Below are 132,083 nucleotides of genomic sequence, written 5' to 3'. Positions count from 1 at the left end.
ACATTTGATAACACGAAAACTACACATGTGAAAACGTGATCACACGGGAAGTCTTTCATGTGATTTTCCACATGTTAAATCGTGTTTTTTTTCTGTAAGGGACACACACACACCAGACACACACACTGGCTCTCAGCATGGGAACTCCATGTTGTCTTCAAACAAATAATTCAAGTAAGGTTACGGGGTCATGGGGAGGTCATTTCTATGGATACCCCTCAGAATGTGTACATTACCCTGAGAGAGAGAGAGTGAGAGAAAGAGAGAGGCTGTGCAGTGCACCGTGCTTTACTAATCCACCCAGAGACACATAAAGAGTAGAAAAAAAGGTTCCAATTACTTCTGATTCGCAAGGAATACGCTCGCGTGTGTGTATGTGTACTTGCTCATGCCAATATCCAGCATGTGTGTATGTGCACACCTGTGAATGTAGCCTACTGTACATGTGTGTGTTTTCACATTCTGTACAGTGTAGTGATAATGGACCTTCACTCACAGATGCACTCCTTCACCCAGCACGTTTCTATCCACCAGGAACATAGTGTGTCTATGTACAAATACTCTGTCTGCAACAAGACCAAGAGGGTATCACTTTCAGTAGAAGTCCTATAGAGACTTGGATTTCCTGCAGCTCTGGATGTTATTTTATATGGGGGCCTTTGCAGCATAACACAATAACAGCAACAATCTGAGTGATGGAGTCAAGACAGCAGGAGGTCACTTGACCCTGGCTCTCCACTGAGCTGGATCAACACACGATCCCCAGCCACTAATTTCAGCTCACTCAAACAGAGGGGAGCCACTGCAAAGCAACCGTTTAGGTGTTAAATACCCCGGCTAGCGCGTTAGCACACTATGCTATGCTAACGCCAGACCAGAGACAGAGCGCGTGGATGAGAGGTGGGGGATTCCAGTTCTATAACAATGACTGCTGTCCCGTATGAGCGAGAGAGAGAGAGAGAGAGAGAGAGAGAGGATCACCTTCAGAAGACCTTAGCCTTGGTATTCTCTTTCTTCCTGTGTTGTCACATGCTGTTTCTTCACAGAGAAAGAAAAGGCTCTCATAGAGATAGAGAGGAACAGAGTAACTTTGCATTTAAATCACAGCGAACCAGTCCTGCTGCTGAATATCAGAGTCTTGCCTCTCCTCTCCTGTTTTTTTTCTTCTCCTCCCTTCCTCCTCCTTTCAATCTGTCAGAAAGGCCTTGTTTCTGGTTAACTGACTCGCGGCCACACCTGGTAACTCGCTCCTGTTGTCAGCATTCCTTCCCTGAGAAAACCTCATGCCAAACCAACCAGCCATGGAGCGCAGCCAAGAGAGAGAGCGAGAGCGAGAGCGATAGAGCGAGAGACTCAACGAGCCAATCACAGGTAGACCTGAGGGAGCCCAGCCAATGCGGAGCGGAGCCACTTGTTTGACGAGTTGAAAGAGAGACACAGAGCGAGAGAGAAAGAGAGCGAGACATACCAAACATGGCCCTCCAAGAAACCAGGGCCATGGCTCCAAATCGAGCCCCTCCGGAGCGTGCTAAGAGAGGAGGGGTCCTTCAAATGATCGCGACACGGAAATAGTTGACAGTTTACTGCCTCCATAGCTGACCTGAACATGGCCGTTTGGAGTACCCATGCCAGAGTTAGAGTTAGGGGAGGCAGGGTTGGAGCGAGTTTCCGTTTGCCAGTCAAATTCTGGGCCTCTGCTTTTGCAGAAAGATTAGACGCGACGCAGTCTGAATTGGAACAAGATTAGACTCAATCCCTGGATCATTGTTTGCCAACATCACTGTCCTCTGGTTTCTATTAGAACTCATTGCTTCCATACTTCCGCTTTCAAAGGCAGATAAATATTCTAAACTCTGAGTGAGTGGTTGAGTCACTCTTAGCTGGAATGAAAAAATGGAAGAAGAGTCTTAGAAAAAAAAAAGTCTGGAAAAACAGCTGATGCACTTTGACCTGAAAGTGTATGCAGATTAACTTGGGAGGGTGTGTTTAATACAAAGCAAACAAGTCCCAATTATCAGGCAGTCTGCAGGGCAGCCCAGGGTCCACTGAGCTGATACAAGGCTGATAATCTACTGTGATGTAAATACAGATGGAATCTGTCCACCTGGGCGTCCTAGACACACTGTAACTGTTTAAGCCAGCCACCAGATTGTAGCACCTATCTACGGATTTATCATAAACTATCAGAAATAATCTTTTCAAAAGCTACTCCACGAGTCGAGGAGGTAGGGAGGAGGAGGAGAAGCGGGGGAAGAGGAGGCGGGGCGATGGAACTTCCTCTCTTCCTATTGGAGAGTCCCTTTCCTCTCTTCGTTTCTTCTTTAAGTTAAAACAGGAGTCAAGAGACATAAGCCGTGCAGCATTACCTCACCGCCGTGTTTGATTTAGTGCAGATGTGAAACGGAGCGAAGCTGGGAATTGCTTTTTTTGGGACGTCGGAGAGGCTGCAAAGGCCCACGTTTAGGGCAGCCACTGTGTTTACATAGTTTCTCTCTCTCGCTCTCTCTCTCCCGCCTGTCTCTCAAAATGGAATAGCTTCACCTTTAATTCTCCATACACTTCCACTGACCTGTTTCTCTTATTTTCTATAGCTTTTCTCTCATTTACTTTTGTAACATTCCTCTCTCTACAAAATATGAGCAGCATTAGCATTTCTCAACCATTTGTCTCTCTCTCCAACCCGCTAGGAGCCATTAAGAGTGGAGTGGTAAATCAGACAAAGAATTATATATTTGTTTTGCAAACTGACACGATTTAACGAGCAGCTAATTAAAATAAATCAATAACACTGCGGCACGCTCTCTCTCTCTCCTTCGCTCTCTCTCTCTCTCTCTCTCTCTCTCTCTCTCTCTTTCTCCTTCGCTCTCTCTCTCTCTCTCTCTCTCTCTCTCTCTCCTTCGCTCTCTCTCTCTCTCTCTCCTTCGCTCTCTCTCTCTCTCTCTCTCCTTCGCTCTCTCTCTCTCTCTCTCTCTCTCTCTCTCTCTCCTTCGCTCTCTCTCTCTCTCTCCTTCGCGCTCTCTCTCTCTCTCTCTCCTTCGCTCTCTCTCTCTCTCTCTCTCCTTCGCTCTCTCTCTCTCCTTCGCTCTCTCTCTCTCCTTCGCTCTCTCTCTCTCCTTCGCTCTCTCTCTCTCTCTGGGGTGCAGAAGTGGGGTAACTGACTGCAGATTGTGGTGCTTCACTGTTGGCTTTACCTCTGATATAACTCCCTATCAGCTATTTCCATCTGTATTATCATATCCAAATCATAACCAATCAGATGATTTATATCGGAGTTATGGGTGAGGGACCTCTCTATCAAATATATCTGCAATGGGGTGAAGTCATAAAAAATGGGACAGTGAGACAAATATTTCCTTTGCTCTCCACCAATACCTCGTCACAACTCAACATTCCCCCAAAACAAGCAAGTTTAGGGATGTCACCCCTGGTCCGTCCCCCTGTGTGGCAAGGCTGGTGTTCCTAGGGGGTAATGGGGCTGACCCCTGTGTGGCGGGGCTGGCCAGACCCCAGCTGCTGACTGTCTGTCAAAAGCACCTCCAGTGGCCAGTGGGCGGGGCCACAGGGCCAGGAAGCCCACGGTCGTCGCTATTTGGATCTGGCTAGCAGCTGCTGTTCCTGACACAGCCACGACTTTGTTCCTCCGTTCCTCCTCTCTTCTCCCTACTCGGTCTGTTTCGGGGCACGGAACAAAACCCATCCTAAACCACTGGAAAACCAGAGAAATATTTAAAAGAAATGAGGGGGGCAAAAAGGGAAAAAATGAAGAAAAAAAACTCACATTTTTTCTCCCTGCAACGTCAACAAGCTCTGACAACTGCACCGGGGTTTTTTCTTGGCCCCAGCAGGGCTCTCAGGCATCTCCTTTTAACGCTTCGCCCTCCTTTCTTTTTAAAGAGATATGATAGTTATTGTTCAAATGCGGCCAAGCCTGCCCCGGGCGTCAACACACCTGTATGAAAGAGGCCTTATTGTAGCAACCTGGCAACGCTGCTAACCTGCACCTTGCTCTACCAGTTTTTAGGCTGTTAAGGAGGGGGAAGAGTGCATGCCACCGTGTCTCTTTCTCTCTCTTTTGCTCTTCTCTCAGAAGGCACCCTAATCTTTTCCCTCATTAATTCCCTTTTCTTCTCCAGGCAGTCACCTTTGCTCTGGAATGTTTTTTACTGGTGCTATTATTTTTGATTATCACCGGCAGAGGAGAGATTAGGGAGAGGAGTTGGTCTACACCCTCAGTCTCTTTCTCTCTATTTCTTTCCCCCCAAAGACAACATCTTAATAAGGTGCATAGGTACACTAAAGGTGTTCCTATCCCTGTCTGGGTAAACCGAGGCTCAGGGGGAACAACAGCTGTGTTTTCCCTTGTTTGAAGTGCAGTTGAAAACATCCAGCGCATGTCAATATTAGCCTCTGTCAAGTCTTTCTGGCGTGGGCGGCATGACAAGGGTCTTCAGTGCTGGAAGGTACATTCCTCAAAAGCCAGCCTCTCACCTTTAGGGTTGGCCAGGGCTCCCCGCTTTCATGCAGGGCCAGCACAGGCACACGCTGGCAATATAAATACACACACACATGAAAAGAACACATCCGAACAGAGAGATAAGTATACATATACTGCAGAAGGAGATGGTTTTAGACTTCTTTTGCTAGATGTCTCTCAGTGTGTGTGCACCTCCCCCTCTCCCGCCTCCTTTTCCTAAAGAGCTCCAGTGCAGGTTGGAGCCCTCAAAGCACCTGGGGCCAGTCAACTGGCCTCTGTCATTCAATTCCAGCCCAGCGACCAGGGGAAGACTCCACAAAACGTCTCAATTATCTGTCTTTTATTGAGTCCACAGAGAGATAGAAAGAGAGAGAGGGGAGAGAGAGAGTCCTGCACTATCATTACTATGGCCCACACACACACACACACACACACACACACACACACACACACACACACACACACACACACACACACACACACACACACACACACACACACCCACATTAGACCCAGCCTCCTAAAATGAGTAGGTGTTCGTGAGGTCGACCAGCTCCTATTCTTTATGCAGCCGCCCCTGCCACCCCTGCTTTTCCCCACAATTCCCGGCGTGCTGGGGCCCTTTTGTTTGTCTCTGTGGGGAGTTCAGGTATAATCGCTGTTTTCCACGCTAACCGCCCTCACCTCTAATCGCAGGGCGCTATCGCACAAATATGGGCCTTTTTCCCCTCTCTCTCATTCTTCCGCTCTTCTCTCCTCCCTTTCATTCTGTCCCTTTCTCTTTTTCTCTCTCTCCTCAGTAATTGAGAGAAAGAGATTCCGCAACCCCCCCCCCTATTGTCAGATATCAAATGGGGCGGCTTTTTGAATTACCAGGGGAAACTGATAATGACATGATGGATGCGTGAGATTTCAAACAAAATTGAGTGTCAATTGACCGCATCGTCTAGTCAACACAAGTGTCTGCGGCATGCCAGCCAGACAGGAAATAAGGCCAATCTACTTCCTTTGCTTCATTCAAATGTAGGATCTTAATTTGAGCCGGTTTGCTACAGCAGGAAAATAATCCTGCAGCAACAGGAAATGTGAATTATGTGGATTATAATTAATGGACATTTTTTGTAGGGGTTGATACCTTTTTTCGTTAGGGAAAATGAAGTCTGACATTTTAAAGTGGAAATGACTAACTTTAGAAATCTTTTTCAACCACGGATACACTACAAGTTGCAAATTCTCAGCAACAAAATAGTGATCAAATTAAGATCCTACATCTGTATCAATCTTCTATTCTCCCTCCCTGGGTTATGACACTATAATGGGCTCTCAGCTCAGGTTGCTTCTAGAAGGGGCGACCTGCAAAGAGGGGCTTCAACCCTGTGTGTTGCTCCTTATGCAACACTCACACACACACACGCACACACACACACGCACACACACACACACACACACACACACACACACACACACGCACACACACACACACACACGCACACGCACACACACACACACATGCACAAACACACACATGCACAAACACGAAAGCGTGCACACATACTCTGATTCTCAAATGCATGTGGAACAGACAGAAAAGCGAGCCAGTGGTAGGGTTGAAGGGTGCCCCCATTTAATTGTATTCTTTCTCCCTCTCTTTTTTTCTCACACTCCCTTGCTTGTAACCACGAATTTAGGGCAGTGAAAATGCACAGCAGTTTGAGCAATTAAGGAGTGACATCTAAACCTGTCTGGGGGACTGTCTGAGTTCCCTAATTCCAGGACTTTTCGCTTCTACTCCTTCTGCTCTCACGCTCTTAAAGAAGTATTGGCAGGGATGAGAAACGTGTGTATGTGTATGTGTGTGTGTGTGTGTGTTAGGAAACACTCTCCCACGGGTGGCCCACTGGGATGTCATCATCTCCTCATCATTGTGTCTGTGGTGTGTGGTAGAGAGTGTGTGTGAGACCGATATAGAGAGAATGAGTCTATGTGTAGTATTTTGTGTTAGTGGCCTTGAGAGCCATCAGTCAAATACTGTTGGCTCTCCTCTGACTTCTCTCTTAAATAATTAATTGGACCCTCAATCACTAGAAACACACATATGGACACTCTGAGAAACCACTGTTTAGGGGTAAGAAGTCAGACATCAGTCTAGTAATATAAATAGATTTGTTTGCAGTGGAAGACTGCAGCAGCATTGACACTGTAGAGCAGTCAGACGTGTCCAGCGGCTGCCAAATATCTCCTCTTCATTGCTTAAGGCTCAGAGATAAGCTACTGTCCGTGGATACATCTCATTATGTCTCCATATGTGACTAGGCCCTGAGTTTACAACCTTACAGCCACTAAAGCCCCATTTCTACTGGCACTTAAATTCTCAAATTCGAGCTGGGTCGAGGGAAACCCGGGCCAGCGCAGCCCAGTTTCAGAACTGGTGCCAGCTCGATTAGAACCACCAGCTGATCACTGCTGGATGCTGACAACACGGTTAGCTAGCTCGTCTGGGCTTGTTGCTGTTAGCTAGCACATGGACAAGCAGTGCTGCAGTAGTCAGACATGACACAAATGACCACCATAGCTGGATCTTTCATTCATTTTTGCACTACACAATCAACTTGTATAAGAACAGTCAGCCCTCAAATGCTAGCTCCCTAACATTAGCTAGCAAATCAGAGTTGAAACAAGCTACCTAGCTAACGTGAGCTAGTAGGAGTTTTGGCTGGCCAGGTCGTATTGAAAGATAGCTAGCTAGCTACATCATATCAAACCTGTTGTCTGGTTTGCTTGGTTAGCTAGCTAAATACATGGCTCTGAGTCTGGTTGGCACTGGCAGGAGTATGGGGTAATGTTAGTTACAGCATGGTGAGGGGGAATTAATCACATATTGGCTACCTAGCAACATGACATAATTTCTCATTTCTGGAGTCAGTGGATACACAATTCCAGCTAGCCCACCAAGGCCAGCCCAACCCGGGTTGACTTCAAAGTGCCAATGGAAATGGGGCTTTAGTTCTCAATTCAATCAAACTCTGTAAAAGAATCACATATAAACCTATAAACCTATTTTGGTTTCTGTCAGTGACCGATCAATGGCCTCTTTATTCCTGATATTATTTATAGCACCTCGCTGACTGAGTATGAGGTAAATACAGTCCTAATGAATGAAATCATGAATACAGTAAGATTAAGAGATAGAGGGAGCAGGTGTTCTGCTGACACTGCAGATGAGCATGTAGAACAGAAATGAAATGATAGACAGAGAAAGAGAGAGGAAAGAGAGAGAGAGAGAGAGATTCAGGCGGAGAGAGTGAGCACTGGCCCCAGAGGACCAGCCAACCTGACAGAAAATGTTTGATATAATTAGTTTATCTGCTGGTTGGGGGAGATGGCTGCAATTGCGGTTGCAGTATGTGGAAGGGAGCGTTATCCACAGGCTTACAGAGGTGTGTTGGAGGGAGTCAGGGGACTGGGCGGGGCAGTGTGTGTGTGTGTGTGTGTGTGTGTGTGTGTGGAGGGTAAAGGTGACCAGGTGTGACAGAGTGGCCCTGGGGCCGTTGTGTTAGGGAGCCAGAGCGGACAGGAGACATACAGAAGCTCCTTCTTTACCTGATCCATCTAAACCCAGTGAACCTCAGACAGGTATTCTCTATCTGTCCAGGCCTGCTCTCGCTCTCTCTTTCTCTCTCTCTCTCTACCCCTCTCTCTTGCTCTCTCTCTCTCCTTTTCTCTCGTAAGCTGTCTCTCTCTCTCTGTTAGTCTTTCTCTTTCTCCTGGAATGGTCTCTCTTCCATAATTCTGTATCTACCTACCCCACCTATCATTCTTTCAATCTTCCTACCTCCCTCCCCCTTCCCCCCTATCCCTTTCCTAACACCATTGTAACCACATCCACAACAACCTTAATATATTATTTTGACCTGTTTTGTGTGTGTTCTTTTTGAAGTAGTTATATATGGCTGGGTGCCCTATGGCTGCGAGACGAGGCCCATGCCAATAACCCCATCATGGAGGACCCTATAAATCAATACAGGCCTTTGTTTGATTCAGCAAGCTTTGCCAGGGTTCAGCTTGTTATGGATGAGGTATCAATAGAATAAGTGTGAAGCGCTGCACAGCGTGGGAGGAGAGTCCCCTAGGCTCCCAGTGCAAAGCAAGGCTAGAACAATCCACTTTTAATTGGAACGTGGCCTGAAAAGCTGGTAATTTGCAATTTGGGAGAGAGGTGAGAAATAAACGATGCAGCCCTCCCTTTCACCTCATTTACACCCCCCCCCCCCCCCCACACACACTCCTCGATGAAGTTATCAGAGGAAGCTGGAGGTATTAAGTCAGAACTATTATGCACAGCCAAGCTTAGTGCGAGAGAGATAGGCTCACAATGATGCCCCTATCAGTATAATCTTGGATTTCCCCCCAGCCTTATGAATATTTATCTCCCCATTATCACCAATGATGTTTCAATTGCACCTTGCACTGAGCATGTGCAGGATGGGATGCCACCTCTCCCGTTTACAGTGACTGCTGAGAGAGAGAGAGAGAGAGAGGGAGAGAGAGAGAGAGAGAGAAAGAGAGAGAGAGAGAGAGAGAGAGAGAGAGAGAGAGAGAGAGAGAGAGAGAGAGAAGGAGCAGGCATTGTTGTCCCTAGCCCCCAGACATCACTAGACGCTTTATTTTAGCCATTACTTGCAAGGGGGACATCCACATCAGTGTAATCTATGTTCATTAGTAAGGTCTGGTGAGTCTGATGAGGAGGAACAAAGCTACCTAATACATTTAGTCCCTCTGCAATACTGCATGCATGACATCAATGATTCTGGTCCCAGTGTATCAATTCCAATGCCTGTTCTATTGGTGCTTGACATTGGCAGCAAATGGTGGACTTTAGTGCTACATAACAGGCCAATATCCCTGGCCCTTCCAGCTGCAGTCTCTGAAAGCCCATGGAGAAACCATTCGTCCCAATGAGCTCTAAAGGCAAGTGGAAGCTCATAAATAGAGACTTGACTGTATAGACTTTGCATTTTATCTTTAAGCAGTTTCCACTTTTATGGGCCAGGGACCTCTCCAACCCAGGGAGGGAGAGAGGGGGATGGAGAGAGAGAGGTAAAGAGGATGGAAAGATATAAAGAAAGGGGAGAGAGAAGAAATAGAAGAATAAGAATGAGGAAGAGAGAGAAAGAGAAAGACAGAGCAGGGTCACAAATCTTGCTGCTATTCTAGTATGTGGCATCTTCGCTCGTTTGCGGCTGCTCATTAACAAACAACACTGCTGTGAAATTGGTTTAATGACAAAGTAATAAAATTGCTATTCTGCTCACAGATGGCCCCAGGCACTGAGAGATTCTGCCAGGCTTACACTGGTTGCCCGGGCGCATTCAGCTGCTTATTCATGAAAAGGGCATCCTTCACTTTTTCTCTTTCTTTCTTTCTCTCTCCACTCTATTTTTTTTTAACTCTACCTGCAAATGAAATAAATTAACCTACTTTTCCCCTTGTATTTTCCTTGAATTCTCTCTCCCACTCCTTTACTCTCTATGTGTGTGAGCCTCTCTCTCTTGCATATTCTCTCCAGCTCTGGCGCTTGCTCTTTCCAGCTCTTACCCCGAACAGAAATTACCATCTTAAAATGAAAAGGAGGCTTGCCCACGCAAACGCAGCTCGACTTCATTTCAAACGCAGAGCCCTTGTTATTAAACGACCCACCAATAAAACCAAGCCATAGAAGAATAAAAGAGCCAAAATGAGATGTACAAAGACATTCTCTCTCTCTCTCTCTCCCCTCTCTCTCTCTCTCTCTATCCCTCTCTCTCTCTATCCCTCTCTTTCCCTCCCTCTCTCTTTCCCGCTCTCTTTCCCTCTCTCTCTCTCTCTCTCTCTCTCCCTCTCTCTCTCTCTATCCCTCTCTCTCTCTATCCCTCTCTCTCCCTCCCTCTCTCTTTCACGCTCTCTTTCCCTCTCTCTCTCTCTCTCTCTCTCCCTCTCTCCTTCCCCCTCCCTCCCTCCCTCCCTCCCTCGCCCTCTCCCTCGCCCTCTCTCTCTCTCGCCCTCTCTCTCGCCCTCTCTCTCGCCCTCTCTCTCGCCCTCTCTCTCTCTCTCGCCCTCTCTCTTTCTCTCGCCCTCTCTCTCGCCCTCTCTCTCGCCCTCTCTCTCTCTCGCCCTCTCTCTTTCTCTCGCCCTCCCTCCTGCCTTGTCTGGCTTCTTGTAGCATGTTGACCCCAACTCTGGAAAGGCTTGACTTGGTTACGGGAAAATAACTAAAAAAGGTCTTCATTTTCTATGATCAGCTGAGTGTGCCAGCTTTTCTTAAGGAGCCAACTGTTTTTCAGAACTCCCCTCTCACACGGAGGTGGGTACCTCTCTCGCCCCATGACCATGGCGTTGGGTGCGCACCTTGCCAGCCTATGACCCAATGTGGTCCTTCATGCCCAGACAAGTGGACAGGGTCTTGTTAATCTCACCCAACCATCATGGCTGGCACTGCCACCCATTACACACATGGGCAGACACACTGCCACACACATTCATCAGCTGTGACAGCACTTACTGTATGCATGTTACGCTAATATCGGAGTGTGAGAACCAGTAAATGGATGTGTGTGTGTGTGCGTGCGTGTGTGTGTGTGTGTGTGTGTGTGTGTGTGTGTGTGTGTGTGTGTGTGTGTGTGTGTGTGACTGAGTGACTGAGCTAGACATTAGTCTCTCATTCAGTCGCACTTAGCGAAACGATTAACCAACTAAAACTGCAACACAGAGGGATTCTGTTCTGGCAATAAGCAAAAATATGTTTTTCTCCTCCAAACATGGAAAATGGTTTAACTAAAGTGGGATTAATATTACAGCCAGATCAAATTATCCTGAAGAGAGGGGGCTGTTGGTGGGGGGGGGGTTGTTGTTGGTGGGAGTGAGGCACTTGGGATCTGACAACAGAGTCAATTCTGCTAATTAACTGCCAATTAGTGGTCCCTAAATGAGAGGGATCATGGTGCCCGTGTTGGCAGAGCCCGGCAAGCACACACATGCACAAACACACACACATACACATGTGCGCGCACACACACACACACACACACACACACACACACACACACACACACACACACACACACACACACACACACACACACACACACACACACACACACACAGTGGCAAGAAAAAGTATGTGAACCCTTTGGAATTACCTGGATTCCTGTATAAATTGGTCATCAAATTTGATCTGATCTTCATCAAAGTCACAACAATAGACAAACACAGTGTGCTCAAACTAATAACACACAAATTATTGTATTTTTCTTGTCTATATTGAATACATCACTTAAACATTCACAGTGTAGGTTGGAAACAGTATGTGAACCCCTAGGCTAATGACTTTTCCAAAAGCTAATTGGAGTCAGGAGTCAGCTAACCTGGAGTCCAATCAATGAGATGAGATTGGAGATGTTGGTTAGAGCGGCCCTGCCCTATAAAAAACACTCACAAAATGTGATGTGAACCATGCATCTAACAAAAGAGATCTCAGAAGACCTAAGATTAAGAATTGTTGACTTGCATAAAGCTGGAAAGGGTTACAAAAGTATCTCTAAAAGCCTTGATGTTCATCAGTCCACGGTAAAACAAATTGTCTATAAATGGAGCAAGTTCAGCACTGTTGCTACTCTCCCTAGGAGTGGCAGTCCTGCAAAGATGACTGCAAGAGCACAGCGCAGAATGCTCAATGAGGTTAAGAAGAATCCTAGTGTCAGCTAAAGACTTACAGAAGTCTCTGGAACATGCTAACATCTCTGTTGACGAGTCTACGATACGTAAAACACTAAACAAGAATGATGTTCATGGGAGGACACCACAGAAGAAGCCACTGCTGTTAAAAAAAACCATTGCTGCACATCTGAAGTTTGCAAAAGTGCACCTAGATATTCCACAGCGATACTGGCAAAATATTCTGTGGACAGATGAAGCTACAGTTGAGTTGTTTGGAAGGAACACACAACACTATGTGTGGAAAAAAATAGGCATAGCACACCAACATCAACCTCATCCCAACTGTAAAGTATGGTGGAGGAGCATCATGGTTTGGGGCTGCTCTGCTGCCTCAGGGCCTGGACAGCTTGCTATCATCGCCAGAAAAATGAATTCCCAAGTTTATCAAGACATTTTGCAGGAGATGTTAGCTATCTGTCCGCCAATTGAAGCTCAACAGAAGTTGGGTGATGCAACAGGACAACAACCCAAAACACAGAAGTAAATCAACAACAGAAGAAAATACGCCTTCTGGAGTGGCCCAGTCAGAGTTAAGACCTCAACCCGATTGAGAAGCTGTGGCATGATCTCAAAGGAGGAGTTCACACCAGACATCCCCAGAATATTGCTGAACTGAAACAGTTTTGTAAAGAGGAATGGTCCAAAGTTCCTCCTGACCGGTCTGATCTGCAACTACAGAAAACTTTGGTTGAGGTTATTGCTGCCAAAGGAGGGTCAACCAGTTATTAAATCCAAGGGTTCACATACTTTTCTCCACCCTACACTGTGAATGTTTACACGGTGTGTTAAATAAAGACATGAAAACGTCGAATTGTTCGTGTGTTATTGGTTTAAGCAGACTGTGTTTGTCTACTGTTGTGACCTAGATGAAGATCAGATCAAATTTTATGACCAATTTATGCAGAAATCCAGGTATTTCCAAAGGTTTCACATACTTTTTCTTTCCATTGTAGATAGACAGATATAGACATCCCCCGGCTGCTACAACCTCCTGCAGTATATTTAGGAGTCCAGGGGACAAACAGAGAGAAAGAGAGAGGGAGAGAGGGTGGAAAGGAACTCAAATGCCTCTGTGTAAAACTCTAAAATGCTTAGATGAGTGAGAAGATATAAAAACACAAAACGAGGTTGGGCCAATTTCAAATTTTTACATTACATTTGGAAAATATTAGTTATTATTTAGCATTTCATGACAGCTCCTCATGCCAAGTCGGAGGGTCATAAAAAATCCTACAAATCATAAAAAGCACTATTTCTAAGTGTCTCCCTGGGCTTTCTCAAGGGGGAGGAAAAAGCTGCAGTAAGTGAAGTAACAAAAGCTAGCCTTCGTCTTTTTTTTACCTACCCAGACACCACTATAGACACATGTTGTGTATCTAGTTATCCACACCACTAATAAGATGTTGCATGTGAATCTATAGCGGTATATGCTTCTCTACTGTGAGTCCAAGTCTGAGGGAGGGAGGGAGGGAGGGATAGCATGCTGAGAAGGGAGTTCCACTGCAGTCAGGCTATATGCTAGCTAACACACTAATTACGGCAGGCTGATCTACAGCGAGCAGTATGGGAGAACAAATAGAGAAACTTTACTGATTGGCTGGATGGACAAAATAAACAGTGAGGCACAGTCCAAGACTGTGACATCACAAGGAGTAGATGAGGTGATTTGGAATTTGGACTTTCGAGGGGTGCAGACAGACCCCTGAGTCCCCCCCTCTATCACCTCAGCTGTGCCTCTCCCTCTACCGTCTATGGATCCTGTCTAGCCTGACTATCTCCCACGTTGGCATCAATGGGTACTTGGCGCCATGGTCTGGAGGATATCCATCCCCTTATCATGTGACCTGTGTTCTGACAGAGGCCAAAGGTCGCCCCTGTGTCTTAATAACTCACTCATTGTATTCCTTTCTGCCGCTAATTAGAGCCTCTCCCTCTGTGTGTGTTTTCCCTAGTGCCGATCCCCAGTGAGGAGGTGGATAGGTAACAATAGAGTGTGGCTCAGTGCCCTCTTTATTGTTATTAGTGCTCCAGTGCTATGACATTCAGTCATTATGGCCTCAGAGCCTCTGTCTGTCTGTCTGTCTGTCTGTCTGTCTGTCTGTCTGTCTGTCTGTCTGTCTGTCTGCCTGCCTGCCTGCCTGCCTGCCTGCCTGCCTGTCTGTCTGTCTGTCTGTCTGTCTGTCTGTCTGTCTGTCTGTCTGTCTGTCTGCCTGTCTGCCTGCCTGCCTGCCTGCCTGCCTGCCTGCCTGCCTGCCTGCCTGTCTGTCTGTCCGACTGCCTGGTCTGCCTGCATGGTCTGTCTGTCTGTCTGTCTGTCTGTCTGTCTGTCTGTCTGTCTGTCTGTCTAGCCTGCCTGTCTGTCTGTCTGTCTGTCTGTCTGTCCGACTGCCTGGTCTGCCTGCATGGTCTGTCTGTCTGTCTGTCTGTCTGTCTGTCTGTCTGTCTGTCTGTCTGTCTCTCTCTCTCTCTCTCTCTCTCTCTGTCTCTCTCTCTGTGTCATGGAAATGGCCAACTGCCTGCCTGCCTGCCTGTGAGATGAGGGAATAATGAGGGGACGATTTCCTTCCTTTTTTAGGCGCTGTTGCTCTCCTCGGTCGTCTGTCATCGGACTCATCTCTCAGGGCTGCGTAATAACCCTGTGTGTGTGTGTGCGTGCGTGTGTGTGTGTGTATGTAGGAGTAAATAATGAATGGTGTGTTGATGGTAGTGAGCGGGGGCATGTCGTGCTGGGCCTGATGCTGAGACATGAAAGGATCCGGTCAGGCCCCATTTAGCCCAGACTGATAGAATAACACAGAGCTGCTGCATTCTGCTCACAATGACAACTGCAGCTGGATTCTACATTCTGGATCCTTGCCTCCAGTCCCCGCGCTGTTCCAAGGCATCTCTACCTGAGCCAAGGAAGGCCTGCTGATTTACCTCCTCTGCTAGGTGGAACCTCTAGTCACAACCCTCACCCTCCTTTTCAATCTCAAACGAATGTTTCAATGTTTTCCGACCACTGTTAGGGTGACGCTAATCTCCACACTGTAAGCAGAGCAAACAAGACGCTAACTAATGGTGAACTTATGTCCCCCACCACACTCTACACACAGTGTCTACTCTACACACACAGAGGGTGCAGTGTCACTCTAGCTATTAACACACACAAGGCCAGTGTTTGAGGAACAATTTACCCTGCCTCCTCCTCCTCCATTGCAAATCAGTGCAGTGATAAAGTGTACTTTAACCTGCACTGTTTGTTCCATATTAGCAACACTTTGCTAATGGGGTGTGAGCTGTATAAGCCAACAGGTGAGGTTGCAGCTTACAGTGACACTTATTAGCTACTCGCTAGCACTCAGCATATAGCTTTTAGCCTATTAGCTTTCAAGGCTAACACGTTGTAAGGCCTTGTCTTTCTAGGTAAGGGACTTGGAAAATAACCAAGGGAATACTCCACAGCTGCAATAGTCCTTCGGGGGGTAATACAGGTGAGGTGAGGGGCAGGTAAGTGTGCTGGGGGGAGGTTGGTGGAGGGCTTGGCAGGGTGAAAGGGAGAGAGAGGGAGATGCGCCGTCCGTTGACACTACACAGAGCACCCTTGTGCCCTCCTCGGGCCGCGATTGTGCCGGTGGACAAAGCCGTGATTCAGGACATCCTCCCCCAAGGGGGAGAGCTGGAAACTGAAGACGGTGGCCGTCCCTCTCGCTCTCTCTCTCTCTCTCTCTCTCCCGCTCTCTCTTTTCCCTCCCTCCGTCTATCTCTCTGTCGCGGGCCAATAACCCGGCAGCGCCCCAAATCAAAGGAAAGCAGCACACAATGCACTCCCTCGGCCAGCCAGGAATTTCAGAGGCATTTTTATTTCTGGCCCCATCAACAGGAATTTCATAAGGCTGAAATATCCTCTATCATATCCTGGGTGGAGGCATGGCCCATCTCTCAGGGCCCTGGACCCGGGAGGAGACGACAGCAGACCAAAGAGAGAGGGGCCGGGTCCCAAACAAAGGGCCATTTAACTCTACCTCACCACACCGCCATGCCTGGTTATAAAAAAAAAAGAAATCTCATTTCATCCTGTCTATGGCTCATCTTTCGTGCACCGTTAAACACCAAATAACACGGTGCTGGCTCCCAACGGCTCTCCCTGCCCCCCTCTATCCCACAACGCCACCAGAGACACCAGAGGCATGCCACCAGAAGCCACTATAAGCCTCTCTAATGACTTTAATTGTGAAAACAGATTCCTGGTGTGTTTTTGTTAGCTAGCGCTAATGTATAAGTGAAACTAAGGCTCGGGCCATGGGATCTGGCTCACGGTGCGTCTGGGCTGGCTCTGGCTGGGAGACTGGGCTCGTGACGATGCATCCCGCCGAGACACATTTTCAGCCTGTTTATAAACAGATCGGCTGCATTTCTCTCTGATTCTATCTCTCTCTGTCTCTGTCGCTATTCCTCTCTCGCTCTCAGTCTCTCTCCTCAGTCTCTCTCTCTCGCTCTCTCTCATTCCTCTCAGGTTAGTAGACTATTTCTGCATTAATCACCATGACACAGGCAAGGCAACTCAATTTTCTGCTCCTGTAGGTAAGGTGCGTGGCGTCCCGAAACAGCGGCACGACGAGGCATGAAACAGGCAAGCGGGGGCTAATCTTTGGTTACTGGTGTAATTGAAATGCTATCCACACTGTAGGGTGCATTAAAGTCTGATAACAGCGGTTCCTGTGGCCAATTTAAGTAGCTTGACTTCCCTCTGCTAAAAAAAAGGAGAGAGAGAGAGGGAAGGGAAAAAAATGGTCTGACAGATAAGGCAGACAACCGAGCTAATTCTCCAGGCATGTTTCTCATTGTGATCCCGGATAAATTAGGAAAAAAATGAATCAAGGAACAGAAAAAAATCAATTGACCCTCGGGTGTCTTGTCAGGCTGTGAGTGTGATAAACCTAAAAGCTTGGTTAATGTCGGCCTGCCTGTACCCAACAGATAGAGCACTTTGTAAATGAACCCGCTTTGATAAATATATTAAGGAAAGCTGTGAATAAAAGGCAGAGACTTCTCATTTGTAAATAGAACCCTCGCTACATGGAATTAAAATGATAAAATGAGGTTCCATGTAATTAAGTTTGTGTAAGACCTGAAATCCGTGCAAATACCTTCCCAGAATTCTGAAAGGAAGCTGTCAGTTCAATTAATCTGAACATCACCCCGAGAATGTGCTGAACAAAATTAAGCCGTAGATAAAACCTGGGCTAGTATTTGGATAAGTAATTCCTGTATCATTTCTTTGCTTCTGTGATCATTTTATTTAATCCACCACCCCCAGTTATGTGCTAAGCCATCTACAAAGAGACTGCTGGCCAGGCCACCGAAACCTTAATCCACCATATAGCATGTGTAAAAAGGGGAGGGGGCGGCTGGTGGGTTTTGCTTGTGTGGCGGTGGTGGTGGTACTGGTAGTAGATGAAGGGGAGGTAAGGTGGGGGGTGCCATATGATCTCTCCTTTTTGCTTTAACCATATCCAAGTGAAAACATGTATATAAACAGCAGAGACCGGTGACTTCGTGCTAAACACTTTGCTGATAAAGCAGCAACATCCTGATACCTTGCATCCAGGGATGCCACAGAGACAGAGTGTGTGTTCGGTGAGTGTGTGTGTGTTTTTGTGTGTGTGTGTTTGAGATGAGGTGTGGTAGGAGGGGGGGACTGTACATAAACGGTTTTCACACTTTAGGAGTCTTAGCCGTCTTGGCTGCCGGGTGAAAATGAAAGGCAGAGCGATGCTGGTGGCAGAGATAGGAGGACGTGAAGACTTGACTCACCAGTTGTTTACTTGTAAGATGGTCAGGCCTGTGTCTTGGGCTAGCTGCTTTTTCTGTTCTTCAGAAGGGTACGGGTGCTACAAGAGAAAGACAGAGAGATAGACCAGATGAGTTTCTTTGTTCAAAGAGATAAACATAAATCTTCCCGTATCACACACAGAGAGAGTGAGAGCCGTGGCTGAGGGACGGATGTTGCAGCTCCCAGTCATGACTATGTATTGCACTGTGTGTGTTGTGGTATAACATGTATTGTGTAGGTGAAGACTATACCTCCCATGGCCTACAACTAACCCCGCCCTTCCTAATGTATAGACATGACATACAAAGCATAAACATGACTGCCCATACATGAACACACACACACACACACACACACACACACAAACACACACACACTGCGCAAATCAGTGCAAACCTGTCAAGAGGTGGTCGAACAAGTTTGTCAAAACTGCCAACTGCGATAACCCTCCTTCCTCATTCCATCCAACACACACACTGACAAGCCTTCAAACACACCATCCAACATGCACAGCCTCTCTCCCCCTCAGTCTCCAGTGTCTGAGACTCCCGTTTGTAATACAATATAGAAAATGAGTGTGTGAAGATTTGCATTGAATCCATTTATTTCCTTGAATGTCTGAAGGGAAAACATGGTACTCTGGTTTCATAGAGAGGCCAGTGCAGCGCTGAGAGGAACAGAATGATAGGAAATGTCTCTCCTCTCTCTCGCTCTCTATCTCAACACCTTTACCTGCAAATGGAATTCCCAGAGTGGAGCTGTAATGATACTATTTGTGTCAGCTTCAATATAGCAAACATGATACGATATAAATGGCAGACCTTGGGCCTGTTGTGTGTGTACACTGCTGTAGCTGCTATGAAGCATGACAAAACAACAGTGATCGCTGGTGACAGATGTCTTTAAGGGACAGATTAGGGGGAAGTGTACACGCAAACGCAACAAACGAGTCGCTATGCGTTTCATTCAGCCGCTCCGCACACACACGACACACATACATGTGTGGATGGCATGCACACACAAACACACAACAGACACGGGTTTAAAAGGTGACATCTTAATCCTACTCATCCATCGACCTTTACCCTCTCCCACCCCTCCTCCCTCCTTTACCCTCTCCCACCCCTCCTCCCTCCTTTACCCTCTCCCACCCCCTCCTCCCTCCTTTACCCTCTGTCCCCCCCTCCTCCTCCTTTACCCTCTCCCACCCCTCCTCCCTCCTTTACCCTCTGTCACCCTCCTCCCTCCTTTAACCCTCTGTCCACCCCTCCTCCTCCTTTACCCTCTGTCACCCTCCTCCCTCCTTTACCCTCTGTCACCCCTCCTCCCTCCTTTACCCTCTGTCACCCCTCCTCCCTCTTTACCTCTCCCACCCCTCCTCCCACCTTTACCCTCTGTCACCCTCCTCCCTCCTTTACCCTCTCCCACCCCTCCTCCCTCCTTTACCCTCTCCCACCCCCCCTCCTCCCTCCTTACCCTCTCCCACCCCTCCTCCCTCCTTTACCCTCTGTCACCCCTCCTCCCTCCTTACCCTCTGTCACCCCTCCTCCCTCCTTTACCCTCTCCCACCCCTCCTCCCTCCTTTACCCTCTCCCACCCCTCCTCCCTCCTTTACCCTCTCCCACCCCTCCTCCCTCGTTTACCCTCTCCCACCCCTCCTCCCTCCTTTACCCTCTGTCACCCCTCCTCCCTCCTTTACCCTCTGTCACCCCTCCTCCCTCCTTTACCCTCTGTCACCCCTCCTCCCTCCTTTACCCTCTGTCACCCCTCCTCCCTCCTTTACCCTCTCCCACCCCTCCTCCCTCCTTTACCCTCTGTCACCCCTCCTCCCTCGTTTACCCTCTCCCACCCCTCCTCCCTTCTTTACCCTCTGTCACCCCTCCTCCCTCCTTTACCCTCTCCCACCCCTCCTCCCTCCTTTACCCTCTGTCACCCCTCCTCCCTCCTTTACCCTCTGTCACCCTCCTCCCTCCTTTACCCTCTGTCACCCTCCTCCCTCCTTTACCCTCTGTCACCCCACTCCCTCCTTTACCCTCTGTCACCCTCCTCCCTCGTTTTCTCTCTCCCACCCCTCCTCCCTCCTTTACCCTCTGTCACCCCTCCTCCCTCCTTTACCCTCTGTCACCCCTCCTCCCTCCTTTACCCTCTGCCAACCCTCCTCCCTCGTTTACCCTCTGCCATCTCTCCTCCCTCGTTTACCCTCTGTCACCCTCCTCCCTCGTTTACCCTCTGTCACCCCTCCTCCCTCGTTTACCCTCTGTCACCCCTCCTCCCTCCTTTAGCCTCTGTCACCCCTCCTCCTCCTTTACCCTCTGTCCCCCCTCCTCCCTCGTTTACCCTCTGTCACCCTCCTCCCTCCTTTACCCTCTGTCACCTCTCCTCCCTCCTTTACCCTCTCCCACCCCTCCTCCCTCCTTTACCCTCTCCCACCCCTCCTCCCTCATTTACCCTCTGTCACCTCTCCTCCCTCCTTTACCCTCTGTCACCCCTCCTCCCTCCTTTACCCTCTGCCAACACTCCTCCCTCGTTTACCCTCTGCCATCTCTCCTCCCTCGTTTACCCTCTGTCACCCTCTTCCCTCGTTTACCCTCTGTCACCCCTCCTCCCTCCTTTAGCCTCTGTCACCTCTCCTCCCTCGTTTACCCTCTGTCACCCCCATCCCTCGTTTACCCTCTGTCACCCCTCCTCCCTCGTTTACCCTCTGTCACCCCTCCTCCCTCCTTTAGCCTCTGTCACCCCTCCTCCCTCATTTACCCTCTGTCACCCCTCCTCCCTCCTTTACCCTCTGTCTCCCCTCCTCCCTCGTTTACCCTCTGTCACCCTCCTCCCTCGTTTACCCTCTGTCACCCTCCTCCCTCCTTTACCCTCTGTCACCCCTCCTCCCTCCTTTACCCTCTGTCACCCCTCCTCCCTCATTTACCCTCTGTCACCTCTCCTCCCTCCTTTACCCTCTCCCACCCCTCCTCCCTCCTTTACCCTCTCCCCCCTCCTCCCTCATTTACCCTCTGTCACCCTCCTCCCTCCTTTACCCTCTCCCACCCCTCCTCCCTCATTTACCCTCTGTCACCCTCCTCCTCCCTCCTTTACCCTCTGTCACCCCTCCTCCCTCCTTTACCCTCTGTCACCCCTCCTCCCTCGTTTACCCTCTCCCACCCCTCCTCCCTTCTTTACCCTCTGCCACCCCTCCTCCCTCCTTTACCCTCTCCCACCATCCTCCCTCCTTTACCCTCTCCCACCCCTCCTCCCTCCTTTACCCTCTCCCACCCCTCCTCCCTCCTTTACCGTCTGTCACCCCTCCTCCCTCCTTTACCCTCTGTCACCCCTCCTCCCTCCCTTTACCCTCTGTCACCCCTCCTCCCTCCTTTACCCTCTGTCACCCCTCCTCCCTCCTTTACCCTCTGTCACCCCTCCTCCCTCCTTTACCCTCTGTCACCCCTCCTCCCTCCTTTACCCTCTGTCACCCCTCCTCCCTCCTTTACCCTCTGTCACCCCTCCTCCCTCCTTTACCCTCTGTCACCCCTCATCCCTCCTTTACCCTCTCCCACCCCTCCTCCCTCGTTTACCCTCTGCCATCTCTCCTCCCTCGTTTACCCTCTGCCATCTCTCCTCCCTCGTTTACCCTCTGCCACCCCTCCTCCCTCCTTTACCCTCTCCCACCACTCCTCCCTCGTTTACCCTCTGCCATCTCTCCTCCCTCGTTTACCCTCTGTCACCCTCCTCCCTCGTTTACCCTCTGTCACCCCTCCTCCCTCGTTTACCCTCTGTCACCCCTCCTCCCTCCTTTACCCTCTGTCCCCCCTCCTCCCTCCTTTACCCTCTGTCACCCCTCCTCCCTCGTTTACCCTCTGTCACCCTCCTCCCTCCTTTACCCTCTGTCACCCCTCCTCCCTCATTTACCCTCTGTCACCTCTCCTCCCTCCTTTACCCTCTCCCACCCCTCCTCCCTCCTTTACCGTCTGTCACCCCTCCTCCCTCCTTTACCCTCTCCCACCCCTCCTCCCTCCTTTACCCTCTGTCACCCCTCCTCCCTCGTTTACCCTCTGTCACCCCTCCTCCCTCCTTTACCCTCTGTCACCCCTCCTCCCTCCTTTACCCTCTGTCACCCCCTCCTCCCTCCTTTACCCTCTGTCACCACCCCTCCTCCCTCCTTTACCCTCTGTCACCCCTCCTCCCTCCTTTACCCTCTGTCACCCCTCCTCCCTCGTTTACCCTCTGTCACCCCTCCTCCCTCCTTTACCCTCTGTCACCCCTCCTCCCTCCTTTACCCTCTGTCACCCTCCTCCCTCCTTTACCCTCTGTCACCCCTCCTCCCTCCTTTACCCTCTGCCAACAACCTTTACTTTGTTTCTTGTTTCAGTTTTTCACCAGACCAATGCAGGGTATGCATATGATAGTAACTTCTAGCAATGTCATTTTGGCCCTATACTTTTCAATATAAAATAACTTCAAAAGATAATCATTGCTCCATTTTCTCATTTACAGCTACAAGAATAGATATAATATAACTTGTTCTATCCTATCAGTAGAACAAACAGTAGAACATTTCTTCAGGTAACAATGCCTGTCTCAATGTGCCCTTTTTAATTAAATGAAAGAAGAAAAAAACATTTTAGGAATGTGCTCAATTAATAACAAACAAGGCTGGGATTGGACAAATAATGAATCAAGGCTGCAAGGAGGATTAATCTGATTTCTACTTGTGTATGCAGTCCCTTTTAATATGCTAAAATCATTAACAAAGAAAGATGATAATGCTTACATAGAAATACATTGTTTGATTGCCAGGTGCTGACATTTTCTTGGCTGAGGCAGACAGGTTTTTTCTGTGTGTGTGTGTGTGTGTGTGTGTGTGTGTCTCCACCTTTATGAGCGTGTGTTTGGCTTTTCTCTTCTCATCCCTGCACAACAACATGTAATAAGACTAGGGACCTTTCCTCCCTCTCCCTCCACTCACAGCTTCCCTGGCTTTTTCACATTAGCAATGACCACGGCCACCATCAAAACCCACACAAACACTCTGACATGAACACACACACACACACACACACACACACACACACACACACACACACACACACACACACACACACACACACACACACACACACACACACACACACACACACACACACACACTAATGGGGAGCGGAGGTGAGGGGAGAGGAGCAGACAGGGCCAGATTGGAAATGGGAGTGGGTCATTTACATTGCATTAAGGCTTCCTCGGCCTCTCGGGCTCAGACCCGGTCATCAATCGCCTCACTGTCAGCCGGGCCGGGTGATAAATACAGCGGGCCGTGGCACGCCGTGGCCAGCAGCACCACATAATGAATGGTTTGAACAAACAAGAAAGATGTCTCATCAAGGAGAGTGGGGATGTTAAAGCCCCTTGCAGCAAAAAGCCCTGAGTAAGGAGATTTACTCCTAACCACATAGACACCACACTAAAAAAAATCCTATTTCACTCAGCCTCTCTCCCTCCACCAGACCCCCCCAGCCTCACACACACATACAGTATATATACACGCATGCACACACACAGTAAATGTGTGCCTGTGTCTTACAGCTTATAGCCACCCCCCTCTCCACTCCTCCACCTCACCTCCTCATCTCTCTCTCGCTCTCTCTCTCTCTCTCTCTCTCCCTCTCTCGTTCTCCCTGTTTCTATGAGTGAGAGTCTGCAGGCCACCCACAGCTTTACATTGTGGCAGCACTCTAAAGCATGAGAGCTCTGAATATCATGGCCAGACAAAATGGAGAGTGCTGCGGTCTAGGAGCTAATACAGGCCGGGGTGCTTTGTACACACAACCCAGAGAAGTAGGCCATCATGGCAGGCTAGCGGTTACAGGGCTACAGCAGCCGTGAAATTGGAGGAAGGGTATTTAGCCTTTTGAGCAACCTCTTCACGTTCATTTCCTCCGTAAAAAATCTAGGGCAGTAAATCACCAATGTCAAAGAAATAAAACGAAAACCCGAGATAGATATACTCTGAGTGAGAGACAAATGTGTTAAGTCGTAAATAATAAATCATTCAGTGTTTTTGATTGTTGATTGTTTTTTTTCTTTCCTTAAGATGTCTGTCCACCCTCAGAAGCATGAGTGTGACATGATTTCTTAATGGATGCAACACAAACCAAACCCACAGAGATCAAAGAGGTTATTGAAAATCTCCCTCTGCTAGCTTTGAATGGAATCAATAGAGCGAGTTACAAACACCAAAACCAATATCCTGAAAAGGGGAATTGGCCACAAAATCTAAAGCGCTCCATCCAGTCTATAAATAATTAGGCCTAGAAATGAGCGGCGTGTTTTATTGCCCAGTACAGTGCGGGGCCGGCCTCTTGTGATCGAAACAGCTCTGTTAATTACGCGGAAGTCCACTAATGCCACAAGCATGCGCTATTCCGCCACCACACTCCTCTAATTTCTACTATCTGACCCACAGATACACCCCCCAATACACACACACACGCACACACGCACGCACGCACGCACACACACATACACACACGCACACACGCACGCACGCACGCACACACACACGCACACACGCATGCACGCAAGCACGCACACACACACACACACGCATGCACGCACGCACGCACGCACACACACACATACACACTCGTGATGGAGACATGCTGAGGTGGATGGTGTTCTACCAGACTGCAAGGTGTGTGTGTGTGTGTGTGTGTGTGTGTGTGTGATGGCTCTGTTGGCCAGATTACAGGGTGTGATGCTCTCTGTGCTCTCTGATACTGCTGAATGTAATGGCTCCTGTGGTTGCAGCACATTACCAGCTGAGCTAGGCTTCCATCATTCCTCCCTACACACTCCTCCTTCAGCCCCAGAGAATACCCTGCCAGACCAGCTTTTCCACCTTACCCTACATCCACTACATCCACTAGACCACTCTTACCCTTATCCCATATCCATCCACTCCTACTGCACGCTCATCTATTCAAATATACTGGATGTCTTTGGATCAAATTCATATAAATATACAGTGGCCATTCTTACAACACCCCTCCCTAATGCGACTGTCCAGCCATTACCCCCCCCCATCCCAACTTCATCTCACCCCCACCGCTTTATCCTCCTACACCCCCACTCCTTCACCCTGAGCCTACTGCAGACCCTAGCTGATGGATGACATCATCAGCGGCAGGGCCAGTGTGACATGAATTATAGTCTCAGGCCACAGGGTTGCAGTGTCCTGCAAATCCATTCCATGCTAATGACTCCCTCCCTCCCAGGAAATCACAGGCCATTGGCTGTTTACCCCCAACGCCATGGCAACACACCGCCAACCAACCTCCCATTTGTTTTGTTTTCCTCCCTTGTGTTGATTGGTGTAATTTGGTCCCATCGATGTCGCTATAGGCTTATTTAAACCATATATCCTTTTGATCTTTATTGAAACAATATTTAATAAAGACGCCACTTAGCAAACTGACATGATAATTGTTTGAGTGTGAAATATTTTTGACAGTATTGCTTATTGTGTTGATAGGACCGTACTGTGATAATGTGTACTTGGATCTTCTATTCTGCTTTATGCAGCAATGTATTAATCAAATGTAGGATTTCATATATTTTCCAAATTGATTGCAATCTTATTTGTTTTTTAATCAAAGTGACTAGCAGGGATAATAATAACACTCACAGTCTAAATAAAAAGAAGCAAATGAAGGCATGACATTTTAATATGTACTCTGCATAGAGTTGGAGTAAGATTGGCACATTTGAAATATAAATATGCCATTGTTAATATTATTACAGTTATGAATGAGATTGAGGCATTTCTTATAGATCAAAAAGATATGCCATACATATATCCAATTTGACTTTTTAAGGTTATCCCTCATGACTTGATTACCGTGCACGACATTTCATAATGAAAGCCCTTTTCCTTGAATTGTTGGATTTAGTTCATCAGTCTGACAACATCAAATGGTCTGACAATTGACAATCTTACACTATAGCTATTTCATTATAATCAATGAACATTTGACTGCTGAAACGTAGGCCCGTATTTTTTGAAACCTTGCTTGTTGTTGAAGCTCAAAGACAAGGTTTTTGGAGGCTGCGTGTTCCTATCCTCCTCTCCCTCCCTGTGTGTGTGTGTCTTTGTGTGTGTGTTTTTGGGTGGGTGGATGGGTTTGGAGGGGGGTTAGGTTCGTGTTTGTTTTATTTTCCTGGGGACTAAGCTGCTTCCTGACAACAGGGAGAAAACAGGCAAGAATGCCACATGACTCAATGACTCAACCTCTGTTGCTTTCAACTGCCTGAGACTGTGCCAGACACACACACACACACACACACGTGCACACACACACACACACACGTGCACACATGTAATACACTCCCACACAACCATCCACCAACAACCAAGCCTCCACACACACACACACACACACACACACACACACACACACACACACACACACACACACACACACACACACACACACACACACCTAGACTGTTCTCTGAAATAAAACAGTTATCATGTCATAGACATCAAAGTGGTGGCCAGGCAGCCCTATTGTGGAGCATTAGCTTGGCTGCCAGGGCTCAGTATAGTAGCACTGCCTGCTGCAGCAGTACTGTGGCAGCGGCCCCAGCCCCCCCTCAACTCAGCTCAACAATCGCTGGCTGGCCTCCTGCATGGGGCTCCTGGCCCCCAGCCAGTCAGACTGTTTGCTCTACACCATTCATTTATGTTCATTGGAGATGGTGCAAGAGCCTGCCAAGCAAACTGTTGCCCCTGTGAAGGAGGGAGGGAGGGGAACCGGCAAATGAGGAGGTGTGGGAGTGGGAGGGGAGGAGGCATCTCTAGAGGATATGCGAGATCTGGGCTTAAATGTCCATGAGGCTATAAACCAATCACTCCCACACTCTCCCAGAGCAAGCGCAGGGACTGAGGCTCATGGGTAACGGCCTACACCCAGCAGCCAATCAGAGGAGAGAGATGTTTACGGTGAACTGTACTGTATGTCTCCTGGTGTATTACTTTTGATAACATCCTTATTATCAACTATCTAAGAAAATATCCACAGTGGGGAAGGTAGAGCTTAGTGTTACCACAGCCTTGTACTGTTTATGGTGAGCAGGTGGATGGAGTGGTTTGGGAGACCCTCATGTGAGTGTGTGTGCGTGTGTTGTTTTCCAGTCTCCGGTCTCAGATGTGGCCCGCAGCCATAGAGATGGGACTGTTTAATCATCAGATCAAGTTCATGGCTTCTCTTTCTACCACACGGCCACCCCACCGCTTTCAAGGGGAGGAATATGATCCCCTTATCCTTACAGAGGGGACCTGGTCTCTCTCTCCCCTTCTCTCTCTCTCTCTCTCTCTTCCCTTGTCTCTCTCTCTCCCCCCTTCTCTCTCTCTCTCTCTCTCTCTTCCCTTCTCTCTCTCTCTCTCCCCTTCTCTCTCCCCTTCTCTCTCTCTCTCTTCCCTTGTCTCTCTCTCTCCCCTTCTCTCTCTCTCTCTTCCCTTCTCTCTCCCCTTCTCTCTCTCCCCTTCTCTCTCTCCCCTTCTCTCTCCCCTTCTCTCTCTCTCTCTCTCTCTCTCTCTCTCTCTCTCTCTCTCCCCTTTTCTCTCTCCCCTTCTCTCTCTCTCTCTCTCTCTCTCTCTCTCTCTCTCTCTCCCCTTCTCTCTCTCTCTCTTCCTCCATACTCTACGTCCCCGGCGGCTAAACTCCCCACACTCAACACCAGCCAGTCTGGCCTCCTCTCCTCCTCTGTACTCTTCTCTTTCTTCTCCTCTCCTCCTCTGTACTCTTCTCTTTCTTCTCCTCTCCTCCTCTGTACTCTTCTCTTTCTTCTCCTCTCCTCCTTTCCAAGTTTACGCTCACACTTTAATCAGGTCCTACAGGGCAGGAATTTGGCCTGGTTTTCCAGACCAGGCTCTTTCAACTGGTTTGTTGTGGTAACTGGCTGTTGTGGGGCATCGGAGCTCAGAGCTAGCCTGATGTGGGGTGGCAGGTAGCCTAGTGGTTAGCGCGTTGTGGGGCATCGGAGCTCAGAGCTAGCCTGATGTGGGGTGGCAGGTAGCCTAGTGGTTAGCGCGTTGGGCCAGTAACCAAAAGGTTACTGCGTCAAATCCCTGAGCTGACAAGGCAAAAATCTGTTGTTCTGCCCCTGAACAAGGCAGTTAACCCACTGTTCCCCGGTAGGTTGTCTTTGTAAATAAGAATTTGTTCTTAAAACTTAAAAAATGTCAATACTTGTACTGCCCCGTGAAAACTTTTATCAATGGCTTTACAGTCATTTTTAATAATAAATAAATAATAATAATGTTTCTATCGTGTTTAATTGCAAGAGGGATTTTGTAAAGACTGTACCAGTATTCCAGTACAGCGTGAGCAGTCATCTTTGGTTTTGCACAGCTCGCAGCGGGTGGTGTGAAGTAATTCATGTATACTCTTTGAAAGTGACTTTTAGGGTCTATAAGGTAGTCATTAGCAGGCTGGTACGGTCACCTAGGGCCAGTGAAAAAGGAAAGGGCCCATCCCCCTGGCCCATCATTCAGGACCCCCCATATCCACACCACTTGCCACTATTGCCTGTCATAAAGTCATTGGGAGCCTCTGCTTACACGCTAAACGGCCCAGTCCACTGCTAGCTGGATAAACACCGACACCACTTTAATGACCTGAGCACACATTGTAAAGTGGCGGCAGGTAGCCTAGTGGTTAGAGCGTTGGACCAGTAACCGAAAGGTTGCTAGATCGAATCCCCGAGCTGACAAGGTAAAAATCTGTTGTTCTGCCTCTGAACAAGGCAGTTAATCCACTGTTCATAGGCTGTTATTGTAGATAATCATTCGTTCTTAACTGTTAAATAAAGGTTTCATTTTTTTTAGAAGCAGGGAATCGGTGAGCAGGCTAACAGGCTAGCAGGCTAACAACCTGGGTCGAAGCTTCCAAGGTCTAAAGACATAGGAGGAAGAATTTGGGCCTAAACGTTCTCACGTTAACTTAATGGTGTCCAGATCCACCTGGCTATTGTAGCCAAACGGTGAGGTGAGAGAGAATCTGTTCTAGCCTCCGGCAAGGATAAAGGAAAGGCGAAGATGGCCCTATAGAAATACTGAATCCTTCACGTTGTAAGAGACAGGCTTAACTCTTCATGTGCTGCTACAGTGGCACACACCTTTTGTAACTTGGATCTTTCTCTGGGAGACTGAAAAGTCTTACAGTACCAGTACAGCTGGGACTTGTAAGTCACAAACCCTAGACTGCACATGTCCCATGCATTACACCATTAGGCATCTAACTACCTCTGAACAACCCCTGCTCCATTATCTATCTCCCCCACCATCCCTCTCCCCAGGGCCTGAACTTCCCTGCTCCATTATCTATCTCCCCCACCATCCCTCTCCCCAGGGCCTGAACTTCCCTGCTCCATTATCTATCTCCCCCACCATCCCTCTCCCCAGGGCCTGAACTTCCCTGCTCCATTATCTATCTCCCCCACCGTCCCTCTCCCCAGGGCCTGAACTTCCCTGCTCCATTATCTATCTCCCCCACCGTCCCTCTCCCCAGGGCCTGAACTTCCCTGCTCCATTATCTATCTCCCCCACTGTCCCTCTCCCCAGGGCCTGAACAACCCCTGCTCCATTATCTATCTCCCCCACCATCCCTCTCCCCAGGGCCTGAACTTCCCTGCTCCATTATCTATCTCCCCCACTGTCCCTCTCCCCAGGGCCTGAACAACCCCTGCTCCATTATCTATCTCCCCCACCATCCCTCTCCCCAGGGCCTGAACTTCCCTGCTCCATTATCTATCTCCCCCACCATCCCTCTCCCCAGGGCCTGAACTTCCCTGCTCCATTATCTATCTCCCCCACCGTCCCTCTCCCCAGGGCCTGAACTTCCCTGCTCCATTATCTATCTCCCCCACTGTCCCTCTCCCCAGGGCCTGAACTTCCCTGCTCCATTATCTATCTCCCCCACTGTCCCTCTCCCCAGGGCCTGAACAACCCCTGCTCCATTATCTATCTCCCCCACCATCCCTCTCCCCAGGGCCTGAACTTCCCTGCTCCATTATCTATCTCCTCCACTGTCCCTCTCCCCAGGGCCTGAACAACCCCTGCTCCATTATCTATCTCCCCCACCATCCCTCTCCCCAGGGCCTGAACTTCCCTGCTCCATTATCTGTCTCCCCCACCGTCCCTCTCCCCAGGGCCTGAACAACCCCTGCTCCATTATCTATCGCCCCCACCGTCCCTCTCCCCAGGGCCTGAACTTCCCTGCTCCATTATCTATCTCCCCCACCGCCCCTCTCCCCAGGGCATGAACAACCCCTGCTCCATTATCTATCTCCTCCACCGTCCCTCTCCCCAGGGCCTGAACTTCCCTGCTCCATTATCTATCTCCCCCACCGTCCCTCTCCCCAGGGCCTGAACTTCCCTGCTCCATTATCTATCTCCCCCACCGTCCCTCTCCCCAGGGCCTAAACAACCCCTGCTCCATTATCTATCTCCCCCACCGACCCTCTCCCCAGGGCCTGAACTTCCCTGCTCCATTATCTATCGCCCCCACCGCCCCTCTCCCCAGGGCCTGAACTTCCCTGCTCCATTATCTATCGCCCCCACCGTCCCTCTCCCCAGGGCCTGAACTTCCCTGCTCCATTATCTATCGCCCCCACCATCCCTCTCCCCAGGGCCTGAACTTCCCTGCTCCATTATCTATCTCCTCCACCGCCCCTCTCCCCAGGGCCTGAACTTCCCTGCTCCATTATCTATCTCCCCCACCGCCCCTCTCCCCAGGGCCTGAACTTCCCTGCTCCATTATCTATTGCCCCCACCGTCCCTCTCCCCAGGGCCTGAACTTCCCTGCTCCATTATCTATCGCCCCCACCATCCCTCTCCCCAGGGCCTGAACTTCCCTGCTCCATTATCTATCTCCTCCACCGTCCCTCTCCCCAGGGCCTGAACTTCCCTGCTCCATTATCTATCTCCCCCACCGTCCCTCTCTCCAGGGCCTAAACAACCCCTGCTCCATTATCTATCTCCCCCACCGACCCTCTCCCCAGGGCCTGAACTTCCCTGCTCCATTATCTATCGCCCCCACCGTCCCTCTCCCCAGGGCCTGAACTTCCCTGCTCCATTATCTATCGCCCCCACCGTCCCTCTCCCCAGGGCCTGAACTTCCCTGCTCCATTATCTATCGCCCCCACCATCCCTCTCCCCAGGGCCTGAACTTCCCTGCTCCATTATCTATCTCCTCCACCGCCCCTCTCCCCAGGGCCTGAACTTCCCTGCTCCATTATCTATCTCCCCCACCGCCCCTCTCCCCAGGGCCTGAACAACCCCTGCTCCATTATCTGTCTCCCCCACCGTCCCTCTCCCCAGGGCCTGACTAACCCCTGCTCCATTATCTATCTCCCCCACCGTCCCTCTCCCCAGGGCCTGAACTTCCCTGCTCCATTATCTATCTCCCCCACCGTCCCTCTCCCCAGGGCCTGAACTTCCCTGCTCCATTATCTATCTCCTCCACCGCCCCTCTCCCCAGGGCCTGAACTTCCCTGCTCCATTATCTATCTCCCCCACCGCCCCTCTCCCCAGGGCCTGAACTTCCCTGCTCCATTATCTATCTCCCCCACCGTCCCTCTCCCCAGGGCCTAAACAACCCCTGCTCCATTATCTATCTCCCCCACCGACCCTCTCCCCAGGGCCTGAACTTCCCTGCTCCATTATCTATCGCCCCCACCGTCCCTCTCCCCAGGGCCTGAACTTCCCTGCTCCATTATCTATCGCCCCCACCGTCCCTCTCCCCAGGGCCTGAACTTCCCTGCTCCATTATCTATCGCCCCCACCATCCCTCTCCCCAGGGCCTGAACTTCCCTGCTCCATTATCTATCTCCTCCACCGCCCCTCTCCCCAGGGCCTGAACTTCCCTGCTCCATTATCTATCTCCCCCACCGCCCCTCTCCCCAGGGCCTGAACAACCCCTGCTCCATTATCTGTCTCCCCCACCGTCCCTCTCCCCAGGGCCTCAACAACCCCTGCTCCATTATCTATCTCCCCCACCGCCCCTCTCCCCAGGGCCTGAACTTCCCTGCTCCATTATCTATCTCCCCCACTGTCCCTCTCCCCAGGGCCTGAACTTCCCTGCTCCATTATCTATCTCCCCCACCGTCCCTCTCCCCAGGGCCTGAACAACCCCTGCTCCATTATCTATCTCCCCCACCGCCCCTCTCCCCAGGGCCTGAACTTCCCTGCTCCATTATCTATCTCCCCCACCGTCCCTCTCCCCAGGGCCTGAACTTCCCTGCTCCATACTTGAATATATTTAGTCTGCGTGAAACAGGACATGGTTATTACACGCTGAGTGTCCCAGGAATCTCTGTGCTCCTTCAAGGGGCTTCTGGGTGAGCCAAGAGCAACAGGGTCAGGCGACAGGGGTACAGTGCCGGGGGTACTTCACCTCCTAGACTCTCATGGTCTGTTGTGAATGACTCTGAGTATTTACATGAAGAGTTTGTCTATGTTTCCCCCTTCTCTGTTGTGTCCTCTAAACATTGTTTAACTTTCACAAGAAGAAATAGAGTGGGATTTTATCTTGGAGCTGTGGCACAGGTTCATTTGTGTGTGGGGGGAGGGGGAGCGTTTTGTTCCCCTATGCTAGATGAGGTCCTGAAAGTGGCCCTTGATGGACTCTCCTTCCACTTGAGTATTAAGTTAATGAGCGTAAGTATTTATGTATTCATACACAACCAGGACGTCTCCATTCTGTCTCTCAGAAAGACACTCCATGTTGGCCTCAGAAATGGCCACTACGTTATGCTATAATAGGACAGAACGAGGACACAACGACAACAGCAGAGTAACCACTTAGTGTAGGCTAACAAAAACCCACAGGGCAGGTATGTAATGTCAAGCCTATTTGGAGATGTTATAGCACATTTGTAATGTCAATTTATTTGTTTTTGGGGGGGGGGTTCAAATATCAAAGCAGGATAACATTTGTCCATTACAGGGGGTGAAGGGGTTGAGGAGCTGCTTTCAGAAACAGCTGCAGGGGACATTTCCTGTTTGTTAATGACTCTAAATGTGTTCAAGACAACCATGTCAAGTCCTTGTTTCTCTGAATGGCCTGAACACTGCTGGGCTGAGGAGTAGCAGTTGTCTTGACACTGACAGACGGATGGACAGACATTCAGACACTCAGGCTAAGGCCCCAGTCAAGGAAGTGCTGAGAGTAAACCACAAGTTTATTCATCTCAAATCACAGGCACTTTGAGCGACTCAGGTGAAACAAAGACAGCCAAGCCCTGATCAGTCACCATACCTGTTGTGTCTGTTTAGGTTGCAGGATGCCATTTCTGCCTTCCACAAACACACGTCTTTGACTCAAGGAAGCTATTTCCCTGTCAATCATCAGTGTGTGTGTGTGTGTGTGTGTGTGTGTGTGTGTGTGTGTGTGTGCGTGTGTGTGCGTGTGTGTGCGTGTGTGTGTGTGTGTGTGTGTGTGTGTGTTTGTGTGTGTATGTGTGTGGTGTGTGTGTGTGTGTGTGTGTGTGTGTGTGTGTGTGTGTGTGTGTGTGTGTGTGTGTGTGTGTGTGTGTGTGTGTGTGTGTGTGTGTGTGTGTGTAACTACGTGTCTGTTTACTGACACATGCCCGAGGATCTTTCACTTTCTTAATGTTCCACGAGAGGACAGAGGAGTTAAAATGCCTGTATAATGAGCTGAAGAACGGAATGGAGAAGAGAGGAGTGGTAGCTTTTAGAGGTCTAGGCCGGCTAATCGTGGCTATACTCTTAAGTGCATTCTACCATCCTCCCTCTGTCCATCCATCCATCCATCCCTCTCTCTCGCTCTCTCTCTCTCTTTCCCTGTAGTGCTTTCTGGCCTGATCCTGCCCTGGGGCCGTACTGACCTTTGACCTGACTGGCCCAGGCTGGCTACAGGCCCCTCGTTTGTTACAGGCTTTATCCACTGACAAAGCAGGCAGGAAGCTGGCAGCCACCCAGCAACCCCATGGGAGGATGACCATCAGCTAGCTCAGCTTACCGCTTATTAGACCAGGGTGGGGAGTGTGTGTGTGTGTGTGTGTTTGTGTGTGTGTGAGGGTAGGAAGTATGTGTAAGGGTATGGAGTGTGTGTGTGTATGGAGTGTGTGTGTATGGAGTGTGTGTGAGGAGGAGCAGGGGGAACCTAATCAGAAACGATCGTAACTGACCTTTTTTTTCATGCATGCCGCCGGTTTTCCTAACTAATGAAACGCAAAGAAGAAAAAGCCTGGAAGCCACAAACGTCCCCGTCTCTGGGCTAACCCGATCAGCTACGCATGTTAGTGACAATCAGGCAGGCGTCCAGGCGAAGGACTCAGGGGACCTTAGAGCGTATTTCTGTTCTGACCGCTCATCTCATGTCTTTCCCTCTCCCCTCCCTCTCTTCCTCTTCTCCTGCCTCAGCCCAGTCATCTGAGTGGCCGGCAGAGCTCACTAAAACATTAGATCAGACTCTCCAGTTCCCTCTCAGCACTCCATAAAAGCTGGGTAATTCATACTTCATTTAAATACATTGCCATTAACAAAGCTGATGAACTTTTACTCCTTAAATCTAATGGGCCATTTTGCCTGGCTGCTGGCACTCTCTCCTCTCCCTCTCTCTCAATCTCTCGTTCTGCCATTGAGAGGCCTATGTTAATCCACACGCAGTCAGTCAGTGACTCAGTGTATGACTATCCACTACAGTGATTGAGGTAGGGGGAAAGAAGGGGATTTGGAGGCTTTTGTCTGACCTCTGCCACAGACAAGCAATGACACGCACCCTATTCTGTGGGACTGCTGGGAGATTTGGCGGTCTCACTCTCTGTCTCTCACACACACACACACAGACCCCAAAGTGCAGGGGAGGGTCATTAACCACTGGGTCTAGAGCGAGGCACGATGGCTCCACGGCACGGAGGCTGTTGACAAGCGTCTGTGTTCTTTTCAACAACTCGTTGAGCCACACCCCTCCCCCTCCCCCCACTTCCTCCTCTTCTCTCCTCTCCCCCTCCCTCACCCCTTCCCTTCTCAGGAATGTAACACAACCGCTCACTGAGGTAACCCAAGCCCCTCCCTTTCTCTCTTTCTCGTTGAGAGAGAGAGAGAGAGAGAGAGAGAGAGAGAGAGAGAGAGAGGGGCAGACTGGAGGTGTAAGACAGCTGTTGTTGTTTTTTCTCTTGCCCCTCCCTCCCTCTGTCTTTCTCCCTCTCTGTCTCTTGCCCTCTTTATATTTGCCACCACCCCTCTGCATGCACTGTGGAATAATTAATGAGTCAATTGAGCTGTGGAGAGAGAGAAGACTTTGACCAGCAGGGGCAGGGGATTTTATGAAGCTATAGTAATGCCTCCAGTACAGTACTGACTGTAGCTCCACTACCTATTCTTCCAGTGGAGAGGGGGCATCCAAAGCACGACCACCACCCCAAACCTGGACTTCCAATATGGGAACTCCGCTCTTCGACGCTCGCCACCTAACTGGTGTTTTCTACCATTCCAGTCCTACTCCACCCATCCCCATCCCCCTCTCCTCTCCTCTGTTCTTCTCCTCCCAGCCCCTCCTGATGGCAGGATCAGGGGCCTGACTAGCTGACCTGTCTGGTGATTGATGATAATGTCTCAGGAAGTCATTTTCCCCCACAGCGCCCTGCCTGCCGCCCTGCTGCCTTTCACCAGGCAGGCTGAACCACTACAGAGGTGACCCAGCCCAGCCCAGTCCATCACAGACACAGAAACAGACACACAGGCCCACTTTCAACTTTCCGCCTGCTCAGGTCCGCCTGGGCCCCCACCAAAAAGCAAAAAGCCCCCCTTAGACAGCCCCCCCCCCTCCCCAGTTCAAATACTGGTGGAGGACAACGGGTGTAGTCAATACCAGGATCAACAGTGGAATAAGTGGGGTCGGATGTTAGCATCCATAAGAAAGCTCATCCATAAAGGATGACAGAGGTGGATGAAGGATAGTAGATCGTGGATTGGCTTTGGGATGAGGGTCGATGGGAGAAGGCCTCATCTGCCTGACCATCTTGTTGTTTAAATCAACAGTGGACATCTTGAAGCGGACCAGGCGGGTGATGGTGATGGCCCCGGCCCCGGCCCCGGCCCCTAACTCTGGGTGCTGAGGATGGTTCCATTACTGTCTGTGGTTACCAGGTCCATTATGGCAATTAGGAGCCCTTCTAACACTAGGAATCCCTCTGCCTGCGCTGCAATTGCTAACATCTGCTAACATCAGCCTCCTTCCATGTTCGGTACGGTTTTCTTTGCTTAAACACACATCTTTTACAGTCGCCGCTGTATTTTTCTTCTTTCTCCACGGCGCACTCCACTTTTATTTACTTAATTCCACTCAAATTGTGCCTTAAAGAGATCCCTTTCCGTTTGAATCCAAATAACTTAAAATGACCCGTGAAGAGAGAGAGAAAGAGAGAGAGAGAGAGATGCTTTTCCATAGGCTCCATTACTTTTTCATATGGTAGCAGGAAGAGAGAGAGGGGAGGGAGGGGAAATTACGTGGAGATAATCGATGGAAGAAGGACCGCCAGCCTATTCATCTCCCCAAAACGATTGTGGGTTAATACACACTCTTGCATAGGCAAACAGGGCTGTGTGGCGAGCACATCTGTCTGCCTGGATGGGCTACTTAATGAAACAAGGCGGCCTCTGGGTGCAGAGATGAATGGCTTTCCTTCAACGAAAATTGACTCTTCTAACAGTGGCTGAATCCCAGGCTGAGATGCAGGTCCAGATGACAGGGCTCTATACATTCAATACAGTGGAGACCCCAGCCTGTGTCCCTGAGAGACAGGCTTTAACAAAGAGGGTGCCAGGTAGGAGAGAGGACATGGCCACCAGAGCAGCTCCCCACGGCGATCATATCAGGGATCCCCTAATGCGAACAAGAGTTTGACTGATCTGGGAGAGAAAGAAGAGAGTGAGAGAGAGAAAAAGGAGACGTACAGTAGAGAGATAAAGAGAGAGAGGGAGGGAGGGGCTGAGCCACCTGGGGCTGATGAGTGGGACTTGATGTGTGTGTGCGTTTGTGTGTGTGTTGTGGCTACCACTGTGTGTGTGTGTCTGTGGTGACCCCTGGTCAGGGAGTCTTGTAACAGGAGCTCACCTCCGGTTCTCCTCTCTCCTCTCAGTTTGCTGAACAGGCACCTGAAGACAGGATTAGCCATTGTGACCCAGCCCCAAAGGTAACAGAGATGCACCACCGGGGACGGGCCTGAAACACACACTCCCACGTGCTGCAGGCAGGACCCAGCCAGATAGGCAGGAAGACAGGATGACAGAGGGGAAGGAAGGAGGAGAGGGGAGGATAGAGATAGGAGGGATGGAAATACAAACACAACAGGACACTAACAAGGGGAAGATAGTAGGTATAGTATAGTGTGGTATCAGCCTGGGTTTGCTTAAGATGTCGTCGTTAAGGTTTTTGTCACAGGGGAAAACACAAAAGCAGTATATAAGAAGATTGTGGATCCTGTGCTGAGGTAGCGCCCTGGGGTGGCCGAGATCCTGCCTGTGTGGAAATTGATGCCTGTCACTGTGTCTATGATTCACCCCTGCCAGTGTGTGTGTGTGTGTGTGTGTGTGTGTGTGTGTGTGTGTGTGTGTGTGTGTGTGTGTGTGTGTGTGTGTGTGTGTGTGTGTGTGCTCTGCTGTGACGAATGAGCGCCACTTAATTTGCTCCTGATTATGCGGGTTGCTGGTCCTCTAAACCTCTTTGAACTTGTAATTGCCGCTGGTTTCAATAATGAACATTAAGGAAGGATTCAGAAAAGTGTGGATAATTACAGGTTTCCCCCCCTTTTTACTTCGTCATGCTAGATAAGGAAGATGAGGTTAAGGAGGAGGAGGCGGAAGAGGTATCGAAGAGAAACAAGGAGAGAGGAGGAGGCGCAGGGTTGCGAGGCATGTGGTGTCGCGCCAGGCTCTCTTTATCTAAATAATTGTACAAGCTCGGTTTATGAGCTTTAGCAAGAGGGTCCAGCCCTGGGGATACGGGGGGGTACTAGCCCGCTCTCCCCCTCAATCAATATTCACACAGATTCCCATCTGGAGCCAAGGCCTGCTCTACTTAGATTTGGATTTATTTCGTTATTTTTATTAGATTTGCTTGCCTTCTTTCCTCAAATCTTTTTTTTCTTGGGTATCTGGGCTATTTTCTGATACAGCAGGTGGCAGGGCTCTGTATCGTATGCGCTCATCTGTGTAGACTTACATGATCTTAGGAGATGAACTAGGCCTGCTCAATAGATACATGGCTACATCTACACAGGCTCAGATTCACATGGCCTTATGGTGCTATAGATGGACCAATCCATTGTGGGTAAAGGGGTGACACATGGGGGATAGGCTATAAAAATCTGTCAAAAAAAGTGTCAGAGGGAGGAAACCGCAACAAATTGACCCACTCACTCAGTTTCCATCCTCCACATAGACTGTACATTGGCGGATATGAAACTGCATGCCCATGGTGTCAAAGCGAGCTGTATTATTGAATGAAAAAGATGAAGAGGGGAGGAGCGCGAGGGGAGTTGAGGTGAGAACAAGAGGCTTGGCTCCCAGTTATAAAGACCCCACTGTGAAGGAATCCCCTGCCTGGAATAAGCACATAGCAAAACAAAAGCAATGGAGGAGGGGAGGGAGGAAAGGGGAGGTGGAGGAAAGGAAAATCACACAACAAAATGTCAGGAGTGGGATTTGGTAGACTCAGGGTCCCATGACAAACCAAACAGAGGAACAGCACCAGGTCTGTTTTTGATTTCTGCCCGATGCATCCATCCTTTAACCTTACCCTCCTCACCTATTTGTGCTTCTCCTTTTCCTGCATTTCCTGGTGTGAGATAAATACCAAAGGGGGAGGGGGTTATGGGCTGCTCTGAGGCCTGCAGCTTAGAGGGGAAAAAACTACAGTATCTCATTTAGCTGGTCACCACCAACACATCACAGGCCCATGATTCAACTGACCAAGGGGGCTATCGATAGAGTGCAGGGGGCTTTTCCCATTTTTCCATTTTCCCACAACCCCCTCTGGCTTGGTAAATTGTGTGGTGCAGAGGAAAATGTGATAGGGGAGAGGGAAGACAATGTGAGGTTGGGAGAATGAGAGTTCTGACAAAATTACTCAGAGAAGATTCAAAAGCCTCAAACCCATTCCTCTAACACAGTCTGCAATGGAGAAGATAACCACATAAAACAAGAACAAGGAAAACCTCAGATAATCTGGGCCTCTCCATCTGTAACAGTGCCAGTCCTGGTTTTGAGTTTTCCCACCATTGGGGCACCACATACAGTAGCGCAGACTGCCCTCCTTCCTCCTTCCAAGTCCATTACATCATTCACCTCTTTTTCCCAAAAGAGTAAGCTAGGCCTGGCCTTAGCCAATGGATCCAAGTTGACTGCAGCAGTGGGTTAGGCCAGTGGGAGGGAGGGAGGGAGGGAGGCGCAAGAGTTGAGGGGGTAGCTGAGGCCTGTTTTTGCTGACGTGTGAGGCCTTAGAGGAGGCAAGAGGAGTCTCCAGCTATGGAGCAGTAGTTTATAAATCCTTCACTCCTCAGCTCTCCTCTGTTTGTCTTCTGCTCAGGTCAGGGCATGTGCAGTAACCTCGACAGGGTATGGGCCCCTGGTCTTGCACAAAGTGGCCCCTAGCACTGTAAACACTCATCTGAATGTGCTTCAGATAGCCCCTGGCTTCTCTTTAAGAGATTAATATTAACTAAAGATGCACTGAACTAACTAGCTTTATGTCACAAATTGGGGCATTTCTGAGACAATTCAAGCTTTCTCAAATAGGATTATGTACAAAAAAAAAATTATCAGTGGTAACATACATGCATGGGCCTCTTGCAATTTGCATTTGTTTTCCTTTTGTTGTTGTTTTGGGGTGTTGTTTTTTCTTTTTGGGAGAACATGTTGAGGGTTGTTCTTTTTGTGTGTTGGCAGGCGCTGCAGAGTTTCACATGGCTTAATCACCTCCTAACAGCGTCAACAATGTGTTGTAAACATCCCCTTAGCGAAAGCACTCATTTCTGCTACTTCATTAAACAAGGAGCGTTAAGGCACAAACAGCAGGCCTGAGCATTAACAACAGGGAGGGACGGAGGGAGGGAGAGGATGGGAGGAGAGAAGGTACGAGAGGCTGCCTGTTAATAACAGGTAGGGTAAACGAATAAATAGCACACAACACTGTTTACCTAGAGAGACAATAAGGATCTATGTGAGACATTGACACAGATATACAGTAGGTGTGTAACAACTGCGAGAGAGCTGTGCTGTATTCTGTATTCTCTATCAGTGCCAGCCTAGACTGTGATCTGTGAAGTGGAACTATGACAGATCTAGATTAAGGGGGCCAAGTGAAAATGTCTAATGTCGGCGCGTGACACAATTCACGACGATGACCCCCTAATGCTCCACTAAACCTGTGGAGCAACCAGCCAGCCACAGACTACATGGCTGTGCGTACTGTAAACAAAGCTTTGTCAATCACGACACACCAACACCACTGAGCATTACTGTAAAAAGGCTCCTACATGAAACAACCAAAGGTTGATGTGGCTTGTCATATAATTATACAGCCCAGAAAAAGGGGAGTCACTGGATACCGCCTTCTAAACTTTCAGGCAGTTTTTTCTCTCTCTCTCTCTCTCTCTCTCTCTCTCTCTCTCTCTCTCGTATGAAAAAGGTCTCGCTCGTTCTTGTAAAACCCTGATAGACAAAAAGTGTTTCCTATAGTTGAAATGAAAACATTTGTTAGGGTCCAGTTTTTGGTTGTCATGGTTTTATCTTCTGGTGGAAGGTTTAGTTCTATGTCTTTATCAATGAGGACTGACTGGCGGTGCAGTGGCTTCCCAGCTTCACAGGCCCATGTGAGAACCAGGCTAGCGAGGAACAGATGGTAGACTGAGCTGAAGTGACTTGTGTCCTCGTTCCAGGGTCGCTGAGCAGCATTAGTTACAGGAACAAACTGTGGAACCAAAGGCCCCTCCCCACCATACCTGAAGCAGCATTAGTTACAGGAACAAACTGTGGAACCAAAGGCCCCTCCCCACCATACCTGAAGCAGCATTAGTTACAGGAACAAACTGTGGAACCAAAGGCCCCTCCCCACCATACCTGAAGCTCCCCTTCACTCATTATTCTTGACTTCAGTGACTTCCAAAATACAGCCACTCTCCTCTTTCCTAATGTATTGACGCTTCACTTTAGTTTTGTAAACTTCAGATAGAGACTCCATATATATACACTTAATATGGCAACTCTCGCTTTCTTATAGGCGTATAAGCCTGGGGTCATGTGGTATGTGTAAGCATACACACACAGGGGTATGCAGTGGCGGTGAACCAAACTGTCACCTGGGTTGCCAAGGCTGACTGGAGAGCTGACTTCTTGGCTCCGAGGCAAATGAGCACATGACAAATTAGTGTGTGGGCCTCCTTCAGCCCTGAACCTCCGTGACCCCTTAGGAACCCCCATCAACCCCCCTTTCTCCCTTACACCCCCTTCTGAACCTCACAAAACACAAAACAAGAGAAAATGAAACCACTACCATCGCAATGAATACCCAGAGTCGTACAAAACATACTCTTTATCTCCTATAAACATACAAAATCGTGGAATAAAAATACATTGTGTAGGCAGCAAAAATATGGTATAAACAGTTTTAAAAACAGTGCTGTAAAATGAGAACGGTTGTGTATTTCAAACTGTTTGCAGATGTGGGATATACCAGTGAAATGGCTCTAGTGGTGGCCCTAACAATACACATGGATTAGAAGGACTCAAACAGACAAACAGACATACAGACAGGGGACACTACAGAGAGAGATGTTTAGTCTGCTCAAACACAACCGGCCGCCCTCTCTTTTTCGAAGGCAGTCTAGTGCACTTGTTTATCGTTTGGGACAAACACCGGTTACCAAGCTTGGCCAACTCTTCCAAGCCCATGACTCCAGAATGACCTTGCTTGCCAGGCTGTTTTATGTCTCTCTCTCTCACTCTAAAGGGCTGGTTCACAGAGCCACTCCCATCGGGGCTCGACCTGGAGATGACACCCGTCGCCATGGAGACTAATGCTAGGATGAGGGGAGATTATTCTGTGTTCATTTGCTAGGGATGCTTGTGGTGCTGATGTGATGCACTCATGAGTAGTGATGGTATCACTACTCATCACGTTATCACTACTCATCTACTCATTATCTACTCATCATGTCATCACTACTCATTTACTCATCACGTCATATCTACTCATCACGTCATCACTACTCATCTACTCATCACGTTATCACTAATCATCTACTCATCACTACTCATCTACTCATCACGTTATCACTAATCATCTACTCATCACGACATCACTACTCATCTACTCATCACGACATCACTACTCATCTACTCATTATCTACTCATCACGTTATCACTAATCATCTACTCATCACGACATCACTACTCATCTACTCATCACATTATCACTACTCATCTACTCATCACGTTATCACTAATCATCTACTCATCACGACATCACTACTCATCTACTCATTATCTACTCATCACGTTATCACTACTCATCTACTCATCACGACATCACTACTCATCTACTCATCACATTATCACTACTCATCTACTCATTATCTACTCATCACGACATCACTACTCATCTACTCATCACATTATCACTACTCATCATGTTATCACTACTCATCACGTTATCACTAATCATCTACTCATCACGTTATCACTACTCATCTACTCATCACTACTCATCACGTTATCACTACTCATCTACTCATCACATTATCACTACTCATCTACTCATCACATTATCACTACTCATCTACTCATCACATTATCACTAATCATCTACTCATCACGACATCACTACTCATCTACTCATCACATTATCACTACTCATCACTACTCATCACGTTATCACTAATCATCTACTCATCACGTTATCACTACTCATCTACTCATCACATTATCACTAATCATCTACTCATCACGACATCACTACTCATCTACTCATCACATTATCACTACTCATCACTACTCATCACGTTATCACTAATCATCTACTCATCACGACATCACTACTCATCTACTCATCACATTATCACTACTCATCTACTCATCACTACTCATCACGTTATCACTACTCATCTACTCATCACATTATCACTACTCATCTACTCATCACATTATCACTACTCATCTACTCATCACATTATCACTAATCATCTACTCATCACGACATCACTACTCATCTACTCATCACATTATCACTACTCATCACTACTCATCACGTTATCACTAATCATCTACTCATCACGTTATCACTACTCATCTACTCATCACGACATCACTACTCATCTACTCATCACATTATCACTACTCATCTACTCATCACATTATCACTACTCATCTACTCATCACATTATCACTAATCATCTACTCATCACGACATCACTACTCATCTACTCATCACATTATTACTACTCATCACTACTCATCACGTTATCACTACTCATCCACTCATCTACTCATCACATTATCACTACTCATCTACTCATCACGTTATCACTAATCATCTCCTCATCACATTATCACTACTCATCATGTTATCACTACTCATGACGTTATCACTAATCATCTACTCATCACATTATCACTACTCATCTACTCATCACGACATCACTACTCATCTACTCATCACGACATCACTACTCATCTACTCATTATCTACTCATCACGTTATCACTAATCATCTACTCATCACGACATCACTACTCATCTACTCATCACATTATCACTACTCATCTACTCATCACGTTATCACTAATCATCTACTCATCACGACATCACTACTCATCTACTCATTATCTACTCATCACGTTATCACTACTCATCTACTCATCACGACATCACTACTCATCTACTCATCACATTATCACTACTCATCTACTCATTATCTACTCATCACGACATCACTACTCATCTACTCATCACATTATCACTACTCATCATGTTATCACTACTCATCACGTTATCACTAATCATCTACTCATCACGTTATCACTACTCATCTACTCATCACTACTCATCACGTTATCACTACTCATCTACTCATCACATTATCACTACTCATCATGTTATCACTACTCATCACGTTATCACTAATCATCTACTCATCACGTTATCACTACTCATCTACTCATCACTACTCATCACGTTATCACTACTCATCTACTCATCACATTATCACTACTCATCTACTCATCACATTATCACTACTCATCTACTCATCACATTATCACTAATCATCTACTCATCACGACATCACTACTCATCTACTCATCACATTATCACTACTCATCACTACTCATCACGTTATCACTAATCATCTACTCATCACGTTATCACTACTCATCTACTCATCACATTATCACTAATCATCTACTCATCACGACATCACTACTCATCTACTCATCACATTATCACTACTCATCACTACTCATCACGTTATCACTAATCATCTACTCATCACGACATCACTACTCATCTACTCATCACATTATCACTACTCATCTACTCATCACTACTCATCACGTTATCACTACTCATCTACTCATCACATTATCACTACTCATCTACTCATCACATTATCACTACTCATCTACTCATCACATTATCACTAATCATCTACTCATCACGACATCACTACTCATCTACTCATCACATTATCACTACTCATCACTACTCATCACGTTATCACTAATCATCTACTCATCACGTTATCACTACTCATCTACTCATCACGACATCACTACTCATCTACTCATCACATTATCACTACTCATCTACTCATCACATTATCACTACTCATCTACTCATCACATTATCACTAATCATCTACTCATCACGACATCACTACTCATCTACTCATCACATTATTACTACTCATCACTACTCATCACGTTATCACTACTCATCCACTCATCTACTCATCACATTATCACTACTCATCTACTCATCACGTTATCACTAATCATCTCCTCATCACATTATCACTACTCATCATGTTATCACTACTCATGACGTTATCACTAATCATCTACTCATCACATTATCACTACTCATCTACTCATCACGACATCACTACTCATCTACTCATCACGACATCACTACTCATCTACTCATTATCTACTCATCACGTTATCACTAATCATCTACTCATCACGACATCACTACTCATCTACTCATCACATTATCACTACTCATCTACTCATCACGTTATCACTAATCATCTACTCATCACGACATCACTACTCATCTACTCATTATCTACTCATCACGTTATCACTACTCATCTACTCATCACGACATCACTACTCATCTACTCATCACATTATCACTACTCATCTACTCATTATCTACTCATCACGACATCACTACTCATCTACTCATCACATTATCACTACTCATCATGTTATCACTACTCATCACGTTATCACTAATCATCTACTCATCACGTTATCACTACTCATCTACTCATCACTACTCATCACGTTATCACTACTCATCTACTCATCACATTATCACTACTCATCTACTCATCACATTATCACTACTCATCTACTCATCACATTATCACTAATCATCTACTCATCACGACATCACTACTCATCTACTCATCACATTATCACTACTCATCACTACTCATCACGTTATCACTAATCATCTACTCATCACGTTATCACTACTCATCTACTCATCACATTATCACTAATCATCTACTCATCACGACATCACTACTCATCTACTCATCACATTATCACTACTCATCACTACTCATCACGTTATCACTAATCATCTACTCATCACGACATCACTACTCATCTACTCATCACATTATCACTACTCATCTACTCATCACTACTCATCACGTTATCACTACTCATCTACTCATCACATTATCACTACTCATCACATTATCACTACTCATCTACTCATCACATTATCACTAATCATCTACTCATCACGACATCACTACTCATCTACTCATCACATTATCACTACTCATCACTACTCATCACGTTATCACTAATCATCTACTCATCACGTTATCACTACTCATCTACTCATCACGACATCACTACTCATCTACTCATCACATTATCACTACTCATCTACTCATCACATTATCACTACTCATCTACTCATCACATTATCACTAATCATCTACTCATCACGACATCACTACTCATCTACTCATCACATTATTACTACTCATCACTACTCATCACGTTATCACTACTCATCCACTCATCTACTCATCACATTATCACTACTCATCTACTCATCACGTTATCACTAATCATCTCCTCATCACATTATCACTACTCATCATGTTATCACTACTCATGACGTTATCACTAATCATCTACTCATCACATTATCACTACTCATCATGTTATCACTACTCATCACGTTATCACTAATCATCTACTCATCACGTTATCACTACTCATCTACTCATCACGTTATCACTACTCATCACGTTATCACTAATCATCTACTCATCAACTCATCACGTTATCACTACTCATCATGTTATCACTACTCATCACGTTATCCCTAATCATCTACTCATCACGTTATCACTACTCATCTACTCATCACGTTATCACTACTCATCACGTTATCACTAATCATCTACTCATCTACTCATCACGTTATCACTAATCATCTACTCATCACGTTATCACTAATCATCTACTCATCACGTTATCACTAATCATCTACTCATCAAGTTATCACTACTCATCTACTTATCACGTCATCACTACTCATCTACTTATCACGTCATCACTACTCATCTACTGATCACGTCATCACTACTCATCTACTTATCACGTCATCACTACTCATCTACTGATCACGTCATCACTACTCATCACGTTATCACTAATCATCTACTCATCACGTTATCACTAATCATCTACTCATCACGTTATCACTACTCATCACGTCATCACTAATCATCTACTCATCACATCATCACTACTCATCTACTTATCACGTCATCACTACTCATCTACTGATCACGTCATCACTACTCATCACGTTATCAATATTCATCTACTCATCACGTCATTACTACTCATCTTACTCATCACATCAATACTGCTCATCTACTCATCATGTCATCACTCATGTTAACTCCTATATTGACAGTGTTGATACTATAGGTGCCATCTCTCTACTTCTGCTGTTGTTGCCTATGTTACCATTGATAGTTATGTTTGTGTAACCAATTTTGCCCTGGATCATGGCAGTCACCATGTCACAATGACATGACACTCATCGCATTCCTACCCTGCTGCATCTGACTTACAGATGTTTTCATACACTCATGATTGTAGGAGATAAAAATACCCATGATATAAATAACTCATTCTTCTCAATGACACAAAGTTTCACAACATTCAGTCACACTTTTTGACAGTGAAAGACACCAGTCATATCTAAGATTCCAGTGAATATGCAACAGGGCTCTATACGAAACACAATTCAAATGAACCCACGTGAAAGTGTTTGGCTCAACAGACGACCCCCAAACTGACCCTGGGATATATCACTTCCCTTTCAGACAGCCCAGGGTTGCAATACACTTGGCTTAGCAGCTTAACAGCATTTCCCCAAACACCCCGGCCAAAACGGTGCATGGCCCAGCACAAAACCTGAGATGCTTGATGCCTGCCTGAGAGTGCAACCCCTTCCTTCATAGACTGCATTACACTTATGGGTGAATACACGCACATGCACGCACGCACGCACACAGACAGACACACACACACACACACACACACACACACACACACACACACACACACACACACACACACACACACACACACACACACACACACACACACACACACACACACACACACACACACACACACACACACACACACACACACACTAGCCCCACAAGGTCTGCTCCTGAGGTCCCCTATTTATTTTTATAGGTCTTTGAGGATTTAGGTTAGTCAAAAGACAAGGCCAGGCCGGGAGTGGTATCTTTGTATCTGAGTGCTTCCTGTTTTCATTGCCTGGTCGACCCTTGCCTTAGCAGGTTCTATTGGGGGCTAACAGAGGGCTAGCAGGTTGCTACAAAAGCGGTAGGCTGAGGGTACCAAAAGGCTAATTAGGAGAACTTCGCCAAATGAAGGGGCAGCCCCTTTTACTGCTATGGAAACGCCCCAGCTAGCAGTTAGCCTAGCAACACAACCTCATTCTCTGTCTATCTCACCCTGCCTATGTCTTCCCTTTTCTCCCTAGTGCCCACCTCTCTCTTTCCCTCTCCTCCGCTCCTTACATCTATCCTATCTTCCTGTTTCTCCATCCCTCCCTCCCTCCTTCCCTTTCTGCCTCCCTGCTTTTGAAGCGCAGTTGAACATTTTACCCCTAACAGTGAAGTTTACCTTTCTGATAACATAATCTCCCTGTAGTATTGAAAAGCTTATACCAACAGTCTGGTATTTCACTTCCCTTAATGTGACTGGAAGACATCCAGAAACTCAGAAAGACGGAGGGAGAGAAAGGGAGGGAGGGGAGAGGGAGAGACTGTCTCTGGCCCTCTAGTGCTAGCTTACGCCAGCTGATCTCAGCAGTTTGCCAATTCCACACAGGGCATTAAAAGATGCCAGCTCGCATGCTTTCTGCTGCTATATGAATACATACATGAAAGAGGCTGGGCTTATCACAATAACTCGAACACATAATTGCCGGCGTATTCATTACGTATAGAAGATATCAGATCTCGGCTGTCGCACACAAAACGCTGCGTTTCATTCTCCCTGGGCTGACTGAAGGCTGACTGAAGGCTGACTGAAGGCTGACTGAAGGCCGCTGAAGGACTGCGGGGCAAGTGGCAATTGAAGCAGGCCTATTTTCCATATCTGATTGTGATGAAGAAAGCCGCCCTGCGATTTCTCCCATGAGAGTGTGAGGTCAGGGGGAACCCAGGAGGGGGGCGAGGAGGGAGGGGAGGGGAGGGGGAGGCGATTTTGTTATTCTGAATCCGAAAGCTAACAATTGTTACTGTTGGCCTGTGTTGTTTTTCGTGGTGTGAAGGGGGTCCCGTCCTTTTGAGCTCTTTCAGAATAGGTGACAATGGCTGGATGTAGAGAACATATGTAGGGAGACCCCTGTGGTCGCTCTCATGGAGGAGAAGCTAGCATGCTGGAGAAAATACAAGCCCCGCTACCTTTCACTCTCTGCCTCAGTTAATGAATGTGTCAATGGAAGAATGCTGCAATAGGCCATTCAGGGGCCAAAGTCCCCAAGAATTCGCCCCTGCACAAACGCATCCTGAAATGGAAAGTACATTTGCCTAACAAATTAAAAGAAAAGGCGAATGGGTGTGTGTGTGTGTGCGTGTGTGTGTGTGTGTGTGTGTGTGTGTGTGTGTGTGTGTGTGTGTGTGTGTGTGTGTGTGTGTGTGTGTGTGTGGATGAGTTGGGGGATAGAGTAAAGTAGAGGGGAATAATTCAATTAGTTTTCTTTTTTGACTAAGAAAAAATGAAGTTAGGTTAAAAGGGAGGGATTATTGCTTGTACAAGTCTGGCCTGGGCGTCTCACAACAGACAAATCAAGATTTGAGAAAACATCTCAAAGCAGGAGAGGTAATAAAGGAGAGTGGGAAAAAAAGGGATTTTGAAAGCTTTACTTCTCTGAATTAGACCAACTGCCCCTGGATCCAATCTCTTGGGTCTCCCCTTTCCACTCTTTCAATGCAATTTTAAAACAATTCTAAAGGAAATTGGTGGAGAGGCTGCAAAGCTTTCTTTGCTTCTTTCTCTGCTTTTTTGGAGCAGGGGAGCATTGGAACTGTGAGAGGCCTTCAAACTGGCATTCCTCGAGTCGCCAGGAAAGAAGCCTAATGATCCCTCAATAAAGCGAGAAATGTCTAATTACACTACATTGCCAAAAGTATGTGGACACCCCTTCAAATTAGTGAATTCGGGCCCATTTCAGCCACACCCGTTGCTGGCAGGTGTATAACATCGAGCACACGGTCATGCAATCTCCATAGACAAACATTGGCAGTAGCATGGTCTTACTGAAGAGCTCAGTGACTTTCAACGTGGCACTGTCATAGGATGTCACCTTTCCAACAAGTCAGTTAGTCAAATTTCTGCCCTGCTAGAGCTGCCCCGATCAACTGTAAGTGCTGTTTTTTTGAAGTGGAAGCGTCTAATAGCAACATCATCTCAGCTGTGAAGCGGTAGGCCATACAAGCTCACAGAACGGGAACGGCGAGTGCTGAATCGCGTAACGCGTAAAAATCGTCTGTCCTCGGTTGCAACCCCCACTACCGAGTTCCAAACTGCCTCTGGAAGCAACGTCAGCACAATAACTGTTTGTTGGGAGCTTCATGAAATGGGTTTCCATGGCCGAGATCACCATGCGCAATGCCAAGCGTCATCTGGAGTGGTGTAAAGCTCACCGCTATTGGACTCCGGACCAGTGGAAATGTGTTCTCTGGAGTGATGAATCACACTACACCATCTGGCAGTCCGACGGACACATCTGGGTTTGGGGGATGCCAGGAGAACGCTACCTGCCCGAATAAATAGCACCAACTGTAAAGTTTGGTGGAGGAGGAATAATGGTCTGGGGCTGTTTTTCATGGTTCGGGCTAGGCCCCTAAGTTTGTGAAAGGAAATCTTAACGCTACTGCATACAATGACGTTCCAGACGATTCTGTTCTTCCAACTTTGTGGCAACAGTTTCCTGTTTCAGCATGACAATGCCCCTGTGCACAAAGCAAGGTCATAAATGGTTTGTCGAGATCGGTGTGGAAGAACCTGACTGGCCTGCACAGAGCCCTGACATCAACCCCATCGCATATCTTTGTGATGAATTAGAACGCCGACTGTGAGCCAGGCCTAATCGCACAACATCAGTGCCCGACTTCACTAATGCTCTTGTGGCTGAATGGAAGCAAGTCCCTGCAGCAATGTTCCAACATCTAGTGGCAAGCCTTCCCAGAAGAGTGGAGGTTGTTATAGCAGCAAAGTGGAGACCAACTCCATATTAATGCCCATGATTTTGGAATGAAATGTTTGACGAGCAGGTGTCCACATACTTTTGGTCACGTACTGTAGTATGAGTGCACCAAATTAACTAGGAGACGTGTGTGTGTGTGTGTGTGTGTGTGTGTGTGTGTGTGTGTGTGTGTGTGTGTGTGTGTGTGTGTGTGTGTCTAACCACTCTGGTAGGTGGCCCCCCGAAATGTTCAACCCTCACTATCTTCCCCTTTTTCCCTCCTTCACGCACAGAAAAACCATCTAGCTTCAAGCTCATGGCAGGCAAAAGAAGAGGGGAAAAATCTGTTCTCACATTCTCTCCCTCACACTGTCAGCTTCCAAACGAAGCCCATTCTATTCTGCGGGTTGGGGAGAAATCTCCAGCCAAGGATATGTAGCCTAGCCATGAACAGCTGTGAAGTCATTTTGATAATGATGAGAATAATAAGCTCTGTGCTGTGTGGTGCTGCTGCAAGGCTAAGGGCTGTGCTGCTGCAGCTCCGCTGCTCTTGAATAGATAAAAGTAATTAAAGCACTCCTGATTATCCCTGACCAATATGTAATGGATTTACAGCCCTTTCAATTAGGCCGTATTTGCTAGCCACTCATTATTTGGGCTTTGGTTAGGTAATCAGGGGTGCAGAGGCTTTGGGAAAAGCAGGCACGGGGAGTGGGGGATCAGGATCATCCTGGGGTTCTGACCTGCCCTGGCTCACTACCTTCCTCCCTCATTCTTCTTCTCCATTCATACATCTCTCCTTCATCCTATCACTCTGTCCATCCTAACTAAGCCACGTGGTCAGCAGACACCAGCTTGTGTGTCCCGTCCACCTCTCTGCCTGAAATCAGACCTCCCTGTTAAAAATCAATACAGACCGCCGTTCTGATAATGTTCTGACATCAGAGAGGGTGGTGGGACATGACAACCCCAACCTTCCCAACCCCCACTATGTGACCCCCCCCCCCCACCGCACACACACACTCCCTTCTCCTGGACCATGCTGCCTGGCTAGCTGCATCACTTCAGTGCACACAAACACTGTTCAGTGACTCCTGACTCTACAGTGGCTTGACAGGGACCCTCGCTAATAATGAACACACACACACACACACACACACACACACACACACACACACACACACACACACACACACACACACACACACACACACACACACACACACACACACACACACACACACACACACACAGATATTCATTTCTAAAACTATCCACAGAATGAACGTGTCCTCTGAATATTTAGCGTCACTCTTTGCCTACTGAAGTGAATGAGCCGTTGTCAGATGTTGTCTGATTTAAGTGTTCGGCAAAGAGAGAGAGAGTGAGGCAAACAAACAAGCTTCTCTGTGTTTTGGCGAGAAGCCAGCTTAACATGCAACCTCAACCTTAAACAACGGACAGAATATAGAGGAAATATAACAACGGACAGGTACTGTTTATACTTAAGACATACAGTAAGTGCTTGAAAAACATCTCACATTTTTCCTTTTAATGTAAAAGCCAATAGTAAAAATGGCACTGACATAGCACGCATATTAACCTTTCCACGCGTGAGTTCCAAATATCTCTAACGGTCGCTCCCAGCATGACTTGTTTTTATGCACGTTATGTCAGAATGCATCACTGTTCCAAAACGTTACACAACAGGACAGTTAACACGTGCTGCCTGTTAATTATCTATAGGCTGTTTCAACTTGACAATTTCAAATTATTTTCTAACAAGTTGTATTTTCTAACAGTTTGAATTGAGGTGTGTTCCGTCTCCTCATTAATTCACATAGAAGTAGCCCATTTCACTGTTGCGGACAATTTATGTTTGAGGCTTTACTGAGCCGGACAAACTTCTCTCTTCGAGGGGAGCCTAAGCACTTCCCCAGTGTTTCCACAGATCAAGTATGTAGACATTTGCGCAATCTTGAATAAACTTTTTCTGGCTGGTGCTCACATTGCCTTCATTGTTTGTTTTTAGAACAAATAATAACTTTGGACATGTGTGCGTTCCTATCAAAGTAAGTTCCTTATTTTCTGTATATTGTGTTGGCATTCCTGCTGTACAGTAGCATACAGTATGTATGTATGTATGTATATATGATGTATCTATGTATGGAGCATAATGTATTTACAGTTTTATTCACATGTTTTCAAATACTGGTGACAAATAATGCATTCCGATTATTGCATAGATTGTAATGGACACCTATGATGTGTATAAAATGCTTTTATGAAGGTTGTACTGATTATGATGCGCTATGCTGTTTGCCAGCTATGTGTGGCGCCATGTTGACATTATACAATGCATTCTGGGTGTCACGTAAACGTCTGTCAGACCAAAAATACTTTAATGAGGTGAAGGAATGGTTCACTCATCTTTCGACTAAACTTCCGTAAGTGAATGAAGGGAAATGAATGATCGTAGACAACACAGCCCCTTCAACATGCATACTGCAAACAGACCAAACTCATCTTGTCTCCTCTTCTTATCTTTGGTTGACGCGAAAAAACAAACATGGTGGCGTGCACAAATGTCGGATTAGTTTAGATTTTTATTAAGTGTTTTACCCAATTATTTCGATCAATGGAGAGATCACCTGTGATGTGATGAAATGTAAATAGTAATTGCTATTAGCTCATTCAGATTGTGGTTTCTGTCAGCCAAGACTTAGTTAAATATGACTGCTTGTGTTACGTCAGTCTTTCTTCAGTTAGAGCTAGGACTGATGTAGGCTACATTTTCCGGTTTGGATGATGTTTGTGCAAAATGTTTCTGTGAAAAAACAGTGTAGCTGTCAGTGTAGAATAAACACAGAGCCAGTATTGTATTGAAAGGCAATGTGATGTGCAGTATGTCCCAAACCAGTGGACAGGGCTGCTGACGTTCCACTAGCTAGGCGTCAGCACTACCTCCACATCTCAGAGGCTCTTCAGCAGAGCAAACTGGCTTTGTCTGATTGAATTGACCCGGTCACTCTGGACCAATGACAGGTGAGTGACAGGCGAGCGTGACAAGTCAGTGACAGGTGTGTATGTGTGCGTATGTGTACGTGTACGTGTGTGTACACTTGTGTATATGTGTGGCACAGGAGCTTGCTGACGGGAGCACGGCTCATAATAATGGCCGGAATGGACTTCGTGGAATGGCATCAAACACATAGAAATCATGTGTGTGATGTATTTGATACCATTCCACTTATTCTGCTCCAGTCATTACCACAAGCCTGTCCTACCCAATTAAGGTGCACCCAACCTCCTGTGATGTGTGGGCACTAGGGCTGTGACAATACCGCACATTTTTTTTCCATGGCAAAAATAAAAACAAGAAGCAGCCCAAAACTCTTTGGTCCTTTAAAAACCTGCTGTATGTAAAATATTGTGAGGTATAGCTTGGAAAATAAATACATGTGACTCTGGATGACAACAGGATGTTTGTTTCCAACATTAGGGCTGTTTTCCTAAAGAAGTGAAATGTTTCCTAGCCAAAATACTAACGAGTATCGCGATACTGGTATTGTTCCGGCTAGGGCTGTTACGGGTGACCGTATTACCGCCACACCGGCGGTCACAAGTCATGACCGCAGGCAAATTCCATGTGACCGTTTAGCCACGTTAATTAGGCTTCTCCAAGCTCTGATGCTGCTGCTGGTCATTAGTAGACTACCAAACTTGCTATCTGCCTGGTACTCAGCACTCTATTGTCCCTCTAATCACTCTGACATCAATGCAAATGTAATTCAAAATCAAATCAAGCACTTCAAGAGAGCCCATGAGCTCATTTTGCGCAACAATTCTGTAGGCTATGCAGTTGCATGAGAAAACAGAGTTTTAAGGGCCTCTAATAAAAAGAGGAGGATCCCGTCAGCTTTCTATAGGCTTGGCCTACAATATTTATTTCTCAACTTTCCTAATATTAAGCACATTACTTCGCTTTACTACCTGGCTGGCATGAAAATAAACCAAGGGGAAAAGCGTCGTCCATTCGCTATTTAAGTGCATAGATGACATGTATTTTTTCCCCTGCCCCTGTTCTGAGACAGGTGCATGATAATGGTCCACTCTAAATCAAAACTAATTTCACACATATAATATTTAGTATATGTAAAGACAAGATTAAATCAAGAATACTCTGATGGGTGACAATATTAGCCTATCACTTATGAATGATATATTATAATTTTTAAATGATGCCCAGCTTGTGTGCAGTAAGGCAAAAAACAGCGCATGCCTTTTTTTGGCGACTTTTTCAAATCATTGTCCCACACCTCATGTAGCCTAGCCCATAGGTCTATATGTTTATATGGCTTGTATCACAACTAAAGTGGCCAAATAACTTCTTAAAATGAAACACATTAATCCGCTTTACAACCGGTGTAGATCCTAACTGGCATACATAGGCGGCGCGTGAGTTTCAAGTTTGGGGATGATCATTTTCACTATAAAAATGCACCTTTATAATAAAGCATTACATGCATAATCGCATATGTGATACATTTTGAGAGTGTTTTCCCGCTAATTGATTGCATTTTGGAATATTCGCGCTTATAGCCTACTGCTGTGTGCGCATTGCTGCGCTTATAATGTAAACAAATAACCTAATAGTTTATCAACATTTTAAGCTAAACGTTCTGATCTGTTGCATCAGCCTCACTGCTTTTAAAAAGAAAAATTGGGAGGCGAGCGGTTGTATTAATTTGGGATCTATCACATCCCACAACTGTCCCAGACTATGTTTGGAATATTTATTTCTCGCACAGAAGGACAAGACTAATAGAATAGGTAAACTTTTGAACTATGGGGGAAAGTAGATTCACATAGGCTAGTGCTTTTGCTGTTCGTTAGGCCAACTCATCTTATTGGCTGACGAAAAGTAATTGAGGACAGTTCTTCTAACATCTTCAATATGCACCTCGGAATTCGATAACAAGGACGTGCGCAGGTGCACGTCTGTCTTCACTTGTAGCCTACTTCGGAGCTAAGATAGGCGCGTGTGAGAAGAACCCGATCACATGACGGACATTGGCTAATAAGAATTGAGATATCTGAGAGAGCCATGTGAGTGAGAGGTGCTTCGGAACACACAGCCAGGAGAAGGGAATTATAATTATTATATACAGCCCAAGGGCACAGCGGCCAATGGCCGTAAAAAGCATGGATTTTTTTAGGGGGCATCACTGCGGAAATTCGAGACATTATCAAGTGCTTGTCAAATTGTGAATGAGAGACTGATGAAGTGTGTGCAGGCTGAGCAAGAAATAAAGCAGAGCTCATGCCTTTCATGCAACTTTTTTCAAATCATCATTAGAGTCACATCATGCAGCCTTACAATGTATTAAAAATCTAACATATAACCCAATGTTTGTATCACAACTAAAGTTGCATAAATAACTATAAATTAAGCATATAGGATTACATGTTTCTTTGAATAGCCGTATGTGTACTCCCTCAGAAATCGTTGGGAGAAAACATATCCTTTCTATTTTATTCAGCTATGTTCAATTGTATTCTTCATACTATAAAATAATATAAAATAATGCCATGGAATTTTAAGAAAATCTTGTCTGCTAAATGAACTGGTGTAGCCCACAGCCATATGGCATAGACAGATCAGAGTATGCTATTCTGTTCTTCTGAAATATACTACATTTTCTTTATATCATGTTTCTTTAGACTGGTCTAAAGGCTATTTTAAATAGATTTATTAGAATTTTTCAAACGTAGATGTTCCAAAGGTCTGCATCAGTGGCTTGTAGGCTATGTGTGGAAGCCAGGAGATGCTAAATGTGTTTATGTTAATTAACGGTCAATTACCGTGAGACCGACAGTTATTTGCTTGATAATCACTGGCTGACAGAATTTCATAACTGCCACAGCCCTAGTTCTGGCCCCAGTGTGCAAAGGCTGCTCCACTATGTGGGTACTCACCGTGAGATGCTGGAACAGCCACGCCCTCATGATGTTGGTGGCCACCTTGGGGAAGATGCCGCGCTTCTTCTGCCTCTTCTTCTCCTTGTCCGGATCATCATCATCCCCTGTGCCAGGAGACGCCACGCTGTTCTCTAAACCATCTCCTAGGCAGAAACAAGACAGGGTTAAATTGCAGCCTAGGACAGAAGATGGACCAATAGGAAGCCTTGGCATCCTTCACTAATGCCTGCATAGAAGTAGTGGGATTTAGGCACAGAGGGAGAGGGGTTTGCTGTAGACAGAGAACTAGAGGTAAGTTCTCACACCCAGAACAGTAGAGAGGAATGGATGGGGGTTAATGACTGTGTTTTGGTTGGAAGCAGAAACACTAGGCTCCTGATTCCACTCCAGATTGTTCAATAGGAGGAGAAAAAGGGAGAGAGCGAGGGAAAGAAGGGAAAAAAATGACAAGGAGGCTTCAAGATTGGGGCTGCAGTACATTAAGTCAATTAAATCCACAGGCTTGACATAATGTCATGCTTTTCTTCTGATCCAAAGGGTCTGGATGGACTGAGAAGGGAGTCTTATGAACACACACACACACGCAAACAAACCCACAGTTGAACATTCGGGGGCACCCAATTGAGTAAGTTGTGAATTAAAGTGGGGTGTGCATTGGGTTTGTTCATTGTTGCAGTTTGATGCACATAATGGACAAGAGTTGAACCTCCCCCTTCCTCCAGCAGAGGAAGGGGGAGGTTCATGGCAGGCCAGTAGCATGGCAGGCCAGTAGAAGGGCGGCTCTCTCTCCCTTTTTTTGTATTTAACTAGTCAAGTCAGTTAAGAACAAATTCTTATTTACACTGACGGCCTACCTTGGCCAAACCCTCCCTTAACCCGGACGACGCTGGGCCAATTGTGCGCCGCCCTATGGTAATACTGATCGCGGCCGGTTGGGATACAGCCCGGGATCGAACCAGGGTCTGTAGTGATGCCTCCAGCACTGAGATGCAGTGCCTTAGACCGCTGCGCCTCTCGGGAGCCCTCCCTGCTTTAATTTCCAATAGTGTTTGATTTCGGGAGGAAAACAAGTGCATATCAAGGCAGTCTTTCTCCTTTAAACCAAAATTTCCATCTTTGTGCCCTCGCCTTTTCTGTCTCCTCTTCTCTGGCCATTAATTGTGCATTAGCAAAAATGATTTACTTTTAACAGTCATAGTTATTTTTTCTTGCCCTCGGGCACAAATGCCTTGAAAGCCTTCCTTGAGGGCATCTAAATTATGTATCTGAAAAACTCCTTCACTAAGGCTGAGAAGGACCCCGGCATTCTCAAAATTCAGACTAGCTTGTCCTCCTGTTTTTAGGGAGGCATCAATCAGGGGCACCTATACAAGCCCTAATTTTGCATAAATATTTGAACTAATAACACTAAAAAGAGAGGAAAGAAAACGGATCCGACTGGCGGCATAGTCAAATGCAAAATAGATGAAGAATACAAGGACATGCAGCATAAAGGTCTGTCTCCCCCTCCTCCTCTCTCTCTACTAATTTTCCCTGTCTGTCTGTCTGTCTGTCTGTCTGTCTGTCTGTCTGTCTGTCTGTCTGTCTGTCTGTCTGTCTGTCTGTCTGTCTGTCTGTCTGTCTGTCTGTCTGTCTGTCTGCCTGCCTGCCTGTCTGTGTCTGTCTGTCTGTCTGTCTGTCTGTCTGCCCGTCTGTATGTCTGTGTGCTGTGTTTTCCTTCCACATTATTAGTGTGGGAGCCACACGAAAGAGGGAAACTCCTTCCCTGCGTGGCGATAAAGACGTGGCCGGGCCTTCTGAAGGACATATGGGTATAGGGGACGCGTCCGGCCTGGGAGCGTTGTCACTGTAGAATGGACATTCATTAGCATCAAATTCCATAAATCCCACGCTAAGTACGAATCCTTGTTCAGGAAAGACTAAACCAATATACTGGGACCTAGCTGTATCCCCAGCGTGACTGTGTGTGGCTTCCTGAGAAAAGTGACCCAGACTTCAGGGACTAGTCTAACTCCTCCAGTGTTGCTTTCCACTTCAATAACAAAACCAGCAACCAGAGTGGACCCTACAGTCCTCTACACTTCACAATGCTGCCTTTTGGGTTAAATAATGTTACACTTGAAGTTGTTTTTGTATTTCTAGTTTTTGTGTTTTTTTCAGAGCTCGTTTCCAAGTTAATCTCCTGCTGGGAGTCATCCGGCTCATCCTATAGAGTCACAGTGGCCAAAAGGCTGGCAGATTCATTTTATTGACGTTTCCATTTTCACTGCAATGCGATAGCCTCCCCCTGGCTGGGGCGACCCATGCGTATTTACAGACTGACCTGTCACTTCATTACCCTGCCTGCTCACTCCCTCCTGCCCCGGCCAGCAAGGGTGAAATCAGACTCCCAGGCTTTCAAATCCTCTCTCTCTCTTTCACATGCGCATACATACGGTACGTATGCCTAATGCACACAATCATGGGTTCTTACACATGAGCTGCTCTTTATGACATACATAGAAAAACATGTAAATATATAGTACATCTGCACAATGTGTACACAGACAACGCACACAGTAACCAGAGAGAATGTGAAGGCTGGCCCAAAGAGGTGGAAATAATCGAAGAAATTATGATTCTGGATGAGAGGAGTGAGGAAGCAGAGAGAAAGAAAGAAAGAAAGAAAGAAAGAAGAAGAGAAGGCCCAACTTACACAACCTCATTACATCTAAAGGAGAGCTGGTGATTTACATCCTCCCCCACTTCTTTCTTATGAGCCAGAGAAGGAGTGCTGCAGGGCAAATTGTCCCAAACGCTAATGGCTTCTGACTGTTCCCTGGCAACTCTGGCATTTTAACCTGTGTGGATGTGCACTCTGCAACAAAAAAAATGTGGAGAAAAAAAATCAGCTGCCCGTGTGACACAGATGGGGGATGGCTATTAGGAGGCGGGCAGAGGGCCTGGGGGAGGGGAGGTGCTGGAGTGTAGCCCCAGGCACTTTTGGAAAAGCAGCACCCTTGGAGACGGGAAAAGACATCCCCTCTCTCTCTCTCTCTCTCTCCTCTCCATTTCCCCTCTCTCTCTCTCTCTCTCTCTCTCTCTCTCTCCTCTCTATTTCCCCTCTCTCTCTCTCTCTCTCTCTCTCCCTCTCTCTCTCATGACTTAAAGTGCTAACAATGGAAGTATGTGCACAGCTAGAGAGAGAGAGAGAAGGCTGCAAGGAATGTCCGGATGCGATGAAGAGCGAGCGCACGCGAGTAAACAAACCAAACACAGAAACAACCGTGCAGGCTTAGAGAACATTACGGTCAGATCAAGTCTCTCATCAGCAATGGGCGGGTGTTAAAAATGCATTCAGATATCTCTCAGGGCTGAGGTCATTAACGAGCTGGGAAAGGACTGTAAATATAAATATATTACTACCACCACACATATTTACTATTATGTATTGATTTGTGTCTTACATTTTCTCACTCTTTATGCGATGCGCACTGCAGAGAACACTGGAAAAAGAATAATCATTGAATTATCACAGTGAATTATTGTTTATGTGTCAATTATTATGGGATGGGTTGCCAACCGGCGATTTGACACGAAAATACAATTTCATTCATTCATTCATTCATTTCATTAATTGTTAGTATGAATAAGAAAATCTAATTCAGGGTCTGGGTCTCCGATAGCAGGTGTACACAGTATAATGGGTGTCGTACACTACACTATGTCCTGCAATCTGCTGAAGGCTACAATGACACCATAGAACAGTCTTCATGGCTAGAGGGCATTAAGCACTTCAGGGAGGCACTAGGGGCCAGGACTGAGAACACTATGAAACCACTAGTTACACAGGTTGTGGCCCTATCAATACTACAAGAATGTCCTACCCTACCATTCCAGTCCACCCACACTATACATGACTGAGTAATAACTCAGAAACCACATTCAAAACCACACATTGTGGGCTTCTAAAATAGCGCACACTTATTTGTCCTCAGCGCAACGCTATTATTTATACTCATGCAGATTGCTCCTGATAATGGCTAGATTGGCAGCGTGTATGCTTTGAGAGCCTGACCAGAGGATTTATGCTGCTGGGCTCCGGTGTTTGTTTCAGGGTAATGGAGCATGAGTGTGGAGGCAGTGGCTTACGGAGGCTGTGGTTAAAGTGACTAATTACAACGGACCCCTCCGCCCCCCCTGCAGAGCAACGCTACTCAGGCATGCTCACCCCGACTCGGCCACACCGGGGAGGGAGAGAAGGAGAGGGCGAAGTGGGTGTGGGGGACTTATGGTAGAGACAGGGGCTTCCTTGGTTAACAGGCTGGGCCGGGATGGGCAGCTTTTTTGGGGGTGCCCCAGGGCACAGTGCTCGGGCCATTGGAAATAGAGGGACACAAGGGGAACAACAGGGGCCCTCTATGCCTCCTTTACCTTGGGTCTCTACAATGCCTGGACCTCTAGCCCCTCCCCACACCCCCTCCACCCTCACAGGCTGGGCCAGAGAGAAAGGAGAGAATAGAAGGCGGGATTTAATGCCTTCCTTTCCCCTTCTTTTTCTCCTCAACTTTTCAGCCGGCATAAGCGACGTTTAGCACATTCAGTCCCCCAAATGGCTGCGAATAAGGGAAGCGGTGGGGGCTCCTCTTTTGTCCAGCCTTTCCCCCTTTTATTTACTCAGGATTTACGCAGGGCCCTCTACGGCACTGGGACCACATGTTCCTGACGCACACACGCACGTGCACACGTGGGCACACACACACACAGACAGACACACACACAAGCAGCGCCTCCGTTCACACTCCAGCAGGCAGGGGTATAGCTGGCCCTCTGTCGCTCTGTGCCTGCCCATGGGATTACAGGTTCTCTAGTCCCAACTGCATGCTAGCAATATGCTAACGCCTCAGATTAAAAAAAACTACTCCAAAATTCTAGCAATATGCCAAATCCCTTAAGCAAAACGTTTTTTGTTTTGACGCTTCTATCCTCCTGCTCCTATGTAAAATGTTTTTTATATATCCTTAAAAAGCCCTATACATCCCTCTCACTCAGAACCATACTATAGATGAGGTGTCTTACTTGGAATTGTTTTAGTTTGTTGGCCAGCGATGTTTCAGGGTGATTATTCCCTGATCTCTGCTTAAACAAGCACTGGACCATAAAACAACAACTTAGTAAACACCAAGCACGGTGACAAATTGGGAGCGCCATTCCAGGAGTCATTAACAGCTTTAAAACCTGTCGCAGCAATTACACTCTCCCTCCTCTCCCTACCGCCCTCCTCCCTTTTGAACGCCAAAGTCAGGTGCCGCCTCCCTGCCTTTGACCATTTTACCACCGGTGAACACCAGGCCAGAGGAACCAATGTTTTCCCCCAACGTGTAGCCTGTATACACACCTAGAGGAATAAAGCTAGAGTTTAAGGCGGATACATCTGGTCTGTGATCTGACAGTTATGACTGACTGAGTGGGTCCTTGTGCATGAGGAGTAATGTGCAGTTGTCTCTGCAGAAAAACACATAATGAAGTGTTCCCTTAAATGAAGTGGAATACGAGCTTTAATTAGATGTCTTTTTCCTGAATGTGGGAAGACAGGCTGGCAGGCTGGAAAACAGGCAGGAGAGCAGGCGAGGCAAGGCTGTTGGGTTGCTCAACTCCTGCACCTTCGCCTCCCTCTCCGCTCTCCTGGCCCCCAACCCTGCCATCAGGCAGATACCTCTCGGTCATTCCAGGAATGCTGCAGGTAACTATCGCCTCTCCACAGATACTGGGCCTCTCTCTCTCTCACTCTCTTTTTAATTCTCCTCTCACAGGGCCAGCTCTTACTCTGGCCCACAGTGCACATCTCTCTGTACTTCGAAGGCGGGGAAAGGGATGGAGTGGAGGAGGTAAGGTTGGGGCAGGGGAAGAGGAGGGAGGGGCAGGGAGGGAGAGGGGGTAAAGAGGGAGTTGGGGGGACAGAGGCCAAACTTTTTAGAGCCAGTGAGGCTCATTTACTTTTTACTCAAAATAGGGGCTAAAAGAGGGGCTACAGCTTCTCTCCTGGTGCAACAAAGGAGAGTTCACTCTACTTCCTAGTGCCGTTGGGGCCTCTGGTTCCAGGCAATAATCATCTGCCAATATGCCTGATGTTTGGGAGAACCGGGCTATGCATATTATCAAAGGCTCTGGGCTGGGGTTAATTACCAGTGTAATGAAGTGTTGTTACAGGTAGCAGCTTCTCTCATTACATCATAAATAGGGCCTTTGAGAGGCTAACAATGGCTCTTGCTCCTGGCCCTCTCTCTGATTGCGACTCTGATTTTTCCAGCAGCCCTGACCAAGATCTCTGCCTCTACTATTCATTAGTTGGTTAATCACTTGGTGCTGATGATTTTAGGAGTCAACAAACCTTGCATTTGTGCCGAGCAAGTCTTTAGGGCCACTTCATCAACAAGTACAGCTGTGTGTAAACGTTTCCTGCAGGATGATCAAGGACACCTATTTGTTTATGTACCTTAAGGGGGAATGTTTTACAGAAACCTAGCTGGATTCCTCCGGTGTGATAAAAGGTGATTATCTGCACAAAGATATCACTGAATCTATATAAAGAGTACTCATATAACATCCTGTAGTCTCAGCCTGTGACTACAACTTGGGCCTGGGAGGAGTGACGCTACTCTCTCATGGAGGTTTCTATAGTTCCTGTCATCCAGTCGGGGTGGGAAAGGAACATCCTTTGGAGTGAAAAAAAAAACGATCAAAAGAAAGGAGATGGAATAAAGATGTGTAGAAGAAGGAGGCAGGCTGTTGCAGATGTCAGGATCCAATTTGCATGAATGGCAAAGGGCACGGGGAGCGGCCCTCCAAACCACCCGCCCCACCGCTGCTCTACTCTTTTTTTGGGGGGGGGGACTAAAAGGGTGTCTTGATGCCCATGACTGCCCCTAGATCGCTCCAGAGACAGGGATCAGTGCCTAATGAAGGGCCTTGGGTCTAGACCAAAGATTTCACACTCGCTGCCTCCCTGACAACTCCACCCTTTTCTGTTCCCCCTCAACTTCTCTCTGTCTGCACTGTACACTGCGCGGCTCGCACAACAACGTTGTGAATACGCTTCTCTTCCCTCCTCAGCTTTTCCCAAATCAGATTGCTGTAATTGCTCCCAGAGGTTATCTAGGTGCATCCCTTGACTTTTAAAGATCAGATCTTTAGAAGCCTTGCTGCCTTACCAGTCGTTCCCCTCCCCTTCCCAGCTCTGCTCTGTCCTCCTCTTCTTCCCAAAGCTGATCTTGGCACGGCGGCGCTATTCTCTCCCTGGTTGGTTAAAATGACATATGTCCTCTCTGCCCCTGTTCAGCTTTGATATCTTTATTACTGTAGCAGAAAACTAAATAACAGGCCATGGTGCCTCAGCCTCTGAGCTAGGGACTTCATCTCTTCCAAGGGTAGGTCTTGCCCCACCAAGGATGGGTGGCTGGGTGCCCCCCGGAAGCAAAACTGGGTCATGTTCAATTAATTGGAGAGGATGAAAATTAGCAAAGCAAACTGGATCCATTTTCGCCCCCAAAATAGGGGGTGTTGCTGCTCCTTTCAGCTCTGAATAAGACTGTGAACTGAGAGAATAGAGCAAGGAAATATAAAGAAAATAAAGAAAGGGAGAGAGAGAGTGGAGAGAGAGAGAGAGAATCAGCTCATCACGTGGATGTATTGTTTGGCTAGCTACGGGCTATATGGCTTTATTAATCCCTAGTAGAACCATATCAAAGTCTTCTCCAAAAAAACAGCAGGAAAGAAATTCAGTGGAATGAGGGGTTCCCTATTTTGTCAGAGTGCCGTTTGTGATACAGCACCGCAGATCACTCACCGTGTTAGAGGCAGCAAGAGGATGATGATAGCAACATGGCTAGTGATTCTCTACCCCCAATTACACCTCAGAATCAAACAAGCAAATGCAGCTAGTTTGTGTTGGGAGTGCAGGACACCTTATTACTGGCTTGCATGGCCTGCCACACCCCACGGACAATGGCATCAAAGTGCTGGGCTTACAGAGGTTGGTGGTGGTGGGGTAAAGAGTGGGGTATGGGTGCGAAAATGAGTTAAAAGATTTATAAATCAACAAGTCAACCATCAGATTGTAGCCTCTACTCTGCAGCCCTCTCATCAGCCGACTGCCATAACGCTTTTTTTCTTCACAAATGTCCTGGAGGCATGGAACAAAGCGAGCAGAACTGATTACTGTGCCGCTGCCCTGCTCTGCCAGTCTAAACTCTGTTTGGCTTCCTAATGAGCTCACTAAAAACCCAATTCATCACCCATAACCCCTTCTCAACCCGCCAAAAAATCCCCCCTTTATGGGAGAGGCAGGGGCAGCCGTTTACAGGGCCGAGATACTGGGTGGAGGGGTGATGGGATAGCGGGGAGTTTACAACCCTGGCGTGGGTACCCTGACGCCAAGGGTGTTCCCTCTTCGCCCCCCAAAGCGCACAGAACCCAAACACGCCCCCCTTAAAACCCAACAGCAGGGGTGTCCCAGGCAGCCGGGGTACAGGAATGTCCGGCCCGATGGCTCCAACAGCAGCAGGAATGGTCCTTTCCCGCCTGCTTTCACGCCGGAGATTTCCACTTTAATAACCCCATCTCCCATCCCTGGGAAGACAGGAATTTGGTGGGAATGTGGCTTGGAGGGGAGAGGGGTGGAGTGGAAGGGGTGGGGGGGAGAGATAGAGCTTGGCATAGGATGGATGGAGGATGGGCGAACGGGATATAGTGGGAGAGGAAGGGTAGCTAGCAAGCTAGCTAGGTGGATGACAAACAGCTGAAGAGGAAGGTGATTGTGAATTCCTACCCAGTTGGACAGGGGTGGAGGGATAGGAAGAGTGGAGTTGGGGGATTGGAGGAGGGAGGATTGAGGGGAAACTCCAACTCCCACAGTTCCTCATTACATGGAGTCGGAATGATCCTCCTGGCACCTGAGCTGTAACCAAGAGATTACTGAATTGATGAATCCTCGCTTTAAAATGCAGCTGTTTTATTCTGCTTTAGTAATTAATTCTTTTTCCAATAGCGTATTGATTAAGCGTAGCCCCTGATAAAGTTCAAACTGAGAGGAATCCCCCCCTGGGCCTCAGCTTGTCCTGCTCAGGAGAGTCAATGAAAACTTCCTCCGGTTCTTCCCTCCTCCACCTGACTCTCCTTCCCTCAATCTGTCTCTCTCTCTCTCTCTCTCTCTCTCCCCCTCTCTCTCTCCCCCTCTCTCTCTCTCTCTCTCTCTCTCTCTCTCTCTCTCACTTTCGGCAGTACAGTTTGCCCTCATAAATTAGTCAGGCCTGTGAGGAGCTCTGTTAGATGATCGCTGCTTTTGTCTCCCCTCTTGCTGACTCTCTTCTGTACAGGGCCTTTTGTATGCTACTAACACACACACACACACACACTGTACCAACACATACACACAGATGAGCATACCATAAGCACCGGTATATTATGTCTCCACCACTACACACAAGCTTAATATGCATACACATTGATGCACACACACTCACCAGGTAGTTGTGTGGTACATTCCCTCATGCTTTTTGCACTGTATCACTCGTATTCCCTCTCTTACATGGCATAACAGTACACGGAAGAAGAGCATGTCTTTCAGAAAGATACTCTTCCATTATTTTCATCCTCCGATTTTCCATACAGCTGTGAGTGAGTGAGTAGTGAGTGGGTAGTCAGTGAGTAATGAGTGGGTAGTGAGTGGGTAGTGAGTGAGTAGTGAATGGGTAGTGAGTGGGTAGTGAGTGAGTAGTGAGTGGGTAGTGAGTGAGTAGTGTGTGGGTAGTGAGTGAGTAGTGAGTGGGTAGTGAGTGGGTAGTGAGTGGGTAGTGAGTGAGTAATGAGTGGGTAGTGAGTGGGTAGTGAGTGAGTAGTGAGTGAGTAGTGAGTGGGTAGTGAGTGAGTAATGAGTGGGTAGTGAGTGAGTAGTGAGTGGGTAGTGAGTGAGTAGTGAGTGGGTAGTGAGTGAGTAGTGAGTGGGTAGTGAGTGGGTAGTGAGTGAGTAATGAGTGGGTAGTGAGTGAGTAGTGAGTGGGTAGTGAGTGAGTAGTGAGTGGGTAGTGAGTGAGTAGTGAGTGGGTAGTGAGTGAGTAGTGAGTGGGTAGTGAGTGAGTAGTGAGTGGGTAGTGAGTGAGTAGTGATTGAGTAGTGAGTGGGTAGTGAGTGAGTGAGTAGTGAGTGGGTAGTGAGTGAGTAGTGAGTGGGTAGTGAGTGGGTAGTGAGTGAGTAATGAGTGGGTAGTGAGTGAGTGGGTAGTGAGTGAGTAATGAGTGGGTAGTGAGTGAGTAGTGAGTGGGTAGTGAGTGAGTAGTGAGTGGGTAGTGAGTGAGTAATGAGTGGGTAGTGAGTGAGTAGTGAGTGGGTAGTGAGTGGGTAGTGAGTGAGTAGTGAGTGGGTAGTGAGTGAGTAGTGAGTGGGTAGTGAGTGAGTAGTGAGTGGTTAGTGAGTGGGTAGTGAGTGAGTAATGAGTGGGTAGTGAGTGAGTAGTGAGTGGGTAGTGAGTGGGTAGTGAGTGAGTAGTGAGTGGGTAGTGAGTGAGTAGTGAGTGGTTAGTGAGTGGCTGATCAACAGAACTACAATACAGGATTTTGTGCTCAGGAGAGCCAACTAGCAGAGAAATCAGATTCTGCTGTTTAACTTGTCTTGTCAGGACCCCTCTCCTTCTCAGGACGCCTCACTCCTTTACAAGTCAACAACCAGCGCCTGGTGTCCTTCATTGGGCCACACAACACATTCATTATCATTTAAGGAGAAGAGGGTGGTATACGAGGACATAGTTCTATAGAGGTGAGGAGTTGTACAGGCCTTGGAGTTTCCATGGAACAAAGCCCAAGAGGACGACCGATGTCCTCACAATGTTCACACTAGCAGTAGCGTAGCCAAAATAACCTGATCCTATATACTGTACCTGCCTTGTGGGAACCTTAACAAAGAGTCCTCATTGAGACCCACATCAGTGTACCCAGAATGCTCTGTGTCCCCATTCAGACAGCATAGTGCTTAGGCAAAATGTGAAATAGTGGAGGGATTAATGAACAGAGAGAGAAAATATAATTGGATGATGTATGCAGTGCTTAATGCATTTGCAGAGACTATTTCCCTTCCTTAATGAGAGTGGTAAGAGGTTCTGACGGTCCTTCTATTGACTGTCCCTGATCCTGAAGGTAAATTCAGCAGGTCATTTCATTATAACCCAGTCCTGCCACTAATTTAGATTCTGTTGTTGCTGGTGCTCCGACACATTTTTTACAGGACATTATAATACAGCATTTCCCATTGCCAACAAAACAACATAACCTCCCAGAAAAGCCAGCTATCGCCAGGATGAGCCTTACTCCTCTTTGAGCTTGTAATCGCGACGCCCTGCAAGTTAATATGCATCCTTAAAGTTCCAGCTCTGTGGAGAACCCCCCCCAAAAAACTATTCTCCTCTGATGCTATTAATTAACTGTGCTCCATGCCTCTCAGCTTTTTGAAGGCTGGATGCCGTCTCCCTTTGTTTCTACTCTTCTGTTTTGCAGGGCTTCATTATTGACTTTTCAATTTTCCACTCGCATCCACCCCCTCCGCCAGTGGTAGCAACACTGTGTGTTTCTGTAGCAGGAGCAGCCGCGGTGCAGTACCTGCCCGACAGTACCCCCAAGCCCACTCACTGAGACACCGGCTGGGGAGCCCTTGGAGCAGGGGCAGCCCACAGCTCATCACCATCCCAGCGCTCACACCCCAGGAGGCCAAAATCAAAGAGAAAGGCCCTTAAAATGTAACCATGGGTAATGAGGGTGCTCCCCTCCTGAAACAATAAGCATATACAGCACTTGAGAGAGAGAAAGGAAGGGAGAGAGAAAGAGAGAGAGTAGGAGTGTGGGAGGGAGGAAGAAAGAGAGAAAACTGGAGATATAGGAAGAGCTCGGGCCAAGCTGGATAAGGTTGAATTAGGATTGAACTTCCAAATGCTGAGAGATGTGAGAAAGAGAAGTGAAGAAGAAGGTGAATGTGGGACACAGAAAAAGAGAGAAGGAGAAAAAGGGCAAAAGCCCCCAGCCAGTGGTGATGGTAGCCGGGGCCACGCATCCATCCAAGCACGTATCTGTGGTGGTGAAAACAACAAGGAGGTCTGAGGGCCGCATGCCTCAGGAGCCAAACGGAGCCAAGGAGAGCACGACTAATTTCTTCCCAACAATGGACCCTGGATGGGCGCCCACACAATGGCAGGTGCTTTGAATAGCAGCAGGACCCTTGCAGCAGAGGGCTTCTCTCCTCTCTCTCTCTCCCTCTCTCTCTCTCTTTCTGTCTTTGTACCAAGGGCCTCGATGCTGGTTGGCTTGCGTAACCTTTCATTTTCAACTGGGCTTCCTTTTGACTTATAAAGGATGAAAACGATCTCATGGGGGGCCAGAGGAGGAACAGGCAGCGAGGCCTGTGGGGCAGAATCCAGACCAAGTCCTACGCTCTGCTCTCTCTCTTTCTCTCCTCCTTGGCACATGCCTGGGCCCCTTCAGTCTTATTTTCATCTCTCTATCTCTGTTCTTTTTTTTTTGTTGCACTTCTCGTTTGTTTTTGTGTGTTGGTATGTTTTTAATAGTTGTGGAGTTTGTTCTCCAGTGGTGCTGGATGGGCTGTTCTTCGGGCCATTTAGGGGTAAAGGCAGGGGTAGTTCAACCCCACCTTAAGAGCATTCTTTCCGGGGTCATAAGGTCAGGCTTCACAGATGTCTAGTGCAGACAGTTGTCTAAGGACTGCATCCCAGGGAGTAAGCATTCGTTCCAAACAATGCAGCTTTTCCTCCTCACTTAGGAAATATTTGAAATGTGATTTTCTTCTCACAATTTGTATTCTTTCTTTTTTTGTAATAAAGTGTTTTATTTCCATGGTGGGCGTTTTTGTTTTTAGAAAATGTAAAGAAAGGACTGGCTATCGCAAGATAGCAATGTTTTCTTCTTTCTTTCATTCTTATAAACCCTCCCTTCTTCCTTAGCTTCCTCCAATTGTTCTAATGGGGCCTTAGTCATCGTTGCCTGATGGCAGACGGAAAGATGCTTTAAAAAAACGTTTTGTTTTTTTCTCAAAAACATCGTTGCCAGTGGAGAAAGACAAAAACATGCAAATACTACACAGCAACTGTCATAGTGCACGCACACGCACACACACACACACAAACCCTTGACTAGGCAGGGCAGAATACTAACAAAAAGCAACCATAAAATAGGAGAAAGACAATATTTGAAGTAGAGCATCGCTGGGTAGCCTCAATCACAACAAAATGGCAGAGAGAAGTAAATTCCCAAACCAAACGGCTTTCATTAAAGCAAAATCAAGCTTCTGCATTTCAAGGGGGTCGGGCAAGACACTGGAAAGAAGGAAAAATATGGCAGCATTTAACATGCATGTTCCGCCTCAGAACAGGGAAAACTGGGTAATTGGAACAGCACTTAAAAATACAGGCGCAGACCTCCCTCTCCTTTTATAGCTTGTTTCTTTTTTTATCTCTCTCTTTTGATATGATATTTTTCCTCACCCCCTTCCAAACATCTCCCCTGTATTCTGAAATTGATAACCTTCTAAATGAATTATGGTAAATGCATAATGAACGTTTTCTCACCCTGAGCCCTGAAGCCAGCCAAGACGGTTGCATCTTGCTTGGCATGTTGATTTGTTTTGTTGCGCATTTAGCCCTTCTCTTCCTTAAGAGTGCTGCTTGCTCACTGCTTGGGGCATGTAAATAAGACATTATCCTTGCTGACTAATACTCCTAATACCTCCTTGGGGTAATAAAACATTATTCGACGCCGGCTTCCAATAAACAGAGCTATTGGCACTAAAGCACTGTCAGATCTCTCTCTCAGTCTGCCCCCTGTCCCTTAAAATAGAGGAACAAAAGTGATCAAGTGTGGTAAAGACACACTGACTATGTGTAGTAAGTAGACTACCATGGGGACTTCCATTCTACCCTAAAACAAGCACCCTTTTGCTAGAAGACTCATTAAAGCATGTAGCAGAGTGGGAATCAGACTAGAAAATGAGCTTATCTCCTATAATGCCCTCCAAAGATTTGCATAAACGTAAAAGATGTGTGCGTGTAAAATCGGGAGAAGAACTCAGATTGTAACCAAATCATCTCTTTATCGTCCTCCCACTCTCTTGGCAGCAGGCTGCGTAGTTACAGCTACTACCTGTAGGGTATAGCTGCTCTAGTCAGCTCTAAATACTCAGGGTACACCCACCCTTACACTAGACTAGACCACAGCACACAGCTAGCGTGCTATAGCGAACATGCTAGCTAGCAATACACTTACCCTCAACTATGCTTTTTTTTTGAGTGGGACTCTAGCTCTGAGGTGGGGTTAGGAGATGGGGGTGGGGGGGGATTAGAGAGCCAAGGGAGACAGAAGAAAGGAGAAAGTAAAAGAGAGCAAGGCCCATTGGTCAAACACAAAGAAGGGAACGAGGGAGGAGACCCTGGGAGTCAGGGTTAAATCCCAAATAAGCACACCTTAAACAGGGCTGGCTGAGCAGCTACGCAGGGCACCGGAGTCCCCCCGCAGGTTTGCCTTTGACAGACGTGGCCTCCCTAACCTCTCTCTCAGCTAGAATGGGGACCGGGGTCAGGCCAGACATAGCCTGGTGCTGCCTATGGCACCTGCCTGTCTCTGGGACTCTCTCTCTTTCCACCTCACTCACATATAAACACACACACAGAGACACAGAGAGAGACACAGAGAGAGACACAGAGAGAGACACAGAGAGAGACACAGAGAGAGACACAGAGAGAGACACAGAGAGAGACACAGAGAGAGACACAGAGAGAGACACAGAGAGAGACACAGAGAGAGACACAGAGAGAGAGACAGAGAGAGAGAGAGAGAGAGAGAGAGAGAGCACCAGGCTATGTGTAGAAAGCCAATCTGGTGGAGACTAGAGCAATTGGATTATTATCACCTCTTAAGGGTGACTTCTTGGATGACCCCCTCAGGGGCGAACTGCCTGCTAAAACAAGACTGGGAAAACAGTATCCCTTTAAAGAGGTCGAGCAGCATTGTCATCCTTGTAAAAATACAGCAGCAGCGAGTAAGCGGAGGCATTAATGGACACGGCAGTGCCCTTGGGGGGGCGTGATCTCAAATCCCTTTTAGCCATATTACATCAGGCCCCGCCGCGGTGTTCCACATCGCCACGGTGACGGGAGTAATCAGCTAGGGGACCAGCAGTGTAAGCTCTCTGTGTTATTTCTCCTGTTATGCCTCTCACTCTCTGTTACTCTCTCTCTCTTTGTCCTTCTGTCGCTCTCTTACTGTATTTCTCTCTCTCTCTTTGTCCTTCTGTCGCTCTCTTACTGTATTTCTCTCTCTCTCTTTGTCCTTCTGTCGCTCTCTTACTGTATTTCTCTCTCTCTCTTTGTCCTTCTGTCGCTCTCTTACTGTATTTCTCTCTCTCTCCTTTGCTCTACCTCCTACTTACTCTATATCTCTATTTACATCTTACTGTATTTCTCTCTCTCTCCTGCCCATGAGGTGCAACAGAGAAAAAGTCACCAAGTTCCATATAGTTCAATCATGATTGCTTTCCTGTTTCCCCCCCATCGTTTCCTCTCTGTTTTTTAATTACACCCAACTCACGTCCAGAGAAGCTGGTCTTCATCTACTCAAAGAGAAGACAGAAAGAAAGAAAGACAGAAAGAAAGAAAGAAAGACAGAAAGGAAAAAGCGTATCCCCAAAGCTTTCCCCTAATAGCGCATAACATACATTCTCTTCAGCTGCTGTCAGAATAATTCTGGTAATTTTTTCCCTATGTCCAGCAAACATTAGTTTGCACATTAGCCTGACCCAGTTACTGTGGCTTTGCTGCTGCGGAGAGAGAAAGAGAGGGAGAGAGGACCCAGTCTCGGGTTGATCAGAGCCGGGCGGGCCAGGCTGAACTGGGCTGGCGGCCTGTTCATGATTATGGACCAGAGAGACCTAGCCTCAGCCAGAGAGGGAGAGACAGAGAGAGAAAGAGAGAGAGAGAGAGAGAGACTGAGGAACATCTGAGAACCAAAGGGAAAGGATGTGAGGAAGAGAGGAGAGGATTGGAGGGGAGAAAGAGGAGAGTGCTTGGGGTGCAAACTGGAGGGGGAAGCAGGGAAGAGGAGGAGAGGGGGGGAGGGGGGGGTGAGAAATGACGTTACTGGAAGTCCTCTGGTTGACTTACTGGAGGGCATTAACACAACTTTTTTTTTCTTTTGATGTGTGTTTTTTTCTTAATCCACAGATTTGAGCATGTTACGCAGTGAGAGAGGGGGAAGGGGGAGGGGGAAGGGGGAGGGAGGACTGGAGAAAGAGAGGGAGCTGATCATTCTGTTTAATCACCTTTTGGAAGAGGGCCAGATAGTCTGTGGTGCTGGAGTGAGTGAGTAAGTGAGTGAGCGAGAGTGAGAGAGGGAAAGAGAGAAAGAGAGAGAGACTAAAAGACAGAGGGGGATGAGCCTGAGAGCTGAGCCCTTTGAAACAGCTTGGAGCAAAGCAGCACGCACGCATGCGAGTGTGTGTGTGTGTGTGTGTGTGTGTGTGTGTCTGTGTGTGTGTGTGTGTGTGTGTGTGTGTGTGTGCGCATCTGTGTGTGTGCGCATCTGTGTGTGTGCGCATCTGTGTGTGTGAGAGAGAGAGTGAGGCCCTGTTCCCGTAAATGCCTGTGAATGCTGAATCCAGCAAGAATCTGGCCTCAGTGCAGAGTGGAGGGAGCTGAGGGAGCGGGAGGGATCCATTTTATAACTATGTGCATTAACTATACTTTTCCCCATAGATTAAGCACTCGGCATGAATAATTTAGTCACTCTTATGCTAATGGGATCATGAAAGTATCCCCTCTGTTCTGTGTTTTCTTCCCCCTCCAGAGCAACTATTCTCAGCTTTCAACAATAGCCCTGCCTCTTCCGAACAAACCCAGTGACACTGACAATGCTTTCACAACAACGCCACAGACACCTGACTAGCATGGCCTGGACATGTAGTGACACAGGTTACAACACCTTGGAGACCTCTTCATGTACTAACCTTATACATGTAGGAAAGTGATACGATGTAGTAAGGTCCTGCTGTAAAGTCTATTTTACGGCCAGGCCTGTGTAGGAAAGCTCTGGGTTTATCTGACGTCAGTCTCCTGCTTTGGCTAGGGTGTCACTAAGATGTGTGGACGCAGTGATTGATTGCCCAAATGCCAGTAAAAGCCACAGGCGGAAAGCACACCAGACACATCATGATAGCTCTTCATTTATTGTTAATGTGATCATTGTTGCCATTTAAGTGGTTTTGTAAGCAATCTACTGAGGGCAGGCTCCTCTTCCTAAACCTTTCATCCTGGTTGCTTCTGCCCTCACCCTGGCTGCCCTCACTTCATCCACTTTCTATCTCTCTCTCTCTCTCTCTCTTTCGCTCTATCCTTCTTTATTCTTTCCCGGGATAGCCTGCGTGTTTACACACACACACACACACACACACACACACACCCTTGTTGCTGTGGTGGTGGGTTGTGGTGAGGTAGGGCCAGTGTGTAAAAATGATCAGTCCTCCAACAGCTGGGAGTGATGGCAATGAAACAGCAGGTCCAGGCTCTGCTTTACTGTTTATCTGTTGTTTATGGGCCAGTATTCAGCTTTAATTACTACTCTAAATTAAATTTGAACAGGCACCCAGAGACAGCCAGCTATTTCACTCTGGGGCAGAAACAGCAGCCACAAAAACGCAACAAGGCTTCCATCTTGCGTTTTAGCTGAGTCCCTCGCTTCCTTTCTGTTGTGGTTTCATGATTATTTTCTCTCCTCCTCTCTTTTTCTTCCCTTACTTTTTTTTTGGCGGGGGGGCTCGTTCAAGCCCACAGAAAAGCTGTACCCAGGCCTTGAAAAGAGAGAAGAAGAAGCCAAAGGTCCCGGAAACTGCCAGATTCAGCAGGCCTTATTCGCACTGTGCTAGCTGGGGCTTTCTGGATTTGGCCAAGGAGTCCTGTCCCCACCAGGAATGATCCCCCTCTAGTTAGCTCAACCACAATGACCCTGCCTAGCGGGGCCCCTGGCCAGGGCTGGGTGAGCTGCACACACTCCAACACACACTGAAAACACACACACCACACCACCACCAAGGCTAGCACACTCCCGCCGAGCCTTTACCACTCTCTCTTTCTCTCCCTCAACCGCTCTCTCCCTCTCTCTTCCTCAACCCCTCTCTCTCTTTCTCTCCCTCAACCTCTCTCTCTCACTTTCTCTCCCTCAACCTCTCTCTCTCACTTTCTCTCCCTCAACCTCTCTCTCTCACTTTCTCTCCCTGCACCTCTCTGGGGAGTCTGTGTTTCTGCAGAACATGGGGGATTGTTCAATTGCTGAGAAAATGTACAAAACGTTTTATCTTTTTTTCTGCTGGGCCTTTTGATAGTAAAAGGGGCGAATAGTGTGGAGAGGCCTTTTACTCACCACTCAAGATGTCAAAATGGATTTGCTTTTCGTGCATAGCTAATAATTACAGGAGCGGTCTAAAGAGAGAGAGAGAGAGAGAGAGAGAAAGACAGAAAGAGAGAGAATGAGAGAAAGTTTCCCTACCTTGAAGTTGTATCAGTAGTGAGGATGTTTCTGATATCTCAAGATAAGCTCAGAAGAAATCAAAAGAGCTGCTAATCCACAGAACTGTAAGCCGAGCCAACGCTGATAGTCTGATGGTGGAGAGCAATGAGCTGCAATCTCTTCAGGAAAACTATTGAAACTTCTCCCATGTACCAGCGCTGTTTCTTAACCTAGTACACCGGAAGTCCTGCTCACAGTCAGAAAGTCAAAACGCTAAATTTGCTCTGAGGTGATAATACATATTTGAATTTGCGTTTTTTTGAAGTGTGTGAGGGAATGAGGTGGAGAAGGATGAGGCAGAGGGAGTTGGGGGTTAGCAGGCCTGTGTGCTGTACCCAAACCCTCTTTACAATGTGTCAAAACCTTAACTGGCAATCTCTACTGACAGCTATGAGCATGCTTCACCTTGCTTTACTGCTTCACAGTAAATTATTCCCTAAGAGGGGCTACACATATTTTCTCACTGGTTAAATAGTTTTCTGGCAGGGGTTCAGAGCACTGCTCAGTGCCGAGATACAAGCCAGAGATTACAAATGTACATTTTGCTCACAGCGACCATCTCGAGGCCTGTATCCACACACACACACACAGACACACAGACACACACAGACACACGCACGCACACACACAGACACACACACACGCACACACACTCTCTTTCTCTCTCTGTAAGGAGGGAGAGGTATGTGAGGTGTATACTGTAATGTACATCTACCAGCAACTCTAAACTGTCAAAGTGATGTCTTCGTTAACAGGAGGAGGAAAACAAGAGGAGAATTCACTCTCGCCAACGCATCCACTCAGCCAAGGTCAGAGACCCCCTGTGGAGATCTTATATAATCAGGAACATTTCAAACACACGCTGGGAAGCACAAGACCCAAAAGGGTGTCCTTAAGACTTCTCCTTTAAAAGAAAAGGAGGGGTTTTTAAGCCCCACACACCTTTTAAAAGTTTTTGCAGAAAAAGGTTGACTCTGTTCGTTCGTCTTTTTTGTCTCACAGAACCCAAAGAACTGAAGCTCTTGTCTTTCCTTCCGCCTCCCTGACTCTCTCTCTCTCTCTTTCTCTCTCTCCCTCCCCTCTTTCTTTTTACCTCAACTAACCTCCACCCCTTTTAATAGAGGCTAACCTGTTAAATACCTCATTAACCAAGTAAGGCACACATTTAGCTCTTTCACTGTGGGCTCAAGTGTTCCGACTAAGGAGTGTATTTTTCTAATGTGAAAATATGGTTGAGATGGGAAGCCTGTCCATGCGTGAAGTGGAGTGGATAGGAGAGGGGACTCTGTCAGAGTGGAAGGGTCAGAGTCGGGAGTCAGGGAGAGCTTCAAGCGTTAACGTAATTGCAAGAATGTGAAAAATGAGGCGGCTGGGCTCCTGAGCGGAGCGAAAGGTCAGAGCGCGCCTCACACAAAACAACTGGCTGGAGAACGGCCTCATTAGACCATTAAATCAGCGGCCCCCTCTCTCTCTCCTTTCTCTCTTCTTTTTTCTCATTCACACACTTTTTTTCTCTCTCTGTCTTGATTTCCTCTCTCTCCTCATTTTCCCAACTCTCTTTTTTTCTACACATTTCTCTTTCTTTTGCTCTCTCCCTCTCCTCCATCTTTTCCTTGTGTCTGTGGAGCTGTGTACAGTATTTAGGCTCTTTTGGTCTTGGGCAGGGAGGCCCAGGTCCTACTGGGTCCTCCTCGGCCTAGTGCTCTGCGTCGTACGGTAACTGTCTTTGCCTATATTGATCAGCTGTTACTGGATCCAGTGGAGAGGAGTCGATAAGTGCTCTGTGGATTACAGGTCACTTGTACTTATGTGTGTAAAATAATCAATAGGCAGTGCATTTCTCTACTCCCCTGTTCTCTCTACTCTCTCTGCTCTCTCTTCTCTCTACTCTCTCTGCTCTCTCTCTGCTCTCTCTCTGCTCTCTCTACTCTCTCTGCTCTCTCTACTCGCTCTACTCTCTCTGCTCTCTCTACTCTCTCTGCTCTCTCTCTGCTCTCTCTCTGCTCTCTCTACTCTCTCTACTCTCTCTGCTCTCTCTCTGCTCTCTCTGCTCTCTCTCTGCTCTCTCTACTCTCTCTACTCTCTCTGCTCTCTCTCTGCTCTCTCTCTGCTCTCTCTCTGCTCTCTCTACTCTCTCTACTCTCTCTGCTCTCTCTCTGCTTTCTCTGCTCTCTCTACTCTCTCTACTCTCTCTGCTCTCTCTACTCTCTCTACTCTCTCTGCTCTCTCTACTCTCTCTGCTCTCTCTGCTCTCTCTACTCTCTCTGCTCTCTCTACTCTCTCTACTCTCTCTGCTCTCTCTCTGCTCTCTCTACTCTCTCTACTCTCTCTGCTCTCTCTACTCTCTCTACTCTCTCTGCTCTCTCTGCTCTCTCTGCTCTCTCTGCTCTCTCTACTCTCTCTGCTCTCTCTACTCTCTCTACTCTCTCTACTCTCTCTACTCTCTCTGCTCTCTCTACTCTCTCTACTCTCTCTGCTCTCTCTGCTCCCCTACTCTCTCTGCTCTCTACTCTCTCTACTCTCTCTGCTCTCTACTCTCTCTACTCTCTCTGCTCTCTCTGCTCTCTACTCTCTCTACTCTCTCTGCTCTCTACTCTCTCTACTCTCTCTGCTCTCTCTGCTCTCTACTCTCTCTGCTCTCTCTGCTCTCTACTTTCTCTGCTCTCTCCCTTTCCCCCTTGTGCAAACCTCTTTTCTGCACTGCTTAGTCCCTTCTACTACTAGCTTTGCAGGAAGGACAAACAATGAATATAAAATAAACCTGAATATAACAGAAAAGTCATTTGACAGATGTACCTACACTTACTTCTATAAATGGGGTAAATGTGGGTTAAATCTTTGAGCTGAATCTTAGAGCTACTTTCCACCTTGCAAATTCGCAGTGCACCTCGTGAGCTGGAGTTACTGTCACCGTCAAGCCCCTTCCTCTCAGCCAGACAGCTGCCTGTAATGCAACTAGTCCTGACACGGGACCACCAGAGGCCCACCTCTAGGAGTGTCTCTGTGGTCAGTAATGGTTCAGCAGCACAGCCACTCCAACAGGCCCACAGACTCAGACAGACTCTATGATTAAACCAGCACAACCACAGAACAAAAACACACACACCATCGATACATTTTATTGCCTATTGGCAAAACGATAGCTGTGATTGGACATGACAAGCGTCTGGCGTCTTGTGGATATAGACTGTGAGAGAGAGAAGAGTGTGTGTGTGTGGTGTGATGAAACGCAATGTAAACCCCGAATGGAAATGGACACAAACAATAACACACACTCGTGCACACATACACACACACACTGCCACCGCCAGTGAAAGGAGATCTGACTGCAACAGAGAACACTGAAAACAAGGGCAGTACAAGAAAGGAAAGGCTAATGGCTAATCAACACTGTTGTCTTAGCAAAGACACTAGTAAGATAACAGAGTTGGATCACTTAAGTTTGTTCTGTTTTGGTGTTGATGCATTGTGTTGATGGCTTTGTTTCAATACTTCAGCAAATGTGAATAAAAGAAAATCTAAACAGTTTAACTATCCAAAATGCAGACTCACAGACATGACTTGCATTATTGGTTGGCCCTCGCTTCATATTCGTCGCCAAACCCACTGGCTCCAGGTCATCTATAAGTCTTTGCTAGGTAAAGCCCCGCCTTATCTCAGCTCACTGGTCACCATAGCAGCACCCACCCGTAGCACACGCTCCAGCAGGTATATTTCACTGGTCACCCCCAAAGCCAATTCCTCCTTTGGCCGCCTTTCCTTCCAGTTCTCTGCTGCCAATGACTGGAACGAATTGCAAAAATCACTTAAGCTGGAGACTCATATCTCCCTCACTAACTTTAAGCACCAGCTGTCAGAGCAGCTCACAGATCACTGCACCTGTAGATAGCCCATCTGTAAATAGCCCAAACAACTACCTCGTCACCATAAGGTTTTTTTTTTTTTTGCTCCTTTGTACGCCAGTATCTCTACTTGCACATTCATCTTCTGCACATCTATCACTCCAGTGTTTAATTACTAAATTGTAATTATTTCCCCACTATGGCCTATTTGTTGCCTTGCCTCCCTTATCCTACCTCATTTGAGGTACTTTCTCTATTGTATTATTGACTGTATGTTTGTTTAATCCATGTGTAACTCTGTGTTGTTGTTTTTGTCGCACTGCTTTGCTTTATCTTGGCCAGGTCGCAGTTGCAAATGAGAACTTGTTCTCAACTAGCCTACCTGGTTAAATAAAGGTGAAATAAAACAAATGATAACTGTAATAGAATGTATGCATTATGATAGGCAGGCAGGCTGGCAGTCCAGACTATAAAAAGCACAAGCTGTTCTGAGCTGTAATTGGGCTTGCAGAGCTAGCAAAGTTAATATGTTTTAAATGCTAGTGAGACCTGGCAGAAATATCCTATTAACCACCAGCTTTCTTAGCACTCTGTTCAACTCTACCTCTAAATAGCTACAGTTTACAGCAGTTAATAAGCTGCTCTGTGTGTAACGTGTGTGTGTGTGTGTGTGTGTGTGTGTGTGTGTGTGTGTGTGTGTGTGTGTGTGTGTGTGTGTGTGTGCAAGTGAGAGAATATTAACACTTTAACACTATTTCTAATGAGCAGTAATTGTAAATTTGATCGTCTCCAAAAGTAGTGTGTTGGCAAGTCTTTAAAATATTATGTTGCATGTGTGCTTGTATGAGTGTGTGTGCATGTGCATGCCTCTATGTGTGTGTGTGTGTGTGGGGGGGGGGTGTGTGTGTGCTAGCTCACCTAGTTCGCTGCTGTTGTCGCCGCTCTGTGAAGCGTGGCCCCCGCTGGAGGGCCCTGGCGTGCCGGCCGAGTGTGTGGAGGTGGCGTCATCGTGGTCTCTCCAGGAAGCTGGGTTCTGCATGGGTTTTACAAAAAGAGAGAGAGAGAAAGAGAGAAAGAGAGAAGGATCCATCCATCCGTCCGCATTCCCCATCCAAGCCGCAAACCAGGAGTGGAGAGCGTGGAGAGAGTTGGGAAAGAGAGAGAGAGAGAGAGAGAGAGAGAGAGAGAGAGAGAGAGAGAGAGAGAGAGAGAGAGAGAGAGAGAGAGAGAGAGAGAGAGAGAGAGAGAGAGAGAGAGAGAGAGAGAGAGAGAGAAAGAAAGGGAGACCACATGAGTATGTTGGAAACATGAGAGTGACATCTGTAAGAGTGTACAGTGCAGTGAGGATCTCTTAGACTGCTTACATTTCCTGGGCAAGCAAACAGTTCCACTCATTTTGCCCCTCGCACACAATCAATAATGCCACTACAATCAAAGGCCGAAAGAAAAAAGCCTAGCGCATTAAACCGTCTGGCACTAAAGTCTCAACTCTGCAATCAAACAGCTTCATTAATACATAAGAGCACACAACACAGCGACGACGGTTAATGTGCCGTCTGATTTTGAACGTTGCAGGCAGGGCGCTCGCTGAAGAATTGTCTAAACACATATGGCCGGGCCCCGTGGAGTTAGTTTATACCATAACCAATTGAGACTTCCGTGTCAAGTGAGAAATATCGAGGTAAGAAGCCTAAATACACCACAAGAGCTATTCATCATTAGCACTGTCAGAAATGAAAATAAGATATGACAGTGATTCTCCCTCTAATCTGCCAAAAATGCGCACACACACAGAGAGACATACACACATACACACATTCACACACACACACATTCAGAGAAAGTACAGAGCACTCCTACAGAGCAAACTGGCTCAAATACTGGTGCAGTAATAGTTTTCACAGAAAAATATATAGAGCTCATAAGTAGAGTTTTTCCTTCCTCTCTCTCCTTCCTCTCTCTCCTTCCTCTCTCTCCTGGTCTTTGCCAGGTCCCTGCAGGTCCGGACCGGGAAACAGGAATTCTACAGTACTGTACAGGAAAGGCTTTATCAGTGCCACACGAAGGCAGGCTAGAGGGGGAATTTCCTCTGCCATTCACACCACAGAGAGACGGACTGTGAGACACCCCTGTACACACACAGCACAAACAGACACATGAGTCACACACACACACCCACACAAACACACAGGATAGCCTATTCAAATATAACTCATCACCTGAACACGATGACAAAATGTTGGCAAATGTTGGCCCAACGTTGTCTGGGGGCCTGGAAAAGCAGCCCCTTGAAAGGAGCCCAAACCAAACAAACACAGGCCTGCACCAAGGCTTCCCACAAACCTCAGCCCACTTCTCCCCGCTTGCTTTTTTCAGTCTCAAACACACAAACACACATACATATATGAAAAGTGGGGGGGGAATACACGGCACAGAAATATTTCAAAAGAGCCCGTTTTTTACCATTCTGCTTCAGATCGGTAGCGTTGGCGCTGAACTTTCGCCTGCTAGTGAGGCTGTCCCAGTTTGAGTGAGCTGTTCTGGGGGAGGACAGACAGGAGAGGGCCTGGAGAGGAGTTCACGAGGAGAGGCTATGAGACAGCAGCACAGAGCGGTTCGCTGACTGGCTCGCTGGTTCCCTTGGGTGCCTGGTCCTTATGTGCTGCTGCTCCTGCTCCAGCTGTGCCTCAGCTCAGCAGCCCTCCTTTTATCTGCTACGTTTTCAGGGAGGAAGGCTGTGTTCTCAAACAGCTCAGAGCGGGGCGGCGAACAGCAGACAGACAGAGGCCCTTCAGCCACAGCCCCAGCGCTCCACTACAACCCCTCTCAGCGTCAGCTGTTCACCGGATGGCAATCAGATAAAGAACTGGGAGAATTACCCAGAAGAGGAGAGGAGGTGGGGGGAATAAGGCTGGCCGGACCGAACAATAGCCCGAACAAGGGTTTTAGCCCTTCTGAACAAGGGAATGGAAAAGAAGAACGTCTCCACTTAATTAAGAGGGGACGGATGATTGGGATCTACTGCTTACCTGGGCTATTGATCAGATACATGGGTTGAGATGGGCTTTGATGCGTCCAAGAGCCTTTGTTTACAAGTATCGCTATATTTTTTTACATAGAGCGTAACATCGCTAATGTTAGCCATCTCATAACCCTTCAATTAAGTCTCACGAGCAAATGTCATTAAAAAATGTAAGTGAACGAGAGAGAGAGAGAGAGAGAGAGAGAGAGAGAGAGAGAGAGAGAGAGAGAGAGAGGGAAAAAGGCGTCACGAATCCCAGGCAGTGTATGATGTATTTAGCCAGAGCCAGACTCCAAATGGCCTCTTGTTGTTCTAAGGGAAGAAAATGACTGGGTTCCACTTCCTGACACTGAAACACCCATTGCCGCCCAGACTGGCCTAGAAAGCTACTATATATTACAGTACGTTAACTAACTCTCTCTCTCTATCTTTCTCTTTCTCTCTTCACATCCACAACACTGCAGCCAGCCAGGACAGCTTCTGATCTGACGGCCAGCTAGGCCAGGGAACCACATGGATTTAATGCAACGGCTGAATCGATAGGACTTCATTTAGCTATCATTGCACAGTAATGTGTCATTTTTAATGGCTCGGGTACTAAATTAAAATCAGAGACACCTTAGCTAATGGTGTTAAAGGGAGTGATATTTGGCACTGAATTGCTAGCCAGAAGTACAGTAAATGGAAGCTTGGCCAGGGATCTAGGCCTGGACTAAACTAAGCCTAGTTGGTCACTGTAACATAAGCAAAGACCAAACAACGGTAAGATTATTATGTAGGGCCAAACATATGCTTTCATGTTTTCATTTGGTCAAACAGACGCCTCAGTGTGCATATCTGTCGCTCACCTCTCTTCAATAACCGCTCTCGCACAACATGACAAGATATATCACAACACCGGCATTAACTTTCCACACTCAACAAGGTTAACCTTTCTGAGCTAGGAAGGGTGTTAGAGTCCATTAAACTTCAAACAAGCTGGAGAAAAAAATCCCTACGTCACCGAAAAGGGTCTTCCTTCATCAATCTAAAGACCAAGAGCACTACAAAAACAGAAGAAGAAGAATACAACAACAAAAAAGCCTGCAGCACCACGTCATGTGACTACTCCCTGTAGCTTGGCATAATTACGAGTCAAAACATGGTTCACTCCATGCTCTTCTCTTCTCTTGTGTTAAAGAGCACTGTTACCAGGAGGAGAGACCAGAGCAGCAACGAGCAAACACAACATAACACAACACAACACAACACACAGCGCGCGCAGGCAGGCAGGCAGGCAGGCAGGCAGGCAGGCAGGCAGCACAATAGATAGACTAGATGGAAAATAAGATACAAGGCAAGCCTGGTCTCCCGGGACTGACTTTTCTATTTGCTGGGGTTAGCGTCTCACAGCTGATAATGCAAGTTGTAATTAATATAAAAGCAGGAGACAATATGGGGGAGAGGCTTGTAGTGCATCAGGGCCACAAGAGAACAACTCACTCCTCTCCTCCTGTTCTCCTCCTTTTCTCATGTACACACGTCTGCCATGCCCACCGCAGCAATTTCACCGGCTTTTTTCCCCTTGGAATTTCAAATAAAATTGATTTAGCACTGTCATTGAATTTTGTTCAAATTCCCAAGATACCTAGGGGGAGGGGGTCTGAAAAAGAAAAGAATGCAGAGTGATTCAGGGGACTACACTGGTGTATAGTGTAGTCTCTAACACCACTGCATTGAACGGCTCGGCCTGGGAGGCTCCTGTTCTGAACATGTCCCATATTGCTGACACACTAGAAACATACAGATTCATGAATCATAGCCGGCTGACATTCCAAGACGCATCTTGCTACCCCTCATAAGCAGTTAAAGTCCTCGGCCATTTTTGACGATTTTAACACGTAATTATAGAGACACGCCAAAGAAAGATGTTAAATGTGAAGGTACTCTTCTGCTGAACAACTGAGCATTTTACAACACCTACATTTATCCTCCGAGAATAGAAAGGAAACATGAATGAAGTATGTAATAATTCACTGTTGTGTGTTTTAAGAGAGGCCTGGGTGACTGCCAGAGTGTATGGTGGGGAATTTACTTCAGGGTGAAATAAGTCTCATTGCACTGAATGGCACATTACATGCGCAATCATTCTATCAGAATGCACAGATAAGAACGTGATTCCACTCCATTGAATGCTATGTGATTAACGACATCAACTCATACAAACATGAGAACATTACTCATCAGTCTGACAACTGATCGATTCAAAAAGACATCTAGACCACAGATAACAACATCTTAGAATACAACTCATATATTTCAAATGACAAAACAACAAGAAAAGGTATTGCGAATACACACCCCTGGGCAGTAGTCATTATGAATATGCATGGTGCAATAGGTGTAAAATGCAAATCATCTGGCGGCTAATAGAACTACACCTTTAGAAATGTTTTCTTCAGCTCAGTTGAAGGTTGCATCGGTGTCCATTGCATGGAGCTAGGAGGGAGGGACGGGTGAGTAGGGATTGTGTGTATTTCTCTCCCTACTACCCATAGTGATTAGACATGCCTGCCAACAGGCCCCTGCATCTGAACACAAATCAAATAGGAAACGTAGGCCCAGACCTTCTACCATCACAAAACAATTGTCTGGAACAGTGCCGTCAGGTCACTCAACTACATATTATTTTGATGGGGGATCCAAACAGAGACAGTTGGGTCGGCGAGAGCTAGTGCTACTTAAATTAGAACGTCTTCCAAAATGGAGAAATTCCATGGTTCAACAACAGCGGAAGCCCCGGGGGCTAGACGTAGGCCAACACAGGGAGGCAGAGTGTATGATTATGGAGCAAGGAGCGTGTAGTGCTAAGCATAGGAACATAAAGAAACAGGACATATATTACATGTCCAATGATAACAACGAACGTCATTGTACATTGTACAAGATGTCATATTATTGGTTTGAATCCTTGTCATCATCACTCCATCGGATCAATGGGTTTTTACGGCCCGAGCCTTTACCAGAGAACCAAATGTAAACACTAGTGTTTCCTCTCTGGCCGTGCAGCGCTAGGATAACCTGCATAACCTTTGTGTGAACTAGAACCAACAGCCCTCAAGCGTTGAGTGAAAAACCGAGAGTGGCAGAAAACTCAAATCCCACAATATTTCTTCATAACAAACTATGCACAAGTCGTAAAAATGATGTCAATAGCATGTGCATGTGTTGGAGGATAATTCAAATCTTGGCCAATATGTACAGCTTGGTGGAAAAGGGCTGTACAATAGACACGAGGAGGCACAAAGAACAAATTCATTAGAACAGATCATATTCAGCAACCATTCATTCTAGACTATTTGGCGCTTAATTGGATGTAGCACAGAGGAGACAGAAATATAATTTCATTAATTAAAAGACATGCGAGTACAGCAATAGTCATAGAAATCCAACGTAAGAAATCAACAGTGCCATAAAGGCCCCCTCTGACAATGGTATAATCCAATCAGCGCTGACAATACAGCATTGAAGTGTAAATAACAGAGCACTTATTAGGGTCTACTGTCAGGTAGAGAATTGAGGGGGCTAGAGAGGGAGAGCAGCCAGGTCACATCAGATCGACTTCAGTATTTGACGTTTGTCCTGGTCCCCAGGACGTTGGGAGATGCCTTCAATACCGTCCACTAGGGGCAACGTGAGCACCTATTACCATCTAGTAGGCTTGCGTGCTCTGGCTCCGAGGATCGCGGGTTCAATCCCAAACCTTAACTCTTACCATAACCCTATCCCAAACATTAACCCTTACCTTAACCAGTCGGAATTAATGCCTAAACTTAACTGTCAAAATTGTACATTTATCCCCTGGACAAACGTTGAATACTGAAGTCAGACCATGATACCTTGTTAGAGAGAGAGGGAAAGGGAGAGGGGGAAAAACAAGCTCAACGGGCTGTCTCCGTGAAGAGCCTCATCATCTCCAGCAAGCCCAACTTTCACCAAATGAGATGTAGCCCTGGGCTATATATTAAAAATGCATATCAAAGCAAAGAAAAATGGACGTGAGAGATTCTAACTAAATAAATTAGCATATCTAACTATCAAATTGCCTTCCCCTCTCCAACTAGAAGAGAGGATAGAAATGAATAATAAAACAGAAGCAAAATAAATAATAAAATAAATAAAACAAAACAAGTGTAGCTGCAACTCAGAAACCCAACAGTAGGCCTACACACACGTGTTGCTCTACACATTTTTTAAATATTGTGTTCACTCATTATATTCCTCATCGTATTTGAGGCATATACAACGCAAACTACTAAAATATGATATGGAAATGAGTGAGCATAATGTTGGGGACATAGTCATTAACTACCGGGTTTTAGGGCCTGGTTAAGCACAGGGCACTATAAAATAAACTCTTCTGTTGTATGCATCCTGTATTCTTCATGACCCTAGACCTATAGTTTGAGCCATACTGTTTTTACTTTTTTATCAGCAATTATATTTTGCACTGCATTTCACATTACTGTCAAAAAGTATAATAAAAAATCGATACATGTAAGTGCAACAATAAATATATGATCAGTACACATTACGTTTATAACAACGTAACGGTCAGTGTACGCTACACTGCACACCTTATTTTATACTGCACATATTATTTTATTAATTTTTTTACATTTGAATGGAGATCATCTGAGAGCATGTACATTACTAGCCTATATTCACACTACAGTTCAGCACTATAGCCGCTCAGTAAACAACATATAGAAACGCGACGCATCCTCCTTCCGCTTTCGTAAGGCTGAGCACAACAATTAGCTGCAGTAAAATGATCATTGCTGCCACAAGAAAGAAAGAAATCGCTCCAACCTAAATAAAACAACTAATGAAGTGGTCAGTGTAAACGACCCCAAGATAAATGACTTGTCGTGCACCTTCGCGTTTGTTTACTGCTGGTCCTGATTTTCTTTATTGGCATATTTAATTACCTAATTATCAAAATAATATTTCTCACAAGTGGACCCGATGACAATTGCATAGGTCTAAACATTGCGAGGGATAAACATTGCGAGGGAACATTGGAAATTGGCTTGAGTATCAACCATCTGCCACGAAACTAAACAGGCTAGTTTATCTAATCTCTTCAGTATAAACAACAGAATGCCTCATTTCTACACTTAGCCTATTCCGGAGAGGAGCTCCACCATATTGAGCTTTAACCGCTGCTCGGCCCCACTTTGCTAAGGGCGTTAATTGTGTTTTAATTCACTTTATGCGTTGCACTCTGACTGCGCAACTCTGAACAACGCGCCGGCTTTTCAAAGAGAATCAGCCGCTATTATAGCTAGACCCAACAGTTGCAGCGCAGTGACTTTGAATAATACTTAAATCTGCTTTCATTCCTAATAGGCTTGGGCTCGTGCTGCTCAGATATAAACCAGTCCCTCTGTCACGAAATACACACCTCGAATTCACCAAAACGTCACCCCTACAACATATTTAATAGGGATATTAGATCTGATCCCAGATATTAAATCAATAATGAATTATCAACGTTAGGCCTTAATACAATGCACCGATTATATGCAGCGTCCCGTTTTTACACCGAACAAGACGCTTTTAAGGCACGGGATAAATCTTGAAATTTAAAGGCACTGTACTTCAGGTGTATGTAATTGAATTCATTATTATGGAGCCTCACGGCCATAAAATGGGGGTGCAGAGGAGAGAGAGAGCCGCTGCAGAGCAGAACCACAGGGCGATCAATAAGAAACAATTAAACACATTAACATCAACAGCAAGTAACGCCATTACTGCACTGCCAAGCCGTGAGGTAGGCCTAATACCACATTATGAACTTGACATTGATGGTAGCCCATACTGAATATGCCTTTCCCACTTTCTGCAGCAAAATCTGAAAGCTTTTTTACGCACGCCCCAAATCATTATAGTCTCTTACACTGTCTCCCGAAATGATGCCCTTGCTTTTTTTAAATCATTAGTCCACTCCAACCAACGTGCTATTCTATTGTAATTTTGATCAACATTTAATCGCTTTCACATTCAATGTCCAACAATCCATATCCCCCCAAAAAACAATCCATATCCCCCCAAAAACATAACACACATGCACACACTCTCGCCTTCTGTCACACACACGCTCTCTATCACACACACACACACACACACACACACACACACACACACACACACACACACACACACACACACACACACACACACACACACACACACACACACACACACACACACACACACACAGTAATTATACACACATGAATGCCCCTAATCAAAAGACTAAAACAATAACTCACTGCATTGTATCACAAATGACTTTTGACCTAAAAATATCGATTTCCCAAATGCATCTGCAACATGCAACAGCACCAACAGGCCAACTGCTGAGGACATATACCACAACACAGGCTAAACGGTGACTATAATGACAGTTCACACCATGTAAAACAATCAACAAATTACACCGTTAGTAAAATACATTTGAAACAACTTCTAACGACAATAAATGTCACAAATTACTATTTGAAAACGTCTACTTCGATACGACAAACTACAAACAACACGCACTCACAACAACGACGCCGTAACAGGCCTCTATAACTTTCTGATAAAACTATTATAAAGATAGAAAAGCTTATTACTTACGTGATCGGCTAGGTTGGTCGAAGATCCTGAGAGCTCTTCGTGGTCTGACTTCGAGCTGCCATCCCGCTCGTCAATAACTAGATCTATTGGCATTTTTCCTTTCAAACAACTGATGTACCGGTGGCAAAAATTGTCGCAGAGCTCGTGCACCTAGAACAAGGAGAAAATAAAAAATTGTCAGGATGGGGAAACGGTGCAGACAGTCCAAGAATATCTAGCCTACAATTAAGGGACATTATCCGCGCAAGGAAACAATAGTGACATTGTTGCAGCGCTTATTATTCTCTTGAGACCAGGGCAACAAGTTGAACGGGAAAAAATAAACACCAGGCGTAAGCTCGACATATAATAACCAATTGAGGCCAAATCTCCAGCCTTCAACCCTGTGATATTACCATAACAATAATGCCAAAGCATTATCAATACGGTCAGTGTATTGTATAGGCCCAAGAGTGTGAATTCAATCCAATCACTCGGAATTATTTTATGAGTCTCTTTATGACAATTAAACAGTATAGTATTTTAATAGTTGAATATGAATATGTTTCTCTTAATAATGTATTACATCACATGCAATATAAACTCATTTTCAGCTAAATTCAAAAACTGTCTAACTTTCACATTTGTGCAACAAACTAGGTTACTTACAATACGAGTTATGTAAATACAGGGCCGCATGCAGAATCTAAAGCGGATCACGTGTCAAACACTATAAGCACACAATAAAAATATGATTTGTAAAAAAAAATACCTTTTCTAATTCCAAAAGGTGAAATCGTAATACTTGTATGGCTTGTATCATCTGAAAACAGGAATAAACAATAATAAAAATCAACATTTTTGGAGTCTTCAAATTATGAAAGTATAATGGAATTGTAAGCATAAGGCTCCACATTGTTATTTTCACTTCATATAACAAAAACACACTCCTGCATTTTCTTGAAGTTTAGACTATGGGGATCTCGAGCAAAGTTATGCGTCCCACATTTGTCGTGGTGTGCGACACTGTATTCGCTATTCATTTAACATTTGAAAAATAAAAATGTAAAGATTATCTAACAACTGAATTAGGCAAGACACATTTGGTCAACCGAGCCAATTGATCTGGGCTACATAGGCAGCGATTTAAACGGCAAAATCCTGCTCCATTGCTCCCAATGAGTGACCATGGCGCAGGATTCGCCTAGTGAGAGTCCCAGCGCTTTTTAGCCTAATCAGAGGCTTCCCTCTCGGCCTCCTGTAGGCAGCGTAATGCTGTGCCACTCGAGACCCCTCAGAGCTTCCCCTTGTTCACTTCAAAGAAATCTATCTAACATCTGGGTTGTGCTTTTGCATCAAATCCTTACATGTTTACATTGCGATGCTGAGAACACAAGAGCGTGGTTTAAGTCAAAAACAAGCTACGTAGGAGTAACAGTTACACCAAAAATGGAATTGAAAAGCAAACGGTCGTGCATAGTGCTTACCAAATTGTCCAACTCTGGATTTGATGAAAATAAAGGTTTTTCTGCTCGGACCTAGAATAACACCAAAGATGTGGGGTTAATTCGACTACTTCTTACAGGCGTTGAATGCATTTATAGTCATGAATCCATTCCAAAATATATATTTGACTTTAGTGCAACAATGTTGTATAATAAATAAAATACAATTCAGAGTTATATTATGTTTGCATTTCATGCTGTGTAGACATTAACGAGTCAATATTATCAGTGAATTTGCGTTTAAACTTCTAAATTATATAACCTAACAAACACACTTTTAATTTTCAAATGTTCAACTTTAACTTTAAAAATCAAAAAAGTGAAATGTGTAAAAAGTTAACAAGAAGATACGTGTGCTACGTGTGCCATGAGCACTTGGAAAATCCTATTAGGTGTTTAGAAAATATATAAAAAGTGACCTGTTTGGCAAAGACTGCGATGTCCTCATTGAAGGAGTCGGAGGAGCAGACATCGCCGCCTGCTACCCCAGGCTCCCTCGGAGTGCACGTCGCCAGCTCGCACTTCTCAAAAACCAACGCGAGCAGCGGGAATAATGGGTGACTGCAAGAGGGGAAACAGAGCCTGAGCACAACCTGGCAGCCAGCTCCTCCACACAGGCTTAACACAAGCTAATCACACGGCGACACAGCAAGTTAAAGTTGTGCGTAAAACTAAAGATCCCAAGGAGTGTAAATAGTGAATAATTTGTCCGGAATAATTTAAACTACTATAACTTTCCAAGGTTTTGACTGAGATAACATTTGAAACGTATCTCCAAATTCTTCCATAAAGTAGATTACTTTTTAAACATTGTATGAATAAGCTATGTGCACATCAATGGCAAAATGCATTGTTTACAAATGACATCATTTGTCTTACATTTTTCCAATGCATTTTACGCACGGACACTAAAGCATTAGTGTTGACTATTGTAATGTTTTGGCGATTATACCTAATATAAACTCGGACCTATCACCTTGTTTACAAGGAGCCATAACCATACGTTGCAGTGTGTGTTTATCTCCGTGTTACAACGTGTCAATAAGATGCATCCTTCTATTTAAAGCAGGTTTAGTTTTAATTGTATACTATAATGGTTAACCATATTCTTTTTAAAATGGAAGTGATAATATCAGATGACTGATAAACATAGACCTCTAGGTTTTGACAATATTTTATTTTTTAGCTAAACTACACTTCATTTTGTAAACTTGCTAATGCATATAGGCCTACGCTGAGTTAACTTTAGCAACAAGTAAAACGTCCATAAGTCAAAACACACTGAAAGCCGTAAAATAGATTAAAAATAAAGTATGTAATTATAGTCCACCTACCCATAGATTTGATCTTTATCCCTCTTTAAAACATCGTTGACAGCGGAGCCCATGCTGTTGGGCATAACGCTGGGATGGGGTGCATGAGCACCGTAGTGCTGGCCATGGAGCGGTGGTCCATGGTTCAAGTGATGGACTTGGGGTAGCGGCCGTGGAGCATGCGGGTCTCCGTACATAGACGCCGGGACCCCGACTCCGTCCATCCCACCATAATGGGCCAGCTCATCGTACTGGAATAAAACAACAACAAAGTCAGAGGATAGAAACTCACGCGTAACCTGGCCAAAATGTACATATAGGCTAGTTATTAGGTAACATGTTACTGAAGTCATAGTAGGCTATAGTCAAAGCGATATAGTAAAACGAGGCTACTACACCAGCATTTGAAAAAAGTAAGCAAATCCTTGTGCCATTCCTGTTGCTTCGGCAGAAAAGGCAATCGCCATGGCTAAACTACCAAGTGAATACATTGATAAGGTTTGTATTTGTAATTACCAAAAACATTTTAAAGTTCTGAATCCCCGAAGGTGGGTTACTTTGGCAAAACACCGAATTACTTAGGAGTCCCTTTAAAACTGCTCCACGAATGCTGCGGAGACCGTCGGTTAAGCAGAGGCTTTAACTCCGCTTGAAGAGTAAAGATAGCCTACTGCAAAAATGTCAAATAAAACGGCTTAGATATGAACAATTTATAAATAAGCCGCCACTGACAAGAGGATAGCGATATGGAGGCCATCCTAGAGTGGATTTGTATAGGTTAGTGTTGGATATTTAAAACCTACCCTTTGCGCCATCAGGCTGCGCTCCAATAAACTCCTGGATGTGTCGTATATTTAATATCCCAGTCAGGTTAGAAAGTGATTTAGTGGTAAGATTCCTTTTTCAACCAACTTTGCGAATTCTCCTATTCTCCAATGTGGTAGAGTGCAAGCAGAAGCATCAGGAGGAGTTTTGCAATTTTTCTTGTTTTCCTCTTTCCCCAAAAAATAAAAAAAAATGTCAAGCACCAAACTGAAGGTTACAATCGGCCCATCAACAACCTGCATGTAACTAAACTGTCGTGTCTCGTGGCTTTTTGCCACTCCAGCTGTCAATCAAAGCCAGGGGTTGTCAAGGTAATGAATGAATGATGGTTGGTGATGATGTTCAAGAGAGGATGAATCTTTTCAGCCCGTTTTCATCCAGCAAGTCCGCGTCCTCTTTATGCCTCCGGATTGCTATCTTGTTTTATTATTACTGTAAAAAGAAAAAGCAATAGAAATTAAGAGATTGCAATTCAGATCTTTCCTTTTCCCGTAGGTATTTCGTCTATCTCGCGGTCTGAGATGAGTGAGTGTCAGCGAGTGTTGGCAGGTTGGCTGCTAGCTTGCTTATAGAACAGAGTCAGTTTGCTGCGCTGATCGGCGGGAGAATGAAATGACGGAACCCGGAAGTAGCGGTGGCCATAGCCAGTCCTACAGCAGCTACAGAAAGAGAGGAGAGACCAAATCCTGTGATATGCAGAGTATGCACGAGGACGGCTTCAACTCCTCACGGGGGGAGCCAAACAACACAGATTCTACACTCCCAGGCAATTCCCTTCGCTGATAAGTGAGAGGCAAAAAGAAAAGCAAAAAAGTGAAGTAGCCTATTTGTGTTAATCTGCTATGCGTTTAGATCCGAAGCAGCGTTTTCCTATACATGCCAACGCGGACCTATAGCGCTGTATACTAAGAGTAGGAAAAGCCCGAGCTAAGGCGCACGACTAACTTGTTCTAGTTTCACTATTGCAAATAGTCTGAAAGAAATACGCGTGGCACCTCGTACCATTCACGAGTCCAAAAAGTTATCATAAATATGATAAATAATGAACAGTAGCCTATTGTTCACACATCACCACTAATACTTATTGTTTTCACTCAAAAATATTCTAAACTAAGACTCCGTCACGCAATCAAAACATGATATCTAGTCAAATCATCTATAATGACACTGTAAAGATACCTGATTCGTTTTGAGTTGAATTTATGAGCATGACGCTTACTTGTTAACGCTTACTTGTTATCTTGTGTTGTGGTTATAGCCGGTGTGCCTAGTATGAAATATCTCCGTAATACCTTTTAATCGTACTGCTAATTATGAACGGGGCTGTTTAGCAAATTAAACGATATGGCGCACCCCTTCTCAGTCCAGAATGAACTTTTCCAAAAAGAAAAAGCTTTTGTAGAGAAAGTAATTTTGTATGTTTCTCTCGTCCAATCCCCTCTCTAGATAGAAATCCGTGCCTTACCTCAGAGTAGTCAATTATCAAAGCTCCACAAGATCATCAATCATGTCTTGAGTTTGAAGTTTAGAGGAGGAGCAACGCTCCGGCCATCGATTGCGCTGAAGCTATAGACCTTTTTCCCTGAGCCCAAGCTTTTTTACGCACAAAACCGAAACAGGCCATCTATCCCTTTTAATATTTAGCTCCATCATTGATAATATACACTTTTGCGCAGATGGCATCATCGTTATATTGATATGTTTTCACATAAATTGATACATTTATGGCTCGGTGACATTTTGGGTGGTTGTCGAAATTAACCATTCATAGGTTGGATGAGCTAGTGGGTTTGATTCAGCTGTAAGGTCAATATACTCCCAACAAACAAACGCGCCATACGGTTGCTTGGGATGACAATAGAAATAGCAATTGAAAAATATTTAAAAAATGAAGGACTGTGACAACAATTCTGTTTGTTGGCATAAGGGGGTGGGAAGCCCTACAAGAAAAAGTAGGACTGCAGTGTTGACGAACGGCTGTGTGGACAGTTCAACGTGCAATAGCCCGAGAAGGAACTACAGTGTTATGCGCAGAGCGGCATGCATCGTCTCCAAATACCTCTGACCGATGTTACATTCTGTGAACAGAACCAGGGGCTGGATGCGTGAGCTTTTGAAGACATGGGTTTTTGATATTAGCCCGACTGCTATATAATGATATCGTGCACTATGACCTGTACACTAACCCTAGCGTTTTTTCTTCCGGACAAACATGGTAAGTGAATCATATTATGTCCTTTGTTGTGTCTCGTAAAACGGAAGGTTCTCCAACAGTGCAGTTGTGGAAAGTCAGGCTAAGTAGCTGATATGATTAGGCCTATTCTGTGAATGTATAAAATGATTCAGTCGCATTAGAGCTATCCAATCCCAAAAAATGTAAGTAACATTTTAAAGCGTTGGATAAGTAAAAAGTGGCACATTATTACGTTATATGGTCAAAAACGTATACACAGATTTTTTTGAAAAAATCTTTTATCTTATATATATTTTGGCCTAAAGGCGGGTGATGTACACATTCGAAGAGCTTGTGAAGCTTGAGGTGGTGGTTATATGAAATAGCCTTTTCCAAAATGCACCTCAACCTTTTCAACATTCAAAAGTTGTATATTTTATCAAATGTATATAACACAATATGTTAAATGTTTATGAAGTTTATTTGAGGCATTTTACTTTTAGTTCTTGGTACAAGTTAAGGACATGCTATTCATTACAATGCAATGCAATGCAATGGTGAATCCAAAATATAGCCACTATCAGCATTCAAATCTAACATAAATCTGAATAACATCAAATAAATCAGAATCCTGTTAGTGAGACATTATATTTTAGTTACGGCAATAAATACACTTTTATACACTCTAAATCCTCGTTCTGGATATTGTATTTCAATCCTAATACTTAATAGTCTTAATATAAATCTAATTCATATTTAATAATACGATTAAATTAGCCTTATAAAACCTAGAACATAGCCTAGATTAAACGGAGGATACCTAAAACATGTTCTCATGGTTTTGGAAACATGCAAGTGTTTGCAAACCAAGACCTTTCAAGTGTCCCATATCATGCCCAAGTACCCATTATGTTTAGCACTACATTTTCAATAAGTGGATTTCCCATTGTGTGACTTTTCAGGTTGAGGACTCATATGGATAAGGAAACATATGAACAAAATCTGTGTTCAAGTAGAAGTGCATCTCCGTCAACATGCGGATCCGTCTCTTCTGCAGAAGATGGCATTAACAGGCGGTAACATTTCATCTGGTGGTGTCAAATTGAGGTCAGTTTAGGGTTAAAGCTCTCGGTGTCCGTGTGGGACATGGCCAGCTGCGTTTGGATTCATTAGGGGGCAGCGGATCCATTTCAAGGAAAACACTACTGAGACGATCACGAGGCTAAAGATCCACTCGGTGTCACATCCTAAAAGTGCACCTACTGTAAAAAAGTAACCCCCAAACTCCCATTTCAAAACAGACACCAATATCTCCACTTTGCCATGGCTTCCTCTAAACTAGCCTGGTAGCTTATCTTGTTGCTAAATATGGAGAAATGTTTTGTTGATTTAATTCCTTCAAAAAGGTCACTGATACGAATCGGGGTTTAAATCCTCTTAGTGACCTTAAATGCTTCTTTAGAAACAATCGCTGCTTAACCACAGGAACAAATAACATCGGCCTAATCTTGTTTGTTACTTTGTTCTGAGTTGGCCCGCCTTAGTATTTGAGATTATGCAAATATGAAAAGCTAATGTTGGCTATAGAAAGCCCACAGATAAGAGTAGATCATAGACTTTTCTGAAGGGGACAGAAAACCAACACTTTCATTAACCTAAAGGTATATTTAATGTATGGTTATTTTCTGAAGTTTTATAGTAGGCTTTTGTTCAGTTGATGTTCAGACAATATCAATACTCGAATGTATATGTTCAAATCTAGTGATTAACTAACTATTCATTTATATAGGTTTGTTTATCTTAGTGTTTACATAATCTAGAGGGACGTTTTTTTTTGTTTATACGTAGCCCTGTCAATGTTTTCCTCATGCAACACATACGGCATTACCTCACCAGGCTGAACTCTTTCTGACCCCACGTGAAATGTGACTAGGGTCCCAGAAAGTGGAATGAGCAACTCAAATACTTGTCAAAGTTTCGCGGCTAACTGTAAATTCTTCAGTTCCAAAGCCGTATTTTCCCCTCTATCGATTCTCAGATTCTGGTGTCTGAGGAGGGTGAGAGAGAGGGGGTGGGGTGGGGAGCTACACAAAATGTAACTGTGGCGTTCTCCCTTGAAAATCCTTGGGATTTGTCTCAAAGACACTTAGCATGCCTAATGCGTAAAATATGCATTCCTCTAGCGACATCTGGCGGATTGAACAAACGCCAAACGTTGAATCGCGCCACTATTAAGAATTAAGAAAAAAATAGGTAATCTTTAGGAAAAATCTAATTTGCGTGACAACGAAAAATATGCATGATAAATTGTGATCATAATCAATTCATTATTATTTGAACCATATATGTTTTTAAAGTGCAATTGAATATATTTTTCAGTTGAAAATAGGCCTATTTGAAAAATATTTTGTGAGGAGAGAGAATGGATTCGAATGCCGATGTTATCAATATATCAAGCACAATTTGTATCCCAACAAACCATTTTTCTGTGTGAAATGTGAACCACGCAGGGTGCTGTGTAATATAAAAAATAACGCTAACCAAAATTGTACTATTCGTCCAAAGATTAGGAGTAAATAGAAAAACACAGTGAGGCAGTTGGGACCATCATTAGTTATGGTTTCTGGCTCAATTAATGTAAAGGAATTTACTGGCACACATGCCATTCATCCCTCAATGCAATTACTCAAAGGTGTTTTTCTGTACATGAAAGCTCCTGCGAAATAGATAACTGGTGTAATTAAAAATGACACATGAAGCTCTGATTATTATATTATTGTTATTATTATTATTTGCCTGTTATTATAACTGTTACAATCCGTTAATGTAGGCATAATATTTGACAGTGCTGTTAATTCAAATTAATAGCAAAATCACAAGCAATCAGTTTCAATCTTATTATAAATCATAAAAATATGTCTGATTTATTTGGACATAAACACGTTTGAATTAATGTCATATTTCGTGAAATAAAGATATTTTAGAATGTCTCAGCAATCTATTATTTATTCCCGGTCGATATCGTCCAAATAGATTCATGTTGCCCCACTCTATTATTTACATTATGATATAATAGAATCCCCCAAGGTCAATAGAAATTTGGTAATGTTTAAGGTCAATAGAAATTTGGTTATGTTTAAGGTCAATAGAAATTTGGTAATGTTTTGTCATACTGTTTTGAATTCTCCGAAACGAATTTCAAAACCAACCACAATTTATCATAAGGACACAGGTTTTCTTGCAAGAACATGCGATCATACTTTTTCCATAGAGGTAGTAGTTGTCTGGATCATTACCGAGAGCTGAATGAACATCCCTCCCGACGTAGCACGGTTTCCGTCAGGTATGGCGAGACTAGTGACCGTGACGAGGACTACGGTCATATGCATCAAATGCTGCTGAGGAGCTTGTATTGTGTGTTTATCCTGAAACACTGGGTGTGCAAGAGTAGCCTAACTATAGCCTAATAATTTGTCCTTGTCCCCTTCGTATCGAACTGTCTGAGCAAATATAAAGAAATGTGTAGCTAGACTATCAGTTTACCGAGCACTTTGGGGGAAAGGTATGCATTTTTATTTTGGGATTGAGGAGGTGGACACGTAAAGGGCCCATCTCGCCACATTACGACATGTAATAGAGAGAAGTTTAAGTGGAGCCCGAGAAACTGAGAAGTTAATAGCGCTGACCCTCTCGCGGTGCCTCTGTCGCTCATCATTTCTCAGACTTAAGGGGCTTAAAGAGGCAGTAGGCTATGGGCCCACCTTTATTACATATGAGACGCTCTCTTCCTTATCTACATAATAGGAAATACATGCATCGTTGCGTGTTATGCGGATTTGGAAATAGAAACATGTCCAATAAAGTCGCCCTCCCTAGCTGATCAAAGGGGAACAGGGCTTTAGGCACCAAAGAAACTACCCCGTCCATTTAAGCCGTTATTAAATTGTATTAATTCCCCTCTCCACTTTAAACTTAACATAAATTCCACCCTTGAGTTGTTTGTCCAGTACAGAGGGGAACAATTTAAGTGTTACATTTTCATGGTTGCATCATGCCCCGGAATTGAATTCAATTGGACAGAATAATCAAGAACGCAAATAGAATGTGTTCGGTTGCCCTCTGGACAATTGGAGATGTTTTTATGCCAGCCTTGATGGCAGACGTGTCGAGATTCATAATTAGGCATGCAGCTTTAAACCTCGGAATGTCTGTCAGACACACATCCAACTTAACAGATAACCATATCTTATCTTAACGCAAGCTTCTGACACTGCACGAAAACCCCACTATGTATTTAAAGCTACTTGCAGACCTACAATTGTTTTCAAATGTGAGAATAGGCCATCCACGTAATGCACCCTTGCGAGAAAAAAGTCGATGGTTAGCAAAGTTTCCTTCTTGAAATTGTTCAATGCTATTTTATATATACGCTTTTTACGAGTTACGAGTTATAGCCTTCAGAAAAGCTTTCATGTCTTTTACTTGGTTGAAAAGTCACTACTTTCAATATAATGCAACACTAATAATTATAGTTTTCCTACAGGAACATTTTGTGAAAGTGACATACTGTAGGCTTCTTTCAGATTGCTCTGCCTTCATGTGCGTGGTAATATTTTTGAACTCGCCAAATTGTCTTATCAAAAGGCAGGTGAATATAGCCCCCCATGTGTCTATACATCTTAACAATTATGGACCTGTTATGGGACTTTTGTGTAGCGGTAAATAAGAACAGTTAAATAAGAGGGAGTTTTCATTTGGATAAATGTGTATGTTCAGCTGTCATATACTAGCCTATTGCCCTGCTACTTTGTGAAATGTGTGAGATGCTTTATGTTGTACAATAGGAGTGTAGTTGAACTGAAATAGAGGCAGGAGTGGTTGTTTCCACCAGGGTGGGGAGTTCCAGTCATGTCGGTTACAGCTGCATTACATTTAGGCTAGGTAGGCTAAAGTGAAAGACTGACTAGAGATGAAAGTGAAATGATGAGAAACGCTACTCTGTTGTTCTATAAAACACTATTGAATAGGCTTTCATAATAAATATGAACATTTAATACATTTAGTTAACAAAATAATCTGTAATAATGTTCTTGGGTAATGTTAAATGCTAATTCTCCAGTTGAGCCACCTGTGCAATCATTGTTTACTCTCCCATGTGTGTAAACTTCAAGTGCCCTACATGCTGATAAATAAGTGTAGTATGGCAGGCTCAACAGTCAAGTGTTGTAAAGATTCTGAGGTATCTTTGTGTGTATTTGTATCTGTCCTTAAAGTTTTGATACAATTAATAAATAAGCGTGTTTTATAATTGATGATATGGTGTTGTGGTGTGATAACATTGAATGTATTCTTTATTGCATTCTAGATTGTTCTGTAGTTTATTTGAATTTCACATAAGCCGGGTGTAGACTTACAGATTCTACAGAGAAGCACGGCATTGTTAGAATTTTGATTAAAGGTATAATTTTGGAATAAAACCAATTGAAACAAACTATTGACAGTCCAGCTCACCTAATGACAACCTGAAGTGATTAAAACAGCTATTAAGAAATTCAAGAGGTTTCATGATGTAACTAGTGAAAGGTCACATATGAATCCAAGAGTTTGGTCTCTCAGTTTCTAACTACTCTGAATGCAGTGAGCGTCCTGTGTATTTCATATGATGTGCGGTTCCCAGGTGACATTCCCATTGGAAACCCTCACTGACTGACCTGATGGATACTCACCACACAACATAGGCCCGCTAGATTACAAACACATCTGAAAACACACACCAACCGACCGGTCTCAGTTAACCTAACTCACACACGTCTCAGCCGATTGTTAGAGAGAAAGAAAAAAATTAAAGATGCAAGTTAACAAATGCAGATGGCATGGTTGTTCCTGTTTTGTTTTCTTCCCGCTCCTTTCTGTTTATGTGTCCCCCCCCCCCACCTCTCGAAACCCCCCTCAGATCTGCAGGAGTTCACATGATCAAGCAATGTACCCAGGTAATTACCGCACATTGTCAAATAAAGCGACCACTGATTCAAATGAGGAGTGAAATATCAAAGAGCAGCGTTGCCTTTGCAGCCAGCCACTTATCCACATAGGAGACAGAGAGGAGATCTGAGGCGCAGGGGGACCTGCAGAGAGGAGAGGCACTGACAACAGTCAGACGCCAATTCTTTAGATAAATATCACCGTAACCAAACATGCTGGAGTTCACCTATTATATAATAATATAGCATGTACCACAAACATTCTAGACATCCATTATCAACACCTCATATCCTCAGGGTGACCGTGAGAGCAACCTTACCAAGAGATATTCAATATATTTCTGATTACACTTCTGGTTCACGATCCCATGAGTCAACTCAAAGGTCAAAGGTTGTCAATCTCACCAGTCAGTCTGGTTGTTGTGGTGAAGCAGTGCCTTCTGGGCAATCAATTACTGCTGTATCTGAACATGACAGGGTAGTCACACAACATTTTATGGCATCTTGTCACATACAAAGTTATACCCATGTAAATATATGATTTACTGGTACCTAGTTTTTAATAACTAAATTATAAACAAAAAAGAGAAAGTAGATAAATAATTGTACAAAAGCCCTGTATTACAGAGGGACATTTATGGCCTAGATTCTTTATATTTCAATTGAATGGTGTGACGGATGCAGGGAAAGCAAACAACCAAATAGTTGTTTACCAAGTTCTGTTGTCATGCTATCTTCCCCAGAAATGTTGCGTTTAGGAAGAGAATTGACGGCAACAACAAGGAAAAGGAGCAGCGAGACATTCCTGAATTGTAAGTCTCCATTCCATTCCATGTATCTCATGATATTACCTCAATTTCTGCACATCTAACACATTGATTTGCCCACATCTTTCAAGAAACCTCATGAACCACAAAATGAGTGGTAGGTAAATTCAATGATGAATGTAAATACTGAGTAAATAAAATCAGACAAGCATCTTTTCTTTTCCCTTCGAGTTACAACTAGACAAGCAGTGTCGTGGGATTTCAGAACTGCGTTCAACCAGAGTACCTGTAATTTGACTTGCCACGTCTATACGGAAGTTGAATGGGTTACATTGTGAAACAACAAATAAAATACTTGCAATGGTTTAGTGGGTGTTATCCATGGTTGCAGGCAAAATAGGGTCTGGAAGAATGTTTGAGTGTTTAATATTATAAACACACTTCCCTCCCTCTGGCTTACTGAGGGCTCATAGGGATACTTTACATGTAAATATTCATAAAGCGATAGGCTGGGTCCATTAATTATTAAGTACAGTAAAGAAGTGTAATACTTCAATGTTTAACATATGAATCTTGTATTTTATTAGATGAGCTTGAGGATGAACAAGGGGGGGAAAAGCCATATCTCACAAAATGCCTTGGAATAAGCCCGAGGAACACAAAATGGAGGGAATAGAGACATGCTCACTATATCTCTCACAGCTCCTGGCCATTTGTAATGTAATTCAAATGTAATAATATCTGCTTGGAGCCCTGGAACATGCAGATGTTCTGGAGGATGGGAAAATATAGCGTGTGTGTATACACATAACTACACTATATGACCAAAACTAAGTGGACACCTGCTCGTCAAACATCTCATTCAAACATCATGGGCATTAATATGGAGTTGGTCCCCACCTTGCTGCTATAACAGCCTCCACTCTTCTGGGAAGGCTTTCCACTAGATGTTGGAACATTGCTGCAGGGACTTGCTTCCATTCAGCTACAAGAGCATTAGTGAGGTCGGGCACTGATGTTGGGCGATTAGGCCTGGCTCGCAGTCGGCGTTCCAATTCATCCCAAAGGTGTTCGATGGGATTGAGGTCAAGGCTCTGTGCAGGCCAGTTAAGTTCTTCCACACTGATCTCGGCAAGCCATTTCTGTATGGACCTCTCTTTGTGCACGGGGGCATTGTCATGCTAAAACAGGAAAGGGCCTTCCCCGAACTGTTGCCACGAAGTTGGAAACACAGAATCTTCTATAATGTTATTGTAAGCTGTAACGTTAAGATTTCTTTTCACTGAAAAACAGCCCCAGGCCATTATTCCTCCTCCACCAAACTTTACAGTTGGCACTATGCATTGGGGTAGTTAGCATTCTCCTAGTTTCCGCCAAACCCAGATTTTCCCGTTGGACTGCCAGTTGGTGAAGCATGATTCATCACTCCAGAGAACGCGATTCCACTACTCTAGAGTCCAATGGCGGCGAGCTTTACACCATTCTAGCCGGCGCTTGACATTGCGCATGGTGCGCTTAGGCTTGTGTGCGGCTGCTCAGCCATGGAAACTCATTTTCACGAAGCTCCCGAAGAACAGTTCTTGTGCTGACGTTGTGTGACCTACCACTTCGTGGCTGTGCCATTGTTGCTTCTAGACGTTTCCACTTCACAGTAACAGCACTTACAGTTAACCGGGGCAGCTCTAGCAGGGCAGAAATGTGACGAACTGACTTGTTGGAAAGGTGGCATCATATGATGGTGCCATGTTGAAAGTCACTGAACTCTTCAGTAAGGCCATTCTACTGCCAATGTTTGTCTCTAGAGATTGCATGGCTGTGTGCTCGATTTTATACACCTGTCAGTAACGGTGTGGCTGAAATAGCCGAATCCACTAATTTGAAGGGCTGTCCACATACTTCTGTATATATAGTGTATATGAGGGCAGTTACACATACACACTCGTACACACACTTTTGAAACAGGCTATCATCAGGAACAGCAATGTAATAAATATGTTTTTCATAAATTCATATTGTGTCTATATTAGTGTGTACATAATGTAGCCCCCAACAAATATTTACTACAGTGTAACAACGCAATTGTGCACTAAATGCACAGATAACAAGGAAAACACTTTTTCTCTGAAAACAAACTTGTGGATTGTTTTATTTGTATAAGGTTTATATGTCACAGTTCATTCTAGTAGTGCTTGATGTACGTTTATACTTGTCTTAATGCTCTATGTAAGTTTCCAGGTGAACTGTGTCCGACCGCATTCCTCCGGCCCTGCTCCTCAGGGCAGCTCTGGAATCTGTGGCTCCACTCATGGCATATTGTCACAAGTTGATGAAACTCGAGCGGGGCCACTAGTGAGCAATAGTTAGAACAGAGTTTTGACATGTAAGAAGAATATTGAGACTGTCTGTAACCTTAGGTTCTACTAAAATAGTGTTAATGTCCTGAATACATAAACCTCAATGCAATGGTGATTTTGAGAAGCAGAGAAACAATGGCAAAGTGTACTTCTCTTGTCAATACGTTCTTGTAAATGGTATAGTATAGAAGCCCAATATTCTGTTTTATTCCCTTTGAGTCGCTTCATTAAAAGTTAAAATATTAAGTTAGAGAAAGTAAAATAATAAATGAGTAATTCAAAATGTCCATTTCTGTTATGATTTCATACACTTCTCTCCTCATACACTTCTCTCCTCATACACTTCTCTCCTCATACACTTCTCTCCTCATACACTTCTCTCCTCATACATTTTTCTCCTCATACACTTCTCTCATCATACACTTCTCTCATCATACACTTCTCTCCTCATACACTTCTCTCATCATACACTTCTCTCCTCATACACTTCTCTCATCATACACTTCTCTCCTCATACACTTCTCTCCTCATACACTTCTCTCATCATACACTTCTCTCCTCATACACTTCTATCATCATACACTTCTATCATCATACACTTCTCTCCTCATACACTTCTCTCCTCATACACTTCTCTCCTCATACACTTCTCTCCTCATACACTTCTCTCCTCATACACTTCTATCATCATACACTTCTCTCCTCATACACTTCTCTCCTCATACACTTCTCTCCTCATACACTTCTCTCATCATACACTTCTCTCCTCATACACTTCTCTCCTCATACACTTCTCTCATCATACACTTCTCCCCTAATACACTTCTCTCCTCATACAGTTCCCTCATCATACATTTCTCTCCTCATACTCTTCTCTCCTCATACTCTTCTCTCCTCATACACTTCTCTCCTCATACACTTCTCTCATCATACACTTCTCTCATCATACACTTCTCTCATCATACACTTCTCTCCTCATACACTTCTCTCCTCATACACTTCTCTCATCATACACTTCTCTCCTCATACACTTCTCTCCTCATACACTTCTCTCCTCATACACTTCTCTCCTCATACACTTCTCTCCTCATACACTTCTATCATCATACACTTCTCTCCTCATACACTTCTCTCCTCATACACTTCTCTCCTCATACACTTCTCTCATCATACACTTCTCTCCTCATACACTTCTCTCCTCATACACTTCTCTCATCATACACTTCTCTCCTAATACACTTCTCTCCTCATACAGTTCCCTCATCATACATTTCTCTCCTCATACACTTCTCTCCTCATACACTTCTCTCATCATACACTTCTCTCATCATACACTTCTCTCATCATACACTTCTCTCCTCATACACTTCTCTCCTAATACACTTCTATCATCATACACTTCTCTCCTCATACATTTCTCTCCTCATACACTTCTCTCCTCATACACTTCTCTCCTCATACACTTCTCTCCTCATACACTTCTATCATCATACACTTCTCTCCTCATACACTTCTCTCCTCATACACTTCTCTCCTCATACACTTCTCTCATCATACACTTCTCTCCTCATACACTTCTCTCCTCATACACTTCTCTCATCATACACTTCTCTCCTAATACACTTCTCTCCTCATACAGTTCCCTCATCATACATTTCTCTCCTCATACTCTTCTCTCCTCATACACTTCTCTCCTCATACACTTCTCTCATCATACACTTCTCTCATCATACATTTCTCTCATCATACACTTCTCTCCTCATACACTTCTCTCCTAATACACTTCTATCATCATACACTTCTCTCCTCATACATTTCTCTCCTCATACACTTCTCTCCTCATACACTTCTCTCCTCATACACTTCTCTCCTCATACACTTCTCTCATCATACACTTCTCTCATCCTACACTTCTCTCCTCATACACTTCTATCATCATACATTTCTCTCATCATACACTTCTCTCCTCATACATTTCTCTCATCATACACTTCTCTCCTCATACACTTCTCTCATCATACACTTCTCTCATCATACACTTCTCTCATCATACACTTCTCTCCTCATACTCTTCTATCATACACTTCTCTCATCATACACTTCTCTCCTCATACACTTCTCTCATCATACACTTCTCTCATCATACACTTCTCTCCTCATACACTTCTCTCCTCATACACTTCTCTCCTCATACACTTCTCTCCTCATACTCTTCTATCATCATACACTTCTCTCATCATACACTTCTCTCATCCTACACTTCTCTCATCATACACTTCTCTCATCATACACTTCTCTCCTCATACACTTCTCTCATCATACACTTCTCTCCTCATACACTTCTCTCATCATACACTTCTCTCCTCATACACTTCTCTCATCATACACTTCTCTCCTCATACACTTCTATCATCATACACTTCTCTCCTCATACACTTCTCTCATCCTACACTTCTCTCATCCTACACTTCTCTCATCCTACACTTCTCTCATCATACACTTCTCTCATCATACACTTCTCTCATCATACACTTCTCTCATCCTACACTTCTCTCATCCTACACTTCTCTCATCATACACTTCTCTCATCATACACTTCTCTCCATTCCCAGTGCCATAATCCTCCCATAAGCTTGTTTGAGAGCACAGATGATAATACATCAGGAAATATTACATTTTTGAAATGGAGATCAAATGTAATTCAATGCAAATGTAACTATTGACTTTCTCGATTGAGATTTTTTCTCAATCGAGAAAGCAGGGAGATGACAAAGTGGAGGGGAAGGCTTCTCCTGTATGCCGATGGATGTTCAAGGGTTTTAATTTAAACATGACATACTGTTATATAGTAACAGTATGGGAGAATCATGGAGTGTGAGTAGAATTCTGACTACTGATATCAGCTCAGTTTTCCCTTAATGGTTGCATGTTCCATTGTATCATTGTCTGAAATGAAGTAGTGATTTGTGTCACTTCTATAGAAGCAAAGAAGACGCTCTTGCCATTATGTAAAAGACCAACATCCCACTGGGCACAGATGCCAATTCAAAGTCTATTCTACGTTGGTTCAACGTAATTTCATTGAAGTGATTTGGAAACAACGTTGATTCAACCAGTGTGTGCCCAGTGGGATGTGTCAAAAAGTCAGTATTATGGGAGTGAAATTGAATTAAGAATTCCCCTAGCTAGCTGGTTTAGCCTCTTACCATTCTCATTATATGCCTGAGTATTGTATCTATTACCAAATCCCTTAGTGGAATGAGGATTCTATGTTCATCCTATCATTACCAAGTGGTAATATTGTAGTCAATTAGTATGAATGAGCTCATTTTCCCACTTACTAATTATCCCAGGAAAAAAACAAATAGGACAAAATCACATACAATTTTGAAGTGCGTGGTGCACAAATTGAGACCATGCTACATTATGGTTAACCAACTTGATTTCCACAGTGGATCGTCAATATGTATGAGCTACATCAAAGAACAGAATCAGAGATGAGGCCCTTCACCAAGGCACAACCCACTTCTTAATAAGAATATGTAAATGTATTGATTTTTGTTGTACTCTAGCATTTGCATAACAGGATTTTATGCTGCTTGTGTACAAAACACATCCTCGCTTTGGGATATTTTCCTCAAAGGCAGTTCAGTCACAATATACATTAAGTTTGCTGAAGTATATTGTAGTTACATTGTATTACAATGTATTTGGTAAATGCATGCGTATTAATAACTATGTAACTACATAGTACTTATCCACTGAGCGTATTCTTAAACGGTCAGCTGTTACATGTTACTGATTAGTAGTAATACACAAGGTAACACCATGCTGTGAGGTAAGTAATTTCCTGTGCCATGGCCATTAGGACTTGGTATTTGGACATCAGCACTCTATCTGCCCAACATTGTGACTATCACCACATGGAGTTGGATGAATGCTGCACAACATAGCTTCAAAATAATTAGAGAAAAGAGTCAAATTGCCGCAACAACCATATTAGCTTCCTTTTCCAATGAGACAGTTGAGGAGTGGCTGGTAACACGAAAACATGACAACCATACCGAATGTTTGCGAATTGCTTGTGTTACTTAAAAGTACGTTTCCAGGGATTTCCTGTCATGGCGATTCATGGATCAATGTCCTGGAAATATGAATACGCCTTTTTTACAAACAGCAATGACCTAATGTCTTCAGTCAAAATACTCAACTAATATATCAAAATATTTTGTTTATTAGATTAAATCTTAGTGACAGAAATGTAAGACACAGAAAAATTGTCTTGGCTATTCACAAACTCTCAAGTCAGACCTTGGGATGTAGAGCTGTCAGACATTCAAATGAAAAGTAAACTCTAGAATCATCATTTTTGGTTGTTAACCACCCAGTTTCAGGGTATAAGAAATGCCCCAAAATAGCAGGCAACTTTGGTACCACAGCTATATTCTTTGTTCCTTGCTGCAGTCAAATTTGAAATGTAATGCATTTTTCTGTACGTGATATCCTCCATTCTCCTTTACTTTCACTGGTGGTTAATTATTAAAGGTATGTATTTGAATTATAAATATACTAGTTATACAGAAGTAGGCAAAGCAGCCATATAGCCCCAGGCTAAACCCTTCCATTACCCATTATTTTCCAGCCTCCTGCCTCCATCTCCCTGCCTCCTCTCTCTATGTCATCTCCAAAAACAGCCAGGCATTCCTTTGTACTTGACTACCCCCTCCCCACTTTGGCCACCACACCAAAATAAAATAAAAACCACCCCCTCGATATGTATGGGTGCAGCCTGCTTGAAGTAGGATGTCACACTTGTCTTAAATATAATGAATCGCTACATCTTCAAGGCGTCCCGGCTCCCAACCTGCCTAGTCCTCCCCCGTTCCCAGCCCCTTCCCAACCATCCTACATGTCACAAATCATCCTGCAAGGAGGGATTTACAGTAAATCATTAACATTGTCAGAAATGACATGGCCAAGACAGGGAAGAGCCCAGAGATGCAGCCCAGAAATATGTGGAATAGGAATAAGGAATGGTAAACAAAGAAGCCATGCTGCCTAGTATGGCCCCTATCTCTCTCTCCCTTGCTCCATCTCTCATCATGCCTCTGTTTGCTACCCCATCTCTCTGGAATTTCTGAGTAGGAAGAAAGGTATGAAGGGAAGAAAGTCAAGAAACTGTCAAACAACAAGTTTAAAAATCTATTTTTATGGTTTGGTTGAATTTGTGGTGTGTTTGACGGTTGTATTTGTCTCTTGCAACCAAGTAGAAGCTGGTGAGATATGGTGATGTTTATTTTAATACAAATGATAAATCCAAAAATGTATATGACCCATTTACCCCACTAACACTTGACCTAATCACTTCAGATGTTTGTGCTTCATACAGTACAATGCTACTTATCCACTTGATATCCTTTAATTAACAGGTAGCACACATATCGTAAGGATATACTCTTACCTATGCTGTCATCCATCAAGCAGATTACTCATTTTCTCTCAATTTCTGCTGCTCTCTTAAGAATCTCAAGAATGATTGATAACAGAGGAAGGAGAAGCACAGTGGTACTGTTTTTAACCTTGCTACAGTCATTAATCCGCTTTATGCCCACGAAGGTAATAAAGGAGACAATGAATTAGTCATTAAAGCACAGGTCAGTTTATTAGAATCCCTGATTGAACTGTAAAATGACTTCTTCTCCCAGGCTGTTGCCAGGACCAGGATGGAAATCTTCAGCGAGAAGGAGAAAAAAGGACCTGAGACAGAAGAGGGACACAGTAGAAATCCTGCGTTAGAGCTTTTTTTCCCCTTCCAGTAGGTGATAGACAGAGAGACACCAGCAAACCGGGAACATTCCCAGAACATTAGCTAAGATTCCCATTAAGTTTTAGTTACGTTTTTATCTAACACCAGGATGATAATGTTTTTGATAACATAATTTTTTAAAATGTTTTAATTGACGTCTAAAAGAAACATTGTAGAATCATCCGCACAACTGGACAATTCTACAATGTTTCCCTGTAGTCTTGGATACCTTGTAAATATGAAGACGTATATAAAGAGAATGGGTGAAGTGATGGTGAATACCCCAGTTACCAGTATTTCCCTGGGTTTGTAATGTCTAAGATGGCTAAAAAGGAAATATGGAATTCCTGATTGACCATACTGCCATAGCTACATACTGAAAAAAGAAGATGTAAGAGAGGTTTTTAATTGAAATATCATTGGAATGTTCTCCTAACATTCACTAAAATGTTGTGCATAACATCTGTAACCACCACTACAGAACATTCCTCAAAAGTTCTCATTTGGTTTCCAGCTAATAACAAAATAATGTTTTCCCAGCAGGTTGCGGCAAATGTTAACAAAAACTGTCATACTCCTGATGTTGCAAAAACATTCCCAAAACACATTTTCTGTTCTTTAAAGGTTCCCAGAATGTTTCATTAGCTTGTGGGAACAGTCTGGTGGGAACAGTGTGGGGATATGTTCCCAAAACACAAAAGATTGTCCAGATGATTCAACAAATGTTTCTTTTAGGTGCAAAAAAACATTCACCTGAGATTGCAAGAACGTGCTTAAAACACATTTAATCTGTTCTTTAAAGGTTCACAGAATGTTTCTTAAGGTTGCAGAAAAATTGTGGGGATATGACAAGAGATAGGTTCCCAAAACATTAAAGCTGTCCAGTTGTGCTGGCATTCAGATAATGTTTGTATCAGGGTGCAAAAAAAGCATTCCTTTGATGTTGCAAGAATGTTGACAGAACAGCCTTTCTGAGTTCTTTAAAGGTTCCCAGAACATTTCATTAGGTTGTGGGAACAGTGTGGATACATTTCGAGAGATTCACAAAACACAAAATATGCTCAGTTGGGATGACATTCAAACAATGTGTAGATATGGAGAGAAGTATAATGGGGATGTATTCCAATCTGCTTAAACTAGCATGCCGAGAATGTTGTGGTAATACTAGGTAAAACTTAAATATACATTTTTTTAAATTATCTCAAAATGTTCTGAGGACCTCCAAGACAAGGTAAAATGTATATTGCATGAACATCAATGGGATATTATGTTCAACCTAAAACAAATAAACTATGAACGTCATACAAACGGACTTATTTGGAAATTGTGGAACATTCAACGTTGTGGGAATATCACAAGAATATTCTTGCAACATTAAGTTAGGTTGCGCAGGACACTCCCTTAATACCTTTTACGGCGGTGGGCTTAATCAGGGTCAACACAGAGTTTCTTGGTAGTCTTAAACAAATCTACTTTGAACACCTCACACACGGTTATTGGCTTTAAAAAAGAAGACATCTGTACCATGTCAAATATAGAGTTGAAATGTATAACATTTTGAGTTTTCATACCGATATTACACTTTATATACAACAGAGGAAACTGAAATATAACAAAACCGTTTGACATAGAAACACCGTATTTCCGGTGTTAAAAGTAAATACATGTTTATTAACTATGAAATTATGAAAAATATTAATAACATTCCACCCATGAGGCCACTGTCCTAGCCGTGTCTGAGTCCTGGCTTAGGAAGACCACCAAAAACTCTGAAATCTCCACCCGTAACTACAACATTTTCAGACAAGATAGAACGGCCAAAGGGGGCGGTGTTGCAATCTACTGCAGATATAGTCTGCAGAGTAATGTCCTACTATCCAGGTCTGTACCCAAACAATTTGAACTTCTACTTGTAAAAATCCACCTCTCTAAAAACAAGTCTCTCACCGTTGCCGCTTGCTATAGACCACCCTCTGCCCCCAGCTGTGCTCTGTACACCATATGTGAACTGATTGCCCCCCATCTATCTTCAGAGCTTGTGCTGCTAGGTGACCTAAACTGGGACATGCTTAACACCCCAGCCATCCTACAATCTAAACTTGATGCCCTCAATCTCACACAAATTATCAATGAACCTACCAGGTACAACTCCAAAGCCGTAAACACGGGCACCCTCATAGATATCATCCTAACCAACTTGCCCTCTAAATACACCTCTGCTGTTTTCAACCAAGATCTCAGCGATCACTGCCTCATTGCCTGCATCCGTAATGGGTCAGCGGTCAAACGACCTCCACTCATCACTGTCAAACGCTCCCTGAAACACTTCAGCGAGCAGGCCTTTCTAATCGACCTGGCCCGGGTATCCTGGAAGGATATTGACCTCATCCCTTCAGTAGAGGATGCCTGGTTATTTTTTTTAAATGCCTTCCTCACCATCTTAAATAAGCATGCCACATTCAAGAAATTTAGAACCAGGAACAGATATAGCCCTTGATTCTCTCCAGACCTGACTGCCCTTAACCAACACAAAAACATCCTGTGGCGTTCTGCATTAGCATCGAACAGCCTCCGTGATATGCAACTTTTCAGGGAAGTTAGAAACCAATATACACAAACAGTTAGAAAAGCCAAGGCTAGCTTTTTCAAGCAGATATTTGCTTCCTGCAACACAAACTCAAAAAAGTTCTGGGACACTGTAAAGTCCATGGAGAATAAGAGCACCTCCTCCCAACTGCCCACTGCTCTGAGGATAGGAAACTCTATCACCACCGATAAATCCACTATAATTGAGAATTTCAATAAGCATTTTTCTACGGCTGGCCATGCTTTCCACCTGGCTACCCCTACCCCGGTCAACAGCACTGCACCCCCTACAGCAACTCGCCCAAGCCTTCCCCATTTCTCCTTCTCCCAAATCCAGTCAGCTGATGTTCTGAAAGAGCTGCAAAATCTGGACCCCTACAAATCAGCCGGGCTAGACAATCTGGACCCTTTCTTTCTAAAATTATCTGCCGAAATTGTTGCAACCCCTATTACTAGCCTGTTCAACCTCTCTTTCATGTCACCTGAGATTCCCAAAGATTGGAAAGCATCTGCGGTCATCCCCCTCTTTAAAGGGGGACACACTCTTGACCCAAACTGCTACAGACCTACAGTGAGGGAAAAACGTATTTGATCCCCTGCTGATTTTGTACGTTTGCCCACTGACAAAGAAATTATCAGTCTATAATTTTAATGGTAGGTTTATTTGAACGGTAAGAGACAGAATAACAACAAAAAAATCAAGAAAAACGCATGTCAAAAATGTTATAAAATGAATTGCATTTTAACGAGGGAAATAAGTATCAGCAGGGGATCAAATACTTTTTTTCCCTCACTGTATATCTGTCCTACCCTGCCTTTCTAAGGTCTTCGAAAAAAACATGTACAAATTTACTGTTCAACTTTAAAAAAAGGTTGATATGCGCCCCCCTAGTCTTGGATACCTTATGGGCCCAGAAGTATGAGCACAGTATATAAAGAGAATGGGTGAAGTGATGGTGAATACCCCAGTTACCAGTATTTCCCTGGGTTTGTAATGTCTAAGACGGATAAAAAGGAAGTATGAAATTCCTGATTGACCATACTGCCATGGCTATATATTGAAAAAATAAGATGTAAGCGCCCTTCCCTAGTGGCGCAGATGATAACAGACCTGGCTTGGGAACCAAACTTTGCCGGGTTTAATCCCCACATGTGAAGCTTTTTAACATATGAATTATTTAAAAAAAAAATGGTGTATGATAAAATGCTGTTCTAATGTCCTATGAAATGTCATGTGTCTTTATATCACCTTCAAATGTGAATTTCCATTAAATATGGAGAGAAACATAATTGGGATGTATTTCAATCTGCTTAAGGAGCTACACATTTGCATGCTGAGAATGTTGTGGTAATATTAGGTAAAACTTAAATATAACATTTTCTAAATGTTATGTTGACCTCCAAGACAAGTTAAAATACAGTGGCTTGCGAAAGTATTCACCCCCCTTGGCATTTTTCCTATTTTGTTGCCTTACAACCTGGAATTAAAATTGATTTTTGGGGGGGTTTGTATCATTTGATTTACACAACATGCCTACCACTTTGAAGATGCAAAATATGTTTTATTGTGAAACAAACAAGAAATAAGACAAAAAAAACGGAAAACTTGAGCGTGCATAACTATTCACCCCCTCAAAGTCAATACTTTGTAGAGCCACCTTTGGCAGCAATTACAGCTGCAAGTCTCTTGGGGTATGTCTCTATAAGCTTGGCACATCTAGCCACTGGGATTTTTGCCAATTCTTCAAGGCAAAACTGCTCCAGCTCCTTCAAGTTGAATGGGTTATGCTGGTGTACAGAAATCTAAGTCATACCACAGATTTTCAATTGGACTGAGTTCTGGGCTTTGATTAGGCCATTCCAAGACATTTAAATCTTTCCCCTTAAACCACTCGAGTGTTGCTTTAGAAGTATGCTTAGGTTCATTATCCTGCTGGAAAGTGAGCCTCCGTCCCAGTCTCAAATCTCTGGAAAACTGAAACAGGTTTCCCTCAAGAATTTCGTTGTATTTAGCGCCATCCATCATTCTTTCAATTCTGACAAGTGTCCCAGTCCCTGCCGATGAAAAACATCCCCACAGCATGATGCTGCCACCACCATGGGGATGGTGTTCTCGGGGTGATGAGAGGTGTTGGGTTTGCACCAGACATAGCGTTTTCCTTGATGGCCAAAAAGCTCAATTTTAGTCTCATCTGACCAGAGTACCTTCTTCCATATGTTTGGGGAGTCTCCCACATGCTTTTTGGCGAAAACCAAACATTTGCATATTTTTTTCTTTAAGCAATGGCTTTTTTCTGGCCACTCTTCCGTAAAGCCTAGCTCTGTGGAGTGTATGGCTTAAAGTGGTCCTATGGACAGATACTCCAATCTCCGCTGTGGAGCTTTCCAGCTCCTTCAGGGTTATCTTTGGTCTCTTCGTTGCCTCTGATTAATGCCCTCCTTGCCTGGTCCGTGAGTTTTGGTGGACGGCCCTCTCTTGGCAGGTTTGTTGTGGTGCAATATTCTTTCCATTTTTTAATAATGGATTTAACAGTGCTTCGTGGGATATTCAAAGTTTCGGATATTTTTTTAGAACCCAACTCTGATCTGTACTTCTCCACAACTTTGTCCCTGACCTGTTTGGAGAGTTCCTTGGTCTTCATGGTCCTGCTTGATTGGTGGTGCCCCTTGCTTAGTGTGTTGCAGACCCTTTCAGGACAGGTGTATATATACTGAGATCATGTGACAGATCATGTGACACCTAGATTGCACACAGATGGACTTTATTTAACTAATTATGTGACTTCTGAAGGTAATTGTTTGCACCAGATCTCATTTAGGGGCTTCATAGCAAAGGGGGTGAATACATATGCATGCACATACACAAAATTGTCCAAATTGGTGAAGAGAAATGAAAAATAATAACTTGTTTTAAAAAAAGGGAGAAAACTGGTGCATTTATTAATATTTTTTATTTATTTCACCTTTATTTAACCAGGTAGGCCAGTTGAGAACAAGTTCTAATTTACAACTGCGACCTGGCCAAGATAAAGCAAAGCATTGCAACAAAAAACAACAACACAGAGTTACACGTGGGATAAACAAAAGTACAGTCAATAACACAATAGAAAAATCTATATACAGTGTGTGCAAATGGAGTAAAGAGGTAAGGCAATAAATAGGCCACGTCATTATGATTCGACCTTGTTTTTTTCCCAGTTCCCAGTTGTTTTGAAAGCACCATAAATCCACAGAATGCCAGAATGCATGTATATCGAAGAGCTTTCATTGTCTGCTTATATGCCCCCTTAATTTATCCTACGGTTCTGACTTGGTGTACAGGGAGAACACTGTAAGTACTGCCCATGTTCTGAATTCTATTGCTGTACATTTCAAATATTATATTATGGTAATATTATGAAATATTATTATATTATTATTATATTAATATTATGTTAAACCTGAACAGTGACGATTTTAGCATGTAAACCTTGGTGGGGCAAGGCTGGGATGCATGCCAGCAAAGCCACTACACAACACAACACTAAGCAATACATTAATTGCACAATAATGGTTACAAACGGTGCCCACAAACTGTTAGGGCCTACATAAAGCTGTCCCAACAGCAGTCCCAACATCTTACTACTGCTACACCTGGCTATCAGCGGAGCCTTGTCTGGCAGCGAAACAGTTCAATCAACCTCCTTTACTGTCTTTTAAAAAAACATAGCTGATATGGCCGACTTGCTTTAACAAATGTGGTTTCTACTGACAATTGAGTTATACAAACTATGGCATAACGGGACGGCAAGTGGATAAGAGGCAATCCGTAATTTCAATTAAGACATTAATGAGCGAGCTAGGACGAACGTAGGAAATATAACTATTTGTTTAGCATTTTTGAAATGTACAGGAATAGAACTCAGAACATGGGCAGTTCTTACAGTGTTCTCCCTGTACACCAAGTCAGAACCGTAGGATAAATTAAGGGGGCATATAAGCTGACAATGAAGGCTCTTACAAGTTTCGATTGATTTAAATTTCTCTAAAAAGGTTATATGCTACATGTGCACCACCAAGTCAGAACAGTAGGTGAAATTAATAGACCAAATTATTAGGGTGAGGCACATGGGCTACTAACATCTTACTACACAACATACACTTAGTATTACTTCCTTAGCTACAGTATACATATCTCCCTGGCATATTACATAATTTATGCAGCAACATACAAAATGTTTTTGGACTCACCTTGTTGTGCTGTGCTCACTTGAACAGGAAGGTGACGCGGCCGTCCTTCGTGGGCATATTTTGTCATCAAAGTCTGGCATTCTCTGGATTTATGGTGCTTTCAAAACAACTGGGACCTCAGAAAAAAACAAGGTTGAATCATGAGGACTTCATTGATCTTCAGGTCGTAGCTCTAGAAAGAGGCCGGATTTACAATTCTGAGTTGGATGACCATTCAAAACGTATTTTCCCAGTCGGAGCTAATTTATTTCCGACTTCCCAGTTGTCTTAAACTCACTCAAGTCAAGTTTTAGCAGTTCCGAGTTAACAATTGTTTTGAGCGCAGCACAAATCATGCTTCATTGACAGCATGGCCAATGTTGAATGTATATCATTTTAAACTTGGAAAAGACCCCTTAATCCCAGATTTCGGACCACGCAGCCACTGTCACTAATTCCTTCCAAACCACTCATTGTTGAATTTGCGATTTCCAACTTGTTGTGTATTGTTTATGTCCAATGGCCGATGAGCACCGATACATTTTATCTATAATTTATCTTCATTATTTCTCTTCATTTGACAAGGATTAAAAAGAATTTGCAGTAGATTGTCGACTTGATTCATGATGATGACTGCTAGCTAAGATTTTGAAAGTATGATGTTGACATTATCAGTCCAATCAAAGCTACTGCACATATAATGTGATTTAACATAATTTTATCTGTGGCCAATGACCTTGAGCCTTTTTGGATTGGCACTTCTAATGTAACTCTATGGCAGCACCCAAGGGGCTAGAATTTTTTAAGTCTCCCCTTAGACTTGGCGGTGACGTAGTGTCCCCATGAGTGACAGAACACTGATCCAACGCTCCGTATTTTCTGCTGGCTTGCCCCACCACCACAGAAAGCACTGAACTAGGCTGAAACACCTGCATTTTGGATCTGCCTTGCTGAAGAAAACAAAAAAGAGACCATGTTTGTATTCGGCTTTATTAACTCAATGATATATATTTGTTTACATTGTTTTCAAACTGATATGTGACACGTATTAATGCCAAAATAACATGCAAAACCGGCAAGCCCTGCTCTACGCCACCTGCCCTGAACGATGGGTTGCCACTGAACCTAAAACAAATATGCTATGACCGTCATAAAAACTGACTTATTTTGACATTTTGGAACATTGTGCAACATTGTGGGAATGTCTTTGCAAACATGAATATCACAAGAATATTCTTGCAAAATCCCAGAAAATTCTCATAACTTAATTAAATGTTCTGGGAACCTTTAATAAATGTATACCAGGTGTTCTGTCAACATTCTTACAACATAATAAGAATGTCCTGTGCAACCTTACTTAAACATTGTATGAATGTCATCACAACTGAGCATATTTTTGTTCTGGGAACCTATCTGTTGTCATATCCCCACAAAGTTCCCACAACCTAATGAAACATTCTGGGAACCTTTAAAGAACAGACTAAATGTGTTCTGGGAATGTTCTTGTAACATCAGGTAAATGTTTTTTGCACACTTAAAGAATCATTGCAGAATCATCCGCACAACTGGACAGTTTTGTGTTTTGGGAAGATATCTTTTGTGATGTTCCCACAATGCTCCCATCAGACTGTTCCCACAACCTAATGAAACACTCTGGGAACATTTAAAGAACATATTAAATATGTTCTAGGAATGTTATTGCAACAACAGGCGAATGTTTTATACAAACATTCTATAATCATCAGCACAACTGGACCGTTTTTGTGTTATGAGAACATTTGCAACGATCCAGCGAATGTTCTGGGACCTTTCATAGAACCAATATTGGTTTGCTGGGATGGACTATTAGGTCAACTGACAAATACAGACCTGTCTGGCCACATAATCTTTCCTCGGCACCTCCAAACAATCAGATGTACAGTAGCTTCATATGACTGAGATAATGTCACCATTACTGATCAAAGCTTCAGGCTTCAGTTTAATGTTGGACTGTAGCCTGAGTTGAGTTATCTGACTGTCACAGTGCTAACCTAGAGGGAGGATGAAAATATGGGGACCGTCTCTTTAACATTTTTTAAATAAATAAAAGCATGGATGGCTAAATGGTCAAACAGGCAATCAGCAACCCCCTACATAGAAGCCTAATAAATAATAGAAAGATCTGAGGTTGAAAGGCAGCGTATATTAATTTAAAGCAAGTCAGTTAAGAACTAATTCTTATTTACAATGACGGCCTACCTCGGCCAAATCCGGATGATGCTGGGCCAATTGTACGCCGCCCTATGGGACCCCCAATCACTGCTGGATGTGATACAGCCTGGATTTAAACCAGGGACTATAGTGACACCTCGCACTGAAATGCAGTGCCTAGACCTCTTCGTCACTCGGGAGCCCTGAGTAACCATAGACAGACAGTGAATAACACTTTATTTGGATATGGAAGGGTTAGGTAAAGGGACTAAGTGGAGGGTTATACCATAAAAATAGAATGGGTTATATGAGGTAGTCTGTATTGCCCACTCTCCCTCCCTCCTCCCCCTTCCATTCTCCCCTCCTCCCTCCTCCCCTACTGACCACTTACATGGCTAATCTTTGTGGCCTTCCCCCTGTTCCCATTGCCATGGGATGCTGCTGATGAGAGTGCTGACTTGTGTTTGTCACCATTTATTAAGCAATGTGGTTGTTGGCTCCACTTCAAGAGAAGTAACAGAGTGAGACCTTGGATGTCTGCTGGAGCCCCGAACAGAGTAATGACTGAGACTGGATAGGGGATTATGAAGTGGTTCAACCATCTCAGACGCACTGTTGGAAGAGGATCTACAGGAATTGGAAAAAATAGTGGCACTATGGGATACCACTATGTGAGTGAGTGAGGTAATTCAAATCTGCAAGCAAAAACATCCAAACGCAGATTCAGATTTGCCTCTAAAATAAAAAATATGCATGCAATTATACTATGATTTATACAAAAGATCTAGCTTATACATCTTAGTTGGGTCAGCTTTGTTTTGAAACTGATCCTGACCCAGAGTCCAATGATTAACTGATGGCATGTCAAGCACTATGGGAGGCCACCAATCACCACGCCAGACATCAGAGGGTCTGGAGAGATGGAGAGCGGGGTTTATGCCTATAAGGACCAAAACAATTCCTGTAAATGTTATGTCTACGTCTCAGGAATCCTGAGGAGCCAAATTAGAGGTCGCTGCAAAAGTTGAGCCCAGGTGTTATTTGGGGATATCGGGTTTGTGGGGACATTGGGGTTCGTGGGGACATCGAGTTTGGTGGGGACATTATGTTTCGTGGGCACATCAGGGTTTATGGGGATACGGGTGTTTATGGGTACCTTGAGCCTTGATTGATTCTTGTTTACAGACTTGTGTACAAGCTGTCATCTCACTCTCACCTATCCCTCAACTAAGTGGAACTTTCATTTCCTGCCTTGTAAATGAGTGTCTCCCTCTCTTTCGCCGGCTCTCTCCCTCCATTTCCCTCACTCCCTCTCTCTGTCTCACTGTGGGTAGCACCAATGAGCACCATGGCTCTAATGAGTGAAATTGCTTATGAAGGGAATCTGTTTCCGATGGTGGGCCATGATTAATGTGCTCTGACAACATGTCTTTCCTCGAGGTGCTTTGCTCAGTTACGGCAGCTGTGTGACGTAACCTCCTCAAAAACGCCCGTCTCTCGTAGGGAGAAAGGCCTCCCATGGGGAAGGTGATGTATTTTCAAGCAAGCTCAGTTTATTTCTGCTCAAGAAAATAAGGAAGTAAACACCGGCTCTAAATTCATTGTGCCAGCACAGCACTGGCACGGCATGGTGAAAGGTATCTAAGCTGTGATGAAGTTATTGTGAGTGTGAATGCTAGCCTGGGGACCCATCCAGTTCAGTTGAGTCCCTGCCTCAGCTGTTGGCTTGCGTCTGTCTCAGCACCGGTGTATGTTTCAGGAGAGTCCTGTTAATGATGAGAGATTGGCCACAACTAAAGGCCATTTATGAATGTCTTATTAATATTACATGGAAATAGGCCTTGTTTTAAACATACTTTAAAGCCAACGGCACTGACAATTTGCTTTAGACCCTGGCATAAACTGCTTATAGCTCGGTGCATTAAAAGTTACTTTCAGCCATACATCATTGTACCATTAAAGTGTCTACATGGAAACTGAAGTTCATGTACCCATTCATCCAGAGACTGTAGATTGATTATGATACGTGGATGTGGTTTAAGGTACTATTTGTCATATTTAGAGGTTTAATTCCCATAGCATAAAGGTATAATGAACACATTGTAATAGAGAAGTATAACATACTTATCCTTTTTTCCATCTCAATATAGTATGCACCATTGTCATCTCAATATTATGCACAATCAAGAGTATTTATGCACAATGATCCAACTAACCCTAACAATCTTTGCATTTATGGGATAGTATCCCGTTGTCGAGGAGATGAGACTTCACTAAGCCAATGAGCTTCAACAAAACGTATGTCATTGCCGGGGCTTTGCTAGCGTAAATGATCCTAGAATAACATGGAGCATATTGGGCCTTGAGCGGAAGCCTGGATGGCCATACCTGTTCCAGACAAGTGAGCTCTAAGACCCTGGCTTAATGAAGGAACTAATGACCAAGTTCATGAGCGGGGGACAGGTGACCAGATTACCATATGGACAGAGGGAGAGTGAGGAGGGGTAGTGGAGAGGTAGCGGACGATGGGGTGGAAGAACTGGATATATTGTCGCATGGACTACTAGAGAGCATGAAAGGGATATTATGAAAAAAAGATGGACAGAAGAGCAATGTGGAGGATACTTATTGGAGGATAACATAAGGTAGAATATAACAATGTAAGATGTATGGTCAGAAGCACCAACGGATCGGTCAGAAGGGCCATTATTATTGTCATAAAACCATTGATGCATTGCGAAAGACCTCAACCCATATTTTGGGCGGAGCCAGACACTTGATGCCCCCACACCCCTTCTGCTATGGTTTGACACAAACTATTATTTTGGTGACTTTTATCAAGCATCCTGAATCAATTCCTGGTAATTTCCGCCGTCAAGATGATTAGTCAGCCTGTTCCTGCCAGATGCTGAGCTATGAGGAGGGGAAGGAAAAAAATGGTTATATTCAATCTGTATCACTGAAGCATTGCAGATTGTGTGATAGAAATGTAAAGGTCATTTTCAATTAAATTTCAATCTCGCCGTGACGCGCAACTTCCACGATACGAGTTGAATAGAGCCCTTTGTTTAAGAATGCTCCATTTCAACATGAAGATAGAATTGTATCTTCCCTTCATGGCAAAACAAAGAGCAATCAAACTATGTGTTTATTTTTAATTTTCCACGCATGTTTTATCTTGACATATGCCGCTCGTCATGGGGTATGTGTGGGGATGGGGAGGGGCAGATGGAGAGATGGAGTAAGAAGGGGGGTGGCGGAGCTACGATGTTGGCAAGAACATTATCACAGTCTTCCATTTTTACATTCCAGTGTTAAACGTCTCGGGAATACAGATAATGTTCATTTTCTGGCAGAAGACAGAAGACAGGTTTACAGCTGACAGGGAGAGAGACAGAATAAATGATGGGGTTCCATCAGGGTGCCTCTGAGGCGTATTAGAACGGGGTGGCGAGGAGGGGGGACTCTGGATCCCAAACACGGGATGAGTAATCATTTTGTCACTGCAGTGCCGGGTCACCCATCACTGTCTAATCCATGCGGCTGATTAATTGTAAGAATGGATCAACATTATGTCCTTCTCCGGCGATGCTTAATGGTGTCCCCCCCTTCACTCCCCTCCACCCCCGCTCATTGCTCTTAATGTAATGACTGGGCGGCTGCTTGGAGCAGGACACATGATTGGGTATTTGGTTTATCCCAGGTCGTGGGACAGTAAACCCCTCCCCCCTGAAAACACCACCCACTTACCTGCTTCTCCCCCTCTGAACATTGAGAAACCAGCACTATATTACCCCCTTCTTCCCTCCTGACTCCCCCTCTAAACATTGATAAACTAGCTACCAGCAGCCCCATCTTCCTAGGCTCCATCGCCATGTTTTTGTCCACGCCACGGCAGACTGACTGTTAGTGTTAATGTATGTAGATTTCATTTCTGATGAGTGATTATTTGACTGCTCATTTTGCCTGAGATTTACGGTATGTGCCGCTCTCTATCTCCTGACTGCAGTGCCACTCTTATCTTTAATAAAAGAGATGAGGACATTAATCAGGTTTTGTCGGCGGCTCTGACTAAGACATTAAATGTATTGTATAGGGTAAGTAAACACGCTTCACGTCCCTCTCTACTTCACTAGATCACAGTGAAGAGAGAGAGAGAAGGAAGTGGAAAGAGAGAGAGAGAAAGAAGTGGAAAGAGAGAGGGAGAGAGAGAAAAGAGAACCCTCATTATATTTATCATAATTTCACATCTGCTGTTTTTGAAGCAGTGTACCATGAGGCCATAAAGTGTATTACAACTGTGCATAAATTCAACTGATTTGTGGCTGGAGTAACTAATTCCTTGAGTACATTTTAGAAAAACAAGCAGTGAGCCTTGAAATTGCAATTCCATAAAGGCTTTAAATTACTGAGTACAGAGTCAAGAACTTGCCTGATGTGCCTTGCACGGTGGTTGTGTTACAGAGAGCGACAGTGCTCCCTGAGATTGAGTCAATAAAAACGGAGATGAGTGAGCCATATACTCAAACAAAATTAAAGGAAGAGAGAGAGGAGAGAGAGGAGATGGGGATGGGCTGGCTACGTGACGAGGAGGAACGACGAGCCCAGCATCTCCCTTGCATCTCATTTCACCCTTTTAACTGTGAGCATGCCTTTGAGAGGATGCCAACTCTCTCTTTCTCCTTCTCTCTCTCCATCTCTCTTTCTCCTCTCTCTCGCTTCTCTTCTTTCTCCCTCTCTCCATCTTTCTCTCCATCTCTCTCTCTGTCTCTCTCTGAGCCGCTCATCCGTCCGTCCCAGTGGAGGAGTTAGTGGATGGATGCCAACGCTGTACGCTCCATGCCAAGCTTCCTCATTCAGACAAAGTTAAAGTGATATGAATCTCATCATTAGGGAGAAAAGGGGTGGATTTGTACTGGATTTGTACTGTCATTTTCTGGATGAGAGGCCAATCCAGCCCACCCCCACCCCCCCTCGTATCCCTCCACCCCCCATTGGGCTAAGATGGCACCGACAGAGGGCGCCTCTCATCGAGCTCTGATAAAACATTGTAGTTTTCGACCTTTTCTTGTGTTTTTTCTAGTGTTTTTTTCTAGTGTTTTTTTCTAGTGTTTTTCTTTAATATTCCTAATCAGTTTGTTTCGTGCATTACTACATACACCCGGGTAGAACTATTGGAATACGAATCACTGGTTACTCACCGTCCACCCAACCTCCCCAAATTTCCTGACACTGCGGAACAATGGACTAGCTTCTTCGGCGAGGCGCCGAGCTGCTCGGGAGTCTTACCGGAGAGTAGGAAGCGAAGACGCCGTCAGAGAGGTAGACGTGGCAGGGTCTTAGTAAGATTAAGACGCCGGGCCCCCCCGTCCAAAGGTGTAAAGTACTTAAGTAAAAATACTACTTAAGGAGTTTTTGTGGGTATCTGTACTTTACTTTACTACTTATGTTTTTGACAACTTTTACTTTTACTTCACTACATTACTGAAGAAAATAATGTACTTTTACACCATACATTTTCCTTGACACCCTTAAAGTACTTCTTACATTTTGAATGCTTAGCAGGACTGGAAAATTGTCAAATTCACGCACTTATCAAGAGACCATCCCAGGTCATCCCTACTGCCTCTGATCTGGCGGACTCACAAAACACAAATGCTTCCTTTGTAAATGATGTCTGAGTGCTGGAGTGTACCCCTGTCTCTCCGTAAATTAAAAAAACAACAAAATGGTGCCGTCTGGTATGCTTAATATAAGCAATTTCAAAGTATTTCTACTTTTATTTTTGATACTTAAGTATATTTTAGCAATTTACATTTACTTTTGATACTTCAGTATATTTTAAACCAAATACTTTTACTCAAGTAGTATTTTACTGGGTGACTTTCACTTTTACTTGAGTCATTTTCTATTAAGGTATCTTTACTTTTACTCAACTATGACAATTGGGTACTTTTTTCACCACTGCCCCCCATCCTCCTCGCCAATGTTCAATCATTAATGAACAAACTTGACCAACTCCTTCCAGAGGAACATCAGATTCTGCAACATACTCAGTTTTCTGAGAAATGGCTTTCCTCTGACATCCAAACAGATTATATACAACCAGCAGGTTTTACAGTTTTTAGATCAGCTAGGAAGCAGGCTCTCTCTGGCAAGACCAAAGGTGGAGGGCTCTGCTTTATGACCAACAACACATGATGCGACAGGAGAAACGTACAGGAACTTGTGAGCTTCTGCTCCCCTGACTTTGAATACTTGGTCATCAAATGTCACCCTTTTTACCTTCCGAGAGACTTACATTTACATCATTTAGCAGACACTCTTATCCAGAGCGACTTACAGTAGTGAATGCATATATTTCATACAATTTTCTCCGTACTGGTCCCCTGTGGGAATCAAACCCACAACCCTGGCGTTGCAAACACCATGCTCTACCAACTGAGCCACATGGGACTTCTCAGGGGTTATCGCCATGGCTCTGTACATCCCGCCACATGCCGACACCAAAAAAGCTGTCAAAGATCCTAAACAAACTGGAAACAGTATTCCCGGAGGCAGCGTTCATTTTTTAGGGGGACTTTAACAAAGGTAATTTGAGAACCGTACTCCCAAACTATTACCAACACATCGACTGTCTAACTCGCGGAAATTCTACTCTTGGCTACACGCCTTTTCAACATGGGTATAAGACCCTCTCCCGTCCTACTTTTTACTCTGCCCCCACCCTAACGACATTCATCACTGTTGCAGTTGTTAATATGTACAGTGAGGGAAAAAGTATTTGATCCCCTGCTGATTTTGTACATTTGCCCACTGACAAAGAAATGATCAGTCTATCATTTTAATGGTAGGTTTATTTGAACAGTGAGAGACAGAATAACAACAAAAAAATCCTGAAAAACGCATGTCAAAATGTTATAAAATTATTTGCATTTTAATGAGGGAAATAAGTGTTTGACCCCTCTGCAAAACATGACTTAGTACTTGGTGGCAAAACCCTTGTTGGCAATCACAGAGGTCAGACGTTTCTTGTAGTTGGCCACCAGGTTTGCACACATCTCAGGAGGGATTTTGTCCCACTCCTCTTTGCAGATCTTATTAAGGTTTCGAGGCTGACGTTTGGCAACTCGAACCTTCAGCTCCCTCCACAGATTTTCTATGGGATTAAGGTCTGGAGACTGGCTAGGCCACTCCAGGACCTTAATGTGCTTCTTCTTGATCCCCTCCTTTGTTGCCTTGGCCGTGTGTTTTGGGTCATTGTCATGCTGGAATACCAATCCACGACCCATTTTCAATGCCCTGGCTGAGGGAAGGAGGTTCTCACCCAAGATTTGACGGTCCATCGTCCCTTTGATGCGGTGAAGTTCTCCTGTCCCCCTAGCAGAAAAACACCCTCAAAGCATAATGTTTCCACCTCCATGTTTGACGGTGGGGATGGTGTTCTTGGGTCATAGGCAGCATTCCTCCTCCTCCAAACATGGCGAGTTGAGTTGATGCCAAAGAGCTCCATTTTGGTCTCATCTGACCACACCACTTTCACCCAGTTGTCCTCTGAATCATTCAGATGTTCATTGGCAAACTTCATGTATATGTATATGTGCTTTCTTGAGCAGGGGGACATTGCGGGCGCTGCAGGATTTCAGTCCTTCACGGCGTAGTGTGTTACCAATTGTTTTCTTGGTGACTATGGTCCCAGCTGCCTTGAGATCATTGACAAGATCCTCCCGTGTAGTTCTGGGCTGATTTCTCACCGTTCTCATGATCATTGCATCTCCATGAGGTGAGATCTTGCATGGAGCCCCAGGCCGAGGGAGATTGACAGTTCTTTTGTGTTTCTTCCATTTGCGAATAATCGCACCAACTGTTGTCACCTTCTCACCAAGCTGCTTGGCGATGGTCTTGTAGCCCATTCCAGCCTTGTGTAGGTCTACAATCTTGTCCCTGACATCCTTGGAGAGCTCTTTGGTCTCGGCCATGGTGGAGAGTTTGGAATCTGATTGATTGCTTCTGTGGACAGGTGTCTTTTATACAGGTAACAAGCTGAGATTAGGAGCACTCCCTTTAAGAGTGTGCTCCTAATCTCAGCTTGTTACCTGTATAAAAGACACCTGGGAGCCAGAAATCTTTTTGATTGAGAGGCGGTCAAATACTTATTTCCCTCATTAAAATGCAAATCAATTTATAACATTTTTGACATGCGTTTTTCTGGATTTTTTTGTTGTTATTCTGTCTCTCACTGTTCAAATGAACCTACCATTAAAATTATAGACTGATAATTTCTTTGTCAGTGGGCAAACGTACAAAATCAGCAGGGGATCATATACTTTTTTCCCTCTCTGTATAGTATTACTTTTTTTATTATATTTTTTATTGTTTTTATTTCACTTGGTCCCCACCCCCCCTCAATGGTCATGCTGCTCCCCTTATGGTCATTCCCCCCCTCCCCCCTTCAACAATCTTTACTCTGCCTCCAACCCAATGGACATTTATTTATTCATCAGTTGTTATGATGTATATAGAGCTATAGTGCTATTTTCTATTCATATTATTTTTTTATTACCATTTTCATTATTTTATTTCACTTAGTCCTAAGATTTTCACTGTACCCTGCAATCACACCTGCAACCCTGTACATGTGGCTATTAAACACTGAATCTGAATCTCTGAGCCCCTTCCTCTCAAAACACCAGCTATGAAGTCATTTGTATCGTGATAAGGAGGGACTGCATGGGAGCAGTGATCGCTCAACACAGAGTCAAGACTCTATCTTTCTTTTTTTATTTGCTACATCCCTTTATTTTGTTATTACACCACACAGGGTGTTTTACAGCATTTAGGACTAGATTCATATTTCATGTCATACTTTCCAGTCCCCCATCTCTCCTCTCTCTTCCTCTCTTCCCCCACCGCTCCTCCCCCTCTCTCTCCATCTCGGTCTCTCCAGAGTAATTTGGGAACAAGTTGAACAAGATTCTCATATCAGGTAAATGAATATCTTTATCACCGTGGCAGGAGGCTGGAGCAGGGCTGCTGAGAGAGCTGAGGAGAAAAATCACACAGAGCAAACAGGAATGAGGAAACAGAGAGTGAGAGGCGGTAATGTCAACCACCTCTCACTCTCACACAGAGAGCCAGAGATATGCTGGGTGTAGGGCTATCTGCATAGCCTGCTTACTGTCGGGATGCTTTAGGATCACTGGCCTCACTATGGATTTGCGATGACCTTTAACCCTAAGTGTGACTGTATGGTGTAAAGGCATAAGCAGATGTTGTTGGACTGACCTGATTTGGTAGACAGTCAATGAATAATCATTTTGTTGTAGAATTTCATTCACTTTCACGCCGACTCTTTCAATCTATCGCAATGGCGGCTTTACAAACAAGGCGGTGTATCTTCTTGGTTTGTATTTCGTGATAATATTTTAGGATTACACTTTTGTCCCAGCTGTGAACACACCTGAGATACACAGAGAGGTTGTGGTTTAAGTGAACTGACTGTCAGTTTGACCATGACACATTGATGACTACATGTATGTGTGGATTCCTAGAAAACCACAAGGAAGGGGACTTCGCCATCCTCTTTTTTCACTTTTGTCCATAACAATTAGAGACTGGAGGGTTTCTCTAGAATTAGACACAGACCAGAGAGCTAATTCCAATCATTTCTATTCATGCAGTGTGTAAAACAAAAGCACCCGATTCACTTTATTAAAATACCCAATAATATTTGATTTAATAGCTATAAAATGTGTTCATTAGAGGGTTATAGTTAAGAAATATTGAAAGTATACCTAAAAGTGTCACTTTTATTGTGAAGGAACAGGATAATATAATCTGAAAAGGGTGTGATTATATCCAAGATTTGTCCTCCAGCATTATCTAGGAGAGCTCATAAAGAGCTGAAATGTAATATGATGCTTTCAGTCAGTTTAATTGAATTTTAATTGCCACTTTGGGCAGAAGGTTTAGGTCGGATCAATAAAATATTAAAGATTTGGTGCTTTGGCGTGGAACAGTCTCCCGTTGCCTGGTGCAATGCATCCTGGGAATGGGTATAGACTCTAGAGTGTGTGTTTATGAGGTGGTGGGGGCCAGTATCTTTCTGTTTTCTCCCAGTGTTTCCAACATCTCTACGTGGATAAATAAGGAGAACAAGCAAGGCAAGCGCAGATTCCATTAATTACATTGGTGTGGAATAGAAGTGGAGACTGGTCGGTCACCTTCAGAGGAGAGAAGGACTTTAATGTGGCAGAGCTATAAATATTTTGAAATGTCACACCTCGGGAAGACAGCGTCAGGCCAGAGCCGCGCCGGTAAATCAGAGGTGAAGAAAGACCAGGAAAGAAAAGATAGCTCTTTGGTATTTTAGAAATAATTACTAATACAAAAAGGGTAATGAATGAAGCTATAAATTACATTAAAAGGACCATTAGGAGGGGATTAGTTTATAAAACTTGGTGCTGGTCCTTGAAAATTACCCTCCCAGAATATTGCCTATCTTTCTGCCTCCATAACTCATGGAAATAAAATACATATATGCATAATACTACTAAACCTGCTGATTAATGTTATATTAATTTATTTTGCTGTACCGCTTTGAAAGAGGAAATTCTCCTCTATAGCGACCATGTGTATACCAGAAATATGAATTATCTGACAGATAGATGCTCAATAAATAGAATAAATCAAATCAAATGTTATTGGTCTCATACACATGTTTAGCAGATGTTATTGTGCGTGCAGTGAAATTCTTGTAGAAGAATCGACGGCGTTAAGACAACATGCTACATGACCTAAACAGGCTGCATGGGACAGTTGCTACATCAGTTTTTTAAACTTATAAATGAATGCTATGCACCCTGTGATTATTGAAGAATACAACTTATAAATGCCTCATGAGCTTAGTTCACCTGTCGTACCCCATCAGAACCTAAAATGGAAGCTTGTTTTACTCCAATGTTTGTAAACAAAGTAAATGTAAACAAAGAGTGGTTACATTTCTCCAGCCCATTATTCAGCTTTTAACTGAACCAGGGGAGGACACTTTGTTATTGTTTCAACTGCTGATTGCCCCTTTAAAATATGATCTCAAAACAGGATTTCAAAAGACATCTGTTGAGACAAAAAAAACAACATTGAGGACGATACACAAAATCAAACCAACAAACAAAACCTTCCTCACACTCATGTCTGAGAGGAGCAGGTGCAACCAAGTCACATGGCCTTATGGGAACAGATCTGGGCCAGTGTCCACCACTATGCCCAGACAGCTGTAAATCTGTGGAGTCTTTGGTTCGACTGTGTTGCACGGATGAGAGGAATTTATACTCCTTCCCTTTGGAGAGCGAACCCTGGCTGCCAGTGAGAAATTACATGGCCCATCCTATAAGGCCAATAAAAGTCTAAATTAAATATCAAATGGAACCACTGATGGATGGCATCCCGCTACGAATCCCCCAGGCAGCTCCCTACACCCTCCTCCACCCCTCCCTCCACAGACAGGTGCTGCTCACATGACTGGAGCCCCGGACAACTTTGTTAGCAAGACCATTTCATGGTTCAAAGTACTATCAGCAAGTAGAGTAAAGTAGGTACAGAATTATAAAATCCTACATTTTGATGAGATGGTCTTATGCCACAAATGCAGGTATTAAAGGGGCAATCTGTAGTTGCTACATCCATTTCTGGACTTATACATTAATGCTATGTCCCATTGAGTCTTGAAGAATATAACTTGTAAATGCCTCATGAGCTTAGTTCAACTGTTGTTCCCCATCAGAACCCAAAATATAAGCATGTTCATTTTCAATATTTGTAAACAAAGGAAATGTCAACAAACACTATATAGCCTCAAAATATGGTTATACTATAATGTTGGTATATTGCAACCATAGCTCTGTCTATGAATTTGAGAGTGGTTAAATTTCTCCAGCCTCACCCCTCCAGCTTTTAACCGACAAAACAGGGGCAGGGATGTCATTGTTTGAACCCCTGATTGCAGCTTAAAGGGGAACTCAATTGTAACTCCTGCTACTACAACTTCTTGTACAATCTGGTATAGATCTTCGAACATACGGCTTTCCAAACTCATTGTGCATGTAGTGTTTATAAATTGAAATACAATGGCAAAGCTTTTGCTGTCACATCCCAAGACAGTGATGGTAGATAGCGCTAACACCATCTTCTCCACAACGGCCGCAACGGCTATCGCTAGGCTAAAACTGTACATTATGAATCATCAATTGTCCCCCTGCTTTGTATTATCCCCAAGAAAATCCCATTGTGGGCCTGAGCCGCTGGCTGATGGACACACCATTATTCACAAGGCAGCCCTCTAACTGTCAGACAGGAGGAGTGGATAGGCAGTAAAAAGACGGCCTTAAGATTAATCCTCTTCTTTTTCGCGCCTCTTCCGATTCCGAATGAAATAGAACACCCCTCCCTTCCCCCACCCTCGCCTTAATCAAAAACTTTGGATCATTCTTCCCAACTCTGTGAAATGGGATATTCTGCTTCTTCTCCTTGCTCTGTGAAATGACATTGGAGGGGGGAAACGGAATTGTTCTTCTTGCCTTTGTTCTGTAACAAGTGAGAACAATTTAGGAAAGTCAGTGGTAGCCTATCATTACATGTATTATCTTGTCCTACATGGAGAGCTGCAGTATCTTGATGCAGCACAAGGCCCTAGAATGGGTGATGTGCCCCTAAAAAACCCTATTCCCCCCACATCGCTTTGGCCTTTGAAAACAGGGATTATGGCAAAATGGACGAGTGAAAGTCAAACAAAACAAAGCTGGCAAAACGTGAGAGAGCTTTGTCTCCAACAAAGCTAAAAAGCAATCTCTTGTAAAACTTTCCAAGTAGTTTCACTTGCCTTAGATAACACCTTTTCCTCAACTCAAAGAGCAGGGAGATACAGACTGGATTGGAGGTGTGACGTGATTTGGTTCTCAGTGAGGTCACAGGTATAGCAGGTGATCTGTGATGGTTTGGAAGTGACCTGGGCCCAGTTTTCCTATAGTAATGGAACTTAGGATTTCAAGTATTTTAACCATGCATTCATCGTTCCTACAATGGCCGAAGATGTAACATACGTTTCCCAAAACACCACACAGAGAGAACATCCGCTAAGCGCGTATTTGAGGCATGTGACTATACTGATAGGATGGAAAGAAAGGCAGCGCTGC

General features: G+C 44.8%; 1 protein-coding gene across 6 annotated transcripts; it reads right to left on the bottom strand.

Annotated features, from left to right (window-relative positions):
- Positions 1-17,485: 17,485 nt before the first annotated feature.
- Positions 17,486-94,277, bottom strand: LOC115172431 (homeobox protein Meis2). Of its 6 annotated transcripts, none has more exons than XM_029729865.1 (10): positions 94,047-94,277; positions 92,806-93,259; positions 92,024-92,253; positions 91,109-91,250; positions 90,672-90,722; positions 89,957-90,007; positions 89,206-89,355; positions 80,436-80,550; positions 57,089-57,234; positions 17,486-18,099 (listed from the first exon to the last, which is right to left on the bottom strand). In XM_029729865.1, exons 2-10 carry the CDS (start codon positions 92,815-92,817, stop codon positions 18,019-18,021), a joined length of 978 nt encoding a protein of 325 aa, XP_029585725.1. In that variant the 5' UTR covers positions 92,818-93,259; positions 94,047-94,277; the 3' UTR covers positions 17,486-18,018. The 6 variants fall into 6 exon arrangements, with proteins under 6 accessions (XP_029585725.1, XP_029585730.1, XP_029585726.1 ...); XM_029729870.1 differs by having other exon boundaries at positions 57,089-57,231; XM_029729866.1 differs by having other exon boundaries at positions 18,019-18,099; positions 94,061-94,277.
- Between the last annotated feature and the right edge of the window lie 37,806 nt (positions 94,278-132,083).

This window comes from Salmo trutta, chromosome 33, assembly GCF_901001165.1.
Source record: "Salmo trutta chromosome 33, fSalTru1.1, whole genome shotgun sequence".
In the NCBI taxonomy this organism is placed as follows: Eukaryota; Metazoa; Chordata; class Actinopteri; order Salmoniformes; family Salmonidae; genus Salmo; species Salmo trutta.
Note: the sequence above shows the minus strand (reverse complement) of the source record. Positions and strands in the feature narration are given on the sequence as shown.

Coding starts and splice junctions, on each gene's coding strand:
- LOC115172431 (XM_029729865.1), bottom strand. Junction 91,251..92,023: donor GATAAAGATCAAATCTATGG/GTAGGTGGACTA, acceptor CCCCTCTTGCAG/TCACCCATTATTCCCGCTGC. Junction 80,551..89,205: donor CGACCAACCTAGCCGATCAC/GTAAGTAATAAG, acceptor AAACCCATGCAG/AACCCAGCTTCCTGGAGAGA.